Source organism: Capricornis sumatraensis, chromosome 9 (genome assembly GCF_032405125.1).
Source record: "Capricornis sumatraensis isolate serow.1 chromosome 9, serow.2, whole genome shotgun sequence".
In the NCBI taxonomy this organism is placed as follows: domain Eukaryota; kingdom Metazoa; phylum Chordata; class Mammalia; order Artiodactyla; family Bovidae; genus Capricornis; species Capricornis sumatraensis.
In genome coordinates, this window is record NC_091077.1 from 22244183 (window position 1) to 22388361 (window position 144179).

The 144179-nt window shown below is 39.1% G+C and overlaps 1 protein-coding gene and 1 non-coding gene across 2 annotated transcripts; one reads left to right on the forward strand and one right to left on the reverse strand.

Moving 5' to 3' along the window:
* The first annotated feature begins 15186 nt into the window (after window positions 1–15186).
* LOC138086215 (prolyl 4-hydroxylase subunit alpha-2-like) lies at window positions 15187–104076 on the forward strand. Its single transcript, XM_068981023.1, has 13 exons — window positions 15187–15241; window positions 19102–19198; window positions 46229–46377; window positions 47638–47853; window positions 54381–54577; window positions 55848–56024; window positions 76593–76663; window positions 77566–77665; window positions 78156–78215; window positions 79538–79603; window positions 101340–101408; window positions 101920–102016; window positions 104051–104076. The coding sequence occupies exons 1-13, from the start codon at window positions 15187–15189 to the stop codon at window positions 104074–104076; spliced, it is 1380 nt and encodes a 459-aa protein (XP_068837124.1).
* A 29588-nt stretch (window positions 104077–133664) lies between these two features.
* On the reverse strand, window positions 133665–133767 carry LOC138086763 (U6 spliceosomal RNA). Its single transcript, XR_011145458.1, has one exon. It is a non-coding gene; the product is annotated as a U6 spliceosomal RNA (small nuclear RNA).
* Between the last annotated feature and the right edge of the window lie 10412 nt (window positions 133768–144179).

The following is a 144179-nucleotide window of genomic DNA, read 5'->3' on the forward strand; positions in this document are numbered from 1 at the left end:
AAAATTCTTTTCCTTACTTTCCATACCAGATGTAGCCCATTATAATCAAGTGTGTCAGATTATTAAGTATGTTTTCATTAAGAATGTTATAACAATAGAAGTTTTGATTTTATTGAAGAGATTAGGGAATATGAGCTATCTTACGAAATTCTTAATAAAAAATCTTTGAGGCCAGGGTTATGTTAATGGAACCAATATTGCAGGGTACACAAGCTATTACTTTCCCTCAAAATGATTATGCCAAATTTTTGCCTTTCTCAGCTCATAATTTAATGTGCAAAAAGACTACTTTCAATGACTTCAAATATAATATTTTTAGTACTGTACAGAAGATACAGATATATTGATAGATACAGGTAAAATTCATTGAGCAATTACAAAATTATTATCATTCCTGACTCTCTGTCTGTAGACTCCATGGACTGTAGCCTGACAGGTTCCTCTGTCCATGGGATTTTCCTGGTAAGGATACTGGGTCAGGTTGCCATTTCCTCCTCCAGGGGATTTTCCTGACCCAGAGATCTAACCTGTGTCTCCTGCACTGGCAGGCAGATTGTTTACTGCTGAACTATCTGGGAAGCCCGTCTAAAATACATTAAACACAAATACTAATCCGAGGGGCATTAAGATCAAATTCAATCACGGCACTTCACACAAAGATATTTGTTAAATGTTAAAAGATATAACATTAATTGACAAAATACAACATCCTGGAACCTAAATACAACATGCTCAGACAACATGCTAAAACACTGCATTATGGTATAAATACATTACAAATTTTTTTGCAACTTACCTGTTTGGGATGATGTTTTGAACTGAGAAAAAGCTTTTAAAAGTTTGCATATTTTGCTTATAACAAATGAGAGCAAGTAACTGAAAGTATGTCTGACTAATGTTAAACTTAGGAAGAGATATGAATATACTTCCTGAATTTGAAGACAAAGAGATTGGAAATGTACAAATTATTGGATGAGTCTATTAATTATTATAGGAAAAGTGTTTATCAAATAGAAATTTAAAGAGATTATAGATATCCTAGATATGGACTTAGCAAGTGAAGTGTTTTCAGCTATTTTGAATTTTTACCTGGAGAAAAGTTATTTTCTGTGAATACATCTGTTGTAAGTCTGATAACTTAAATCCTGTGGCAGATTTACCTGAAGTAATTTTAAGCAGCATACAATAGCAGTGACTTGCAATATAAAATCAGCATTGTGTTTGAATCATCTGATTCACGTATTTTCTTAGTATAATCTTATCCAAACCTGGACGTGGTCTAGGGAAATTTTGTTCTAAATAGGAGTCACAGTGGCATCCTACAAAAGAATAATCAGTAAACTGAAGCTAATTTAAGATAATTTACGATTGCACTTGGTCAAGAAAGTTGATCAAGAGTTTCAAAGTTTTGAAATTTTTACTGATGAGTTTGCTTCCATTAAAACCAGGAAAACAGAACAGAGTAATTTTAATTTTTGGTATAAATAAAATATTTAAACTTAAAAATGTGAATTTTAATATACCAATCTTTTCAATTTTGCAGTATTTTCAACTAGTTTTACTACCTTGGGAACACTAACAAAAAATACACAAAAACATATATTAGCTGCACAGGATTTCTTCTGCCTCAGTCTCTAATATGGCTTGGCATACCATGGGTCTTGTTTTCAAACCTAGCATCTGAACTCTTAAATTAGAGTTGCCAGATTTAACAAACAAAAATACATGACACCCACTTAAACTTTAATTTCAGATGAACAACCAATAATTTTGCACGAGAGATACTACAAAATTATTCGTTGCCCATGTGAACTTCAAATTTAACTGGGCATCCTCCAAACCTAAACATCATTATTATCTTCCAAACCTAAACATCATTATTTCACACGGGGAAGAAAGCTGCCTGCCTGCTCCTGGGTCCACTAAGGCCGTCTCGACACCCTGGCCGCTGGTTATGCAGAGGTGACGGGGGCTCCTAGGGGCAGTCCCGTGGCTTCGAGTCTCGCTGAGCGGCCTGTGGGCATGTCCAATCCTTCCCGGAAGGGCAAATGGCTGGGGAAGACTGAGAGCACCTTCGGTTCCCACAACCCTCCCGCAGCTTTCGCTCCAGCACACTGGCCTACTCAGGTGTTTGTGCTTGCTGGTCCCTCTGCCTGCAAAGTTCCTCCCCAACGTGGTCAGAGAGTTTCTATCCTCATTCCGTTCAGTCTGACCAAGCCTCATCTTAGACACCTCATCATACTGGCCTTTCAAAACTTCCCTGAACATCTGCCATCCTCATTCCCGCGCCCTGCTCTGCTTTCTTCCTAGCACACAACGCCACTGTAACACGACATTCTTATTTGCGTATTAGGTTTTGACTCAACTTGAACGGAAGTCCCCTGAGGGAAGGAAATTCATTTTCCCACGTCTCTATTCCCTTTTCTACCAGCGACTCTTCCCTAACGCTAAGTACCCGGATGGGGCGGGTCCTGTGGGCAGTCTTAGGGAAGGGGCGGGGCTTTTGCGGAAAGGGTGGGGCCAGAGGTTTCTGGAAAGGCACTGTTGCTGAGTTGCGTGTTCCGCAGTTGAGGAGGTGAGCGCTGGCGCTGCCGGCGTTGGGGGTTATGCAGTTTCCGTAGCCGCTGTTGTTTAGGGCTTCTAGCCCGCCTCTCCGTTCAGGCCAGTCCTGACCGAGCAAGGGCCGGCTTGGTGCGTGGGCCCGAGGCACTGTGTCCCCGTGAGGAAGCGCTCCCAGCGCAGGTGGCATGGAGGTGGCGCCCTGAGGGAGGGTCGGGGAGTGTCCAGCGCTGTCTGGGACGTCATTTCCAAGGCGGAGGGCACTTTGAAGAGGTTTTTAAACTTCTGTGAAGATTTTTTTATTTCTCTAAACTCGGGGAAAACTTTTTTTCTGTGTGAAATGTTTGGGGGTTAAGAGAGTAAGTGGAAGGTCACGGATATTTGGCAAACCTGAAGTTGAGTATTTTAAAGGACTTTTTCGATGTGTTTCTGAGAGTGGTTTTATAATATTAGCAACCCACTAGGTGGTCTGTTGTTACTGATAATACTCTGAAAAGACAGCCTCTTTCTTTGCCTTGGTTCATGAACTTGCAGCCCCTGCCGACTAAACACAGCACAGCACAGGCCTCACTGAAGTCAGAACCAAACCCCCTGATGGGCCCATAGCTGTCCTCTTGTCTGTCTTGATTGCACTGACAAGCTACATAAAACTTTATCCTATATTTACTGTCCTCTCACCTCCCATTCTTTATTTTTTGACATGGTAAATCTACTATAACTAATTACGTGAAATTGCCTGGTGAGGTGTTCAGGGTCCTCCTAGTGGTCATACTCAGTAGTAGACACTTTTGACTTTTTCTCATCCAATGAAGGAAAAATAACTTCATGATTCTTGATTTTTCTTTCTTTCCCAGTCTGTCTTGCTAACTTTTCTTCGTTGGCCCACATTTCTCCTGTGTATGTCCGTGTTTCCTTTTCATAGTACTATACTTTAAAAGGAAGGCTCTTTCTTACTCTCAATGCTGTAATAATCATTTATGTGCTTATGATTTCTTAAACTTCACTCACATCTGTCTTGAGTTTTGTTCTAGACTCTTGGGTCCAGCTTCCTACTCGGAACTACTGCTTGGAACTTGCACATAACTCTGGAATAGGTGTCACAAATTATTCAATGAGTGATCATAAATAGGGCCTGAGGTAGAAAAAAAAAAAAGTTATTGTGGCTATTAACCTTTGAGGTGACAAACCCTCTTGTGAATTTGCCTATGGTTTCTAAGTTTCCCAGACCTGCTGCAGTTCAACAGTTCAGATTTTGAGTTAGGATTTCCTCAAATGATAAGATGAAAACGTGTGTTTTCATAGATAAGCATCAGATTTACAGCTTTTCTGTGAGAGTACATTATATTACAGTCTCCGTTGACAAGTAAATCAATCCACCACCAGACTTATTTATAGAAACTTGGTCTTTAGAAGTAGAATCAAGAATGATAAGCCTGGAATCCAAAGAAGAGGATTTCTGATTAACTGTGTAGATTTTGTGTATCACAGTCCACATGAGATCTACCTTAGCCTGGTCAGAGATCGGGGTCTGATGCAGACCTTTCAGAAAGTGCTTATGAGTGAGAGTGTAGCCTGCTCTTCTCTTCAGAACAGGTCTGAGCCCAGGTGCTTGGTAAAAGCTGTGAGTAAGGAGGCAAGAATGATAGACGTGAGTGAGGGTTCAAGTTTGTTGTTTTAGCAGAACCTTCCTTCTTTGATGGTTTGTAGGGCGAGTGATCAGTGATTTCTCAGTTCCAGGGTTACTCCCTTGATGGTCAGTGAGGGCTACTTTGAGATTGACCACACTCCTGATTTAGATCTAGTTATTTCTTCTGTTCTTGTCTTTGGCCATGCTGCTCAACACATGCAGAATCTTAGTTCCCTGACCAGGCGTTAAACCTGGGCCCCTGCCTTGGCAGGGCGACACCTCAATCACTGGACCTCCAGGGAAGTCCCAGCGTACATTGTGTTTTGTTTTGCTTTGTTTTTTTTTTTTTTTTTTAATAGAAATGAAACCTAAGGAAACATTAGCCACTTAGAAACAAAACCTTGTCTTCCATGAGAGGCCAAACCAATTGTCTACTGGTTTTTCTTCTGTCTTTTTGACTCCCCTGGTCCTTCTTTGTCAATTCTCAGTTATGGCTCAGAATTGCTTTGTAGCCATTTTGCTTTCCTGAAACCTTATGATTTCCAAATACTGCCTGTGTAGTGCTCTTGCCTGGAGAATCCCATGGATGGAGGAGCCTGGTGGGCTGCAGTCCATGGGGTCGCTAAGAGTTGACACGACTGAGCGACTTCACTTTCACGTTTCACTTTCATGCACTGGAGAAGGCAGTGGCACCCCACTCCAGTGTTCTTGCCTGGAGAATCCCAGGGACGGGGGAGCCTGGTGGGCTGCCATCTATGGGGTCGTACAGAGTCAGACACGACTGAAGCGACTTAGTAGTAGCAGCAGCAGCCGCTGTAGCTCTGCTTACAATGCCCAGAAACTGGATTTAATATAACCCAAACTGGATTCATTATACTTTGCTTAAGTGGTTCCTGTTTTTGTTTTGCCAGTCTTTGTGAATGGCAAACGTAATTGACCATTTCTCCCAGCTACAAACTCCTGTGTGATCCTAGATACCAGCTTCTCTCCACTGTTTATAACTAATGTGAACTTTTTTTCCCAATGTTTTGTTTTTTTCTTAATGCACCAGGAAATTGATGATTTGTTTACATTTTGTTCTTAGTAGGAATAGTAATCTTGGAGTTGAGGTATGTACTTCTCATTTTACCCATAAGAAAAAGAGCCTTAGTTTTTACATTATTAATTATATAAAGATCGTGTACATTACTGCTAAACAATTTAGGCAAAACAGAGCTTGGTTCAGTCACTCAGTCGTGTCCGACTCTTTGCAACCCCGTGAACTGCAGCACCCAAGGCCTCCCTGTCCATCACCAGCTCCTGGAGTTTACCCAAACTCATGTCTATTGAGTCGGTGATGCCATCCAACCATCTCATCCTCTGTCGTCCACTTCTCCTCCTGCTCTCAGTCTTTCCCAGCATCAGGGCCTTTTCCAATGAGTCAGCTCCTCGCATGAGGTGGCCAAAGTATTGGAGTTTCAGCTTCAGCATCAGTCCTTCCAATGAACACTCAAGATTGATCTCCTTTAGTATGGACTGGTTGGATCTCCTTGCAGTCCAAGGGACTCTCAAGAGTCTTTTCCAACAACACAGTTCAAAAGCATCAATTTTTTGGTGCTTAGCTTTCCTTATAGTCCAACTCTCACATCCATACACGACTACTGGAAAAACCACAGTCTTGACTAGATAGACCTTTGTCGACAAAGTAATGTCTCTGCTTTTTAATATTAATTTAAATTAATTTTTAAAATTTAAAACAGTGGGGATTCCCAGATGGCTCCACAGGTAAGGAACCACCTGCAATGCAAGAGCTTTAGGAGATGTGGGTACGATCCCTGGGCTGGGATGAAGACCCCGGAGAAGGAAATGGCAACCCACTCCAGTGTTCTTGTCTGAAAAATCCCTTAAACAGAGGAGCCTAGTGAAAAGCCCCAGGAACAGAGGAACCTGGCTGGCTACAGTCCAAGGGGCTGCAAAGAGTCAGACACGACTGAGTGAGCATAGGTATTGTCCAAACTGTAGACACTAGCCACAGTTATTAAATTGAAAATAATTCAGATTAAACTAAAAATTCAGTTCCTCAGTTGTGTTAACTACATTTCAAGTGTTCAACAGCCACTTACCTACTGAATTAAATGGTTGATTTTAGAAATTTTCATTATTGCAGTAAGTTTTATTGAACAATGTCTCAGATACATATCATGCAAATAAGTTATCTTAAAAGAATTTTTTTATTTGGCTGCACTCGGTTTTAGTTGCAGTAGTTGGGGTCTTTGTCACAGTATATGGGATTTTTTAGTTGCAGCGTGTGAAATCTTTAGCTGTAGCATGCAAACTCTTAGTTGCGGCATGTAGGATCTAGTTCTCTGACCAGAGATTGAACTTGGGCCCCTTGCATGGGGAGCCCAAATGCTTAGCTTCTAGACTACCAGGAAAGTCCCTAAGTTATCTGTTTTACATAAATAAAATCATATTAAACATATTGTTCTATAGTTTACTTTTGTTAATAGTATATCTTGAAGATTTTTCTGTTCTTAATATATATAACTATATTTTAAAATGTAGTGGTTTTGTGAGATAGTTTAATTTTATAATTTAGCAATGTACTTTAATTTTAAAAGTTTATATTCATGAACTTATACACTATGTGTTCTATTTGTCTAGTTTATTTTATTCAGTGCTTTGTTTTTAAGATATATCAATGTTATTTTTGTGTTTCTTCTGTAGTTTGTAGAGTTCATTCCTTTTAAGTACTCCATGGCACTTAATTGGATAGAAACTGGTATACCATGGTTTCTTTATGTGTTCTTTTAGTAGACATTTGAGTTTCTTCCACTTTGGGAATACAGTAAACTCTGGTGTGAATATTTTTTTTAAAAGGAAGTTCTTTTTGAAAATTTAATTTGATTTTTATTTTATGTTGGAATATAGTTGATGTATAGTGTTGTGTTAGTTTCAGGTGTGCAGCGGAGTGATTCAGTTAAACATGTACATATATGCATTCTTTTTCAAATTCTTTTCCCACATAGGTTATTAGAGAATATTGAGTAGAGCTTCCTGTGCTATACAGTAGACTCTTTTTGGTTATCTATTCTATATATAGTAATGTGTATATATGAATCCCAAACTCCTAATTTATCCCCCCACAGCCTTTCCCCTTTGGTAACCATAGGTCTGTTTTCTGTATCTCTGAGTCTGTTTCTGTTTTGTAAATAACTTCATTTGTATCATTGTTTAGATTCCACATATAAGTGATATTATATGATATTTGTTTTTGACTTGCTTCACTTAATATGATAATCCCTAGGCCTGTCCATGTTGCTTTAAATAGCATTACTTCATTCTTTTTTATGGCTGAGTAATAGTCCATGTTTGTGCACATGCATGTGTGTGTGTGCACACACGCATGCATATGTATCTCACATTTTCTTTATCCATTCCTCTGTCAATGGATTGCTTCTATTTTTGGTTATTGCAAATAATGCTGTTATGAATATTGGGGTGCATGTATCTTTTTGAATTAATGTTTTTTTCTGGATATATGCCTAAGAATGGGATTGCTGGATCATATAGTAGCTCTGTTTTTAAGTTTTGGGTTTTTTATTTTTGTTTTGACTGCCCTCTCTGGCAAGTGGGATCCTCATTCCCTGACTGGGGATCAAACCTGCATGCCCTGCAGTGGACATGCAGAGTCTTAACCACTGGACTACCAGGGAAGTCCTTCTGTTTTTAGAGGGACTTGTTTATTGTACTTGCTTATGGTACACATATTTCTATTCAGTTCATGGAAATGAAATTACTATTTATTTCATGAGAGTGGAATTACTGGATTATTGAAATTTATTAGATTATGCTACTTTATTAGAATAATTGTATTTTCACTTCCCCAGCTATGTGTAAGAGTTCCCATTGCACTGCAGTTAAGAACTGATATTTTGTATTTAACAGACTCTTAAATTTCAGACTTTCTTATGGTAGTTGTATTCTATAGTTGTATTTTGTGTTTCTCTGATTATGCATGATACTGAATACCTTTCATATTTCTGTTGGCCACATGGATATCTTCTGTTATGAGTTCTTTTTGAGTCTCTAGCACACTTACTATTGAGTTTTTTACTCATTTGTGGGAATTCTTTATGTATTTTGGATACAGGCTTTTTATTGGTAGTTATGCTATAAAAATATCCTCCTGTTTTAGTGGCTCTTCTTTTCTCTCTCTCTTAATGGTTACTTTTTTGTTTTTTGGAAGAGAAATACCAAGGTTTCTTCCTAAGATCATTCAGCAATAGTAAAATAAGAATCAGAAACTACTTTAAGTGAGTTTAGTTGTTCAGTTTCACTGTGAAATATAATCTGTGAAAAGAAAAATATTTCTGTAAATGATGATCTATATAAAAATTAGTTAAGCCTTCTCTGTTCCCTTACATTGTATTCCAAGTTTGAAGATAGCCACCAGTAAATTGTCAACAAGTGTCTATACATGGACATATCACTTAAGTGTTTAGAGCACTGTGTTCTTCCAAACAGTAGGAAAGATCTTGTCTTATCTGCCTTATAGAGTTTACTGGATGCTCTATCAGTGCTAGTTAGTACTTAGAACATGATTAGTCACTTTTAAAGTGTTCATATCCTGGTTAGATAGTAAGATAACCTGAATCTGTTAGTTATCTGTGTGACTTAGGCAAGTTAACTTAATGATGCTGTACATTTATTTCCTTCACTATAAAAGTTGGATCATATATCAATTCCATAACCAAGTAGTCTATTGTTTAGATAAAACAATTGAGAGAATTATTTTTTTAAAAAAGAACTAAATATGATTTAGTTTTTCTGATTGGTAAGCTCAAGGGGAGAGTTCTAAGAACTGTAGAGTTCTAGATGAAATTATAGCATCACCTCATAAAGACAGTCTCTTACCCCTGGTTAGATGTTCTTCTTGAAGTATTTCTTGGGGATCAGTGTGGATGAGGATGGATTCATGAGTCTGACCTCAGGTTACTGAGAGGGAAATGAGTGGTCTGCCCATTTATTTCAGGGAGCTAAGCATAGATACCTTTTAGGGAAGACGTCCCTGGTCCTTCAGGCAATGTAAGTCCTTCAGCTTCATTCTTTTCAAGATTTCTTCAAAATTTTCAATATTTTGGTTATTCTGAAGTGAAACGTGAAAGAAACTGGAGTAACTTATGTTAAGTAATTGTTTAATGGAGGAAGGAGGTCATTTTAGGAAGTGAACCTTACCTATGTCCTCACCAGGTGGAACTGAACTTTTGTAGTGGGCCAAACCATACATATTTCAAGGACTCTGCAAGACTACCTGAACTTCTACTTCCTTCTAGTGTTAGTGTTAGTCTAGACAGCAAAATGGCTGTCTGGGGAGGCCTTACAAATAGCTGTGAAAAGAAAAGAAGCAAAAAGCAAAGGAGAAAAGAAAAGATACAAGCATCTGAATGCAAAGTTCCAAAGAATAGCAAGAAGAGATAAGAAAGCCTTCCTCAGTGATCAATGCAAAGAAATAGAGGAAAACAACAATAGAGGAAATAGGGAAAGACTAGAGATCTTTTCAAGAAAATTAGAGATACCAAGGGAACATTTCATGCAAAGATGGGCTTGATAAAGGACAGAAATGGTAGGGACCTAACAGAAGCAGAAGATATTAAGAAGAGGTGGCAAGAATACACAGAGGAACTGTACAAAAAAGATCTTCACGACCAAGATAATCCGATGGTGTGATCACTCACCTAGAGCCAGACATCCTGGAATGTGAAGTCAAGTGGGCCTTAGAAAGCATAACTACGAACAAAGCAAGGGGAGGTGATGGAATTCCAGTTGAGCTATTTCAAATCCTGAAAGATGATGCTGAGAAAGTGCTGCAGTCAATATGCCAGCAAATTTGGAAAACTCAGCAGTGGCCACAGGACTGGAAAAGGTCAGTTTTCATTCCAATCCCGAAGAAAGGCAATGCCAAAGAATGCTCAAACTACCACACAATTGCACTCATCTCACATGCTAGTAAAGTAATGCTCAAAATTCTTCAAGCCAGCTTTCAGCAATACATGAATCGTGAACTTCCAGATGTTGAAGCTGGTTTTAGAAAAGGCAGAGGAACCAGAGATCAAATTGCCAACATCCTCTGGATCATCGACAAAGCAAGAGAGTTCCAGAAAAACATCTATTTCTGCTTTATTGACTATGCCAAAGCCTTTGACTGTGTGGATCACAATAAACTGTGGAAAATTCTGAAAGAGATGGACATACCAGATCACCTGACCTGCCTCTGGAGAAACCTATATGCAGGTCAGGAAGCAACAGTTAGAACTGGTTCCAGATAGGAAAAGGAGTACATCAAGGCTATATATTGTCACACTGCTTATTTAACTTATATGCAGAGTACATCATGAGAAATGCTGGGCTGGAAGAAGCACAAGCTGGAATCAAGATTGCTGGGAGAAATATCAATAACCTCAGATATGCAGATGACACCACCCTTATGGCAGAAAGTGAAGAGGAACTAAAAAGCCTCTCGATGAAAGTGAAAGAGGAGAGTGAAAAAGTTGGCTTAAAGCTCAACATTCAGAAAACTAAGATCATGGCATCCGGTCCCATCACTTCATGGGAAATAGATGGGGAAACAGTGGAAACAGTGTCAGACTTTATTTTTGGGGCTCCAAAATCACTGCAGATGGTGACTGCAGCCATGAAATTAAAAGACACTTACTCCTTGGAAGGAAAGTTATGACCAACCTAGATAGTATATTCAAAAGCAGAGACATTACTTTGCCGACTAAGGTCCATCTAGTCAAAGCGATGATTTTTCCTGTGGTCATGTATGGATGTGAGAGTTGGACTGTGAAGAAAGCCAAGCGCTGAAGAATTGATGCTTTTGAACTGTGGTGTTGGAGGACTCTTGAGAGTCCCTTGGACTGCAAGGAGATCCAACCAGTCCATTCTGAAGGAGATCAGCCCTGGGATTTCCTTGGAAGGAATGATGCTAAAGCTGAAACTCCAGTACTTTGGCCACCTCATGCAAAGAATTGACTCATTGGAAAAGACTCTGATGTTGGGAGGGATTAGGGGCAGGAGGAGAAGGGGTCGACAGAGGATGAGATGGCTGGATGGCATCACCAACTCTATGGACGTGAGTTTGAGTGAACTCCAGGAGATGGTGATGGACAGGGAGGCCTGGCGTGCTGCGATTCATGGGTTTGCAAAGAGTTGGATATGACTGAGCAACTGAACTGAGCTGAACTGAACTGAGTGTTACGTTTAGCACTCAATCATATTTAACCAAGGCTAACTTCTGCCTGCAACTCCAGTTACAATACTTTGTAATGAGAACTCCTTTCTCTGCCTTTAAAATCTCCAGTTACTGTCTAATGGGACACTCAGTTGCTGCCCAATCTGTGTGCCCCGTATTGCAATTCTTTGATACCAAGTAAATGCTTTTTGCTTTTTTATTGCCACCTATGGTTTGTCTGGGTTGACTCTGGGTCCCTTGTGTTTCCATATGAATTTTAGAATCAGCTTGTCAATTTCTGCGAAAATGCCAGCTGAGATTTCAATAGAGATTGTATTGAATCTTTGAATCAATTTGGGAAGTATTACCAGCTTAATATTAAGCCTTCCATCCCACAAACAAGGAATGTCTTTTTCATTTTAGAGTTTTAAAAATTTCTCTCAGCAGTTGTAGTTTTCAGTGTATAAGTCTTACACTTTTGTTAAATTTGATTCTATATAGTGTATTCTTTTTGACGCTGTTGTTAATGGAATCATTTTCTTAATTCCATTTTGTTATGCCATTGTTTTTTTAAATTAATTTATTTTAACTGGAGGCTAATTACTTTACAATATTTTAGTGTATGCCATTGTTAATATAGAAAAATACAATTGATTTTGATATATTGATTTTATACCCTGTCACCTGGGCTTCCCTGATAGCTCAGTTGGTCAAGAATCCACCTGCAATACAGGAGACCCCAGTTTGATTCCTAGGTCAGGAAGATCCCCTGGAGAAGGTATAGGCTACCCACTCCAGTATTCTTGGGCTTCCCTTGTGGCTCAGCTGGTAACGAATCTGCCTGCAGTATTGGTGACATGGATTTGATCCCCGGGTTTGGAAGATCCCTAGAGAAGGGAAAGGTTACCCAATCTAGTATTCTGGCCTGGAGAATTCCATGGACTACAGTTCATGGGGTCGCAGAGTTGGACATGACTGAGTGACTTTCACCCTGCTAAACTCTTCCATTAGTTCTAGTAGTTTTCTTGTGAATTTCTTGAATTTCTACCTGTAGTCTGTATATGACAGTTTTATGACTTCTTTCTGGTTTTTAAAAATTATATTATTGCTCTGGCTAGAACAGAAGTGGCAATAGTAGACTTCCTTACCTTGTTCCTGTTCTTAGCAGGAAAGCATTTGGTCTTTCACCATTAAATAGCATGTTAGCTATGAGAGTTTCACACATGTCTTTATCAGGTTAAGGAAATTCTTTTCCATTTGTTTTGTTGAGGTTTTGTATTTTTTTTGTAAGTCATGAATGAGTATTGCATTTTGTCAATGCTTTTTCTGTATCTATTGAGTATTTGTGTTTTTTGTCCTTTGTTCTACATAGTATTGTACGTTAATTGAATGTTAAACCAACCTTATATTCTTGGGATAAATCTCACTTAATCATAGTGTTTAAATCCTTTTTGCATATTGCTGGATATTAAATTAAATATCCATTAAATCCTTTTCACACATTTTACATATTTAATCCTTTTTGAATACATTTGGTTTGCTGATAATTTAGAATTTACTTGAGGCTTCTGTAGTTTGTTTTCTTTTCATATGATGTCTTTGTGTGGCTTTGGTATCTGGGTAGTATTGACATTATATATTTAGCTGGATGCGTTCTCTGTTTTTTGAGAAGGTTTGTGAAGGATTATTATTATTTTTCAGTTAAATGATAGAATTCACCAGAATTTACCATCTGGGCCTGGATATTTCTCTCTGGTAATATTTTAAATTATTAATTCAATATCTTTAATTGTTATAGATCTGTTTAGATTTTCTATACCTTCTTGAGTTTGTTTTGGTAACTGTACGTTTCTAGGAGTTTTTCTTTCATCTAAGTTGTTTGCTTTGTTGGCATAAAGATGTTTATAATATTCCATTATAATCCTTAAAGTTTCTGTAGGGCTTATACTGTTGTTCTCTGTCTCATTACTTTATTCCTTTATTTGTCTATTTAAAATTTTTCTCTCTTTTCCTTGTCATTCGAACTAAAAGTTCGTTAACTTCGTTCATCTTTTCAACTAAACAGTATTTGGAACTTCCTTTATTTTATCTATTGTTTTTCTGGTTTCTATTTCATGCCTTTCTGTTCTTATCCTTATTATTTCATTCCTTCTACTTGCTTTGATTAATTTGCCCCCTCCATTTTTTTTCAGTTTCTTAAGGTGAATGCTTAGGTTACTGATTTGAGACCTTGTTTTCTGGTATAGGCATTTAAAGCTATATGTTTCCTTCTGTATATTGCTTTAAGCTATACCCCATAGATTTTGAGGGGTTCCTTGATGCCTCAGCAGGTAAAGAATCCACTTGCAGTGCAGGAGACACCAGAGGCACAGGTTCTATTCCTGGGTTGGGAAGATCCCCTGGAGGAGGGCATGGCAATGCACCCCAGTATTCTTGCCTGGAGAATTCCCATGTACTGAGGAGCCTGGCGGACTACAGCTCAAAGGGTCGCAAAGAGTCAGACATGACTGAGCAACTAAGCACCATATATTTTGATATATTGTAATTTTGTTTTTATTCAGATCAAAACATGTTCTAATTTCACTTCAAATTCTTCTTTGACCTATAGGTTGTGTTGTTCAGTTTCCAAATATTTGAAAAAGTCTAGGATTTTGTGCAATTTTTTATTTTTAATTTATTCCATTTGATTGGAGAATATATCATTTAATATATGAACCTTTAAAAATATAGTGAATGGCAACCCACTCCAGTATTCTTGCCTGGAAAATCCCACGGACAGAGGAGCCTGGTGGGCTACAGTCCATGGGGTCACAAGAGTCGAACACAACTTAGCAACTAAACCACTACCAGCATGTCAGTAGAAAAGTGTGTGTGTGTGTGTTTGTGTGTAGAGGTTTTTTAAAAAAAAAAATTTAGTGAAATTTATTTTATTACCTAGCATATGATCTATCCTGGAGAATGTTTTGTGTGACCTTGAAAGGTATATGTATTCTGCTGTTGTTTGGTAGGGTATTCTGTAGATACCAGGTTGAGTTGGTTAATAGTGTAAGAGAAACAAAACTTTATATCTGCTCTCTTGGGGCCTCTGTGTGGGCCTGAAAATCAAATTAATGTAAAACTGATTAACAGGAGAAAAACATACAGAATTTTAAATGTACTTGGGGGTCCCCATAAGAGAATGAAGATCCCCAAATGGATAGGCCCAGGTGCTTATATACCAGGTTGAACAAAGAGTAGAAAATATGAAAAAGTGGATGAAGTATATGGGGAGACTAAAGGAAGTTAAGAGTTATTTTAACAAGATCTATTTGTACAGATTTCTCTTGGCCTCTGTTCCCAATCTCTGGGAATTAGAGAGTTGCTTTCATCCTGGTATATAGAGGACATCTTTCATGGAGGAGTTTTATCTCCTGCTTTCCTGGAGAAAAGAGGAGGTCATTAATTTAAATTAAATATGATAGAGTTTCTTTCCTGCTGTGCTGGTGAGAAACTTACTGTCAGTCACTATGGGGAGCTCTTTCCTTTGCAAAGTTTCCATAAAAGTGTAGCAGCCCAACAAGATCCACAGAAAATAAAAGGAGGCCTTCTAACTTTGACTTTGTCCTCGTCATTGCTAATAGTATATGGATGTTTGCTGACCTTCACTGTGTTTCCTTTAGTTCAGTTCAGGTCAGTCACTCAGTCGTGTCCGACTCTTTGCGACCCCATGAATCGCAGCAGGACAGGGAAGCTTGGCGTGCTGCAGTCCATGGGGTTGCAAAGAGTCAGACAACAACAACAACACATGATGGTATGTAGAAGACTGGTAATCATTCAACAAGTGATAGCTACTATTATTAAAGGTTAGAGAGGGAGAAGTAGACCAAAGGCAGAATTTAGGCTAACAGCAACATAAAAGCAGACACTTTTTATGTTTATGGAACAAATAATGACTGTGGTTTTCTTTATTGAAATGATGGCTGTGTGCCAGTCACATTAAGTTCAGTTCAGTTCAGTTCAGTTCAGTCGCTCAGTCATGTCTGACTCTTTGCGACCCCATGAATCGCAGCACACCAGGCCTCCCTGTCCATCACCAACTCCCAGAGTTCACTCAGACTCACGGCCATTGAGTCGGTGATGACATCCAGCCATCTCATCCTCTGTCGTCCCCTTCTCCTCCTGCCCCCAATCCCTCCCAGCATCAGAGTCTTTTCCAATGAGTCAGCTCTTCACATGAGGTGGCTGAAGTATTGGAGTTTCAGCTTTAGCATCATTCCTTCCAAGGAAATCCCAAGGCTGATCTCCTTCAGCATGGACTGGTTGGATCTCCTTGCAGTCCAAGGGACTCTCAAGAGTCTTCTCCAACAACACAGTTCAAAAACATCAATTCTTCGGCACTCAGCCTTCTTCACAGTCCAACTCTCACATCCATACATGACCACAGGAAAAACCATAGCCTTGACTAGATGGACCTTAGTTGGCGAAGTAATGTCTCTACTTTTCAATATGCTATCTAGGTTGGTCATAACTTTCCTTCCAAGGAGTAAGTGTCTTTTAATTTCATGGCTGCAGTCACCATCTGCAGTGATTTTGGAGCCCCAAAAATAAAGTCTGACACTGTTTCCACTGTTTCCCCATCTATTTCCCATGAAGTGATGGGACCGGATGCCATGATCTTAGTTTTCTGAATGTTGAGCTTTAAGCCAACTTTTTCACTCTCCTCTTTCACTTTCATCGAGAGGCTTTTTAGTTCCTCTTCACTTTCTGCCATAAGGGTGGTGTCATCTGCATATCTGAGGTTATTGATATTTCTCCCAGCAATCTTGATTCCAGCTTGTGTTTTTTCCAGCCCAGCATTTCTCATGATGTACTCTGCATATAAGTTAAATAAGTAGGGTGACAATATACAGCTTTGATGTACTTCTTTTCCTGTCTGGAACCAGTTTTTTGTTCCATGTCCACTTCTAAACTGTTGCTTCCTGACCTGCATACAGATTTCTCAGGAGGCAGGTTAGGTGGTCTGGTATGTCCATCTCTTTCAGAATTTTCCATAGTTTATTGTGATCCACACAGTCAAAGGCTTTGGCATAGTCAATAAAGCAGAAATAGATGTTTTTCTGGAACTCTCTTGCTCTTTCCATGATCCAGCAGATGTTGGATTAAATCACATTAAATCTCATTAAATCTGTTATTTAATCCTCATTAAATTAACTGTTATTTAATCCTCATTAAACACTAACCACATGCAGAGTGAAAAACAACTTAGAAAGGTAAATTATCTTGTCCAAAACATCACAGCTAGTAAATGGATAAACTCTCTTACTCCATAGTTAGCACAGAATATACCTATATTGTATTTCTTCTTTGAGGTAAATTTTATAAATATCATAGACTCTCTTTGAAACTTACAGGTGGCCCTAAAAATCATGATATCCAGTTATATTATTTTGTTGATGAAGAAATTTGTTCTTTGAAAAGTAAATAATTGATCTGTGTTTCCTGAGTCTGAATGTTCAACTTTCTTACTATGTACTCACATATGTTTTATGCTTATTTTCCCAGTGAAATCTGAAACTTTTCAGGACATGCTCCCCTTCTTTTGACCTTGAGGACCAAATTTAAATAAAGACAGCAGAGTAATCTGTGAAGTCTAGAATTATACCTTGCCTGTTCTAGCGTATTTTTCTTATTGAGCTATACCATTTCTGAACGTCTGGACTTCCCTGGTGGCTCAGATGGTAAAGTGTCTGCCTACAATGCGGGAGACCCGGGTTCAATCCCTGGCTTGGGAAGAGCTCCTGGAGAAGGAAATGGCAATCCACTCGAGTATTCTTGCCTGGAAAATCCCATGGACGGAGGAGCCTGGTAGGCTACAGTCCATGGTGTTGCAAAGAGTCGGACACGACTGAGCGACTTCACTTTCACCATTTCTGAAGACTATAGATTTTACCAGCTAATGGATTGGACTTGGCTTTCTAATTAATTGTGTGCTCAGCTTTGATCATTTTGTTTCTAGAGTGAACTGTTTAGTTTCGAGTATTGTAGCATACTTCACTTTAGGTTCCCGGCAGCCAGCTCATATTGATCATCCTGGCGTTAGAAAACTGCTTGACCTACATTTGGTTGCTTCCCAACTGGTTGCTCCCCTCTAGTGCTTGGTTTCCTGAAGAGCATATAATCAGACAGTTTCCTTTAAACTTCACAGTATAAGTCAGTTACTGTGGCTTGTGTTGTGTGTGTTTGCACATGTGCATGCATTTGTATTAATCTCCTCACATTAGTCAGTCTTTTTTCTGACTGTAGTGATCCAATTAATGTTACTACATGCCTTACAGATACTGGCTTCTGGAATCATGAAACTCCAAGTGTCTGTGCTAGTGATGGCCTCATTTGGTTTTCTGGGCTACACAAGGGCTGAGATCTTCACGTCTGCTGATATGCACCAGGGAAGGTTGTATTCTCCGCAGATGAGTCTTAGTTCCCCACATCAGGTTGGCCGACTTATTCTCCATCAGGGTGGAAAAGTCTCACCTACATGTTTTTACCTGTAACTAGGCGGACACGACTGAAGCGACTTAGCAGCAGTAGCAGCAGCAGCAGGGGACAGTGAGAAAGGAATTTCCAGAAATTAATACTTTTTGTTTTAGAGGCCATTAAGGAACTGACCTGGAGAAGGCAATGGCACCCCGCTCTAGTGCTCTTGCCTGGAAGATCCCATGGATGGAGGAGCCTGGTAGGCTGCAGTCCATGGGGTTTCTAAGAGTTGGACATGACTGAGTGACTTCACTTTCACTTTTCACCTTCATGCCTTGGAGAAGGAAATGGCAACCCACTCCAGTGTTCTTGCCTGGAGAATCCCAGGGACGGCGGAGCCTGGTGGGCTGCTGTCTGTGGGGTCACACAGAGTCAGACACGACTGAAGCAACTTAGCAGCAGCAGCAGCAGCAAGGAACTGACCGCACATTGCCCAAAGATTTTTTCTGTGAAACGTGTTTGTGGTGTGTACCCTTTCTGTGAGGTCTAGATATTCTCAGAACCTTTAGGAATGCTCAGGTACTTTTTGTGGAGTGTCACAAAAGTGATTCCACACTAGTGATCGTTTCCCAGGTGGTGCGGTGGTGAGGAATCTGCCTGCCAATGCAGGAGATGCAGGTTCGATCCCTGGGTCAGAAAGATCCCCTGGAGTAGGAAATGGCAAGCCTCAGTGTTCTTGCCTGGAAAATTCCATGAACAGAAGAGCCTGGCAGGCAGCAGTCCATGGGGTTGCACAGAGTCATCCATGTTTGAGCATACATGCATAATGATTATAGGTGGTGTACATTATATGACTTGAGAATCCAGTCTCCTCTTTTCTTCCTCACCTGAAACTTCAGAGTTCATTTCTATGTATTGAAGTGGTTTTATCCTCCAGGATTTCCATGCCCCACATGATAAGATTAGCTGTATGGTGAAAGGATGAGATAAAGGCCCTTCCTTAATGACAGAGTTCACTGTATGGACCAAGTGTTGAACATCCCTCTGGGAGTGTCTTTCTGTCTTCAAGCCAAAGGCTAAAACAGTGTGACCATCAGATCTCCTTAAGCTTCTCAACTGAGTGATCCAGAAAGAGCTTCTCTCTTCTGTCTCAGGGGACCCACCTTTCATTGGAGCTTTTGTCCCAGTGAAGCAAGCTGGGAAACCACTTGTCCAGTTCTGACGGGCCCTTTCTTCTATCCCCTTGTAGGGCGCGTGGCTAAGTTGATTTCTGTGGAAGAAGAATTGGTCCAGGCTCTGAAAGAATACATTGTTTTGGCTGAAGCCAAACTGTCTGTGATGAAAAGGTAAAGATAATTCATTATTTCCACAGTCTAGGATCTTGCACTTATTCTCCAGATGTAGAAATTCACCTGAATATGGTCCTCTAGCATGCCTAGCAGAAATAAGTGCAAATCTTCTTTGAAGGGACACACTTTAAATCCAGGCCACATAAGCCCTAGTGCTTTCCCAAATAATCTGCCTGCAATGTGGGAGAAAGTGAAAATGAAAGTCGCTCAGTTGTATCCGACTCTTTGCAACTTCATGGACTATACAGTCCATGGAATTCTCCAGGCAAGAATATTGGAGTGGGTAGCTGTTCCCTTCTCCAGGGAATCTTCCCAACCCAGGGATCGAACCCAGGTCTCCCTCATTGCAGGTGTATTCTTTACCAGCTGAGCCACCATGGAAGCCCAAGAATACTGGAGTGGGTAGCCTATCCCTTCTGTAGAGGATCTTCCCAACCCAGGAATTGAACTGGGGTCTCCTGCACTGCAGATAGATTCTTTACCATCTGAGCTACCAGGGAATCCCAGCAATGTGGCAGACTTAGGTTCAATCCCTGGGTCAGGAAGATTCCCCTGGAGAAGAAAATGGCTACCCACTCCAGTATTCTTGCTTGGAGAATTCCATGGACAGAGGAGCCTGGTGGGCTACAATCCATGGAGTCATAAAGAGTTAGACATGACTGAGTGACTAACACTTTCACTTTCACATAGACCCTGCTGCTGAGTTCACAATTATAAATTTCAAAACCTATTCACTGTGTCAGCAGAATAGAAAACAAAATTGAATTTAGACACCCAAGAACTTGAGATAATAAAGGCATATAAGATATTTAAAATGAAATAGAAAACATAAGACAGCAACAGAATTCATCAGAAGACCATGCAGATTTGAATGGCATTGAAACGTATAATATCATTTATGAAACGAATCGCCAGTATAGGTTTGATGCATGATACTGGATGCTTGGGGCTGATGCACTGAGACAACCCAGAGGGATGGTATGGGGAGGGAGGAGGGAGGGGGGTTCAAGATGGGGAACACGTGTATACCTGTGGCGGATTCATGTTGATGTATGGCAAAACCAATACAATATTGTAAAGTAATTAACCTCCAATTAAAATAAATTTATATTAAAAAAAGAAAAGAACCAAATATATGTTCTAAAAGTTAAAAGCAGTTCTTGAAATTGAAGGCTCACTGGATGGGTTAAATAACATGTACTGGTTACTAAGCTACCCAAGAGACATCTTGGATTCAGACTTAACCCTTCTATTAATATATTCTGCTTTGGTCTTGGAGATGGGAGTTGGCACACTTTATTTCTCTTTTATTAGTTGGCTTCCTGTCAGTTTCTGCCAACTGGAGGGCACTAAAAGTAGAATGAAATGCAACAGGAAGAAGTGACCTGTACTTTTCCTGTTTTGCTTGCCATTCCATGAATGTCAGTCCCTCAGTAGTTGTAAACTTCAGCATTAATAGGTATTCCCCATTTTTTTCTCAGTCTTCTAGAAGCAGTCATAGTTTGTGTTCATTGATGGCAGCTTCATCAAGTCAGTGCTCTTACTTCAAAGGCTCGAGTCCCAGACCTTTGGTGCCTCCCTCTCCAGCTCCAGAAATAGTCAGACAGCATTGTCTTCTTCAGAAGTCAGTCCCTGGGTTTAAACCAGAGTCCTCCTTATACCTTTTTCCTTGTTCCCCTAGTTGTAGGGGTGGGAGCTGCTTCTGCAGTTACTATCACTGTATTATTTCAGTGTTCCTTTTCTGTCTTTTCATTTCCTGTGGTGAGTTCTCTTTGATTCAGTGGTGTGTTCCACAACAGATACAGAGCAGACTAGGCCAGCTAAACGAAGAATAGATATCCCAGAGATTTGCCTGGAGAAGTCAATCAGACATAAAAGGCCACATACTATATGACTGAATTTATATGAAATGTTTAGACTAGGCAAATACATAGAGACATATCAAATTAGTGGTTGCCTAGGGCTGGGAAAAAGGAAGGAGAGTGGGGAGTGGGTATAGCATTTCTAATGGGTATAGCATTTCTTTATGGGGAGATGAACATGTTCTGTAGTTCACGGTAATGTGCAATTCTGTGAGTATACTAAAAACTACTCAGTCATACACATTAAAGGATTAATTTTCTGGTATGTAAATTATATATCAATAAAGCTTATTTTAAAAAGTGAGTTCACTCAGGTTTAAATATAAGACAAAAGATTCCCAATTATGGTGAATGAGAGATCCTGTTTACTTCATCAAGGCAAAAATGTTGACAAAATAACATTTCAGTGAAAGATTCCATTGAGTTTTGAATTTCCTGGTCAGGATAGAACTGCTTGGCAAGCAAGAAAAAGCCATTATTTTTTAGAAATTTACCTTTTTTTCCTTAGATGCTGTACTGTTTTTAATATGCATTAAAAATAATATTGTAGAAATGAATCTGAATATAATAGTAATCACAAGAAATGAAAGTACATTAAACTTAGCAGTTAAAAGAGAAATAGTCACTTACTTATCATATATTCATAGAGTGCATAAAACTTTATGCCAGGCTATATTGTAAACACTTAGGACATAAGTGAGTAAAATAGACAAAAATTCCCATTCTCAGAAACTAACATTCTAGCTGAGGAAAAGAAGCAATACAATATACTGGATAAGTATGTTATATAGTATGTTAAAATATTAACAAGTGCTATAAAAAAAGAAAACTAGAATAAGGTAAACAAGCCTGAAGGTTGCTGCAGTTTAACTGATACATTCTCATATTCAGAAAAAAATTTAGCTATATCATGTTTACAAAAGAGACAGAAACCAAAGAATACAGAAAGGTTAAATAGTAAAAGAATTGTAAAATATACTCCAGGCAGTTGTTTTTAAATTCGTATTTATTTATTTATTTTTGGCTGTGCTGGGTACTTGTTGCTGCGCGTGAGCTTTCTCTAGCTGTGGTACACAGGTTTCTTACTGCAGTTCCTTCTCATATTGCAGAGCACAGACTCTAGGGCATGCAGGCTTCAGTAATTGTGGCATGTGAGCTCACTAGTTGCAACTCTCAGACTCTAGAGTGTGGGCTCGGTAGTTGGAGCACGCGGTCGTAGCTGCTGCTTGGCATGTGGAATCCTCATAGACCAATGATTATCCCCTGCATTGTCAGAACCACTGGACCACCAGGGAAGCTCTCCAGGCAGTTATTAAAACCAGTATGGCAAGTTGATATCAGACAAAATGATCTTTAAAGCAAAAAATGATATTAAGGATACTAAATTTGTTTGGGTGTATGCCGTACAAGTACTAAAGTATAAACTTTCTGGGAAGAATTGTAAAGCCATAATTATTGTGAGATATTTTAACATATGCACACAGTCATTGATAGATCAAGCAAATGAAAACACATTAAAGTAGTAGATGATTTGAATAGCACAATAAAAAAGCTTGGTATACTGAGCGCATGTAGAACCTTCCTTGCTCATTTCAAGTGCACATAGAACATATAAAAAGCTCCATACACACTAGGTCATACTTCACTTTTAAGAATATGTATCACCATTCCATGAAATTAGAAAGCAACAAAAATAACTTTTAAAAGTTCATGTTTAAAAAGATATATGTGTGTGTATGTGTAGTGTATATATATGTGTGTGTGTGTATATATATATATATATATGTAATAGTAATGATATCGTCGTAGAAATTAGAAAACATTTAGAGTGGAATGAATAATAAAAATTTTATGTATCAAATCTTGAGGAATGCATCTATATTGTCTTGGAGGGATATTTATAGCCTAAATTCCAAAGGGAGAAAGGCTGAAATTAATAAGGTAAATTTTATGAAAGTAAATGAAAATTCTGCATAGTATTTTAAGGTTCAAAACCAATACAATATTGTAAAGTAATTGACCTTCAATTAAAATAAATAAATTTAAATTAAAAAAAAGAAACTGCAGTCATTTTATTTTTTAATTGTAAAAACTGGTTTTACAAGGATGAAAATCTCATTTATGTTCTGAATGTTAAGAGAATCTTTATAGATAGTTTTGTTGATTAGCATATGAAGACATAATGCCTTGATTATCAGGAAGATAACCAATGTCTGACAATTATAGTTTACATCTTTAATGAGCATATACCTTTTCTACAGCAATTATTTTTAAAATCTTCCTTTCCTGTAGCAAACTGTTCTAGTCCCCAAATTATAAATTAAACATACTTTGGAATTATTGAAACAAACCTTTCAATATATAATGACAAGATAAACAATACGTATACATGTAAGTTAAATTTTGTAAAAATAGACATTAAAGATTTGGTAAACCTTTTCATTGTTGATCAAACTAGTTGTGATTGTAACATGACTTATATTTTCAGAATACTTTTAAGAGTCTGCTGTGTTTTCAAAGTTTATTCAGAACTGTAGGTTTCCAACCCCTGACTCCATTTAAACTTTCCTACACAAATTTGGAAAACTCAGCAGTGGCCACAGGACTGGAAAAGGTCAGTTTTCATTCTAGTCCCAAAGAAAGGCAATGCCAAAGAATGCTCAAACTACTGCACAATTGTACTCATCTCACATGCTAGTAAAGTAATGCTCAAAATTCTCCAAGCCAGGCTTCAATAATATGTGAACCGTGAACTTCCTGATGTTCAAGCTGGTTTTAGAAAAGGCAGAGGAACCAGAGATCAAATTGCCAACATCCACTGGATCATCGACAAAGCAGAAGAGTTCCAGAAAAACATCTATTTCTGCTTTATTGACTATGCCAAAGCCTTTGACTGTGTGGATCACAATAAACTGTGGAAAATTCTGAAAGAGATGGGCATACCAGATCACCTGACCTGCCTCTTGAGAAATCTGTATGCAGGTCAGGGAGCAACAGTTAGAACTGGACACAGAACAACAGACTGGTTCCAAATCAGGAAAAGAGTAAGTCAAGGCTTTACATTATCACCCTGCTTATTTAACTTACATGCAGAGTACATCATGAGAAATGCTGGGCTGGAAGAAGCACAAGCTGGAATCAAGATTGCCGGGAGAAATATCAATAACCTCAGATATGCAGATGACACCACCCTTATGGCAGAGAGTGAAGAAGAGCTAAAGAGCCTCTTGATGAAAGTGAAAGAGGAGAGTGAAAAAGTTGGCTTAAAGCTCAACATTCAGAAAATGAAGATCATGGCATCTGGTCCCATCACTTCATGGCAAATAGATGGGGAAACAGTGGAAATGGTGAAAGACAATTTTTGGGGCTCCAAAATCACTGCAGATGGTAACTGCAACCATGACATTAAGAGATGCTTACTCCTTGGCAGGAAGTTATGACCAACCTAGACAGCATATTGAAAAGCAGAGACATTACTTTCTCAACAAAGGTCTGTCTAGTCAAGGCTATGGTTTTTCCAGTGGTCATGTATGGATGTGAGAGTTGGACTGTGAAGAAAGCTGAGCACTGTAGAATTGATGCTTTTGAACTGTGTTGTTGGAGAAGACTCTTGAGAGTCCCTTGGACTGCAAGGAGATCCAACCTGTCCATCCTAAAGGAGATCAATCTTGAGTGTTCATTGGAAGGAATGATGCTGAAGCTGAAGCTTCAATACTTTGGTCACCTGATGCGAAGAGCTGACTCATTGGAAAAGGCCCTGATGCTGGGAAAGATTGAAGACGGGAGAAGAAGGGGACAACAGAGGATGAGATGGTTGGATGGCATCACTGACTCAATGGACATGAGTTTGGGTAAACTCTAGGAGTTGACGATGGACAGGGAGGCCTGGCGTGCTGCAGTCCATGGGATCGCAGAGTCGGACACGACTGAGTGACTGAACTGACACAAATTGAGTTAGCCACTATAAGGTTTACAGTTTTCTATTTCTACAGTGAGCCAGTCAAAGAGTTAGAAGAATGATAGGGAAAACCCCAGGAAAGTAGAAGAAAGGAAACCATTCCGATAAAGTAGAAATTAGTGAAGTCAGAAAAATAAAAGATGCAGTTTAGAGAATCATCAAAACCGGAAGTTGGTAATATTTGGAAATGTTAGCAAGATAATCAGTCCTCTGACTGGGATGGTCAAGAAAAAAAGAAAGGAAAACAAATAAACAATATTAGAAGTAAAAACTGATACATAGCTATACATACAGTGAGGTTAAAAATAAATGCATAGTGTGAGTCACAGGATTAACAAATGGGTAAAGGAGTTGAATAGACATTTCTGCAAAAAAGATACTCAAATGGCCAAGTCACATCTGAAGATGTGACCAGCATTGCAAGTCATTAAGGAAATGCTAATCAAAACTACAGTGAGATACCACGTCACATCTGTTAGGATAGGTGCTATAAAAAAATGAAGGCAGAAAATAACAAATATTGGCAAGAATGTGAAGAAATTGGGATCCTTGTGCACCGTTGTTGGGAATGCAAAATGACGCTGTCCCTATGGAAAACAGTATGACGATGCATCAAAAAATTTAAAATAGAATTACCATATGGTCTAGTAATTCCACTTCTGGTATACCCAAAAGAATTGGAGGAAGAGTCTCCAGGACTTATATCTATGTTTATAATAATATTATTCACAGTAGTCAACAAGTGGAAGGAAGCCAAATGTCTATCTACAGGTGAATGGATAAACACAGTTTGGTATAGACATATGATGGAATTTTATTCTGCCTTGAAGAAGAAGGAAATTCTGGTACATCCTGCAGCATGGATGAACCTTAAGAATATTGTGCTAAGTAAAGTGAGCCAATCATAAAAAACTAATACTGTATGATTCCATTTATATTAGGTATTTTTACAGTAGTTAAATTCACAGAAGCAGAAAGCAGAATGATGGTTGAGGGGACTGCAGGGAAAGAGTAAAATGAGTTGTTGGTTAGTGGGTAAAGAGTTTTAAGTTTTGCAAGATGTAGAAGTTCTCGACATTGGTTGTGCAGCAGTGTGAATATATTTAACATTGCTGAACTGTACAGTTGAAAATGCTTAAGATGGTGGACTTCCCTGGTTGTGCAGTGGATATGAATCTGCCTGCCAATGCAGGGGACTTGATCTCTGGTCCGGGAAGATCCCACATGCCATGGAGGAACTAAGCTCATGCACAACTACTGAGCCTGCGTGTTGCAGCTACCAAAGCCCTTGTGCTTAGAACCTGTGCTCTACAACAAGAGAAGCCACTGCAATGAGAAGACTGTGCACCCAACGAAGAATAACCCCCCTCTTGCTGCAACTAGAGAAAGCCCGAGCAAAAGCAACAAAGACCCAGTGCAGCCAAAAATAAATAAGTAGATTAAAAAATTTTAAGATGGTTAAGATGGTAAATTTTGTAAGTATTTTAGCAGAATTTAAACTTTTAATTAATATTAATTTTAAGATTATGAACAACTGTCTGCTAATAATTTTGAAAAGTTAGAATGAAGTAGGCAGTATCTTAGAAAAATATAAATTACCAAAACTGAAAACATGAGTAGACCTATGATTATTAAAGACATTAATTCTGAAGTTTAATACTGCCCCCCAAAGATAAAACCATTGTTGCTTTGGTTCCCACATTCTTCTTTTAGCCCTTCTTATCTCTGCTAGTGAGAGCAGTGAAGGAAGAGTTCGTGGGTCAGTGCATTGGAGCCTGTGTCCCTTCTCTATGTGTCCCCTAGCTACATTTGGAGCTTTAAATTCCATTGCTTATACCAACCCTCTGCATTAGTTGGTCTATCTCTTTAGTCTTTCCTCGGTCTCTATTTTGAAATGATATAGTTTCCTCTTGGAAAGTTTCCATTTCATTTATTTTTCCTGTTATCCACTGTTGCTACTGCTGCTAAGTCGTTTCAGTTGTGTCCGACTCTGTGCGACCCCATAGATGGCAGCCCACCAGGCTCCCCTGTCCCTGGGATTCTCCAGGCAAGAACCCTAGAGTGGGTTGCCATTTCCTTCTCCAATGCATGAAAGTGAAAAGTGAAAGTGAAGTCGCTCAGTCGTGTCCAACCCTCAGTGACCCCATGGACTGCAGCCTTCCAGGCTCCTCCATCCATGGGATTGTCCAGGCAAGAGTACTGGAGTGGGGTGCCATTGCCTTCTCCGGTTATCCATTGTTAGGGTTCATTTAAAATCTTAGCTGATCAAAGGACTTGATAAGACTCCAGGAGGCTGTCCTTACTAGCCAGCGCTTGAGGGTTCATGCTCAAAAAGTATGGATTTGACATTTCACATGCTTACTTTGAAATTGCCCATTTTGCCCTGTCCTGTTTTGGACTTTACCTATTATCACCTGTTTGATATATTACCCTTGGTGTCATGGATGATACCTGGATAGTTGGGGTGTGAATCCAGGGTTCTTGAGATTGGAGAAGGAGATGGTTGCTCTGTTAAGAATGCTCACCTCTTCAGCTAAGCTGCTGCTGACCACACTCCCTTCTGGGCTCTATGTCTGCTTGTTGCTTCTCTAGGGTTCTGATTATACCCTGGAAGGCCAGTTCACAGCACTCTTCCTGAACTGTATACTTAGCTGTCTGATTTATTAATATGCGTGAATAGTTTCATGGATATCTTGAGTTTCTTGTTTCTCAGATAAGATTGAGAGGTATTTTTGGAATGATGACAGTGGTTTCATCACCTCTCCTCCATTTATTCATGTATTCTACATGTAACAAATATTTAGTGTGTAATTATCACGTGCCAAACATTGTTTTTGGAGCTAGACTACAGCAGTTAAAAACCAGCAAACAGGACTTCCCTGGTGGTTTACTGCTTGGGAATCTGACTGCCAATGCAGGGGACACAGGTTCGATCCCTGGTCCAGAAAGATTTCACATGCAGCGAGGCCACTAAGCCTGCAACCTGCAAATACTGAAGCCCCTGTGCCTAGAGTCTGTGCTGTTCAGTAAGAGAAGCCACCACAATGAGAAGCCTATACAACGCAACTAGAGAGTAGCCCCTGCTCATGGCAACTAGAGAAAGCCCATGCACAGCAATGGAGACCCAGTACATACACGAAGGAAAAAAAAAAAAAAACCACCACCAAACAAAAAATAATTCTAGCCCCAGTAGCATGGGGAGACCAAAAACTTAACATATAAGTAAATTATATTGTAGAAAGTGTCAAAAATCATGGGAAAAAAGAAAAGTAGAGCCGGGTAAAGGGGATCTGGACTTCTAGAAGCAGGGACTATTTGTGCTACTAAATCAGATATGCAGATGACACCACCCTTATGGAAGAAAGTGAAGAAGAACTAAAGCGCCTCTTGATGAAAGTGAAAGAGGAGAGTGAATAAGTTGGCTTAAGCTCAACATTCAGAAAACTGAGATCATGGCATCCTGTCCCATCACTTCATGGCAATAAGATGGGAAACAGTGGAAACAGTGGCTGATTTTATTTTTTGGGGCTCCAAAATCACTGCAGATGGTGATTGCAGCCATGAAATTAAAAGACGCTTACTCCTTGGCAGGAAAGTTATGACCAACCTAGACAGCATTTTAAAAAGCAGAGACATTACTTTGTCAACAAAGGTCCATCTAGTCAAGGCTATGGTTTTTCCAGTGGTCATGTATGGATGTGAGTGTTGGACTGTGAAGAAAGCTGAGTGCTGAAGAATTGATGCTTTTGAAGTGTGGTGTTGGAGAAGACTCTTGAGAGTCCCTTGGACTGCAAGGAGATCCAACCTGTCCATCCTAAAGGAGATCAGTCCTGGGGCTATGGTTTTTCCAGTGGTCATGTATGGATGTGAAAGTTAGACTATAAAGAAAACTGGTTGCCGAAGAATTGATGATTTTGAACTGTGTTGTTGGAGAAGACTCTTGAGAGTCCCTTGAACTGCAAGGAGATCCAACTGGTCCATCCTAAAGGAGATCAGTCCTGGATGTTCATTGGAAGGACTGATGTTGAAGCTGAAACTCCAATACTTTGGCCACATCATGCGAATAGCTGACTCATTTGAAAAGACCCTGATGGGCAGGAGTAGGGGATGACAGAAGATGAGATGGCTGGATGACATCACCAACTCAATGGACATGAGTTTTGGTGGACTCTGGGAGTTGGTGATGGACAGGGAGGCCTGGTGTGCTGCTGTTCTTGGGGTCGCGAAGAGTCGGATGGACACGACTGAGCAACTGAACTGAAATGAAATAGGATGGTCAGTATAATCCTCATCAGGGAAGTGATATTTTAGCCATATAGTGATGTGAAGAAGACAGCCAAATAGCAGCATCTACAGTGAAGGTCCTAAAGGAGGAGTTTGGTGGGTTTAAGGAGTAGTGGAAAGCAAGAATGAGGAAGGCAGAGTGAGCAAGAGGGAGAGTAGTAGAAGATGAGGTCAGCAAGACAGTGAAGGGCCAGATTATTTAGGACCTTGTGAACCATGGAGGCTAATTTTTACTGAGTGATACTGGCAGTTTGGGAAAGATTTTGATCAGAGGAGTAGCATGTGTATGCATGCTAAGTTGTTTCAGTTGTATCTGACTCTGCGACCTATGGACTGTAGCCTGCCAGGCTCCTCTGTCTGCGGGATTCTCCAGGCAAGACTACTGGAGTGGGTTGCCGTGCCCTCCTCCAGGGGATCTTTGCAACCCGGGAATCGAACCCATGTCTCTGATGTCTCTTGCATTGCAGGCAGCTTCTTTACCTACTGAGCCACCTGGGAAGCCCAAGAGTAGTATGGTTTGCTCTTATGGATGGTAATTGCTTTACAGTGTTGTGGTGGTCTCTGCCATATATCAGTGCAAATCAGTCATAATTATATATATATCATCTTTCTCTGTAGCCTCCCCCTGAACTTCCCCATTTTCCGCCCTCTAAGTTGTCACAGAGCACCAGGCTGGGCTCCCTGTGTTACAAGCAGTTTCCTGCTCTTTATCTGTTTTACACTTGTTAGGGGTGTGTGTGTGTGTGTGTGTGTGTGTGTGTGTGTCTGGGCTCCCTGTGTTACAAGCAGTTTCCTGCTCTACTGCTCTTTATCTGTTTTACACTTTTTAGGGTGTGTGTGTGTGTGTGTGTGTAATATATGTAAATGCTACTATCCTGAGTTTGTCGTACCGTCTCCTTATCCTGCTGTGTCTATGAGACTTCTCTACTTTTGCGTCTCTATCGCTGCCCTGCAAATAAGTTAATCAGTACCATCTTTCTAGATTCCATATATATGTGTTAATATGAGATATTTATTTTTCTCTTTCTGACTTAATTCACTCTGTATAACAGGCTCTAGGTTCATCCACCTCACTATTACTACTCAAATGCTTCCTTTTAATGGCTGAGTAATATTCCATTGTGTATGCTAAGTCACTTCAGTTGTGTCCGACTCTGTGCGACCCCATAGACGGCAGCCCATCAGGCTCTCCTGTCCCTGGGATTCTCCAGGCAAGAACACTGGAGTGGGTTGCCATTTCCTTTTCCAGTGCATGAAAGTGAAAAGTGAAAGTGAAGTTGCTCAGTCGTGTCCGACTCTTCATGACCACATGGACTGCAGCCTACCAGGCTCCTCCGTCCATGGGATTTTCCAGGCAAGAGTACTGGAGTGGGGTGCCATTGCCTTCTCCTCCATTGTGTATATGTACAACTTATTTATCCATTCATAAGTTAATGAACATCTAGGTTGCTTCCATGTCCTGGCTATTGTAAATAGTGCTGCAGTGAACACTGGGGTGCATGTGTCTTTTTGAATTGTGGTTTTCTCAGTTATTTGCCTAGTATGCTAAATGCCTAGTATGCTAGGTCATATGGTAGTTTTATTCCTAGTTTGTTAAGGAATCTCCGTACTGTTCTCCATAGTGGCTATACCAGTTTACATTCCTACCAACAATGCAGTTGGGTTCCCTTTTCTCCACATCCTTCTGCTCTTATTTGGAAAGGATCTCTCTAGATCTATATTGGGAATAGAGTTCTCTGTTAGGAAAGTATTGGAAAAATCTTAACAGAAGATGTGGTAGCTTGGACTAGAGTGGTCATGACAGAGTTGGTGAGACGATGTCATACTCTAGTGTAGTTTTGAAGGTAGAACCATTGTTATTTCATGCTGGAGTAGAGAGGGAAAGAAAGACAGAAAATGAGAGCAAATCTGGGATTTAGCCTTAAGAGTTAGAAAAATAGAGTTGTTAACTGACATGGGGAAGTGAGTGGGTAGAGCATGTTTGAGGGCAAAGATCGGCAGTTAAATTTGAATTATCTATTATGCTTCTAAGTAGGGATGTCAAAATCATACATTAACATTATAAACAAAGTTAAGATTATACAAAAAATTTAATTAGAGATACTTTTGGCAGACAATAATAGCTTAAGCAATGAGGAAAATGTAATATTACATATAAAAAGAAATCCTAAGATTAGGCAGTTTTAAGGCTGCTTGATTGAGAGGCTCAACCATGTTATGAACTCAGATTCTTTTCATCTCTTCTGCTAATAATGTATCTGCTTCTCCTCAGTTTAGCTTTCTCTGATTAAAATGTCTAATAGTTTTAGGTATCATATTTAGAGACAGCACAATAACTGGCTAAAGAGCTATTTCTTTTTTTTTTATTTATTACTATAACACTGAAGAAATTTTTTCTGACGTCTCCCACTAAACTTATGTCTCATTAGCTTAAATTGCATTAGTTGCCTGTGCTGAGGCAGATCACTAACAAGGGGAACAGGACTTCTGTGATTAACTTAGACTAGTCAGTGCATGATCAGTAGCTGCCCCTAGCTTTCCTCGAAGCATTTTTCTACGTGGAGGGGGTTGGATACCTGAAAATAACAGTTATTTTCATGGGAAACTAGAAGATTATCAACATGACAGCAGAGTTGACAATCAGCATGACTCTTGTAGTAATAAAGACGTAAAATCCACTTCTAATCTACCCGATAAAAGTAACCATGATGTCTGTACGTTTACAGGCTTTTTTTCCCTCCTTAAATACGCTTACTCCTTGAAAGGAAAGTTATGACCAACCTAGACAGCATATTGAAAAGCAGAGACATTACTTTGTCAACAAAGGTCCATCTAGTCAAGGCTGTGGTTTTTCCAGTGGTCATGTATGGATGTGAGAGTTGGACTATAAAGAAAGCTGAGCACCGAAGAATTGATGCTTTTGAACTGTGGTATTGGAGAAAACTCTCGAGAGTCCCTTGGACAGTAAGGAGATCCTTTAGGATGGTCCATCCTAAAGGAAATCAGTCCTGGGTGTTCATTGGAAGGACTGATGTTGAAGCCGAAACTCCAATACTTTGGCCACCTGATGCAAAGAGCTGACTCATTTGAAAAGACCCTGATGGTGGGAAAGATTGAGGGCAGGAGGAGAATGGGATGACAGAGGATGAGATGGTTGGATAGCATCACAGACTCAATGGACATGGATTTGGGTGGACTCTGGGAGTTGGTGATGGACAAGGAGACCTGGTATGCTGCGGTTCATGGGGTCACAAAGAGTCGGACACGAGAGCAACTGAACTGAAATACACTGGCATAAAATTTATACAGGTGTAGTTCAGAGATACTACAGGTGGGTTCAGTTCCAGACTACTGCAGTGAAGCAAATATTGCAATAAAGTGAGTCACGTGAATTTTTTGGCATTCTAGTACATACAAAAGTTATGTTTATACTATACTGTAGTCTGTTAAGTATACAGTGTGTGTGTGCGTGCATGGTCAGTCACTTCAGCTGTGTCTAACTCTTTGCAACCTCTGTAGACCTCCAGGCTTCTCTGTCTATGAGATTCTCCAGGCAAGAATACTGGAGTAGATTGCCATGCCCTCCTCCTGGGGATCTTCCTGACCCAGGAATTGAACCTGGTGTCTCCTACATTACAGGCAGATTCTTTACCACTGAGCCACAAGTACACAATGGCGTTATATCTAAAAAAGCAAAGTACATACCTTAATGAAAAACTACTTTATTGCTGAAAGGTATTAACCATCATGACAGCAGAGTTGCCACAAATTTTAAATTTGCAAAAACAGTTGAATGAAGAAAAGCAAAACACAATAAAATAAGGTATGCCTGTATTTCTTTTAACCAAATTTAGTTAAATTTTAACCAATATGGATCATAATATTTACTATGTAACATGGTTTGCTAGCTAATGTGTTTCTGTTAGTAAATACGGATTTTATTATCATTTAAATGGTGCTGTATTCTATATTTTGCAGCTGCATCATAATTAATTTAACAGTGTTCTTCCTATTGAACATTTTGAATATCTGGAAAAACACTTCAGTGTTTGTTATTCTATCTTTGCACACTTCCTCATTGTGTTGTCATACAAATGGAATTGCTGAATCCTAGACTTGTAGGGTTGTCCTTCAGAAAGATTATATCAAATTGACTGTGGATGTATTTAGCATCATTCCTAACCTGTTCAGCCAGGTACTACTGGTATGTTTGTTGATCTGTGAGGCAGTTATAGCTTAGTGATTAAAAGCATTGGTCTGGGAGTTACACCTATCTGGGCTTATATCCTGACTCTGTTAATAATTTATCAATTGTATGACTTTGGGAAATCATATAACTTAACTTTTCTGAGCTGGTTTTATCTATCTTTGGGTAGGGGAGGTGTTAATACTTGATATATGGGATAGTTGGAAAGATAGTGGAGTTAATTTTTTAATTCCTTATTCTGGGACCCGGTACATAGTAAAGTCATAGTGTTTGAGAGATGCATTTTAAACTTGTTAAGATAAAATCTCTTAAATTTGATTCGTTATTCTTATCTTCTCATTTTTCCACCCAATACATTCTATAGCTGGGCTGAAAAAAGAGATGCACTGAACCTTGTAATCCCTGAAGACAAGGAAGATTTGGAAAAAATAATGGATGTGTACAAGGAACTGAAGCATCTAAATAGAGATTGGTCATTAGTGGAGAGCTCCGTCCTTCAGGACCCATCTGCTGGTAAGCTAGCTTTGTGTGTGTTACATGTGCATGTGCACATGTGGGTATATACCTATATGTCTGTGAGCTTTTCCTCATGTTTCTGAATCTCTTTCTGAGCTTGTGAGAGTACTTGAGAGTGTGTTCCTTGAAAGTTTAATAGATCTTACAAATAAAACTATTAAAGCCTGGGGAATATTTTACAGATAAGTATTTGATGTATTTTTATTTCTTAAATATTTATTGGTCTATTTAGCCTTTGTAATCCTTCTTGTACCCACTTTTATCATTTTGTCTTTCCTAGGTTTTAGAATTTATTGGTCTATATTTGTTCATATTTATTCTTTTATAATATTAGATATCTTTTGCATTGTGAATTGTTTTTATTCTTATCTCACTGTTTAACTCATGTCTTTTGTTCTTGACCATTTTGACTATATAAAATATTTTTAAAGAATCAGGTTTGGTTTTATTTTTTCTGTTCTTTAATGTAAAATATGCATAACATGATATCATTTTAACCACTTGTGAATGTACAATCTGGGCTTTCTATACTATTCTCTTGGTTTATGTGTGTCTTTAGGCCAGTTACATACTTAAAATTTTTTTAATAGTATTTAAATATATATAACAAAATATTTTGCCATCTAACCATTTTTTTAACGTACAGTTCAATAGTGTTACATACATTTCACATCTGTTCAACCAATCTCTAGAAATATGTTTGTTTTGTAAAAATGAAACTCCAACTTCTATTTCCGACTTCCCCCTGGCAGCCATTCTTCTACTTTAGGTCTCTATGAAGTTATTAGCCTTTTTTCTTAACTGGCTTATTTTACTTAACAGTTATCCTCAAAGTTCATTCACATTGTAGCATATGTCAAAATTTCCATCTTTTCTAAAGCTGAATAATATTACATTATATATATATAACATATCATTTGGATATTGTGTTTACTCATTCATCTGTCTTTGAATACTTGGATTGCTTTTAACTTTTGACTTTTGTGATTAATGCTGCTATGAATATAAGTATACAAATAACTCTTCAAGACCCTGCCTTCAGTTCGTTAGGGTATATATATCCAGAATTGGACTTGCTGGGTCATATGGCAATTCTGTTTTTTAAAACTTCTGTCCTTTTTTCCATATTTATTACACTATTTTACATTCCCCCAACAGTACACAAGTTTTAGTATCTCCAAATCCTCATCACAACTAGGTTTTTGGTTTTGGTTTTTTGATAGCAGCCATCCTAATGGGTATACGGTGGTATCTCATTGTGGTTTTGGTTTGCATTTCCTTAGTAATTAGTGATATTGAGAATCTTTTCATCTGCTTATTAGCTATTTGCATATCCTCTCTGGGCAAATGTCTGTTCGAATCCTTTGCTCATTTTTAAGCCTTAGGTTTTTTTGGTTGTTGTTCATTCATACTCTTTAATTGCTGTAGTGGTTTTGTAGTAAGTTTTGAAGTCAGAGAATGTGAGTCCTCCCAACTTTATTCTTTTTTTCAAGATTGTTTAGCTGTTTGGGATCCCTTACACTTCTAGATGAATCTGAGCATCAACTTTTCCATTTCTGCCCAAAAGGCTCTAGGAATTTTGATAGGAATTTCATTTAACCTATAAATTGTTTTGGGTAGTATTAACAGATGACCTTGGAGAAGGCAATGGCACCCCACTCCAGTACTCTTGCCTGGAAAATCCCATGGATGGAGAAGGCTGGTAGGCTGCAGTCCATGGGGTCACTAAGAGTCGGACACGACTGAGCGACTTCACTTTCACTTTTCACCTTCATGCATTAGAGAAGGAAATGGCAACCCACTCCAGTGTTCTTGCCTGGAGAGTCCCAGGCATGGGGGAGCCGGGTGGGCTGCCATCTATGGGGTCGCACAGAATTGGACACGACTGAAGCGACTTAGCAGCAACAGATGACCAGTGACTTAAGTCTTCCTATCGTTTCCAAATTTCCTTCAGTAATTCTTTGTAGTTTTCATTGTACAAGTCTTTCACCTCCTTGGCTAGATTTATATATAAGTATTTAATTCTTTTATATGCTATTATAAAAGAAATTGCTTTCTTAATATTTTTTGCTGATTGTTTATTGCTGGTGTACAGAAACACAGCTTTTTGTGTGTTTATACTTTACCCAGGAACTTGGGGTTTGGTTTGTTAGCACAAGTAGCTTTCTTGTGGATTTTTTGAGATTTTCTTTGTATAGACTCATGTTGTCTGTGAGTAGAGACCATTTTACTTCTTCCTTTCCTATATGGATGTCTTTTTATTTCGTTTGTTGTCTAATGGTTCTGGCTATCACTTTCAGTAACAGTGTTGAATAGTAGTGGTCAAAGTGGAAATCCTTGTCTTTTTCTGGATCTTCAGGGGAAAGCTTTCAGTCTTTTGCCAATGAGTATTATGTTAACTGTGAGTTTTTCAGGAATACTCTTTATTGTGTTGAGGAATTTCCCCTCTATTCCTAGCTTTATGAGATTTTTTTTTATCATAAAAGGGTATTGGATTATGTCTAATAAGAATCCTGTATCAATTGAGATGATCAAGTGTTTTTTTCCCCTTTGCTCTATTAATGTAATATATTGCATTGATCCACTTTCTTAGGTTGAACTATGTTTGCATTCAGGAGCTAAATCCCACTTGGTCATGGTGCATAATTCTTTTAATATGCTGTTGGATTTTATTTGCTAATATTTTGTTGAGTTTTTTACATTTATAAAGGATATTGGTCTTTAATTTTCCTCTTGTAATGCTTTTATCTGACTTTGATTTTAGGCAGTAGTTGCCAGGGCAGTGGCTTCATAGAATGAGATAGGAACTGTTCCCTTCCCTTCAATTTTTTGGATGAAGTTGAAAAGAATTAGTATTAATGCTTTTAAAAATATTTGGTAAAATTCACCAGTGAAGCTATTTGGTCCAGGACTTTAGTTCTTTGGAAGGTTTTTGATTACCGCTTCAGTCTTTTTGCTTGTTATTGATCTGCTGAGATTTTCTATTTCTTCTTGAGTCAGTTTAGTTAATTTATATATTTTTCCCTTTCTTCTAAGCTGTCTAATTTGTTGGTATACAGTTGGTCATAGTATCCTCTTATGTTCTTATTGCTGAACGTTTGTATTGATGTCCCCACATTCATTTCTGATTTCGGTAGTTTATTTTCTGTCTCTTATTTTCATTGTCAACCTAGCTGAAGATTTGTCAGTTCTGTTAATCATTTCAAAGACCCAACTTTGGTTTTATTAATTTTCTCTGTTGTTTTTCTGTTATCTGTTTTGTCTGTCCCTGGTCTATCTTTATTAGTTCCTTCTTTCTACCATCTTTGGGTTTAGTTTGTTCTTTTTTTTTTCCAGTTCCTTAAGTTGTAAAGTTAATTTGAAATCTTTCTTCTTTTTCTTATGTAAGCATTTACAGCTATAAAATTTCCCTCTTACCATTGCTTTCACTGAATCCCACAAGTTTTGGTATGTTGTATTTTTATTTTCATTTGTCACTGAGTGTTTTCTAATTTCTCTTTTGATTTGTTCTTAACCAATTGGTTAATTTCTCTTTTCAGTTCAGTTCAGTCGCTCAGTCGTGTCCGACTCTTTGCAACCCCATGAATTGCAGCACGCCAGGCCTCCCTGTCCATCACCAACTCCTGGAGTTCACTCAGACTCGCATCCATCGAGTTAGTGATGCCATCCAGCCATCTTATCCTTGGTTGTCCCCTTCTTCTCCTGCCCCCAGTCCCTCCCAGCATCAAAGTCTTTTCCAATGAGTCAACTCTTCGCATGAGGTGGCCAAAGTACTGGAGTTTCAGCTTTAGCACCAGTCCTTCCAAAGAAATCCCAGGGCTGATCTCCTTCAGAATGGACTGGTTGGATCTCCTTGCAGTCCAAGGGACTCTCAAGAGTCTTCTCCAACACCACACTTCAAAAGCATCAATTCTTCGGCACTCAGCCTTCTTCACTGTCCAACTCTCATATCCATGCATGACTACTGGAAAAACGATAACCTTGACTAGACGGACCTTAGTCGGCAAAGTAATATCTCTGCTTTTCAATATGCCATCTAGGTTGGTCATAACTTTCCTTCCAAGGAGTAAGCATCTTTTAATTTCATGGCTGCAGTCACCATCTGCAGTGATTTTGGAGCCCCCAAAATAAAGTCTGACACTGTTTCCGCATCTATTTCCCATGGAGTGATGGGACCAGATGCCATGATCTTCGTTTTCTGAATGTTGAGCTTTAAGCCGACTTTTTCACTCTCCTCCTTCACTTTCATCAAGAGGCTTTTTAGTTCCTCTTCTCTTTCTGCCATAAGGGTGGTGTCATCTGCATATCTGAGGTTATTGATATTTCTCCTGGCAATCTTGGTTCCAGCTTGTGCTTCTTCCAGCCCAGCATTTCTCATGATGTACTCTGCATATAAGTTAAATAAGCAGGGTGACAATATACAGCCTTTACGTACTCTTTTTCCTATTTGGAACCAGTCTGTTTTGTTCTTAACCAATTGGTTAATTTCTCCATATTTGTGAGCTTCAACTTCTAGTCAGAGAAGATGCTTTGTATGATATATATCTTTAAAACTATGTTGTCACTTATTTTGTGGCCTAGCATATGAGGTAGCTTAGAGAATGTCCAATGTACACTTGAGAAGACATGCACTTGAAAAAAATATTCTATTGTTGGATGGATTGTTCTTCATATTTCTTAGATCTAGCTGCTTTATTGTGTTTCTCAAGGGCTCTGTTTCCTTTTTCATCTTTTGTCATCTATTCATTATTGAAAGTAGAATATTGAAATCTCCAACTATTTCTGTAGAAGTATCTATTATGGACATCAGACAGTGCAGGAGAAGAATGTGATGCGGCAGAAGGGGCAGAAAACTGAGTGCATACAGGGTGTCACCTTTCTTCCCCTTGAAACCTTTTTACTCATCTCCATTCCTTACTCCATTTGGATTTCCTATAGCAAAGAAACCCATTCATGTGTATGGAATCAACTGTTTATAGTCTTTTCACACTGCAGCTTTGGGAAAACTCCATTCCTTGATTTGTGTTTGTCTTAGCCTTCCTGGTGTGCAGTTACTGCTGTAGAAAAGTATTAATAGCTTCATTTCATACAAACATAAGTAACTTCCAAACACTTAATGTAGAAGACTAAAAATGTATCTGGTATTTAAGTAATCTGAACCAGTTCTGCAAGTGACTGTGTTTTGTATTACTGTGAAGATATGAAAATGTAGCTAATTACAATTTAAAGAGTGTTCTACATAACTTCTTAATTTCTACATTCCCTCCCTTACTCTTCTTCAGAGATTTCCTTTCAGTAAGCAACTTTTCCATCCTCTTAATGTATTCCTTTTTAGTAGGAATCCAGAAGTATAAGATTGAATGGAAGAGCATTCTACATTTTGGGGCTGGGGGATCACAGATTTAAATGCCTCCTGTATCATATGTGAGGGAGGTCTTGCGTATCTGTGACAACAGGGAGTTTACTTCTTCACTCTTCATTTGCTGCTGTTTAAGTTGACAACTTCCCTTCCCAATAAAAACTCACTTACACCTCCTGCCTTTGTAGTTCTGGTATTCACTTTACTATGTAATAGAAGTAGCATGTTGCTGCCAGAATACAACCATTGCTTTTGGCAAATTAAAGTGCATGTCATTTCTTAATACACTAGAAAGGGGGAAAAAAAGCACACAGTCCAGTCTAAAACATTAGTACTTTTCCATGCAGATTTGTGCACATGTGAGAGGGTGTCCAGTTTGTCTAGTGATTGTTATTTAGAGAGTTGGACCACTATTGTATGTTGCTAATCATTGACTGTAGTCCCAAAAAAGCCTTGTGAAAATGTTATGCCCTATGTAACAGCAGAGTAACATAAAATAAAAGTACATTTTATAAACAAAAAAAAAAAACAGTGCTGCAATGAACACTGGGGTACATGTGTCTCTTTCAATTCTGGTTTCCTTGGTGTGTATGCCCAGCAGTGGGATTGCTGGGTCATAAGGCAGCTCTATTTGCAATTTTTAAAGGAATCTCCACACTGTTTTCCATAGTGGCTGTACTAGTTTGCATTCCCACCAACAGTGTAAGAGGCTTCCCTTTTCTCCACATCCTCTCCAGCATTTATTGCTTGTAGACTTTTGGATTGCAGCCATTCTGACTGGTGTGAAATGGTACCTCATTGTGGTCTTGATTTGCATTTCTCTGATAATGAGTGATGTTCAGCATCTTTTCATGTGTTTGTTAGCCATCCGTATGTCTTCTTTGGAGAAATGTCTATTTAATTCTTTGGCCCATTTTTTGATTGGGTTGTTTATTTTTCTGGAGTTGAGCTGTATAAGTTGCTTGTATATTTTTGAGATTAGTTGTTTTGTCAGTTGCTTCATTTGCTATTGTTTTCTCCCATTCAGAAGGCTGTCTTTTCACCTTACTTATAGTTTCCTTTGTTGTGCAGAAGCTTTTAACTTTAATTAGATCCCATTTGTTTATTTTTGCTTTTATTTCCAGTATTCTGGGAGGTGGATCATAGAGGATGCTGCTGTGATTTATGTTGAAGAGTGTTTTGCCTATGTTCTCCTCTAGGAGTTTTAGTTTCTGGTCTTACGTTTAGATCTTTAATCCATTTTGAGTTTATTTCTGTGTGTTGTACCACAGCTTTCTTATCGATTCGTCTGCTGATGGACATCTAGTTGCTTCCATGTCCTGGCTATTATAAACAATACTGCGATGAACATTGGGGTACGCGTGTCTCTTTCAATTCTGGTTTTCTCAGGGTGTATGCCCATCAGTGGGATTGCTGAGTCATATGGCAGTTCTGTTTCCAGTTTTTTAAGGAATCTCCACACTGTTCTCCATAGTGGCTGTACTGGTTTGCATTCCCACCAACAGTGTAAGAGGCTTCCCTTTTCTCCACACCCTCTCCAGCATTCATTGTTTGTAGACTTTTGAATAGCAGCCATTCTGACTGGCGTGAGATGGTACCTCATTGTGGTTTTGATTTGCATTTCTCTGATAATGAGTGATGTTGAGCATCTTTTCATGTGTTTGTTAAACAGCTGTATGTCTTCTTTGGAGAAATGTCTGTTTAGTTCTTCAGCCCATTTTTTGATTGGGTCATTTATTTTTCTGGAATTGAGCTGCAGGAACTGCTTGTATATTTTTGAGATTAATTCTTTGTCAGTTGCTTCATTTGCTATTATTTTCTCCCATTCTGAAGAATGTCTTTTCACCTTGCGTATGGTTTCCTTCATTGTGCAAAAGCTTTTAAGTTTAATTAGGTCCCATTTGTTTATTTTTGCTTTTATTTCCATTAGTCTGGGAGGTGGGTCATAGAGCATCCTGCTGTGATTTATGTCAGAGAGTGTTTTCCCTATGTTTTCCTCTAGGAGTTTTATAGTTTCTGGTCTTATGTTTAAATCTTTAATCCATCTTGAGTTTATTTTTGTGTTGGTGTTAGAAAGTGTTCTAGTTTCATTCTTTTACAAGTGGTTGACCAGTTTCCCCAGCATTGCTTGTTAGAGAGATTGTCTTTTCTCCATTGTATATTTTTGCCTCCTTTGTCAAAGATAAGGTGTCCATAGGTGTGTGGATTTATCTCTGGGCTTTCTATTTTGTTCCATTGATCTATATTTCTGTCTTTGTGCCTGTACCATACTGTCTTGATGGCTGTAGCTTTGTAGTAGAGCCTGAAGTCAGGCAAGTTGATTCCTCCAGGTCCATTCTTCTTTCTCAAGATTGCTTTGGCTCTTTGAGGTTTTTTGTATTTCCATACAAATTGTGAAATTATTTGTTCTAGTTCTCTAAAAAATACTGTTGATAGCTTGATAGGGATTGCATTGAATCTGTAGATTGCTTTGGGTAGTATACTCATTTTCACTATATTGATTCTTCTGATCCACAAACATGTTATATTTCTTCATCTATTTGTGTCATCTTTGATTTCTTTCATCAGTGTTTTGGTTTTTTTTTCATTTTTTTTTTTCATCAGTGTTTTATAGTTTTCTATATAGAGGTCTTTTGTTTCTTTAGGTAGATTTATTCCTAAGTGTTTTATTCTTTTCATTGCAATGGTGAATGGAATTGTTTCCTTAATTTCTCTGTTTTCTTATTGTTAGTGTATAGGAATGCAAGGGATTTCTGTGTGTTGATTTTATATCCTGCAACTTTACTATATTCATTGATTAGCTCTAGTAATTTTCTGGTGGAGTCTTTAGGGTTTTCTGTGTAGAGAATCATGTCATCTGCAAACAGTGAGAGTTTTACTTCTATTCCAATCTGAATTCCTTTTGTTTCTTTTTTTCTCTGATGGCTGTGGCTAAAACTTCTAAAACTATGTTGAATAGTAGTGGTGAGAGTGGGCACCCTTGTCTTGTTCCTGACTTTAGGGAAAATGCTTTCAATTTTTCACCATCGAGGATAATGTTTGCTGTGGGTTTGTCATATATGGCTTTTATTATGTTGAGGTATGTTCCCTCTATGCCTGCTTTCTGGAGGTTTTTTTTTTTATTATAAATGGATGTGAATTTTGTCAAAGGCTTTCTCTGCCTCTATTGAGATAATCATGTGGTTTTTATCTTTCAATTTGTTAAGGTGGTGTATCATGTTGATTGATTTGTGGATATTAAAGAATCCTTGCATCCCTGGGATAAAGCCCACTTGGTCATGATGTATGATCTTTTTAATATGTTGTTGGATTCTGTTTGATAGAATTTTGTTAAGGATTTCTGCATCTATGTTCATCAGTGATATTGGCCTGTAGTTTTCTTTTTTTGTGGCAAGGGATGGGCATTTTCAGGATCTGGACCACCACCCACTTTTTGACTTTTATAGTTGGCCTTGGGACTGTCATGGCACCTATGGGTATGTCATTTAGCTTGCTGATGTGTTATCATAATGAGGTGTGCACTGAGGCTCAAGATCTAGTGGATGTGGACTTGGACCTTTTTGGCTCTAATCAGTTTATGTCATGTTCTCAGGCTGCATTATTCTTCTAAAGGTTGTGCCTGGTCCACTTCTGTCTGAACAGGTCTGGTAGGTTTTTAACTGAGTGCCAGGATTATGAATTTTACCTTGAATTTTGTGATATTCTTTATAGAGTGTTTTTATTCTAGCAAGCATTTAAATACAGGTCAGTTTTATCCCTTTGAAGCTTGCTTTTATTTTTTGTTAAGGTGAATCTAGAGTGGTCTGTATTCTGTGGATTAACTCCTCCTGCAAGACCCATTTTTTTTGGGATTTCTAGTGAGTGCTCTGTATATTGAGCAAAGTTTCCCATTTTGATAGTGGGAAGTCAAATGATTTCTTGCCTTATATAAATGATGAGAATTGTTTAGATCTAAAATTCTTGATTATTATTTTTCCTCTACAGTATTTCTTTGTCTAGTTTTTTGGATTTTTGCCTAATGTAAGTATAGAATAGTATTATAGCCAAAGAATAGAGGAGACCCATTTTTAGATTTCAGGACCTTTTTTTGTGTGTGTGTGTTTCCCTCTTCTTTGATACTCTGTTTTGCAGTTTCTTACCGCCTTGGCATCCTCAGCAGTGATGTTAAGAATTTGTCTCCAGGCAGAAATATGGGGCTATCATAAGGTTCTCATTGTCTCTTTTATTGTTCTTAAGGATTAGTCCTGCTCTGCTCTGCTTTTTGTCCAATTTGATTTATTTTGTCCAGTTTTCCAGCTGCTCATGGTGAAAGAGAACAGTCTTGTAGCATTTAATATTTGTGGGGAGAAGCAGAAGTCAGAATATTATTATTTTGATTTTCTAAGTCTAGTAAAATGAGTTATTATGAGTTTCTTTAAAAATATCTTTCTGAAAACATTTATTTTTCTGTTCCAAATAGAATTTATTCATTTTTTAGCCCTATTTCAAGCATGCCAAAAATTGAAGGAATTTTTCCTCAGAACTTTTGTTGTTCTAGTGTCCAGTGTAACTAATGGACAGACTGATACCAGTCTGATTCTCCCTTCTTTGTAGAACACCTGTTTTTTTTTTTTTTTTCTTCTCTTGCAAGGTCTTACCTTTATCTTTGGGCTAAGATTTCACAATGGTACTTTGGGAGGTTTTTGTTTGTTAGTTTCATTTTTTCAGGTTGACACTTGGTGAGTGCATTAAATACAAGAGATTGTGTTTTTCTTTAGTTCTGGAAAACTGTATTTCTCATAATTTCTTCTGTTTTCTCTCTTCTTTCTTTCTGGAGCTTACATTACCTGGATAGGGAATCTCCTGCATTGATCCTGTTTTTCTCATATTTTTCATTTCTTTGCCTGTTTTTTATACTTCCTAGAACTGGAAATTTTACTTAGAATTTAATTTTTTGACAGTCATTTTGAAATTCTAAAATCTTTTTTATTTTTATGATCATTGTTCTTTTTACAAAATGTTTTGCATTTGTGTTTTGGATGTATTGTCTATCAACTTAAATATCTCTTAAGTGTTATTTATCAGTTTTAAGGAAAGTTTTATCTGTTCCCATTATTATGTGTTTATCCAGGAACCCTTTTTCTCCATTTTTGTATTATCATGGATTCTGATGTTGGAGGGTTTCATTATATACTTGGTGAACAATGATTTAAAAAATCATTTGTTCATATCAGAGAGGGTTGGTATCAGAGAGGTTAAGTTGAAGGAGAAAAATTAAAACCTCTGAAAATACTGAAAATGTAAGCAGAATGTTTATCTTGGTAGAATTTGGGTTAGCTGTTGGGGAGGCTGCTAATCATACTCCAGGAAACATCAAAATGCCAGTGTATCTGGTCTTTTTCATGGGGATACTTAATTCCTTATAGAACAACACTCTGACTTTTTAAAACAGCTTTGTTGAGGAGCTATTTGCATACCATAAAATTCATTTATTTTAAGTATACAATTAAATGGCTTTGGGAAATTTAGGTTGAGTGCAGAGCTTACCTCTAGTATTTTCCTTCTTTTACGAGTGTAGCCTCCAAGTCAGTTTACATTAATTGCTATCCAGTGCCTTCAAATAATTGTTTTATTGATTCTGTTCATATTTTATATTTGCTTTTTGTGGGAAAGTTGCATCACTGTAAGCTACTTTATCATGGCCAAAACCAGAAGCCCCAAATCTATTGAACTTTTGATTCAATTTTTATGTATTTCAGTTTGGATAGTGTTTGTCACCTTCTTGCAGTTTTATCGTATTTCAAGTCCCTATTCCATTTCTTCAGATACATTAAATATATTCTTTCATATTACATGTCATATAATTCTAACATCTGAATTTTTAATTTTTTTTGGAGTGTTTCTGCTTTTTTTTTTCCTCCTGAGAGCTATTAATATTTGCTTTCCTTGGACTTCTTTTTGTGGAAATTATTCTTTGAAATCTGCTTGAAAGTGAGTTCCTCTAGAAACAATTTTCATTTGCATTAATAAGCTACCTTGCAGTACTACCAATGATTTATTAATCTTATCCATTGTTTTCAATTCCAGGATTTATTTTAGAACATTTCTGTGGCTCAGTGGTAAAGAATTTGCCTACCAATGCAGGAAGTGCGTGTTTGATTCCTGGGTCAGGAAGGTCCCCTGGAGAAGGAAATGGCAACTCACTCCAGTATTCTTGTCTGGGAAATCTCATGGACAGAGGAACCTGATGGGCTACATCCAGGAGGTCACAAAGAGCCGAATATGACTTAGCAACTGAGCACTGCATGTGCAGTAAAACTGTTTATGATGGAAGTGTTTTATATCTGCACTATCCAACATGGTAGTTATTAGCCATATCTGACTACTGAGCATTTAAAATGTAATTTAATTAGTATGATTGAGGGACTGAATTTTAAATTTTATTTAATTTTAATAAATTTACAGTCTAATAACCACATGTAGCCAGTAGTTACTGTGTTGGAGGATAGTTTTAGAAAGTCATTGCCCCAGCTCCCCCATTCCCACTATTTCCAGATGATTTCAATTTTGTGTAAAGTATTGAGGTCTGATAGTATGCTCTGGTCTGTTCTTTGTTGTTGTTTAGTCACTAAGTCGTGTCTGACTCTTTCACAGCCCCATGGACTGTCGCCCACCAGGCTCCTCTGTCCATGGAATTTCCCAAGCAAGAATACTGGAGTGAGTTGCCCTTTCCTTCTCCAGGGGATCTTCCTGACAGGAATCGAACCCACAAGTTGCAGTCTGTTCTTTACTGGATCATTTCCTTTTATCAGTAATTTCATGTGATCTTTTTTTCTTTCTCCTTTAACTTTCTCCCTCTCAGGTGTGTGGAAGTGTTTTCTTCCAGGCTCACATCATTGCACAGGTTTTTCCCTACAGAGGAGGATGTAATTGGGACTGCTAAGGCCCTGCTGCTTCTTCAGCACACATACAAACTGGATCTGACAACTCTTTCCAGGGGAGCCCTGCCAGGTAAGCAACATGCATGGGTTCCCTTTGTGAACATTTGCTTTAGAGCTGCTTTTCTTGTCTTTAGAACTTGGAATTTTTTTCCTGTAGGACTTGAGAAATACAGAGGAAGAAACTACTTTTTGCCTTTTTCATGTGGCTGTGAGGTGTTCTGAGAACTCTGGACCTTTCATGGAAATTTAGGAAATAAAAACCAGAAACACTTCATGTTCTAAGAAACTGGAATCTGATTTTAGGAAGTAGAAGAGAAATTGAACATTTATGCTTGGGTGGATTTGGTATAATAGGCAGATGACTTTCAAAACTTTGTGAGAAATGGAATATTTCCTACCATATCAGTAAACAAAGATGTCACAGTCATCAGTGATTGCAGCCCTCCAACATGAGCCAGTGAGACCTGAGGAAACTCAGGATTTGAAAACTAGGATACTGGCCTTAGATAAGTGAGGTGCATATCAAAGGAATGATTTAGTGAGCCCAGACTCTTGCATCTTCCCATACATAGAAAAGTGCTAAATTCCTTAATTTGAGATACCTATTTTTCCTTTAGTTAAAGTAATTTTTTTTGACATGCGTGTCCTGTTGCAAAACTGCTATATAACCTGGCTCCCCTTCCTCTCCTCCTTGGAGGGGTTCTCTTGAGGTTACTTGGAAGTGCTGCCTCCCGGGCTTTAAGTCCTAAAACTTTGAATAAAACATAACTCTCAACTTCTAGATTGTAAATATTTTAAAAAGTCTACACCTGCTTCATCAAATATAGCTTTTATTGGTGTCTCATTCTTATATTATCTTGAATTAGAACCTGCCCAGATCTCCTGATTCATGCTTATTCTCCCCATACTGCCTTATGATGTATGGCAAAACTAATACAATATCGTAAAGTAATTAACCTCCAATTAAAATAAATAAATTTATATTTAAATATTAAAAAAAGATTGTTTAAATTTAAATGTAAATTTTTTGTTAAATAAACATAAAATTCAGTTCCTCAAAAAAAAATATGTTCCTACTAATAAGGTGGTCCATGGGAACTCATTTCAGTGTCTTCTATGGGGTAAACCCCTTATCTTAACCAAACATAGTTATAAAAATAATCTGATCATTTCTGAAGCATGTATTTAGAGATAAAATATGAAGGGAAACAACTTAAGACTGGTTGTATTTGGATAGTGGGAATAGAGTGGGTGAATGATCTCTTTATTGACCTCAGTGGTCACCCTTTGTGTCCTTTATCAGGAATATCATTGTTCTTCTTGCTTCTAGGAACCAAGTATCGTTCTACCCTGAGTGTTGGTGATTGCTTCAGGCTGGGTCAGACAGCCCTCAACCATTCAATGCTTTGGATGCAGCAAGCGCTAAAGCAACTGAATGCAGGGGAGCATAGCACTATCTCCAAGGGTCAAGTCCTGGACCATATCAGTGTATCAGCTTCTGGCTTGGGGACCTGTACAAGGCAGTGGACTTCACCCAGGAGTCTTGGTAATACCCTTGGGAGCTAGGGAAACAAGTAATTTGCTCTATGTTGACCTGCTCCTTCATCCCACTTACCAACTTACCCACCTCCCCTCGCCTTAGGTGGAATATTCCATAGAGTTCTTGTGACTCAATTGTGTTAGTCAAGGAAGACTACACTATGGTAACAAATAAACTCCTGAATCTTTAAGACAAGAAAGGTATGAAATTTTACTTTTCATCCATGCAGAGTCCTCCTGCAGGTTGGGTGGCTTTTCTAAATGTTGACCCAAGAATTTAGATTTTTTTCTAGGGAATTTCCTGGCAGTCTAGTGGTTAGAATGCTGCACTTCCACTACAGGGGGCCTGAGTTCAATGCCTGGTGGGGGAACTAAGATCCCACAAGTTGTGTGGCATGGCCCCCCAAAAAAGAAATTGAGATTTTTTTTTTCTACTCCAGAGTGATTCTGCTGTTTTGGAGTTCCTTCATGCTAGCTGTGTGAAGGATTTCGTGGTACATGTTATAGGCCAGGCCTATAAGTGGCATCCATCACTTCTGTCCACATTCTCTTGTCAGAGCTATCATGGCCCCCGTTTCATTTCAAGGGAGGCTTGGAAAATATAAAGTTTCTCTGTTTCCAGGAGCATGAAGTAGGTTGATGAACAACTAGTTAGCCTTCATATAGTAGTGGAAGTTCACTAAGGAGCTCTGTGTAACAGTGAAAATGTCTATACTTTAAGTTAAGGAATTTAGTGCTTTCCTGTGAATGGAGAAATGGGAGTCTGGGCCCACTGAAATCATTCCTTTGATAGGCACATCAGTTATCTAGGCCAATGTTTCCTCATGCTGAGTTTCTTCAGGCTATAGCATGGAGGGTGACTGCAGTCTAATGGTTGCTGATGGCTGGTATTCCTTGTTTCCATTGTAAACTCCCTCAGGGCTCCCCGTCCATGGTGACTGCAATCACTGATGACTGCAACATCCTTTGTTCACTGAAACAGCAGTCAATATTTTATTTCTCAGGCATAATCAATCTTTAAGTAAGAGGGCTCACAACTGAGGCATTCTCTGTTCTGATAAATCTGTTCTGACATTCTCCTCTTTCCTTCTACAAGTTCCATAGTAGCCTGTAATTCCCTTCACCATAGAAGTTTAGAAGTTTATTATGTTTTAATAGTTCATTTATATCTATATTGCTTTTATTAAATTGTTTTCCCCAATAAGCTGTCGGCAGAAAAAAAAATGGCACAACCTAAAGGACTTCCTCGTGATAATACAGTGGCTAAGATTCCAAACTCCCAATTCCAGGGGCCTGGGTTCGATCCCTGATCAAGGAACTAGATCCCACATGGCACATCTAAAGATCCTGCCTGTCTCTGTGAAGACTGAAGATACTGCCTACTTAAATTAAGACCCATTGCAGCCAAATAGATTAAAAAAAATTTTTTTTAATGCACAACCTAAAAATTGAGAGTTTTATTGGGCATACATTATTATGACTTCAAGCCTGGGAGACAGCATCTCAGATAGTGCTGAGAAAACTATTATGAGGAGGAGAAGGGGGAGCCAGTATATATAGGAGTTTTTGCAACTGTTAACTACCAGTTGGCACTTGCCATGTACACTTCCTGTCTACCTCTACAAGGATTAAGTCACACATGCTGCTGCAGCTGCTGACCTTCAACATCTGCTGAAGGGAGTTCAGAAAGGAGATCAGGAAAGAGGCATTCCGTGCTCTGAAAAAACTGGCAGAATGGGTCTTCAAATAGTTACATATTTTCAGGAACTGATTCTGTGAGCTCAGTTGTTGCATCTTCTTATGTCTAGAAAAGCACCACATTTCTTCAGGATGATGTCTGCTCCCAAATCACTATATGCTGACCTTCCCCCTACCTCTTTGGAGCAGTTTCTCAGAGCTCTCTGAAATGCTGTCTCCCCAGACTATAGTCCTCATTTTGCCCCAGATAAAATTTAACTCACAACTCTCACGTTGGTGCATTTTTTAAGTCAGCAGAACCGAGGTCAAGTAGTTGAAACATCAAAAGATTATTGTTAAGCAAAGAAAACCAGATATCTCAAGTTAAGGATTTTAGCAGTTTTCTGAATATTGGAAGATGCAAGAGTCTGGGCTCACTGAAATCATTCCTTGATATGAACCTCAGCTATATGGGGCCAGTATGTTATGTTTTCTCATCATGACTTTCCCCAAGCTGCACCCTCAGGGATAGCTGCAATCTGATGATTCCTAAATGGCAGGTAATCTGTTTCCATCCTGGGTGCCCTCAGGGCTCATCTTTCAGGTGGATATAATGTAATGTCTTGATGGCTACAATATCCTTTGTTTACCAATGACAAACAGATTTTATTTCTAAAGCAAAGACTTTAGAAATAATAGTTTTTCTTTTTTTTTTCAAGTTTTGCATTTTCAAACTCAAGGGTAGTGCTAAACAGTTAATTTGATCTGTACTGAGTGAACGTGATATTGTGACTTATAATAAGTACTATGTATTTGGGTTTCTCCCTGTTCGTGGCACAAAGCTCCAAAAATCAAATTTCCTGAGTGATGAGAGGCATAAAGATATCTTTGTTATGTTAATGAGGTGACTTTTGGAAAACTTTCAGGTAACTTAAAGATGAGAGCTGCTTGCCGGGGGAACAAGCCCTGTGATTTGAATGTTGAAGCTTTTCTGACCTCTAGGAATGGGGAGAGGGACTAGAGGTTAAATTGACCAACAGTAGCCAATGATTTAATCAAACCTGCCTATATAATGACACCTCCATAACAACCCAAAGGACAGGGCACAGGGAGCTTGCAGACTGGTGAACATGTGGAGATGCTGAGAGAGTGGCAAGACCAAAGAGCATGGAAGTTCTACACCCCTCGCCACATACTTTGCCTTATGCATATCTTTTATCTGTTCGTAAGTTGTAAATTGGTAATCTACTTGGTAACATGTTTCTCTGAGTTCTTTGGGCTGCTCTAACAAATTAAGCAAACCCGTGGAGAGGGTCATTGGAATCTCCAATCCACAGCCAGTAGTCAGAAGCACCAACAGTGGAGGTAACGAATAGATTCAGGGGACTAGATCTGGTAGACAGAGTGCCTGAAGAACTATAGATGGAGGTTCATAACATTGTACGGGAGGTAGTGACTAGAACTATCTCAAAGAAAAAGAAACTCAAGAAGGTAAAGTGGTTGAAGAGGCTTTACAAATAGCTGAGAAAAGAAGAGAAATGAAAGGCAAAGGAGAAAGGAAAGATATATCCAACTAAGTGCAGAGTTCTGGAGAATAGCAGGGAGAGGTAAGAAAGCCTTCTTAAGTGAACAATGCAAAGAAATAGAGGAAAACAATAGAAAGGAAGAGACTAGAATTGTAGATACCAAGGGAACATTTCATGCAAAGATAGGCACAATAAAGGACAGAAATGGTATGGACCTAAAAGAAGCAGAATATAAGAAGAGGTGATAAGAATACACAAAACTGTACAAAAAAGGTCTTAATGACCAGAATAACCATGATGGTGTGATCACTCACCTAGAGGCAGACATCTTGGAGTACGAAGTCAAGTGGGCCTTAGGCAGCGTTACTACAAACAAAGCTAGTGGAGGTGATGGGATTCCAGCTGAACTGTTTTAAATCCTAAAAGATGATGCTGTTAAAGTGCTGAACTCAGTACACCAGCAAATTTGGAAAACCCATTTGTGGTCACAGGACTGGAAAAGGTCAGTTTTCATTCCAGTCCTAAAGAAGGGCAGTGCCAAAGAATGTTCAAACTACTGTACAATTACACTCATTTCACATGCTATCAAGGTAATGATCAAAATCCTTCAAGCTAGGCTTTAGCAGTAAGTGAATTGAGAACTTCCAGATGTGCAAACTGGATTTAGAAAAGGCAGAGGAACCAAAGCTCAAATTACCAGCATCTGTTGGATCGTAGAAGAAACAAGAGGATTCCAGAAAAAACATATACTTCTGCTTCATTGACTATGCTAAAGCCTTTGACTGTGTGGATCACAACAAACTGGGCAAAATTCTTCTGGAGATGGGCATACCAGATCAGCTTACCTGTCTCCTGAGAAACCTGTATGCAGGTTAAAAAACAACAGTTAGAACCAGGCATGGAAAAATGGACTGATTCACAATTGGCAAAGGAGTATGACAAGGCTCTATATTGTCACCCTGATTATTTAACTTCTATGCAGAGTACATCACGTGAAAGGCCTGACTGGATGAACTGCAAGCTGGAGTCACTACTGCCGGGAGAAATATCAACAACCTCAGATATGCACATGATAATACTCTAATGGCAGAAAGTGAAGAGGAACTAAAGAGCCTCTTGAGAGTGAAAGAGGAGGGTGAAAAAACTGGCTTAAAACTCAGCTTTCAAAAAGCAGATCATGATATTCAGTCCCATCATTTCATGGCAAATAGATGGGGGAAAAGTGAAAACAGTGACAGATTTTATATTTTGGGACTCCAAAATCACTGCAGACAGTGACTGCAGCCATGAAATTAAAAGACACTTGGAAAGCTCCTTGGAAGAAAAGCTGTGACAAACCTAGACAGTGTATTAAAAAGCAGAGACATCACTTTGCTAACAAAGGTCTGTGTAGTCAAAGCTGTGGTTTTTCCAGTAGTCATGTACAGATGTGAAAGTTGGACCATAAAGAGGGCTGAGCGCCAAAGAATTGATGCTTTTGAGTTGTGGTGCTGGAGAAGACTCTTCAGAGTTCCTTGGACTGCAAGAGGTTCAAACCAGTCAATCCTAAAGGAAATCAACCTTGAATATTCATTGGAAGGACTGATGCTAAAACTGAAACTCCAATACTTTGGCCACCTGTTGTGAAGAGCCGACTCATTGGAAAAGACACTGATGTTGGGAAAAGATTAAGGGCAGGAGGAGAAGGGGGCAACAGAGGATGAGATTATTGGATGGCATCACCGACTCAATGGACATGAGTTTGAGCAAACTCTAGGAGATAGTGAAGGACAGGGAAGCTTGACATGCTGCTGTCCATGGGATTGCAAAGAGTCAGACGTGACTCAGCAATTTGAACAGTAGTTGGCCACTAAAGTAGAGGTAGGGGTAGGAGACCGTGTTGTGGGACTGAAGCCTTAGCCTATGGGATCTGACCCTATCTTTAGATGGATAGTGCCAGAATTGAGTTAAATAATAGAACACCCAGCAGCTGTCAGAGAACTGCTTGGTCATGTTGGAAAATTCACAAATTAGAATCAGTGTCAGAATCTTAACAAATAATTGGATTTATTGGAGGAAGAAAAGATTAACTGAAGAATTAGAGGAATTGATTATTTTTGTTCTCTGTAGCCCTTAGAGTTAGCCCTAGATCATATGAGAATATGCAGCCAGATACTCTTGGGTTCTGTTTGAAGAGAAACTCGAGATAATTGCCAAAAAGTGGAAGGAGCTCCTTGACAGGTGGTGTATTCCCTTTTTTTTCAGGGAGATATCTTGGCATAAAGACTACCAACAGGTGGGGAAAATGCAGAGTCGTTTTACTGTTACTAAATTCAGCAAACTTACAGAGGTCTGTTAAATGCTACATGCTGTACTGGACAAAAAACTTAAATATGTGTGGCCTGTTCCTAGAATATCTTAAGGTGGTTTGGGGATGGTAGTGGGAGATTAGACATGTTAACAGATAAAGTCAATAGATTGTAGAAAATAACACGATAACTGATCACAGCACTGTGAGAGCTTAGTGAAAAATATTTCAATTCTGGATTCATAATTAGCCTAGGATGACCAAAGGGCTATATCTAATTTGGCTGTAATTTGTTTTCTTTTGAAAGGGCATTTATATTATCATACCACACCTGATTTATATTAATAAGCTTGGTAAGATTTCACACTCTAGACTGTGCTGCTGTGACTCAGGTTCGTATAATCTTTCTTTTGTTGACATTATTGCCAGAACTCTTTCATTGACTGGCTAACATGGGAGTGTCCTTCATGACTGTTACATGAGATAAGCCTTGTAAATTTTTTTGAGTATTTTTGGTAAGAGCCACAGAGTTAGACATCTGGGTTCTAGTTCTGATTTGCTTATTTTTTTCTATATGATCTTGACCCAGGTTCCTTGTTTATTCTGTGTCTTGGTATTCTTACCTGAGGAATGGGGACCAAAATCCTTCTTTCTTGGATATTGTGAGGGCCCATGAGATGATGATGCTTGTGGAAGTTATCTGGAACTCTAGTCTACATTCTAACTGTATATGTATATAACAGCACATGATATATAACATTGTAATGAAAATGCATTAGGAAGCAGATGTGTGCAGCATAAAACTGAGTTGTGAGTGTGAAGCAGGACCACTGGTTGCCTGTCTGTACTAGGTCCCTTGGAACTGGTGAGTGAGGCACAGTGGGGTGGATTTTCTCCAGACCAGTTTTTATTTCTCTCTTAATTCTAATTCTGGACAGTGTTCAAATTCCATACTGGTTTATCAGCGTCGTTTGAAGTAGAAGAATTGCAGAGCTTCTCTGAATGATCTCCCTGATTATTAACTATATGCTTTCCTTTGTCCAGACTCCTCTCATAAACAAGCCCAGTTGAATCTGCCATACTTTCTGAAGTTCTTGAAGGAAAAAAGGGCAGGAAACCTTGGGAATAAAGAATCAGAGACCAAGCAGGAGACACTGAACAGTTCTCCTCAGGATACTCTTGATTATAAGCAAACCCTCGAGAGCTATGAAAGCCTCTGCCACGGAGAGGGTATCAAACTCGTAAGATGGGAAAGGGAGTCATTGGGGTTATAAGGGGTGCTTAGAATCCCATGGAGGGAGGAGCCTCGTAGGCTACAGTCCATGGGATCGCAAAGAGTCAGACACGACTGAGCAACTACACTTTCTTTCTTTCTTTAGGGGACTTTGAGACCTTTAGATCACCTGGCCATGTGAATACTGGGGACTTTTGATTTTGGAAGGCCAGATTTAATTGAGAAGATATTTTAGTTCTTGAACCTGCCCCTTGAGTGCACCACTGGGTCTTTTCCAGTCTTATAATTATATCAAACACTTATTTTAATTGATAGCTAATTAGATGTTAGGCATTAAGACTATTATGAATATTATTTTTTATTATATGCATGTGGAAGAAATTAAGCAAAAATGAATAATATATGGCCCTGTTACAGAAATATGTAGTGTATTAAAGGAAAATTTAAAATATAAATAAGTAGTTTTAGTACAGTAGTGGTATGTGCAAGATTTGGTAGCAACGTACAACAAAAGGTTATTAACTCTAGGACAAAAAGTGGTAAGGTTCACAGGTAAAGGACTCCTAAACTAGATTACCAGGTGAACAATGTAATAAAAGAAGTTTTAGGCTGAGACTATACCATGAACAAGTGTACAGTGAGAAAAATTATCCTATGTTTTGGAAATAGCAAACATTTTTTATATTAGTAGAGCATAATATTTGAGAAAAGAAGCTATAATATTCAGAATTTTAATATAGGCAGGCTCATGGAGGGCCAGGTGGATCATGGGTAGATCATTTTGTTAGTGTTTCAAAATCTAAGGTGCGTGGGAATCACCTGGGATGTTGTTAAAATGCAGATTCTTATTCAGTAATACTGAGTTAGAACCTGAGATTCTGTATTTCTAACCATCTCCCAAGTGATGCTGGTCCATGGGTCATAGCACGAGTAGGAAGGCCACAGAGAACAGACCATTAAAGGGTTCAATCATAGAAGTGAGCTGATCACCCCTGGACATTATGGGAAGTTGGATAGAAGAAAAAGACTCTTTTTTTCCAAAGCCATTTAAGGTGAATTGTCACTGTTTTTAAAGTCCAGTATAAGAGTGACTTCCCTTTAAGGGCTTGTAAATGTGAGTAAGGATATTCCTGACAGAGAAGATATTGAATGATTTGTGTTCCATTATGGTTTTTTTCCTTTCTGAGGGAAAAGGGAGGAGATGGGCCTAAGGAGTGAGGCTAGTGCCTGCAGACTGAGGAGCCTGGAACATAGACTTGTTGCTCTGTGCTTCCCAGACACCACAGAGGCAGAAGAGGCTTTTCTGTAGGTTACAATATGGCAACAGGACGCCCCAGCTGGTCATCGCCCCCTTCAAAGAGGAGGATGAATGGGACAGCCCACACATTGTCAGGTTCTACGATGTCATGTCTGACGAGGAAATCAGGAAGATCAAGGAGACTGCAAAACCCAAAGTAAGTTCTCATTTGGTGCTGAGCACATTTCCCTCTGTTCCCTCCTTGGACTTACCGTGCTGTCATTATTTGGGGGACATTTAAGAGAAAAGCTGATAGCAGATTGTCCCTTTTTTTTTTTAAAGATTTAATTTTTTTAGAGTAGGTTTAAGTTTACAATAAAATTGAGAGGGAGGTGCAATGATTCCCTATATACCCCTTGCCCTGACACATACATAGCCTCCCTCATTATCAACATCACTCACCAGAATTGCACATTTTCATTCAGGATTAATCTATATTGATTGACATATCATAATCCCCCCAAATTCCTTAGTTTACCTATGGGTAAAGGGTTCAGTCTTGACGTTGTAATTTATAGGTTTGGACAAATGTCTTATGACCTATATCCATTATTATAATCTAATACAGAGAATTTCACTGTCCAGAAAATCCTCTGTGTTCTGACTGTGCATCTTTGCCCCCACTCTTCACAGCAGCCACTGATATTTTGTTTCCATAGCTTTGCTTTTTCTCAGGTATTATATAGTTGGAATATACAGTATGTAGCCATCTCAGATCGGTTTCTTTTATTTACTAATATCCATTTGAGGTTCCTTCTTGTTTTTCATGGTTTCATAGCTTATTTCATGAATAATATTTTGTTGTCTGAATGTGTTACAGTTTATTCATCTGTTCACCTACTAAAGGACATCTTGGTTTCTTCCACATTTTGGCAGTTATGAATAAAGATACTGTAAACATCCATGTACAGATTTTTGTGTGGACATTACCTTTTCAACTACTTTGGGTAAATACCAAAGAATGTGATTGCTGGTTTGTGTAAAGAGTAAGTTTAGTTTTATAAGAAATAGCCACACTGTCTTTCCAAGTATCTGTATTATTTTGCATTTGTTTTAACAGTGGATCAGAGTCCTATTGTTCCATATTCTTGTCAGCATTTGATATTGTCAGTGTCTTGGATTTTGGTCATTCTAATAGATATGTGATGGTATTAATATCTCATTGTTTTAATTCACAGTTCCCTGATAACATGATATGAGACATATTTTCTTATGCTTACTTGCCATCTGTATATCTCTTTGCTGAGGGGTCTGTTAAGGGCTTTGGTCCATTTTTTAATTGAGTTTTTGTTTCTTATAGTTGTATTTATGAATTAATTATATATATTTTAGATAACAGTCCCTTTTAAATGTCTCTTTTGCAAATATTTTTTCCCAGTATGCGACTCGTTTTCTCATTCTCTTTGTGTTGTCTGTCTTGGAGGAGAGTTTTTAATTTTAATGAAGTCCACCTTATCAATCATTTCTTTCATGAATCATGTCTTTGGTGTTCTATTTTAAAGGACATTACCATACCCAGGGTCACCAGGATTTTCTCCCATGTTGTCTTCCAGTTTTATAGTTTTGTGTTTTACATTTAGGTCTGTGATCCATTTTGAGTTATACTGAGTGAAGAATGTAAGGTCTAGATTTATATTTTTTGCATATGTATGTCCATTTGTTCCATCACCATTTTTTGAGAGACTCTTTTTGCTCCATTGTATTGCTTTTGCTCCTTTGTCAAATATGAGTCGATTATTTTTATGGAGGTCTGTTTCTAGGCTCACTGTTCTGTTCTGTTGATTGATTGTTCTTTCACTAATACTACATTGTCTTGATTACTGTAGCTTTGTAGTAGCTTTGGAGTCAAGTAGTATCATTTCTCCAACTTTGTTCTTCTCCTTTAATATTGTATTGTCTATGCTGGATCTTTTGTCTTTCCATATAAACTTTAGGATCATTTTGTAGATATCCACAAAATAACTTGTTAGAATTTTGATTAGGATTGTATTGAATCTATGGATTAATTTAGGGTGAACTGACATCTTGACAGTATTAAGTCTTCTTATCCATTAACATGGAATCGCTGTTTATTTTGTTCTGCTTTGATATCTCGCTTCAGAGTTTTGGTAGTTTTCCTCTTGTATATATTTTGTTAGTTTTTAATGACTGTTTCAGCAAAATTCTTTATAATCTGGTCCTCCAAGACCTTTTTGAAGAGAAGTGTATCAGTATATATTATCTTTTAATTTAGTGTCTCCACGAGATCCTTTTTTAAACCTGTTTAAATTTTTTACTTATCTATAAAGTTTTATTTAAATTATATGTGACTTTTAAAAGTTGGTTACATAAATGAAATATGCAGTAGATTGCAAGTATTTAACTGATGAAAGCCATAATACTTGTGACCAAACAGAGGGATTCTTTTCTGCTCTTTCCATGAAACCCTGTGTCAGCTTTAGAGGTCCTCAGGAATAAAATTTATCACCTATTCATCCTTAGTTATTCATATCTCTGGCATGTTTTTTGTTTTCATTTTTTGCTGTCATCTGGGAAAGAATTGTTTCTTCATAGTCTAGATAATAGATGATAAACTCAGTGAAGGCAGTTTTTCTTTCAAAAACAGTTTCATTAGTTTATCATAGTTATTGGTTGTCCTTTGGTAGTTAGAAAGGATATTCATGTTCTTTCTTTTTGTATTCTTATAGGGTTATAATCTTTATATAAGCAGGAGGTCTTGTCAATTTTATTTGGATATTTTCTCTTTTCTACATATTGGATAGTATCTGTTGATATACCTCCAACCTTAGTGGTTCTGCCTTTGTCATCTCCATTTCCATGTTAAGTGCATCTAGTGAAGTTTTAATTTCAGATATCGTATTTTACAGTTCTAAAATTTGCTCTCTCTTTTTTGGCTATGCCACAGGGCATGCAGAATCTTAGTTCCTTAGCCAGGGATCAACCCTGGGCCCTTAGCAGTAAGAGCACAGAGTCCTAACCATGAACCACCAGGGAATTCTCAGTTCTAAAAATTTCAACTAGATTCTCTTTTGTTAAACTTTTTTATCTTTCCTTCAAATTTACTACTGTTCTTATTTCTACATTTATTTATTTTTGGCTGTGCTAGGTCTTGGTTGCTGTGCGTGGACTCCTCTAGCTGTGGTGAGTGGGGGCTGCTCTTCATTGTGGTGCACAGGCTTCTCGTTGCGGCGGCTTCTCTTGCTGTAGAGCACAGGCTCCAGGTGTGCGGGCTGCAGTAGTTGTGCTGCACTGGCTCAGTTGCCCTGTAGCATGTGGCATCTTCCCGAACCAGGGATCAAGCTGCTGTCCCCTGTATTGGCAGGCGGATTCTTAACCACTGGGACCACCAGGGAAGTCCTAAAATTTTCAATAGTTTCTTTACCCTTACTGACTGAGATTTCTCTTCTTCTCATTAATTGCAAGTATTATTTTTCTTTCCATCCTTGAGTATAATAACAGCTTAAAAATCTTTATCTGCTAATTCCAACATCTATTCCATCTTTGAGTTGGTTTTGTTTCTGACTTTTCTCTAGAAAATAGGTCACATGTTCTTGGTTCTTAATATATCAAGTAATTTTTTTATTATATCCTGTCTTCTGCAGATATAATGATGTTGGAACTCTAGATTCTATTATAGTCCTTTAAGAATGTTGTTGTTGTTTTATTGAGATATAATTGACATATAACATTGTATTAGTTTTTTTTTAATTATTATTATTTTTTACTTTACAATATTGTATTGGTTTTGCCACACATCAACATGAATCCGCCACGGGTGTACACGTGTTCCCAATCCCGAACCCCCCACCCACCTGCCCCCAACACCATCCCTCCGGGTCATCTCAGTACACCAGCCCCAAACATCCTGCACCCTGCATCGAACCTAGACTGGTGATTCGTTTCTTATATGGTATTATACGTTTCAGTGCCATTCTTCCAAATCATCCCACCCTCTCCTTCTCCCACAGAGTCCAAAAGACTGTTCTATACATCTGTGTCTCTTTTGCTGTCTCGCATACAGGGTCATCATTACCATCTTTCTAAATTCCATATATATGTGTTAGTATACTGTATTGGTGTTTTTCTTTCTGGCTTACTTCACTCTGTATAATTGGCTCCAGTTTCATCCACCTCATTAGAACTGATTCAGATGTATTCTTTTCAATGGCTGAGTAATACTCCATTGTGTGTATGTACCACAGCTTTCTTATCCATTCATCTGCTGATGGACATCTAGGTTGCTTCCATGTCCTGGCTATTATAAACAGTGCTACAATGAACATTGGGGTACACGTGTCTCTTTCAGTTCTGGTTTCCTCGGTGTGTATGCCCAGCAGTGGGATTGCTGGGTCATAAGGCAGTTCTATTTCTATTTTTTTAAGGAATCTCCACACTGTTCTCCAAAGTGGCTGTACTAGTTTGCATTCCCACCAACAATGTAAGAGGTTTTAAGCTGTATAACAATGATTTAATATATGTGTGTATTACTAAATGATTACCTCAATAAACTTTAGTTAACATTATCATCTTAGTTACAATTTTTTTTTGTGATGAGAACTTTAAAGATTTATTCTCTTAGCAGCTTTTAAATATACAATACACTGTTGTTACTTACATCCTCAGGATTTATTTATCTTATAACTGGAAGTTTGTGCCTTTTGAGCACCTTCGCTTACCCCTAATCTTCACTTGTGGCAATCCTCAATCTGTATTTTGTTCAAGTTCAGTTGTTGTTGCTGTTTTTGTTTTGTTTATAGAGTCCACATATAAGTGAGATCAGCTAATACAGCATTTGTCTTTATTTCATTTAGCATAACAACCTTAAGATCTATCCATATTTTTGAAAGGCAATACTTCCTTCTTTTTTTATGGCTGGATAATATTCCATTGTATATGAAAACCACATTTTCTTTTTTCTCCTTCTTAAATTAAATTTATGTATTTTAGATGAAGCAAAGATGAATATTTTTAATGATAAAAGGTACTATTCACAAAGAAGATAGACATTGTAAATCATTAGATACCTAACAACAAAGATAGATACATAAAGCAAAAATCATAAAAAATGTAAGGGAAAAGAAAAAATATATAATCATAGTAAGACATTAACATTTCTCTAAGAATATTTTGGGCTCCAAAATCAGTATAAATGGTGACTGCAGCCATGAAATTAAAAAATGCTTGCTCCTTGGAAGAAAAGCTATGACCAACCTAGACAGCATATTAAAAAGCAGAGACATTACTTTGCCAACAAAGTCCATCTAGACAAAGCTACGGTTTTTTCCAGTAGTCATGTATAGATGTGAGAGTTGGACTATAAAGAAAGCTGAGTGCCGAAGAGTTGATGCTTTTGAACTGTGGTGTTGGAGAAGGCTCTTGAGAGTCCCTTGAACTTCAAGCAGATCCAACCAGTCCATCCTAAAGGAAATCCGTCCTGCGTATTCATTGGAAGGACTGATGCTGAAGCTGAAACTCCAATACTTTGGCTACCTGATGTGAAGAACTGACTCATCTGAAAAGACCCTGAAGCTGGGAAAGATTGAAGGCGGGAGAAGAAGGGGACAATAGAGGATGAGGTGGTTGGATGGCATCATCGACTCAATGGACATGAGTTTGGGTAGACTCTGGGAGTTGGTGATGGACAGGGAAGACTTCTGTGCAGCAGTACATGGGTTGCAAAGAGTCGGACATGACTGAGGAACTGAACTGAACTGAAGAATGTTTTATCAAGTGCAGAAAATAGGAGCATCTTGAATGATGTCATTAGTAATTTAAATACAGTAATTTCTGTTTATATTAATTTTATTAATCTTATTTCCTACACAAATATTAAAAAAAAATTTGTTATTAAATATTTCTTTATTTTATTTTATTTTTATTTTTACTTTATTTTACTTTACAATACTGTATTGGTTTTGCCATACATTGACGTGAATCTACCACGGGTGTACATGTGTTCCCAAACATGAACCCCCCTCCCACCTCCCTCCCCATAACATCCCTCTGGGTCATCCCCATGCACCAGCCCCAAGCATGCTGTATCCTGCATCGGACATAGACTGGCGATTCGATTCTTACATGATAGTATACATGTTTCAATGCCATTCTCCCAAATCATCCCACCCTCTCCCTCTCCCTCTGAGTCCAAAAGTCCGCTATACACATCTGTGTCATTTTTGCTGTCTTGTATACAGGGTCATCCTTGTTGTTATTAGATGTCCATAGGACATTTAGAAAAACTAGCAAAAAGATAAACATTACTAAATTTCAAAATGTAGAATTCTTTTTTGTGTGATTCAGTTATACATACACACATATATTATTTTTGAAGTTATTTTCCATTATAGGTATTGTAAGATATTGACTATAGTTTCCTGTGCTATACAGTAAACCCTTGTTGCACATCTGTTTTTTTAAATTAGAAATCTAGCAATACCCATTTTCTTTATCTGTTCCTCTGTTGATGGGCATTTACATTGTTTTCTTGTCTTGGCTATTGTAAATAATGCTGCAGTGAACATGGGGCTGCAGATGCATTTTCAAGATTGTGATTTCTTTTCTGCTGGATAAATATGCAGAGTATCATTATAGGATCATATTGTAGTTCTATGTTTAAATTTTGGGGGGATCTCCGTACTATTTTCCACAGTGGCTGCACCAATTTACATTCTTACCAACAGTGTACAGGTTTCTACATACTCAGCAATATTTACTTCTTGTCTTTTAGCCATTGTAGCAGATGTGAGGTGGTATTTCATTGTGGTTTTGGTTTACGTTTTCATAGTGACTAATGATGTTGAGCACCTTTTCATGACCTCCCTAATGGCTCAGTTAGTATAGAATCCACCTGCAGTGCAGGAGACCCAGGTTCAATCTCTGGGTCAGGAAGATACCCTAGAGAAGGAGATGGCATTCCACTCTTAGTATTCTTACCTGGAGAATTCCATGGACAAAGGAGTCTGTTGGGCTATAGTCCATGGGGTTACAAGAGTTGGACATTACTTAGTGGCTAAACCATTACCATCACCTTTTCATATGTTTAAATCATGTTTGGAAAAATGTCTGTTTATTTTTATATCATTTTTGTCTATTCATTTTTATATCATCTTTGGGAAAATGTCTGTTCAGATCCCTTTCTCATTTAAAAAAAATTTTTATTTTTACTTTATTTTGCTCTACAATTCTGTATTGATTTTGCCATACATTGACATGAATCAGCCACGGGTGTACATGAGTTCCCAATCCTGAACCCCCCTCCCACGTCCCACCCAATATCATCTCTCTGGATCATCCCCGTGCTGGATTGTTTGTATCTGTTAAATTGTAGTAGTTCTTTATATGATTTGGATATTATCCCCTTATCAGAAACATGATTTCCAAATATTTTCACCCATTCCATAGGTTGCCTTTTCATTTTGTGATGGTTTCTTTGGCTGTATAGAAACTTTTTCGTTTGATATAGTCCCAATCACTAATTTTTTCTTTTCTTGCTTTCATTTTTGGTGTCAAATACAAAAAAATCATTGCCAAGATCAGTGTCAGAGAGCTTACCCTTTGTTTTCTTCTATGAGTTTTATGGTTTTGGATCTTACATTCAGGTCTAATCCACTTTGAGTTGATTTTTGTATGGCTTGAGATAATGGTCCAGTTTCATTCTTTTGCGTGTGGCTGTCCAGTTTTTCTGGTACCATTTATTGAAGAGGTTATCCTTTTTCCATTGTATATTCTTGGTTCCTTTGTTGTAAATTAATTGACCACATCTGCATAGGTTTATTTCTGGGCTCTCTCTTCTGTTCCATTGATCTTTGGGTCTGTTTTTAGGCCAATACCAAACTGTTTTGTGACTATATGTTTATGATATAGTTTGAAATCAGGAAGCATGATGCCTTCAGCTTTGTTCTTTTTTCTCAAGATTGTTTTGCCTATTCGGAGTCTTCTGTGGTTCCATGCAAATTTTAGGATTTTTGGTTCTATTTATGTGAAAAGTACCTTTGATACTTTGATAGAAATTGCATTGAATCTGTAGATTGCTTTTGGTAATATGAACAATTTTAACAGTATTACTTCTTCCAGTTCGTGAGCCTGGAATATCTTTCCATTTATTTGTGTTGTCTTCAGTTTCTTTCATTGTGTAGTTTATAGCATATACTTCTTCCATTTCCTTGGTTAAATTTATTCTTATGTATTTTGTTCTTTTTGATGCAGTTGGAAATGGGATTGTTTTCCTAATTTCTATTTCTGATAGTTTGTAATTAGTAAACAGAAATGCAATTTATTGTTGTATATTGATTTTTTTACCCTGCAACTACTGCACTTGCTTATTAGTTCACAGTTTTGGGTGGGGTTTTTAGAGCTTTCTATATAAAATCATGGCATCTACTGCCAAAGCAATCTTAAGGAAAAAGAACAAAGTGGAGGCAAAGCAAAAAGACAGTGTACAGGTCAGGAGAAAAAATATTTACAAATGATGTGACTGGCAAGGGATTAATTTCTAAGATATGCAAACAGCTCAGAAAGCTCAAAAAATGGCAGCAAAAAACAGACAAACCAAGGGCAGAAGACCTCAGTTCAGTTCAGTTCAGTTCAGTCGCTCAGTCATGTCCGACTCTTTGCGACCCCATGAATCGCAGCACTCCAGGCCTCCCTGTCCATCACCATCTCCCGGAGTTCACTCAGACTCACGTCCATCGAGTCTGTGATACCATCCAGCCATCTCATCCTCGGTCATCCCCTTTTCCTCCTGCCCCCAATCCCACCCAGCATCAGAGTCTTTTCCAATGAGTCAACTCTTTGCATGAGTTGGCCAGACCTGAACAGACATTTTTCCAAAGAAGGCATACAGATGGCCAACAGGCACATTAAAAGATGTTCAACATCACTAATTATTAGAGAAATGCAAATCAAGACTACAGTGAGGTATCACTTCACACCCATCAAAATGACCATCATCAAAAACTCTATAAATAGATTGGAGGATGTGGAGAAAGGGAACCCTCCTACTCTGTGGGGATGTAATTGCTACAGCCACTATGGAGAACAATATGGAGGTTCCTTAAAAAGCCAAAAATAGATGATGATCTATTAATTCCACTTCTTCAGATATATATGGAAAAGATGAAATTCTAATTCAAAAAGGTACATGCACCCCAGTGTTCATATCAGCACTATTTACAATACCCAAGAAATAAAGCAGCCTAAATGTTCATTGGCAGATAATGGATAAAGAAGATGTAGTTTGTGTGTGTACACACACACACGCACACACAGTGGAATCCTACTCAGCGTAAAAATGAATAAAATAATGCTATTTGCAACAACATGAATGGGTCTAGAGATTATCATACTACATGAAGTTAGACAGAGACAGTATTATATAATCTGTCTTATATGTAGAATTTAAAGTATGATACAAATGAGCTTATTTATAAAACAAACAGGAAACAAATTTATGGTTACTAAAGGGGACTGGGGGAGGAGTAAATTAGGAGTTTGGAATTAGCAGATAGAAATTACTGTATATGAAATAGATAAACAGAAAGGTTCTGCATAGCACAGGGACCTATATTCAGTATCTTATATTAAACTATAGTGGAAAAGAATATGAAAAAGACAAAATATATGTATACATATATAACTGAATATATATATAACTGATTCACTTTACTATACAACAGAAACCAACACAGCATTTTAAATTAGCTATATGAAAGTTGCTCAGTCGTGTTTGACTCTTTGCAACCTTGTGGATTATACAGTCTATGGAATTCTCCAGGCCAGAATACTGGAGTAGGTAGCCTTTTCCTTCTCCAGCGGATCTTTCCAACCCAGGTATTGAATCCAAGTCTCCCACAGTGCAGGCAGATTCTTTACCAGCTGAGCTGAAAGGGAAGCCCCAAAGTGAAAGTCGCTCAGTTGTGTCCGACTCTTTGTGACCCCATGGACCATGTGGTCTGTGGAATTCTCCAGGCCAGAAACTGGAGTGGGTAGCCTTTCCCTTCTCCAGGGATCCTCCCAACCTAGGGATTGAACCCAGGTCTCGCACATTGCAGGCGGATTCTTTTCCAGATGAGCCACAAAGAAAGCCCCCAAATTAACTATACTTCAGTGAAAAAAAAAGATCATGGTATCTGCAAATAGAGATAGTTTTACTTCTTCCTTTCCAACTTCCTTTCTTTTCTTCTTCTTGCCTAATTGCTCTGTCTAGAACTTCTAGTGCTATATTGAATAAAAATGATGAGTGTGGGCATCCTTGTCTTGTTCCTGATTAGAGAAGATCTTTGACATTTTCACTGTTGAGTATGCTGTTAGTTGTGGACTTGGCATATATGGCCTTTTTTATGTTGGAGCACATTTCCTCTGTATTTGCTGAGATTTTTTTGATCATGAATGGATGGTGAATTTTGTCAGATGGTTTTTTTTTCATCTATTGAAATGATCATATGACTTTTCCATTCATTTTGTTAATGTGATTCACATTGATTAATTTCCAAGTATTTATCCATCCTTGCATTCCAGGGTTAAGTCCCACTTGATCATGGTGTGTGATCTTTCTAATGTATTGTATAATTTGTTTTGCTAATAAATTGATGGGGATACCAGACCACCTGACCTGCCTCTTGAGAAATCTGTATGCAGGTCAGGAAGCAGCAGTTAGAACAGGACATGGAACAACAGACTGGTTCCAAATAGGAAAAGGAGTACATCAAGGCTGTATATTGTCACCCTGCTTATTTGACTTATATGCAGAGTACATCATGAGAAACGCTGGACTGGAAGAAACACAAGCTGGAATCAAGATTGCCGGGAGAAATATCAATAACCTCAGATATGCAGATGACACCACCCTTATGGCAGAAAGTGAAGAGGAACTAAAAAGCTTCTCGATGAAAGTGAAAGTGGAGAGTGAAAAAGTTGGCCTAAAGCTCAACATTCAGAAAACGAAGATCATGGCATCCGGTCCCATCACTTCATGGGAAATAGATGGGGAAACAGTGGAAACAGTGTCAGACTTTATTTTTTGGGCTCCAAAATCACTGCAGATGGTGATTACAGCCATGAAATTAAAAGATGCTTACTCCTTGGAAGAAAAGTTATGACCAACGTAGATAGCATATTGAAAAGCAGAGACATTACTTTGCCAACTAAGTTCCGTCTAGTCAAGGCTATGGTTTTTCCTGTGGTCATGTATGGACGTGAGAGTTGGACTGTGAAGAAGGCTTAGTGCCGTAGAATTGATGCTTTTGAACTGTGGTGTTGGAGAAGACTCTTGAGAGTCCCTTGGACTGCAAGGAGATCCAACCAATCCATTCTAAAGGAGATCAGCCCTGGATTTCTTTGGAAGGAATGATGCTAAAGCTGAAACTCCAGTACTTTGGCCACCTCATGCGAAGAGTTGACTCATTGGAAAAGACTCTGATGCTGGGAGGGATTGGGGGCAGGAGGAGAAGGGGATGACAGAGGATGAGATGGCTGGATGGCATCATGGACTTGATGGGCGTGAGTCTGAGTGAACTCCGGGAGTTGGTGATGGACAGGGAGACCTGGCGTGCTGCGATTCATGGGGCTGCAAAGAGTTGGACAAGACTGAGTGACTGAACTGAACTGAACTGAATAGATTGTTGAGGATTTTTACATCTTTGTTCAACAAGGATATTGGTGTATATTTTTCTTTTCTTACAGTTTTTTGGTATCAATGTAATGCTGCCAGAGTAAAATAAGTTTGGAAGTATTCCCTCTGAAAATTCTGAGAGAGTTTAAGAAGAATTGTTATTAGTATTTCTTTAGTATTTAGTCAAATTTACCAGTGAAGCCCTGTGGTCCTGAACTTTTTGTTGGTAATTTTCAAATAATTGATTCAGTCTTCTTACTAGTAATTGATCTTTTCAGATTTTCCATTTCTTCATGATACATTCTTGGTAGGTTGTATGTTTCTAGGGACTTATCATTTCTTCAAGGTTGTCCCAGTTTGTTCTTGTTCAACATAATTTCTCAAGGACCTTTGTATTTCTGTAGTATCAGTTGTAACACCTCCTCTTTCTTTTCTAATTTTATTTGAGTCTTCTCTTTTTCTTGGTGAATCTATCTACAGGTTTGTCTGTTTTGTCTACATTTTTAAAAAAAAAAAGCTCTTAGTTTTATTGACCCTTTCTATTGTCTTTTTAGTCTGTGTTTCATTTGTTTTCACTCTGTGCTTTGTTATTTTTTCCCTTCTACTGTCTTTGGGCTTCATTTGTTCTTCTCTTTCTAGTTCCTTGAGGTGTATGATGAGGTTATTTTGAGTTCTCTCTTGTTTCTTAATTCAGGCATTTATTGCTGTGAGTTTTCTTCTTAGAACTGCTTTTGCTGCATCCCTTAAGTTTTGTTTGTTATACTTTCATTTTATTTCTCTCAGTATCTTCTTGATTGACTTCTTCTTTGACCCACTGGTTATTCAACAGTGTGTTGCTTAGTCTGCCCATATATGTGAATTTTCCAGCTTTCTTCTTGCTATTAGTTTTTAGTTTCATAATGTTGTGATTGGAAAAGATGCTTGATATGATTTTAGTCCTCTTAACTTTATAAAGAGTTGTTTTGTGGCATAGTGAAGTGAAATCTCTCAGTCGTGTCCGACTCTTTGCGATCCCATGGACTGTATCTACCAGGCTTCTCTGTCCATGGGATTTTCCAGGCAAGAGTACTGGAGTGGTTTGCCCTTTCCTTCTCCGGGGGATCTTCCTGACCCAGGGATCAAACCCACGTCTCCTGCATTGCACGCAGATGCTTTACCCTCTGAGCCACATATCACATATCATGTATACTGGAGAGTGTCCCATTTATGCTTGAGGAGAATGTATATCCTGCTGCTTTTAAATGAAATGGCCTAAAAATGTTCTGTTAAATCCCTCTGGTGTAATGTGTAAGTTCAGTGTTTCCGTACTGATTCTGTCTGTGTGTTCTACCCATGATGAAAGCAGAGTATTGAAGTCTCCTACTACTATTTTTGAATGATTTGCTTTGGAAACAAACTGATATCATTCTGTCGTTTTTGAGATTGCACCCAAGTATTGCATTTCAGACTCTTTTTGTCTATGAGGGCTACTTCATTTCTCCTAAAGGATTCTTGCCCATAGTAGTAGATATTAGTAGTTGTCTGAATTAAACTCACCCATTTCTGTTCATTTTAGTTCACTGATTCCTAAAATGTTGATGTTCACTCTTCCTATCTCCTACTCAACCAGGCCCAGTTTACCTTGATTCAAGTTCCTATGCATTATTGTTCTCTACAGCATCACACTTTCATTCTAATCCCCCAAAAGGGTAATGCCAAAGAATGTTCAAACTACTGGATACTTGTGCTTATTTCACATGCTGGTTATGCTCAAAAGCCTATGTGAACTGAGAGAGCTTCTAGATGTGCAAGCTGGGTTGAGAAAAGACAGAGGAACCAGAAATCAAATTGCCAACATTTTTTGTATCATAGAGAAAGCTAGGGAATTCCAGAAAAACATCTGCTTCATTGACTGTGCTAAAGCCTTTGACTGTATGGATCATTAGAAACTATGAAAGTCACTCAGTTGTGTCTGACTCTTTGCAACCCTGTGGACTATGCAGTCTATGGAATTCTCCAGGCCAGAATACTGAAGTGGGTAGGCTTTTCCTTCTCCAGGGGATCTTCCCTACCCAGGGATTGAACTCAGGTCTCCCACACTGCAGGCAGATTCTTTACCAGCTGAGCCACAACAGAAGCCCAAGAATACTGGAGTGGGTAGCCTATCCCTTCTCCAGTGGATCTTCCCAACCCAGGAATTGAACCAGGGTCTCCTGCATTGCAGGCGGATTCTTTACCAACTGAGCTATCAAGGAAGCCCAAGAAACTATGGATACAGTCCTTCCAGTGATCCAGAAACTATGGATCACTACAGAAATTCTTAAAGAAATGGGAGTAACAGACCACCTTACCTGTTGCCTGAGAAACCTGTATGCAGATCAGTAAGCATCAGTTAGAATCAGACATGGAACAATGTATTGGTTCACAGTTAGGAAACGAGTATGACAAGACTGTGTATTGTCACTCTGACTATTTAACTTCTGTGCAGAGTATATCACGTGAAATGCCAGGCTGAATGACTCACAGGCTAAAATCAAAACTTCTGGGAGAAATGTCAACAACCTCAGATATTCAGATAATATCACTGTAATGGCAGAAAGTAAAGAGGAACTAAAGAGCCTCTTGATGAGGGTGAAAGAAGAGAGTGAAAAAGCTGGCTTAAAACTCAGCATTAAAAAAACTAAGATCATGGTATCCAGTCGCATCACCTCATAGCAAATAGAAAGGGGAAAAGTTGAAGCGGTGGCAGATTTTCTTTTCTTGGGCTCCAAAATCACTGCAGATGGTGACTGCAACCATGAAATTAAAAACTTGCTCCTTGGAAGAAAAGCTATGACCAACATAAACAGTGTATTAAAAAGAGACGTCACTTTACTGACAAAGGTGCATGTAGTCAAAGCTATGGTTTTTCCAGTGATCATGTACAGATGTGAGAGTTGGACCATAAAAAGGGCTGAGGACCAAAGAACTGATGCTTTTAAATCTAGAGAAGACTCTTGAGAGTCCCTTGGACTGCAAGGAGATCAAACCAGTCAATCCTAAAGAAAATCAACCCTGAATATTTGTTGGAAGGACTGATGTGAAAGCTGAAGCTCCAATACTTTGGCCACTTAATGCAAAGAGCCAACTCATTGGAAAAGACCATAATGCTGGGAAAGATTGAGGGCAAGAGGATAAGGGGGCAACAGAGGATGGGATTGTTGCATGGCATTGCCAACTCAATGGACATGAATTTGAGCAAACTCCAGGAGATAGTGAAGGACAGGGGAGCCTGGAGTGCTGCAGCCCACAGGGTTGCCAAGAGTTGGACCCAACTTAGTGATTGAACAACAACAATTACTGTTATTATTGTATTGTTATCAATGGTTCCCTTTAAAATGGTTCCCTTTAAATCTTTTTATGTTTTGGTGCTACTGTGTTGGGTGCATGGTGTGATAGTCACTGAGTCGTATCTGACTCTTTGTGACTCCATGAACTATAGCCTGCTAGGTAGGCTCCTTTGTCTATGGGATTCTCCAGTCAAGAATACTGCAGTGGGTTGCCATTTCCTTCTCCAGGGGATCTTCCCTACCCAGGGAACAAGCCTGGGTCTACTACATTGCAGGCAGATTCTTTACTATTTTAGCCACCAGGGAAGCCCTGGTGTTGGGTCCATAAGTATTTTCAAATGATATGTCCTCTTACTAGGCTGACCACTGTATCATTGTATAATACAATGACCTTTTTGTCTCTTATTATAGTCTTTGTCTTAAAGTCTGTTTTATCTAGAATAAGTATACCTCTCTCAGCTTTCTTTTGGTTTCCATTGTATAGACTGTATTTTTATATCCCTTCACTTTTAGTCAGTGTATTTCCATAAAGTTGAAGTGAGTCTGTTGTAGGCAGCATATTTCTGGGTCTTGTTTTTTTATCCATTCATCTATCACATGTCTTTTCATTGGAGAATTTAGTCCATTTACATATAAAGTAATTATCAATAGGTATGGACTTACTGCCATTTGGTAATTGTTTTCTGGCTGTTTTTGAATTCCTTTATTCTTCTCTTACACTCTTCTTGATTTTTTAAAATAGTGGTATGCCTAGGTGTTTTTGTTTGTTTTTTGTATACTTGCAATAGATTTTTGCTTTGTGAGGTACATAAACCCCATCTTGTGTTTATAACAGTCTGTTTTAATAACAGCTTAAGTTTGAATGCATTTTAAAGCCCTGTATTTTAACTCTCCCCTACCCATTATTTCTCTTTTTGATGTCAAAATCTACATTTTTTTATCTTGTGTATACATTGACACATTATTATAATTATAGTTTACTACCTTTGTGTTTGAATCTTTACACTAGATTATCAGTGATTAACCCACCACCATTACAGCGTTAGATTATTTGAATTTAACTATATTTACCTTTACCAGTGAGATTTATACTTCAAATGTTTTCTTGTTACTTGGTGCCCTTTCATTTCAATTTAGAGTTCCCTTTAACATTTCTTGTAATAATGATATATTTGTGGTGATTTCCTTCATCTTTTGGTTGTGTGGATAACTCTTTATTTCTTATTAAAATTTGAAAAACAACCTTTCTGGGTAGAGTATTCTTGGTTTTCATCTTTTTCCATTAGCAGTTTAAGGTATTTGGTCACTTCCTACACTTTAGTCTTGTGTAGGAGATGAACCTTGTCATTAAACCATGACCTAGCTCTTGTTTTTTTCTCAAATGTTTGTGATTGTCTAAGCAGCCTTATTTGTTCTTAGTGGCTTCTAGTATTTGAAGGTGTACCAAGAGCTATTAGTGTCCAAAGAAAAGGATATCAGTCAGCCTCTGGGTGCAGGCTGATTGTAAGCTGGACCCTCTGGCAGCAGCTTTTAAAGTATATAAATATACCTGTTTCAGGTGAATACCTCTTAATCCCTTACCCCTACTTTGCCCCCCCCTTCCCTCTCCCACTGATAACCATTAGTTTTTCTCTCTGTCTGTGATTTTGTTCTCTTTTACTATTTTTAAAATTTTTATTTATTTATTTATCTTTTGGTCACACATGCAGCTTGCAGAATCCTAGTTTCCTGACCAGAAATCAAACCTGTACGCCCTACGATGAGAGTGCAGAGTAATAACCACTGGACCACCAGGGATTTCCCCTTCTCTTACCATTTTTGATGTGGAGTTTTTCTTGTTCACCTGATGCATAGTTGTCACTCATCCTCTGGATTTCCTTCAGAGAAAAATTTTCTATACGTAGCTATAGATTTGGTGTGTCCATGGGAGAAGGTGAGTTCAGGAGCATCCTGTGTCACCATCTTGGAATGGACAGCTTGTTTGTTTTTAATACAGGAAGTTAACTTGGTTTGACACAAACTGCAAGCTTTTCTGTGCAGTTCAGTTCTTATTCTTGGCTGGGATGCTTGCAGTCTCACCTACATATGCTTTGTTTGGTGATCTGTGAGAGAGTTGGGTGGAGCTTATGCATAGTATTTGAAAGTTCCTCTCTTTCTCTCAGCAACCCACTCCAGTATTCTTGCCTGGGAAATCCCATAGACAGAGGAGCCTGATGGTTTACAATTCATGGGGTTGCAAAGAGTCGGATACAACTTAGCTACTAAACCACCACCACTACCAGTTTTCTCTCACGTTGTGACTCAGTCTACTTTTAAGCACTGATGTAATGTGTTTCCGGAGAAGGCGATGGCACCCCACTCCAGTACTCTTGCCTGGAAAATCCCATGGACAGAGGAGCCTGGTAGGCTGAGGTCCATGGGGTCGCGAAGAGTCGGACACGACTGAGTGACTTCCCTTTCACTTTTCACTTTCATGCATTGGAGAAGGAAATGGCAACCCACTCCAGTGTTCTTGCCTGGAGAATCCCAGGGACGGGGAGCCTGGTGGGCTGCCGTCTGTGGGGTCACACAGAGTCAGACACGACTGAAGTGACTTAGCAGCAGCAGCAGTAATGTGTTTCAGGTTAGAAAAACTTTGGATTTTCTCTCAGAATTTTAGCTGTCCTGTTCTGTATCACCTATGGTCATCCAAGTCTAATAGCTGTTTAAAAAATAGGAAATCACCCTGTACCATTCTTGCCTTTTAAGGATTGACTGCCACTCATAATCTGCCTGCTTTTGTTTAATCTGCAGCGCCTTCTGGTAGTTATTTTTCATATTTTTTCCCAGAGTTTATAGTTACTTGGGTAATGGTCAGTTTGTTAGGAGTATGTTGTTGTTGTTCAGTCACTTAGTCATGTCCAACTCTTTGCCACCCCATGAACTACAGCACGCCAGGCTTCCCTGTCCTTCGCTGTCTCTCAGAGTTTGCTCAAACTTATGTCCATTGAGTTGGCAATGCCATCCAACAGTCTCATCCTCTGTTGCCCTGTTCTTCTCCTGCCCTCAGTCTTTCCTAGTATCAGGGTCTTTTCCAGTGAGTTGGCTCTTTGCATTAGGTGGCCAAAGTATTGTTTTATTTTTTCTCTGTAGCTTTTTTGAATATGATCAATTTCTAATTCATATATTCTTTTGTTGTCTATATCCATTTGAGCTTTTTAATTTATGAATTGTAATTTTCTTTCATAGTTACAGATGCTTAATTATATTTAATGTTACAGTATTTTGTTATAATTTTCTTCTGTTTCTTGGCTAGGGCTGGGTGATTTTGTGTTTTCAACTCCTGAAAAGTTTTTATTTTCATTTTATGTTTTTTGACAGTAACTTGTTTGGGTAGTGAGTTCTTTTTTATTTTTCTTGTTCATGTTTATTTTTGTTGTATTTTCCTGGACCATTGATCTCATGTTACATGTTTCCTCTTCTGTTTCTACAATGAAATGCATTCAGTTTAATTAATGGTATTATTTTTGGTCTGTCTACTGTGGATTATTTCTTAATTTATAATTTTCATGAGTCCCTTACTTTTAGCCACTTCTTTTCACCACCAAACCTATGAGAGCCATCTCACTCTCTGAGACTGCCTTTACCCCAGTAATAGTGCCTTTCCTGTGATTCAGTACAGTTTCTAAGCTCTTGTGTTTAAAATATCCAAAAGGCAGTCCTTTGATCCACTAAATTTCATATTTTTCTCTCAGTATTTCCTTATTCAGAGTACGACCTCTCCCTCTGGAAAGAAGGCCCTAGATTACTTTATATGATGTTTACCATTAATATTTGTTGCACCATCATGAAGACCATACTGCACTTTTCATTCTTTCTGCTGCCTTGGATTCTTTGCTTAGATGTCTTTGGAGCACTTTGCTGACATCTGGTGTTTATTTTCCCATTAACAAGAAAATTGAAATTTGTAGTATCTTTTTCCAAGTTACATTGTATGTCTAGGTGATGGGTGATTTTGTTTTCTTCCCTTATTGGTGATTTTTGGAAGCTATGTGGAAGGAATTGCATTTAGAAGAATATAATTGTTGACAGCCTTTTACTATTAAAATAATCAATGTTACCAACCTAGACTTTGGACTTTTTTAGGTGTTTGAATTTCCTTTTCTTTATAATAAGTGACATATACTAGGGATGAATGTTAAGAATAGTGGAAAAGAATTGCCACCACTTTTCAGAGAAATATTCATTCTCACTACTCACTTGACCCTTACTAGAACCTCACTAGACCCTTCATCCCACAAGACTATTTGAAAGCCTTCTTTGAAAATAATCAAGGAATAGAAGAGGCCAAATTATGAAACTAAAATTTTTATCAGTTATAGTGTCCTGCTTTACAAACATTTTTATTCAGAGCATCCCAACAAGGGTCAAAAATACCCCATTTCTAAATACTATACAGTTAACCAGATATGTTAGATACAGGAAACCATACTGTGAGTTAATGAGTGTCTTCATTAACCTAGAGGAGGCTTCACTGAAGCTGTATTTCATGTTGTTCCTTTTTTTGATGCCCTAGTTCTTACACTTGGGAAGTATACACCATCATAAAATTTTATGTGCATGAACACTAGACCTTTCTTTTGAAGAGTGAAGGGAAGGACTATTTGAAAGGAAAAATTGAGGGACTTCCTTGATGGGTCCAGTAGCTAAGACCTGCAGGGGACCTGTGTCCAGTCCCTGGTCACAGAACTAGATCTTGCACATTGCAACTAAATGAATGAATAAATGTTTTTTAAAAAGAGTGAGAAATAGCAAAGCTGTTTAAGTGTATATATAGCACTTGAGTATCTGAAAATCAGTTCCTGTGTATTTCTGCTAAAATTTGCATACTTTAGGGGTATACAGACCACTAGTGAAACACTTTTACACATACTCTAGTGAAACACTTGTACATGTGGACAGGGAGATGTAATATAAAGGTTTTTACAAATCTCAATGTTCATCAAAGGGAAATGAATAATTCATGAACTATGCATACAACCCATGACTTAGCTGGAGCGGAAATGAGTAAATTAAAAAAAAAAGAACACAAACAAATTGTTCTCATGGATCTCTCAGAAAACAAACACTAAGTTAAAAAGCATGTTATAGAAGATTATGTTTAGTATGATACAATTTATATAAAGTACATGGAAAAATACTATTTCACTTTTAATACATTAATAATAAATATATAAAAATATGTTCCAGGGTAAATAAGCACTAATAATTTGGGGATAGTGATTCTTTGCAGGAGGCATAAGAGACCTGGATTTAATCCCTGGGTCAGGAAGATCTCCTGGAGGAGGGCATGGCAACCCACTCCAGTATTCTTGCCTGGAAAATCCCATGGACAGAGGAGCCTGGCAAGCTATGGTCCATAGGGTCGCACAGAGGTGGACACAATGGAGGCAACTTTGCACATGTACACAGAATACAAGTGAGATGAGAAGATATAATCTTTTTTTCTGGGCACATTGGTATCTTAAATAAAATCAGAATTGTCTTATTAGTGAAGAAAGAGAGAAAGTCTTTTATATAGGTATTGTGTAGGTAGGTAGTCTCTGCATCTTCTGACCAATGCCAAGAATTGGTAGGCCTGAGTTAGGGTACCTCTGGATCTGCTGTATTATTCCTCATAGGTCTCTGTATGCTTTAAAATAGCTCATAATAAGTTTTAAAAACAATAAATTAACGAACGAATGAATGATAGTTCTATGGCTAGAGTCTTTGGACATAAGCAGATAGAGGTGAAGTGAGACTAAATTCATTCTCAGATTTTCTTTCCTAGATGAAATGTTCCAGAGTCTTTAGCCTCACTTCACGTTCTCCCCAGTCATCCAAACAAAGAATCAGCCAAAGGTAATCTGGGCATAGTGTGGTTTGGCATCTCTCCCAATCACCCTACTCGTATATGTGAGATTTCTCTGACCTGGGTGTTCACTTCATGTCTCTCCTTTTGTTTACTGTTTGTCTCTCACACTGTCCTTAGCTGTGACTGTGTGCATACCTCCATGTGGGCTTATAAGTGTGCATGTGTGTATGAGGTTTCCCTTGTGGCACAGATGGTGAAGAATCTGCTTGCAATGTAGGAGACCTAGCTTTGGTCCCTGTGTCAGGAAGATCCCTTGGAGAAAGAAACAGCAACCCAATTCAGTATTCTTGCCTGGCGAATCGCATGGACAGAGGAGCCTGGCAGGCTACAGTCCACGGGGTTGCAGAGTTGGACATGACTGAGCAACTATGCACATATGTTTATACATGTGGGTTGTGTTTGTTCATGGACCCAAGAATGATTTTTTTCTAACTTAAATTATAAATTCAAATTTTTATCGTGGTTTGATCAGTTTTGAGTTTTATTTAAAATTTTGGGAGATCTTGTCTCACCAGAAAAGCACAGGACTAAAATCTTGATGACTTGAGTTATAGTCCTACCTCTGCCCTTACTGACTGTATAAACTTGGCCAGTTTACCCTCTCAGTATTGTCCCAATATAATTGTTAAGAGATCAGAAGTTTGGAAGGGATGAGTTAAAAGGCTCCTGTGAATGCTGACATTGTGGGGATTCTAAACATCACCATATGGCATTTCTGAGCTGGAAATGACAGCTGTGACAGTGTCCTGAGGTGAGAGGAATGATCTCCAACCCCTTCGTCCTCTCCACCTCCTTTTCTACCCCATCTTTTTCTCCTGACTCTCTTTTCATTGATCCCCTTTTCTCCTTGCCCCATGCCCCTGTCTTCTATCTGATTTTCTCCGTCCAGTGTATTTCTAACAGAAGAAGAAGACCCTGTGATTGGCCAAGTGAATCACAGGATTCAGCTCATCACTGGGCTGTCAGATGAAACAGCCGAATTTCTCCAGGTATGAGGTATCTGAGTCAACCTGACTGTGAAATCTGTGTCCTGTCCTGTCCTGTCCCCTTTTCTTGTCCTTTCTAATCAGGCACTTGAGCCATAGTTATCTCTGCCCTGAAAAGCTTTCCATTCTCCAGCCTGAGGACATGGGTCTTGAAATGTTGGGGGCCCCACGTCTATGCCCTTTCCCACAGAAACTTACCCAGCCTGATTGTTGGTTGTTTTTTTATTTGGGCAAAAATGGTAGAGGATTTAAGTGCATGGACCTCAGGAATCAAAAAGCCTGGGTAGGAATTCAAGCTTTGTGACTTTCTGTCTGTGTCACCTTAGGTAAATTCCATGTTTTGTCTGATCCTTAGTTTCCTGGTCCAGATGCAGGTGCTAGGTAAACTGGTTTTCAGTCTTCATTTAGGGGCAGGCTTGGGAATGCAGAGTTCTTGAGCTGGCTTGGAGCTTTCCCACTAGCTAACCATGTTTGTTTGTTTTTTAACTGCCAGGTTGCTGATTATGGCATTGGCGGACACTATGAACCTCATGTGGATTCTTTTTTGGTAAGAGCAAAACATCGTTCTTTTGGGCTGTGTTTCAAGTGGCAGGAAAAGGTACCAACTCACATGGAATGTTTGGCTTCTACCTCACGGTCATCTAAATTCTCAAGGATAAATCTTTGGGGACTGTCTTAAAATTAGACAGAAGAGAAAACAGATTTTATTGTCTTCTAGTGTGGTGCTGCCTCCACTGGGCACCTGGACTTAAGATGAATTCTTGGGGTAGAAAGTGATGGAGAGAGAGCTACATAGTCTTTTCCTCCTACCTGTGTCCCCTCTCTTGTGCTAGAAGGTTCCTCGGTCTCTTCAGGCAGACCTCATTCCTCTGTTGATAGGAGGAGCACTTGAGTCAGTTGCTTTGAGTGCCAGTACTTCAGCCTCACATAAGCCCCTTGTATGGCTGAACCAGACACTGAGAGAAGATTGGTATTTGTACTCTGGGAATGACAAGCTGAATCAGCAAACAAAACACCAAATGTTTCTTCAGCACTTTTAATATCCTGGTTACTCTCCTAGGATCTAGGGATAGGAAGGCAAAAAAAAAAAAAAAATTCCCATTTTCAAACAGAGGCATGCTTTTTGCAAGTCATGTGTGTGAATAGTTACTTTCTAAGTTACTTAGTAAGTGCTATAAAGAAGGTATGTGCACAGTGTCCTGAGACCCAGTGAACAGGCATGCAGCCTAAATGTTCAGAAAAGATTTCCTGGGGGAGCTTAGGTGTAAGCTAAGATTCTTCCTTTAAAACTGTCCCTTCATAAGAAGGTGTCCCTAGAATCAAAGCCCTCTCTCACTGCTGCCAGAATATAGTCTGAAAGTACCTGTCTCTACAGTCAAGATTGACAGGAATCTGTGAAACCATATTCTTGATGTTGTGGGAATAGCTTTTACTGAGGAAATGATATAGATCTTGAAAGCAAAAGCCAATCTGTTCCTATAGATGGATAAGACCTCTTTGTGATTCCACTCTGAAATGTTCCTGACTTATCCAGCTCTAGGATCAAATGTTTTCTAGAGTGGCATGCATTCCTTCTTAGTCATCTTTTCTGACCCACTTCCTTTGTTGAGTTTTCTGTCTCCACCATGCAAAAATAAGTGGAGTGGTGGGTTTGTTCTTGGAATGTAACACTTAGTTCCTATATCTGCCCTTTCTGTCTGGATTCCAGTCTCACCTGCCTATATGATCATATCCATCCTTGAGGAGCAGGGTGACCTCCATTTGGCTAAGATGAGTTTCTCATTCTCATAATGGTTGGGAAAGCAACTATTGTTCATGCTTCTTTTCTTAGTTAAGCTTAAGACCTGTATATTCACTTTTACATAAATTTCACAGGACTTTGACAGTAACCCTTTGGAATTTATTGTGACGGGGAATCGCATAGCCACATTCATGAACTATGTAAGTATGGTCAGTACGGACTTTTCCCCTAGACACACTAAGCATGAGCTGGAAGCATCACCCCTGAACAAAACATTGAGGACTTCGATCCAGAAATTTGTGATTTTTAAAACACTGCAGTAGATTCTAATGATCAACCTTGTGAGGGAACTACTATCACTTAGTGATTAAAAGTAGAGGGGGAAAGAGGGAAAGGGAAAAGTTGCAGAATCCCCTCGGGGAGTCATTCGGTTACTCCTTAACATTGTCAGTCTCTTCATTGAGGGGTGAAGATCTAGAACCATTTGTTTTGACAGGTGTGATTTTCCTCCTCTGCACTAGGGCTAATTTTTTCATTTTCTTTAAGTAACTGTTTAATTTTTAAGCTAATTTTAAAATAAGCAATGAGGGGGAAAAGCCCTCAGGATTCCTAGAGGCGTATAACAGACATTTTTCTACTGTATTTCCTTTTCTACCCAAATTATATCAAATAATACTCCGGTATTATCACACTTACTTTTAAAATTTCCAAAAATTGTTCCCAAGTTATAGCAGATTTAGACCTCACTTTTGTGAGGGACATCCCAGAGACTTGCTCATCACTAATGACTACTAAAGGAAATCTACCCTGAATATTCATTGAAAGGACTGATGGTAAAACTGAAGCTCCGATAATTTGGCCATCTGATGTGAAGAACCAAGTCATTGGAAAAGACTGATTCTGGGAAAGATTGAGGGCAAGAGGAGAGAAGGGTGGTAGAGAATGGGAAGTTAGATAGCATCACTGACTCAATGGACATGAATATGAGCAAACTCTGGGAGACAGGGAAGGAGAGGGGAACCTGGTGTGCTGCAGTCCATAGGGTCGCCATGAGTCGGACATGTCTTAGCGACTGAACAACAACAACAACAAAGACTGCTTCCATGGGGAAAGGTTTCTCTCTCATTCTTATTCATTCCTTTTGGAAGGAAATGATTGTCAATATTGAAATTCTGTCATACCCAATTTCAGGTTGGTACAACATGAAGATCCTTCCTGTTCTTTTAATCATCATTATTAATAAGAAAAAAGCTTAATTTGGACAAAGAATGTTCTTTCTGGAATTTTTTGAATATGACTTGTTTTATTTGTTTCAATGAGTGATTATAACTTAGAAAATGGATATGAGTGGTGTACTTTAGTCCCAACGGGCAGTAGTCACAATGTGTAAATTTCCTGTTTTCGCCAAGATATAATAAGAAAAATCATTAATTACAAAATTAGTGTAAGACATTTTAGGCCTAATATTCTAGGTACAGATTATTTGGAACAGTTACCCCACATCTTTTCTCCAGCATGAACATTGGAGCAATGCTTTTATGGTATGTTAAGAAACATTGGTCAAGGATTTAGAAGAGAAGGTGGTAAAGAAATGTAGTTTGAGTTCTCTTGTGAATTAACTATATTCCTAGCTCTTCCAGTCTTTGCTACTGCCACAGATATTTGGAAGTTATTCTGTTTGCTTCTCTCATAGTTAAATAGACAAGAGATGGCAGATATGGTATTTAAAGTTGATACTAATTATAGTTCCTGGAGAAGGAAATGGCAACCCACTCTAGTATTCTTGCCTGGAAAATCCCATGGACAGAGGAACCTGGTGGGCTACAGTCCATGGGGTCACAAAGAGTTGGTCACGACTGAGCACATGAGCACTAATTATAGTTCACTTTCTTTGCCTTATGTATATTCTGCTTGCCACATTCTTGGAACAGTTGCAGTATTTATTGTTTACTTTTATATAGATGATTCAGTGGAAAGGGCAGGGCCTTTTCAGTTCAGTTCAATTCAGTCGCTCAGTTGTGTCCGACTCTTTGCGACCCCATGAATCGCAGCACGCCAGGCCTCCCTGTCCATCACCAACTCCCAGAGTTTACCCAAACTCATGTCCATCGAGTCGGTGATGCCATCCAGCCATCTTATCCTCTGTCGTCCCCTTCTCTTCCTGCCCCCAATCCCTCCCAGCATCAGGATCTTTTCCAGTGAGTCAGCTCTTCACATCAGGTGGCCAAAGTATTGGAGTTTCAGTTTCAGCATCAGTCCTTCCAATGAACACCCAGGACTGATCTCCTTTAGGATGGACTGGTTGGATCTCCTTGCAGTCCAAGGGACTCTCAAGAGTCTTCTCCAACACCACAGTTCAAAAGCATCAATTCTTCAGCACTCAGCTTTCTTCACAGTCAAACTCTCACATCCATACATGACCACTGGAAAAACCATAGCCTTGACTAGACGGGCCTTTGTTGGCAAAGTAATGTCTCTGCTTTTGAATATGCCATCTAGGTTGGTCATAACTTTTCTTCCAAGGAGTAAGTGTCTTTTAATTTCATGGCTTCAGTCACCATCTGCAGTGATTTTGGAGCCCCAAAAAATAAAGTCTGCCACTGTTTCCACTGTTTCTCCATCTATTTCCCATGAAGTGATGGGACCAGATGCCATGATCTTCGTTTTCTGAATGTTGAGCTTTAAGCCAACTTTTTCACTCTCCACTTTCACTTTCATCAAGAGGCTTTTTAGTTCTTCTTCACTTTCTGCCATAAGGGTGGTGTCATCTGCATATCTGAGGTTATTGATATTTCCCCCAGCAGTCTTGAAAAGTTCTGATGCTGAATCTGCTAGATACTAGCTGTGTATATTTGGCAAGTTGTTGCTTTTAGGTTTTTTGTCCCCATTGATTTATTGGTTAGTTAAAGGTATTGAAATAACCTGTCCCAATTTCTAATCCAGTTTTGTTAGCCTCTGCAACAGTCAATTAGAAAATATTTATTGGCAAAAAAGAAAGAAACTGTGTATTAGCACCTACGGTTCCCCTGGTGGCTCAGTGGTAAAGAATCTGCCTGCAGTGCAGGAGCCACAGGACATGTGGGTTTGATCTCTGGGTCAGGAAGATCCCCTTGAGGAGGGCATGGCAACACACTTCAGTATTCTTGCCTGGAGAATTCTATGGACAGAGGAGTCTGTCGGGCTAACGGTCCATAGGGTCACAAAGAGTTGGACACGACTGAAGCAACTTAGCACACACACATTGGTACCTACAGTGTACTGAAAGTGAAAGTGAAAGTGAAGTCACTCAGTCGTGTCCAACTCTTTGCGACCCCATGGGCTGTAGCCTACCAGGCTTCTCAGTCCGTGGGATTTTCCAGGCAAGAGTACTGGAGTGGGTTGCCATTTCCATCTCCAGGGGATCTTCCCGACCCAGGGATCGAACCCAGGTCTCCCACATTGTAGGCAGATGCTTTACCCTCTGAGCCACCAGGGGGCATTGATTATTACTAGGTGCTGAGAATGTTGCAGTGAATAGAATCACCTAAGTGTCCATGCTTATGAAGATTAAATTCAAGTGGTGTAATTTAACAATAAATATGAAAAATTAAAACTCTATTAATAAGATGAATGCACATTTTAGAAGTCTTATAAAGGAATTAATTATAGTGGTATTAAGAAAAATAAGCTATGTTGGGAGATTTTGTTGATTAGGGAAAATCTCTTTTAAGGAAATTACATTGGGGTAATAATGAGCCAGCTGTGTGAATGACCTGAAAGATGAGTGTAACAAGTGCAAAGGTCTGAGACAGAGAAAAACTTAGCACAAAGAAATATTTTGAAAGTAGCTCTTTCAATTTCAGCCACCATTTTCTGACATTTTCAGACAATCTTGATCTCCCAGCACTTAGATATGGCAGTTGTTCAGTTTTCCAGACACGTACATAGTAACAAAGCATTGGGAGCATGCTCATTTGGACCTTCAGTCATTGTTGTGTTACTACACAGGAAATATGAAGGTATTCTTTATTCCTGTGTTAGGCTTGTACCTCTGCTGTAATGGGTGGCACACCAGTTAATCTGATCCAAACCCTCATCCTGAGATGTCTGAGCCTTGTTTACCATTATGTTTTGAGGGCATGAATGAAACATTTGTCCCTTTACTATTAAAATTTGACAAGTCCAGGAAACCCTCCCATGGATCACCTGAGCACCATATTTTTCCTTATTTCCATTCTGTAATAGCGACAGCAACACTTACCTTCTTTAAAAAAAAAATGTTTTGGCTACACCACACCCCATGTGGACTCTTAATGCCCCAACCAGAGATAGAATCCATACCCCTGAAGAAGTGCAGAGTCTTAACCACTGGACTGCCAGGGAAGTCCCAGCACTATTTCCTCTTGATGATCAGGGTCAATGACCCTGTCAGAAAAGTGACTCCTTTTATTTCTTCCTGGTCTCTTGGCATGAAGTGCTTAAAGGGACAGTGCCATAGCCATAGCTTAAATTTCAGTAGGATTCTCTGTATCCCCTGGTAGAAGTTTTCTATTCTGGTAATCAGGTCCTGTAGAGTAATGCTGTCCAATAGAACATTCTACAGTAATGGAAATGTATAGTGCTTGTGTTATTTATTATGGTAGCCACTGTCTCATGTGGCTATTGAGCACTTGAAATATGACTAGTACAACTAAGGAACTTAATTTTTAATTACATTTTAAAATTTAAACAGATATACATGGCTAATTGTTACCTTATTTGGTAGTGGTAGCTCTAGATCAATAGAGCCTATAGGAAACAGAAATTCTCCAGGTGAATCACTCTGAATGGCATGAAGTGGAGCCATTCCAATTTCCATCCCAGGGTTCCCAGACCCATGTATTCTGCATATTATAGTTATTGATTTGGGGATATAAAATGCATCCTGAAAGATGACCTTGTCCTCGTAGAATATAATTAGAATGTTCAAGCTAACACCTTACCGGAATCTTTAAGAGATCTCTACTGTGTCAAGCTACTATTTTTTTGGGTGGTAGACTGTGATGGGACCAGCTGACCATTTGATCATAACTATTAAAGATTGTGAAAATTCAGGATCCTACCACATTTGTGAAGTCTTTAAATATCCAGTAGTTGGTCCAGAGCAGCATATCCCATAATCTGCCTCTGCCTGTTCACAGCTAAAACAGAAAGTTGGCCAACTTTAAGTGCATACTGTAGCAGGAAAGTTAGAAATGGAGTATTTGTGGTAGAAATTAAGTGTTTAAGCTTGAAATATGAAGTGATTATGCAACAAAGCTGCCCATTGGGTTCTTGTCTGTCATATCTACCATGTCATAAGATGGCGCCGGCCCAGCAGGAACTTTATGGTAGACTTTTCCATTCATGTGAACAAGGAAGTTGGGATTTTTATAGGAATTGTACTGAACCAGTAGATTATTTGGGTAGTATTGCCATGTTAGCAGTATAGTCTTCCAATCATTAATGAATTAGCTCAAAATGTGGGTGCAAACTGAAAATATATTGCTATTAGAAATAGTGCTGAAATGCAGTGTTTTGGAAATCACCCAAATGATTACAGCTGTGAGTGCTTCACATTGTGTGAAAAGAGATGTGATGCATGGTAAAGATAAACACAGACCTGTGCCAGTTTTACATGTGACAGGCCCCATCCCCACCTCCCACCAACATCCTTAGAATCCAGACCCAATAATTAGATCCTGATGGAATATGTTAACTCAGTTTCTGTAGCTTCTTCAGTATACAGTGTGTTTTTCCCTTATTAGGCCTGCTACTTCTTTAGTTAGGTTATGCTGTAGCTTGATTTCAGTTATTGGTGTAGTGACCAGAAGGAGAATGAAAGTAGATCCTGAGGGATATGCACCTGGTTTTACAAGGCTGAGACCTTTCTACCATGTCCGTAAATGGGGTAAATCTATCCTCTTAAAAATTTTTATTGAGATGTAATTTATATACCATAAATTTCACCCTTTTAAGTATATAATTCAGTGATTTTTAGTGTATTGCACAACATGGTGATGCAACAATCATTAATATAATTCCATGATGTTTCTATCACCCCCCAAACAAACCCTGTGTCCTTTTAACAGTAATTCACATTCTCCCCTTCTTTTTCCCTTCTCAGTCCCTGGCAAGCATTACTCTGTTTTCTGCCTGTGTGGATTTATTTATTCTGAACATTTCATACAAACACAATCATATAACATACAGGCTTTTGTGTCTGTTTTCTTTCCCTTAGTATTTTCAAGGTTCATCCATGTTGTAGCATGTATTTCAATACATTTTTAGAGCTAAGTAATATGCCATTGTATGGATATGGCATATTTTGTTTATCCATCATTTGCTGAGCATTCGAGTTTTGACTTTTCAACTATTGTGAATTATGCTACCAAAAAGATTTATGTACAAATTTTTGTGTGAACAGATATTTTAAATTCTCTTGGTTATCCTAGGAGTAGAATTACTGGGTCATATGGTAACTGTGTTTAACTTTTATAGCAACTGTTACACTGCTTCCTCCAGTGACAGTACCGTTTTACTTTCCCATCATCAGTGTATGACTGTTACCATTTCTTCACACTCTTGTCAACACTTATATTTTCTGCTTTTTATTTTTATAGCCATCCTATGGTGAGTGATATATCTTCTTTTTGCTTATATTTGTATTTGCATAATGCCTAATGATGTTGATCATCTTTTAATGTTTTTATTGGCCAGTTCTTTATCTTCATTGGAGATATATTTACATCCATTGTCCACTTTAAAATTAGGTTGTCTTTTTATTGAGTTTCATGTATTCTTTTTTATATCCAGGATACTAGAACTTTATCAGATATATAACCTGGAAATATTTCTCCCATTGTGACTTTCCTTAATGGTGTCCTTTGATGCACAAAAGTTTTTAAATTTAATGAAGTCCAGTTAATCTGTTCTTTTCCCTTTGGTTACTTATAATTTATATGTCACACCTAAGAAACCATTGCTTGATCCAAGGTCACAAATATTATACCTGTATTTTCTCTTAAGAGTTTTATCATTTTAGCTGTTGTATTTAAGTTTGATACATTTTGAGTCAACTTCTTTTTTGGCTGTGCCATGCAGCTTATGGGATCTCAATTCCCCTACCAGGGATTGAACCTAGGCCACAGCAGTGAAAGCCTGGAATCTTAACCACCGGGGAACTTCCCGAGTTAATTTTTGCATGTGGTGAGCTACGGGTCCACTTCATTCTCGTGCACTTAGATATCCATTTGTCCCAGCACCATTTGTTGAAAAGATTGTTCTTTCCTTACTGTAAGTTCTGAAATCAATGAATGTGTACTTCAACTTTATTTTTCCTTTCCAAGATTTTTGGCTATTCTGGGTCCCTTGCATTTCCACAGGAACTTTAGGATAGGTTTTTTTCATTTATATGAACAAGGGAGTTGGAATTTTATAGGGATTTCACTGAGCCTATAAATTGTTGGGATAGTACTGCCATTTGGCAATATAGACTTCCAGTTCAGTAACATGGAGGTGTTTTTCTATTTATTTAGGTCTTTTTTACTTTCTCTCAGTAGTGCTTTGTAGTTATCAGTATGCAGGCCTTTCACTTCTTTTTTCATGTGTGTGGTTTCTAGTTCAGATTTTTAAAAATTGAAGTATACTTGATTTATTGTGTTTTACACTATATATTATGTTTTTCACGTACACCAAAATAATCCAGTTATTTATATATATAGCATATTTTTTCAAACTTTTCAATTATAGATTATTGCAAGATATTTATACATAGTTGTGTGTATCTGTTAATACCAAACTCCTAATTGATTCCTGCCTGCACTGATTTACCCTCTGATAGCCATACGTTTACCATCTGATAACTATGTTTTTTTTTTTCTACATCTTTAGGGGAACCTTAGTTTGTATACCATACCCGTGTATCTTTTAGTCACCTGAGATATTGCACCACCAGTGTGTTCTTTTCCACTAATATCCTTTCCCAATTTGCTGTTACTGAAGGTTTGAACACATATACAACTACACCATTCCAGGGACTATTAATATTACATCTCCCACAAATGCTAGGGTCCTCATTGCTAGCCACCAAGCAGGTAATTGACTGCCAAAATCTTATTTTAGAATCTATATATTAGAACCACTCAGTTTACTAACAGTTTTTAGGTCAATTCTAAATACAGACTCTGAACTGGAGATTTGCATTCAAGAATAATATTAGACATTGGGGGAAACAGGGTTGGGCAGTGCAGTAAGATGAACTATGATTCAGCTGCAAAACAGACCTGAGTCAACCCTCTGAGAAGGTCTGGAACTTGGAAAACCCCTTATAATTGCCCTAAATTGAGGCAAGATGCCTAGACCTTCCTACTCTGGCATCAGCCCAGCATTGAAGAAGGCTGTCCCTAGGGAGGTTGTAACACAGGTGAGGCATTTCTTTTCAGATGAGGGCAGTATCCAGAGAGGGACATAGCTGTGAGTCATCAGCAAGCAACACTCCTGACAGCTTCAGAAATGAATACCTCAATCCAGAAAGAAGCATCTGGGTGGCTCACCACACTGTTTGCCTCATAGGCTTTACAGTGTGGGCCCTGGGCTGATTGGCTGAAAGGAGGCAGAGAAAGGGAAAAATATTAGATTGCAAGGAGCAAAAGAACACAGGTTGATATTTGTCAAAACTTTTTTTTCAAGGAGTCCTTGCAGGGCAGGGTTGAATCAGCTCCTCCTGGGCAGTTGTAGATAAAGTATGGCCCAGTGACTCTCATGGTGTTGTTTTCCTGCTGTAAGCCTCAGAGAAGGGGAAACCTGGGCCAAGTAGTCTGTACAGAACATTTCTCATGGACCCCAAAGAAGAGGCAGTTGGAAGAAAGCTAGAGGCCTATCCTTGAGGCTGCAGAGATTAGTTGTAGTTCAAAGATACTGGTAACAAGAAAGGGATAGCAGCAGGGCTTTACCAGCTAGGGGCCAGGTGATACAGCAACCGATGGATTTTATGTGAATTCTGAGAACGGTAAGTCCATGGGGACTGAGTAGGGGTTAGCCAGCCATGTCTCTTTTAAGGGATGTACAAAAAAAATATCAAAATGGATTAAAGAACTAAATGTAGAACTGGGTATGTAGGGGACTTCCCTGGTGTCTCAGTGACTAAGACTCTGAGCTCCCAATGCAGTGGGCCTCAGTTCAGTCCTTGGTCAGGAAACTATATTCCACTTGCTGCAACTGAGAGTTCACATGCCACAGCCAAAGATCCTGCATGCCACAACTAGAAGATCCCACGGTGCTACAATGAAGATGGATGATCCTGAGTGCCCCAAATAAGACCTGGCACAGCCAAATAAATAAAACAGTTTTAAAAAAGGCTAGATATATAAAACTCCTAGAGGAAAATACAGTCAGAACATGCTGACGTAAATTACAGCAGTATTTGTTTGAATCCATCTCCTAAAGTAAAGGAAATAAAACTAAACAAATGGGACAAAAGCTTTTGCACAACAAAGGAAACTGTCAACAAAACAAAAGACGACCTACTGAGCAGGGGGAAATATTTGCAAATGATATCAGTGATAAGAGATTCATATTTAATATATATAAGCAGTTCATGTGACTCAACATTTAAAAAAATCTTGATTAAAAAGTGGGCAGAAGGAGCACTCCCAAGATGGTGGAGGAATAGGACGGGGAGACCACTTTTTCCCCAACAAATTCATCAAAAGATCATTTGAATGCTGAGCAACTTCCACAAAACAACTTCTGAACACTGGCAGAGAACACCAGGCACCCAGAAAGGCAGCCCATTCTCTTTGAAAGGAGTTAGGACAAAATACAAAAGACAGAAGGAGAGACAACAGAGTTAGGGATGGAAACCCATCCTGGGGAGGGAGTTGTGAAGGAGGAGACGTTTCCAAACAGTAGGAGACCCTCTCTCAGGTGTGTCTGTGGGAAGTTTTGGAATCTCAGAGGGCAACATAACCGGGAGAAAGAAAAAATCCCCACAGAATACATGCCTAAGCGCAACTGCCATCGGAGAAGTTGCCCAGACACTCACTTCTGCCACCAGCTAGGGGGTGCTGGACAGGGAGGCATGGGCTGCATAATCAGTGCTTAGGGTAAGGACCAGGCCTGAATGCCCTGAGGACAATCTGAGGGAGCTAACATGAGACAGCAGCCCAAACTGGGACTGCCAGAGAGAGAGAAAAAAGAGAACTTTACCGTGAAAGGCTAATGCACAGCCTGGCCTGCTCACAGAACAAAGGATTGAGTGAATACCAAGGGAGAGCTAGTTGACTGCATACAGGACCCACTCCTCCCACCCCTGCCACCAGAGGCAGAGAGGCAGGTGAGTGACAGACAGAGCTGAAAGGCAAGGGATTGTTACAATCTCTACCTGAGACCGGCATCCTCCACCAAACTGTGAGCAGGCTCCCAGTTGCTAACCATGTCTTCCTGGGATCCTGAACAGTTGACATCTGCCAGGAGGGTTGGAGCCTGAGATCAGCTTTCCAGAGGAGACACACGGGACACCTGGGAAAATGAGTGGCCGAGACCGGGGAGGTCATTAAGATGCATGGCCCTCCTGGAACAGTGTGCTCACCAAGCACCTGGTTGCTTGAGCTGCTTGGACCTGGGAAAGGTACAAAACACACACCGAACAGAGTCTGTGCCCTTATGGGGTACCCGAGAACCTGAGCAGTTTAGACTTGGGAAGTGCACAAAATGCAGGGCCCGCTTTGGACAGTGCCCCTGCAGAGCACCCTGGAGCCTGAGCAGTGTAGACCCGGAAAGCGCATACTACCTTGAGCTGGGGCAAACCCAGTGTGGTCCATATACTGTGAGCACTCCCCACATACACCAGTGATATTTGTTTGCAGTGTCCCTCACTCCCCCACAACACAACTGAACAAGTGAGCCTAAATAAGTGACCACCTTTGCCTTCTTGTATCAGGGTAGAGGTTAGACACTGGAGAGACCTGAAAGAAGAGGAAGCCAAAATAAACAAGGAAGAGGGAACCGCTCTGGAAGTGACAGGCACAACAGATTAAAACTCTGTAGTTAACATTGACTAAGCATTGGAGGGGGCTTACAGACCTTGTGAATAAGTACAAGCTGCAACAAGGAACTATCTGAAACTGAACTGATGCTACACGGCCACAACCACTCCAGAGGAATTCCTAGATATAGTTTTACTATTATCACTACTTAAGTTTTTTTAAGTTTAAGTTCTTTTTTGCTCCTTTTTCATTTTTATAAGCTACTATTACCTTGCAAAATGACCCTATTTTTAAAGCCTATATATATATTTTATAATTTTTGTGATTTTGTTTTGTATTTTTAATATTTTGTTTTTTTGAGAGTCTAACCTCTACTCTAGATTTTTAATCTTTACTTTTTGGTATTTGTTAGAAACTTTGTACCTTTAAGAATCTAATCTTCAGTATCCATTTTCACTTAGGGGTGTGATTACTGGCTTGATTTCTCTCTCCTCTTTTGATGCTCCCTTTTCTCTCCCAGGTCACCTCTATCTCCTCTCTCCCCCTTCTTTTCTCTGTTTAACTCTGTGAATCTGTCTGGGTGTTTTCAGGCTGTGAAGAACACTTAGGGAACACTTAGGGAACTGATTACTGGCTAGACTGGTCTCTCCCCTTTTGACTCTCCCTCTTCTCCTTCTGGTCACCTCTATCTCCCTCCTCCCTCTCCTCCATGTAACTCTGTGAACCTCTCTGGGTGTCCCTCACTTTGGAGAATTGTTTCGCCATTAACCTAGATGTTTTTCACTGTGCTGTATGGAGGGAGAATTCTTGAGGCTACTGTAAGAATAAGACTGAAAGCCAGAGGCAGGAGGCTTAACTCCAGAACTTGAGAACATGAGAGAACTCTTGATTCCAGGGCACATTAATAGACAAGAGCTCACCCAAAAGCCTCCATACCTACACTGAAACCAAGCTCAACCCAAGAGCCAATAAGTTCCAGAGTAAGACATACACCATGCTAATTCTCCAGCAAAGCAGGAACACAGCCCTGAGCATCAAGATAGGCTGCCCAAAGCCATGCCAAACCTATAGATACTGAAAAACTCACTACTGGACACTTAATTGCACTTCAGAGAGAAGAGATCCAACTTCACCCACCAGAACACAGGTGCAAGCTCCCCTAACCAGGAAACCTTGACAAGCCACTAATCCAACCCCACCCACAGGGAGCAGGCTCCACAATAAAGAGGAATCACGAATTTCCAGCCTACGGAAAGGGCACCCCAAACACAGCTATCTAAACAAAATGAAAAGGCAGAGAAATAGCAGGTAAAAGAACATGATAAATGCCCACCAAACCAAACCAAAGAGGAGGAGATAGGGAGTCTACCTGACAAAGAATTTAGAATAATGATAGTACAGATGATCCAAAATCTTGAAAGCAAAATGGAGTTACAGATAAATAGACTAGAGACAAGGATTGAGAAGATGCAATAAATATTTAACAAGGACCTAGAAGAAATAAGAGTTAATCAATAATGAATAATGCAGTAAATGAGATAAAAAACAGTCTGTAGAGAAACAACAGTAGAATAACTGAGGCAGAAGATAGGATAAGTGAGGGGGAAGATAGAATGGTGGAAATATATGAAGCAGAAAAGAAAAAAAATTAAATGACAACCTCAGAGAGCTCTGGGACAATGTTAAGCACCCCGATATTCAAATCATAGGAGTCCCAGAAGATGAAAGGGCATGAGAAAATACTTGAGGAGATAATATTTGAAATCTTCCCTAAAATGGGGAAGGAAATAGCCACCCAAATTCCAGAAATCCGGAGAGTCCCAAACAGGGTAAACCCAAGGCAAAATACCCCAGGACACATATTAATCAAATTAATGAAGATCAAACACAAAGAGGAAATATTAAAAGCAGCAAAGGAAAAGCAACAAATAACACACAAGAGGATTCCCATAAGGATAACAGCTGATCTTTCAATAGAAACTGTTCAGGCCAGAGGGGAATGGCAAGACGTTCTTAAAGTGATGAAAGAGAAAAACCTACAACCCAGATTATTATACCCAGCAAGGATCTCATTCAAATATGAAGGAGAAATCAAAAGCTTTACAGACAAAACCTGAGAGAGTTCAGCACCACCAAACCAGCTCTTCAACAAATGCTAAAGGGTCTTCTCTAGACAGGAAACACAGAAAAGGTTTATAAACTTGAACCCAAAACAACAAAGAAAATGGCAATGGGATCATACTTATCAGTAATTACCTTAAATGTAAATGGGTTAAATACCCCAACCAAAAGACAAAGACTGACTGAATGGATACAAAAGCAAGACCACTATATATGCTGTCTACAAGAGACCCACCTCAAACCAAGGGACACATACAGACTGAAAGTGAAGGGCTGGAAAAAGATATTTCATGCAAATGGAGACCAAGAGAAAACAGGAGTAGCAATACTCATAACAGATAAAACAAACTTTGAAATAAAGACAGTGAAAGAGACAAAGAAGGACACTACATAATGATGAAAGGATCAATCCAAGAAGAAGATATAACAATTATATATGCACCCAACACAGGAGCACCTCAATATGTAAGGCAAATGCTAACAAGTATGAAAGGGAAAATTAACAGTAACAATAATAGTGGGAGACTTTAATACCCTACTCACACCTATAGATAGATCAACCAAACAGATAATTAGCAAAGAAACACAAACTTTAAATGGACCAGTTAGACCTAATTTGATATCTATAGGACATTTCACCCCAAAACAATGAATTTCACCTTTTTCTCAAGTGCACATGGAACATTCTCCAGGATAGATCACATCCTAGGCCATAAATCTAGCCTAGATAAATTCAAAAATATTAAAATCATTCAAAGCATCTTTTCTGATCACAATGCAGTAAGATCACATGTCAATTACAGGAAAAAAGTTATTAAAAATACAAACACATGGAGGCTAAACAACATGCTTCTGAATAACAAACAAATAATGGAAGAAATGAAAAAGGAGATCAAAATAGGCATAGAAACAAATGAAAATGAAAACACGACATCCCAAAACCTATGGGATTCAGTAAAAGCAGTGCTAAGGGGAAGGTTCATAGCAATACAAGATTACCTCAAGAAACAACAGAAAAATCACATAAATAACCTTAATTTTACACTTAAAGCAACTAGAAGTGAAGAAACCCAGGGTTAGTAGAAGGAAAGAAATCATTAAAATTAGAGCAGAAATAAATGAAAAAGAAACAAATGAGACTATAGCAAAAATCCACTAAACTAAACTAAACTAAACTAAAAGCTTTGAGAAGATAAATAGACAACTAGCCAGACTCATCAAGAAAAAGAGGGAGAAGAATCAAATCAACAAAATTGGAAATGAAACTGGAGAAATCACAACAGACAACACAGAAGTACAAAGGATCACAAGAGACTACTATCAGGAACTGTTTTATGTCAATAAAATGGACAACTTGGAAGAAATGGGCTAATTCTTAGAAAAGCATAACTTCTAAAAATAAACTAGGAAGAAATAGAAAATCTTAACAGACCCATCACAAACATGGAAATTGAAACTATAATCAAAAATCTTCCAACAAATAAAAGCCTAGGACCAGATGGCTTCACAGGTGAATTTTACCAAAAATTTAGAGGAGAGCTGACACGTATCCTACTCAAACCCTTCCAGAAAACTGCAGAGGAAGGTAAATTCCCAAACTCATTCTATGAGGCCACCATCATCCTAATACCAAAAATGCCACAGACAAAGATACCACACAAAAAAAGACAACTACAGGCCAATATCACTGATGAACATAGATGCAAAAATCATCAACAAAATTCTAGCAAACAGAATCCAACAACATATTAAAGAGATCATACATCATGACCAAGTGGGCTTTATTCCAGGAATGCAAGGATTCTTCAATATTTGCAAACTAATCATTGTGATATACCACATTAAAAAAATTGAAGGATAAAAACCATATGATTATCTCAATAGATACAGAGAAAGCCTTTGACAAAATTCAACACCCATTTATGATGAAAACTCCAGAAAGCAGGCATAGAAGGAACATACCTCAACATAATAGAAGCCATATGATAAACCCACAGCAAACATTATCCTCAATGGCAAGAAATGAAAGCATTTCCCCTAAAGTCAGGAACAAGACAAAGCTGCCTACTCTCACCACTGCTAGTCAACATAGTTTTGGAAGTTTTGGCCACAGCCATCAGAGAAGAAAAAGAAATAAAAAGAATCCAGATTGGAAAAGAAGAAATAAAACTGTCACTATTTGCAGATGACACGATCATCTACATAGAAAACCCTAAAGACACCACCAGAAAATTACTAGAGCTAATCAATGAATATGGTAAAGTTGTAGGATATAAAATCAACACACAGAAATCCCTTGCATTGCTATACACTAACAATGAGAAAATAGAGAAATTTAGGAAATAATCCCATTCACCATTGTGATGAAAAGAATAAAATACTTAGGAATAAATGTAGTAAAGAAACAAAAGACCTATATATAGAAAACTATAAAACACTGATGAAAGAAATCAAAGATAACACAAATAGATGGAGAAATATACCATGTTCATGAATCAGAAGAATCAATATAGTAAAAATGAGTATACTACCCAAAGCGATCTATAGATTCAATACAATCCCTGTCTAGCTACCAGTGGCATTTTTCACAGAACTGAGTACAAATAATTTCACAATTTGTATGGAAATACAAAAACCTTGAAAAGCCAGAGCAACCTTGAGAAAGAAGAAGGGAACTGGAGGAATCAACCTGCCTGACTTCAGACTGTACTACAAAGCTGCGGTCATCAAGACAGTATGGTACTGGCAGAAAGACAGAAATATAGAATAGTGGAACAAAATAGAAAGCCCAGAGATAAATTCACACACCTATGGACACCTTAACTTTGACAAAGGAGGCAAAAATATACAGTGGAGAAAAGACAATTTCTTTAACAAGTGGTGCTGGGAAAACTGGTCAACCACCTGTAAAAGAATGAAATTAGAACACTTTCTAATACTGTACACAAACATAAAGTCAAAATGGGTTAAAGATCTAAATGTAAGACCAGAAACTATAAAACTCCTAGAGGAAAACATAGGCAGAACACTCTCTGACATAAATCACAGCAAGATCCTCTATGACCCACCTCCCAGAGTAATGAAAATAAAAGTAAAAATAAACCAGTGGGATGTAATTAAACTTAAAAGGTTTTGCACAGCGAAGGAAACTATAAGCAAGGTGAAAAGACAGCCTTCAGAATGGGAGAAGATAATAACAAATGAAGCAACTGACAATTAATCTCAAAAATATACAAGCAGCTCATGCATTTCAATACCAGAAAAATAAATGAGCCAATAAAAAATGGGCCAAAGAACTAAACAGACATTTCTCCAAAGAAGACATACAGGTGGCTACCAAACACATGAAAAGATGTTCAACATCACTCATTATCAGAGAAATGCAAATCAAAACCACAATGAGGTACCATCTTACGCCAGTCAGAATGGCTGCTATCCAAAAGTCTACAAACAATGAATGCTGGAGAGGGTGTGGAGAAAAGGGAAGCCTCTTACACTGTTGGTGGGAATGCAAACGAGTACAGCCACTATGGAGAACAGTGTGGAGATTCCTTAAAAAACTGGAAATAGAACTGCCATACGACCTGGCAATCCCACTGCTGAGCATACACACCAAGGAAACCAGAATTGAAAGAGACACGTGTACCCCAGTGTTCATCGTGCCACTGTTTACAATAGCCAGGACATGGAAGCAACCTAGATGTCCATCTGCAGACGAATGGATAAGAAAGCTGTGGTACATATACACAATGGAATATGACTCAGCTATTAAAAGGAACACATTTGAATCAGTTCTAATAAGGTAGATGAAACTGGAGCCTGTTATACAGAGTGAAATAAGTCAGAAAGAAAAACACCAATACAGTATATTAACACATATATATGGAATTTAGAAAGACGGTAATGACAACCCTATACACGAGACAGCAAAAGAGACACAGATGTAGATGAAAGACTTTCGAGGGTGGGATGATTTGAGAGAGTAGCATTGAAATCTGTATATTACCATATGTGAAATAGATGACCAGTCCACATTCGATGTATGAAACAGGGCACTCAAAGCTGGTGCACTGGCACAACCCAGAGGGATGGAATGAGAAGGGAGATAGATGAGAGGGGGGTTTGGGATGGGGGACACACATACACCCGTGGCTGATTCATGTCCATGTATGGCAAAAACTACCACGTTATTGTAAAGTAATTAGCCCCCAATTAAATAAATGTCTTTTTAAAGTGGGCAGAAGAACTGAATAGACATTTTTCCAAAGAGGAAATTAAGATGGCCAGCAGACATGGAAAAAATGCTCAATGTGATTAATCCTCAGGGAAATGCAGATCAAACCCACAGTGAGATACTATCTCACACCTGTCAGAACAGCCATCATCAATAACACAAATAGCACATGTTGGCAAGGATATGGAGAAACGGGAACCTCCTGCTGTTGGTATGAATGTAAATTGGTGCAGCCACTATGGAAAACAGAATGGAAATTTCTGAAAATCATAATTTTTTTATGACTTATTTACCTTTGACTCAGCAATTCCATTTTTAGTATATATCTGAAAAAAGCAAAAATGCTAATTCAAATAGATACATACACCCTGGTTCATAGTTTATAGAAACATTAATTGCAACTGCCAAGGTATGGAAGCAACCTAAATTCCCAAACAGATGAACAGATAAAGAAGATGTGGTATACATGTACAATAAACTACTACTCAGACTCAAAAGAGAAGAGAATTTTGCCATTTGTAGCAATACGGATGAACTTAGAGGACAGTATGCTAAGTGAAATAAGTCAGACAAAGACAAATAGTGTATGATATCACTTACATATGGAATCTAAAAACAAGCTAGTCAATACGACAGAAAAGAAGCAAACTTAGAGATATAGAGAACAAACTTGTGATTACCAGTGGGGAAAGGGAAGGGAAGAGGGGAAAAGGGGTAAGGGAGTAAGAGGTACAAGCTGTTAGGTATAGAATAAGCTACAGGGATAAGTGTTACAACATATGGAATATAGGCAGCATCTTATAATACCTATAAATAGAGTATAACCTTTAAAAATTGTGAATCACTCTGTTGAACACCTGTAACTTATATAATATTATACAACCTTGTGGCTCAGCTGGTAAAGAATTCTCCTGCAAGGCAGGAGACCTGGGTTCTTTCCCTGGGTTGGGAAGATCCCCTAGAGAAGGAAAAGGCTACCCACACTAGTATTCTGGCTTGGAGAAGTCCATGGACTGTATAATCCATGAGGTCACAAAGAGTCGGACTGAGTGACTTTTACTTTCACAACAACTGTGCTTCCATTTTAAATAAGTAAAAGGCTGGATTAGCTCGCTGAGAAGTATGGAGTGTGCTCTGGTTTAAACATCCTCCACTTGAACTCTGCTACTGACTCCTTTCAATCAGACACCAGTAGACTGGTGACTGATAGACATCAGAGACTCCAGTAGACATCAAAGACTCCAGTAGACATCAAAGACTCCCAATATTGATCTCTGGCCTCATCTTTCTTTCATGACCCCTTCCAAGTGTGTGGCTACTGTAGTCAGCCCTTCTTGACAGATGGGATGTGTCAGTTCAGTTCAGTTCAGTTCAGTCACTCAGTCATGTCCGACTCTTTGTGAACCCATGAGTCGCAGCATGCCAGGCCTCCCTGTCCATCACCAACTCCTGGACTTCACTCAAACTCATGTCCATCGCGTCGGTGATGCCATCCAGCCATCTCATCCTCTGTCATCCCCTTTTCCTCCTGTCCCCAATCTCTTGTTTCAGAAAAACTTCTATTTCTGCTTTATTGACTATGCCAAAGCCTTTGACTGTATGGATCACAATAAAACTGTGGAAAATTCTGAAAGAGATGGGAATACCAGACTACCTGAAATGCCTCTTGAGAAACTTATATGCAGGTCAGGAAGCAACAGTTAGAAGTGGACATGGAACAACAGACTGGTTCCAAAAAAGAAAAGGAGTACGTCAAGGCTGTATATTGTCACCTGGCTTATTTAACTTCTATGCAGAGTACATCATGAGAAACGCTGGGCTGGAAGAAGCACAAGCTGGAATCAAGATTGCTAGGAGAAATATCAATAACCTCAGATATGCAGATGATACCACCCTTATGGCAGAAAGTGAAGAGGAGCTAAAAAGCCTCTTGATGAAAGTGAAAGAGGAGAGTGAAAAAGTTGGCTTAAAGCTCAACATTCAGTAAACGAAGATCATGGCATCTGGTCCCATTACTTCATGGGAAATAGATGGGGAAACAGTGTCAGACTTTATTTTTGTGGGGGCTCCAAAATCACTGCAGATGGTGACTGAAGCCATGAAATTAAGACACATTCCTTGGAAGGAAAGTTATGACCAACCTAGATGGCATATTCAAAAGCGGAGACATTACTTTGCCAACAAAGGTCCATTTAGTCAAGGCTATGGTTTTTCCTGTGGTCATGTATGGATGTGAGAGTTGGACTGTGAAGAAAGCTGAGTGCTGAAGAATTGATGCTTTTGAACTGTGGTGTTGGAGAAGACTCTTGAGAGTCCCTTGGACTGCAAGGAGATCCAACCAGTCCATCCTAAAGGAGATCAGTCCTGGGTGTTCTTTGGAAGGACTGATGCTGAAGCTGATATTCCAATACTTTGGCCACCTCATGCAAAGAGTTGACTCATTGGGATGTGTCAGGCAGAAGCAAAGTTGAGAACCACAGTACATAACTGGGAGCTCCAACTGTGAGGCAGGGGATATATACACCTATTTTTTAAAATCACTGTTTCAGAGTTGGAAAATTTTTTTACTGTGTAGCAGGTGCTTATGAATTCTTGCAGAGAAAAGAATGAGCACCTTTGCCAGATTGAGGAGTTCAAGAAGTAGAGGAGTCAGGACTGGGGGAAAGACCCACACAGAAATTGTTAACGGAAACAAACTTGTTGCTCTATGAAACAGTTCCCCTTTCTCGAAAGAGAAATGTCTTAGAGTCAGTGAACAGAAATGTTCGCCCAACTTGATCTTTACTGAGTCCTGAAAAGATGGGCTCGATAAAGGACAGAAATGGTATGGACCTAAAAGAAGCAGAAAATATTGAGAAGAGGTGGCAAGAATACACAGAAGAACTGTACAAGAAAGATCTTCACGACCCAGATAATCACGATGGTGTGATCACTCATCTAGAGCCAGACTTCCTGGAATGTGAAGTCAAGTGGGCCTTAGAAAACATCACTACGAACAAAGGTAGTGGAGGTGATGGAATTCCAGTTGACCTATTTCAAATCCTGAAAGATGATGCTGTGAAAGTGCTGCAATCAATATACCAGCAAATTTGGAAAACTCATCAGTGGCCACAGGACTGAAAAAGGTCAGTTTTCATTCCAATCCCAAAGTAAGGCAATGCCAAAGAATGCTCAAACTACCGCACAATTGCACTCATCTCACACGCTAGTAAAGTAATGCTCAAAATTCTCCAAGCCAGGCTTCAACAATATGTGAACCAGGAACTTCCTGATGTTCAAGCTGGTTTTAGAAAAGGCAGAGGAACCAGAGATCAAATTGCCAACACCCTCTGGATCATGGAAGAAGCAAGAGAGTTCCAGAAAAACATCTATTTCTGCTTTATTGACTATGCCAAAGCCTTTGACTGTGTGGATCACAATCAACTGTGGAAAATTCTGAGATGGGAATACCAGACCACCTGACCTGCCTCTTGAGAAATCTGTATGCAGGTCAGGGAGCAACAGTTAGAAGTGGACATGGAACAACAGACTGGTTTCAAATAGGAAAAGGAGTCCGTCAAGGCTGTATATTGTCACCCTGCTTATTTAACATCTATGAAGAGTACATCATGAGAAACACTGGACTGGAAGAAACACAAGCTGAAATCAAGATTGCCAGGAGAAATATCAATAACCTCAGATATGCAGATGATACCACCCTTATGGCAGAAAGTGAAAAGGAACTAAAAAGCCTCTTGATGAAAGTGAAAGAGGAGAGTGAAAAAGTTGGCTTAAAGCTCAGCATTCAGAAAACGAAGATCATGGCATCCGGTCCCATCACTCCATGGGAAATAGATGGGGAAACAGTGGAAACAGTGTCAGACTTTATTTTGGGGGGCTCCAAAATCACTGCAGATGGTGATTACAGCCATGAAATTAAAAGATGCTTACTCCTTGGAAGGAAAGTTATGACCAACCTAGATAACATATTCAAAAGCAGAGACATTACTTTGCTGACTAAGGTCCGTCTAGTCAAGGCTATGGTTTTTCCTGTGGTCATGTATGGATGTGAGAGTTGGACTGTGAAGAAGGCTGAGTGCCGAAGAATTGATGCTTTTGAACTGTGGTGTTGGAGAAGACTCTTGAGAGTCCCTTGGACTGCAAGAAGATCCAACCAGTCCATTCTGAAGGAGATCAGTCCTGGGATTTCTTTGGAAGGGATGATGCTAAAGCTGAAACTCCAGTACTTTGGCCACCTCATGCGAAGAATTGACTCATTGGAAAAGACCCTGATGCTGGGAGGGATTGAGGGCAGGAAGAGAAGGGGATGACAGAGGATGAGATGGCTGGATGGTATCATGGACTCGATGGGCGTGAGTCTGAGTGAACTCCGGGAGGTGGTGATGGACAAGGAGGCCTGGCGTGCTGCGATTCATGGGGTCGCAGAGAGTCAGACATGACTGAGTGACTGAACTGATCTGAACTGAACTGAACTGACCATGGGTGGTAGGGAAAAAAGAACAGCTTGTTGTGTCTGGATCCTTCCCAAATCAAGCAGGATATAGAATCTAAGAGCCTTGAATGAGAAGGGGCAACTACTATGCTTTGTTTTCACAGATGAATGATGTAGAAGCTGGTGGTGCCACTGTTTTCGCATATCTGGGGACTATGATTTCACCCAAGAAGGTAATTTCTGTTCTTTGTAGGTCACTGGTTGCTTCAGGGCACAGGACTTGTTCATTTACCTGCTTCATTCCTTAGCTTGCTTTACTGTGACTGTGATGGCATCAGGAACTAACTTTCTACCTGGACTACAATCTTTTGGCTTCTACTTTGGGAAAAGGTATAGGAGATCAACGGGTGGGTTTCCAGATGTTCACCACATCATAAGGAGTAGGTACTGCCTGCATAATGCCCGTGGAGTCCTAGAGCTCTGTGCACTTATACTTTGGTGAGAGTGTTTCCTTTCAGATTGGAGTTTCAGAAGTACTCCATGGTCAGGTCCCAGAGACCATGTGAAATTGGAGTGGTGGCTATATAGGTAGCTGATGACTTTCCCTGAATAAAAATAAGTCATATGCTTATCACAAGTGGCATCTCTTTTTGGGTTCAAAATTTGTGTCTTCCAAAGACTGTTTCTGATTTGTTCCCTCAAAACCAGCAACAGGATATGTTCTGATAAGCCCTCTCTTTCCAGGGAACAGCCATATTCTGGTATAACCTTCTGCTGAGTGGGAAAGGCAACCACCTAACAAAACATACTGCCTGTCCTGTGCTTGTGGGCTGCAAGTGGGGTGAGTGATATAAGATGTGGGGTTAGCCATTGTGACCTCATACTAGGTTTTGGTGGTCAGTCTTAGACTCTGTACTGGGAGTGAACAGCTGCCATATTCTTATGAAGGCAAGACAATTTCCTTGTATAGAATTTTCTACACTAACTACTTTAGAGCCTTCTTTCAACATGTAGCTCTCTACCCACTTAATTTGTTGAGAATATTAAAATAATTGATGTGAGTTTCCCTTGAACATTCTCAAAATACTATGGGAACCTTGTAGAGACTTCTTGAATATGGCTGTCAAGAGAAATGGATTCTGGCAAGGGTTCTGAGATTGCAGTCAGGGAGAACTTGAATCAGAGATGGGAAGAGGTGTCTCAGGCAAGTAAAGCCTACATGGAACAAGGCTCAAGCTAAAAGCAGCATTGTAGGTGTGGAGACAGGCTGCCTTTGTCTCTTGCACGAAAAGAGGCCTTAGCACAGGGGTCAAGAGATGAAGCTCCAGACTGGGACCAAACCATGGAGGCTGAAATTTGAGCTTTGTTCTGGAAGCAGCTGTGGTGAGCAGTGGAGAGGCTCAAAGCAGGTTGTGACAGGCAGTGATCACGAAGAGAAGAATTTATAGCCTTCTTAAGAGAATTATGGGGATAAGTAATGATAGGTTCACGGAAAATTAAGCAAATTAAAAACAAAATGAGACAATTGCTGACCTCAGGATAAAGAAAAAGTTGTACAAGAAAGGAAATAGAAGTATAGCTGAGCCTTGAACAAAGTGGGGATTAGGAGTACTGACCCTCAGCACAGTTGGAAATCTGCATATAATTTATAGTTGGTCCTCTCTGTACATGATTCCTTCATATCTGTGCTTCTACATTAGTAGATTCAATGGACTGTGGGGTTGTATAGTACCATAGTATTTAAACTGTTTAAAAAATATCCACATATAAATGGACCTGTGTGGTTCAAGAATCACCTGTTTTATTTATTAGATGGCTTAGGTGTGAGCAGTATTTACATAAATGACATAATAATGTGAACACTAAATATTAACTAAACTTGTAATTTAACTATATTGGGAGATAGGAGTGTGAAATAGGCATTTGAAGAGTAGTGTAAAAAATTCCAAATCTCCATCTTCCATGGTAGACTTATCAACATATAAGATCTAAAATTGAAATAAATAGCACTGTAAGTATATTATTTAGAAAAATAAAGATAAATATCAGAAGAAACAGCTAAAGGAGTTGAATGTCCTCTGGAGGTGGGAATTGGTGGTGAGAAGGGATAAGTAGGAGATTGCTGTATAACATTGTAATTCTTGTGGAACAGTTTGACTTTTCCAAAAAAGTATATGTATTGCTTTAAAAATTAAGTATTATAAATTATATTTTGAAGTATTATGACTTCATTAATACATTAAAATCAATTTTTAGAATTCATTATGAATGCATCTATATTGAGAAATGAAATCATGATTCATGAGCCTTTAAGGCACAGCTTTAAGTAATAGACTATGCTAGCACCAACTCTGCTTCCTAAGATTGGTCCACTTGCCAGAGCCCCTGAGGTTGATGTCTAGGCCTTCCACAATCTTAACCTCCAGCTTCATCTCCTATCTCTCAGTTTCCACCCTCCACATCCCAGCAATATCAAGCTTTTCGGGGTCCTTGACACACACTCCAGCATGGATCATGTCTGCTCTCTTTCTCATCCTATTCCCACTTCCCAGACACTCTTGGTATAGGAACCACTTGCTCTGTCAATTTTCTTCGCTGAATAACTCCTATTCAGCTTTCTGTCCCAGCTCTAGTGTTTCCTCTTCCCCAACATGGTTAGACGCTCTTTAGCTCTATTTCTGTGGCAGCCTACACTCATATATCTTGTCCTACTGACAGGCTTTTGTACAGTTATCTCTTTCCCTCACCAGTTAATAAGCAACTTGATGCCCAAAACCAAGTCTTACTCGTTTCTGACTCCCAGACCCAGTGAAGGAGTCATCATGAAGGCATCATTCATTTTGGCTGCTGAACTAATCTACTTATTTCTGTCCATTCTCCAATAAGTGGTTCTATAAATGAGGGCAGGAATTCTTGAGGCCATGTGGATCAACAGAAGTTGACTGTCATCCTTTTCTGCCCTTTGCCTTCCTGGCCTCACAACCCATATTGTCTTCAGATTCAATGTGGGAGACCCCCCTCATCTTCCAGTCCCATCAGGCAGGTCTTTGGAGGCATGAATATTTGTGTGGAGTAGAGAGTGGACTGGGGAATGTCCTGGGTGACCTTGGTCCCAGCCTCTCTGGCCAGCCTGTGCTATCTCTGGCTGCTCAGGTAGGGTTGGAACAGAGTCAGGTGGTCTGGCACATAGCAAGTTACCTTTGTACTTCAGATGCTTTAGATGTGAGATGTTTCAGTGAACCAAAGTTCTAATACCTTGTTTACATGCTTGTTTTTATGAAATTTCTATTAATGTGGCTTTAACCAAAAAATAAAATGTCCCTCCCTGCAAGAAGCCTTGAAGAGCTTTATTTAGACTATATATATTTTAATATGGGGAGCTTTTACCAACTTTACCATTTCCTATGCATCCTCTCTGTTCAAGGAGAATATGGATAATGAATACTTGAGAGGCAAACTCTGATGTTAGGTTCTAGACAAGGTTTCCCACTTATTTTTCCTCTAAGCATCAATGTCCTTTCTGGGAAGTGAGGGAGTCAGTCTCCTTGCATCTCAGAGAATATAGAGATCATGTATGCCCATGGTTGTGATGCTGTTATAATTTGAGATTTCTTACTTTAAAAATTTGAAATACACACCCAGAATTGTTTGTGATACATAGATGTACAGTTTAAAGACTATGAGAGTGAGCATGAGCACCCATGTCACTATCTGGGTTAGAGAAGAGATTATTTTCAGACTTATACCTCAGGAGCCCCTGTGAGCCTCTCTGATCACATCTCTGACCTGCCCCCAGTACCTCGGTAGTAACCACTGTCTAGTGATCTGTGGTAGTCATGCCTTTGCTTTTCTTTGTAATTTTACTATCAAGGTCTGTATCCCTAAATAAATATTAGTTATTTTGTTTTCTCTGATTTTGAACTTTCTGTAGTGAAATTAAGAGTATATTTTGGGAGATGTTTGGGTTATTTTATTTGATAGTTGTTTGTAGGATTCATTCATGTTGTTGTGCAGCTGTAATTTATGTTAATTTGTATGGTTCACTTTTGTTAGCATCTATCATAGGATAGTATATAATATACTGATACACTGTTGATAGACATTTAGGCTGGTTTCAGTCTTTAATGAATAGGCTGTCATTGCATTTTTATACATTATTTCTGGTACAAATAAACACATTTATGTAGAATATATATCTAGAAGCGGAAATGCTGAATCTCAATAGATGAGTCTTCAACTTTACTAGTATAATATATTATAGAGTGGTTGAGCTCATTGCTACTAGGAGTAAGAGTTGTTATCCCAACTTTCTCCAATATCCTGTCTTGTCATATACTTGGATTTTAGCTAGTTTATTATATGTATAGTATTATCTATCTTAACATGATTATTGCTTTGGCTCCATCCCTTCATTCTTTCTGGAGTTATTTCTCCACTGATGTCCAGTAGCACATTGGGCACCTACTGACCTGGAGAGTTCCTCTTTCAGTATCCTATCATTTTGCCTTTTCATACTGTTCATGGGGGTCTCACGGCAAGAATACTGAAGTGGTTTACCATTCCCTTCTCCAGTGGACCACATTCTGTGAGACCTCTCCACCATGACCCGCCTATCTTGGGTGGCCCCACGGGCATGGCTTAGTTTCATTGAGTTAGACAAGGCTGTGGTCCTAGTGTGATTAGATTGACTAGTTTTCTGTGAGTATGGTTTCAGTGTGTCTGCCCTCTGATGCCTCTCGCAACACCTACCGTCTTACTTGGGTTTCTCTTACCTTGGACTTGGGGTATCACTTCACAGCTGCTCCAGCAAAGCGCAGCCACTGCTCCTTACCTTGGACGAGGGGTATCTCCTCACTGCCACCCCTCCTGACCTTGAACATGGAGTAGCTCCTCTAGGCCCTTCTGCACCGTGCAGCCACTGCTGCTTGGACTTGGCGTTGCTCCTCTCGGCCACTGCCCCTGACCTCGGGTGTTGGGTAGCTCCTCCTGGCTGCTGCCCCTGGCCTCGGCCGGGGGGTAGCTCTTCTTGGCCACCGCCTCTGACCTCAGACATGGGGTAGCTCCTCTTGGCCATGCTTGTGCGCTGTTGCAGCCAACAGAGGAAAATAATAGAATGGGGAATACTAGAGATCTCTTCAAGAAAATTAGAGATACCAAGGGAACATTTCATGCAAAGATGGGCTCGATGAAGGACAGAAATGGTATGGACCTAAGAGAAGCAGAAGATATTAAGAAGAGGTGGCAAGAATACACAGAAGAACTGTACAAAAAAGATCTTCATGACCAAGATAATCACGATGGTATGATCACTCACCCAGAGCCAGACATACTGGAATGTGAAGTCAAGTGGGCCTTAGAAAGCATCACTATGAACAAAGCTAGTGGAGGTGATGGAATTCCAGTTGACCTATTTCAAATCCTGAAAGATGATGCTGTGAAAGTGCTGCAGTCAATATGCCAGCAAATTTGGAAAACTCAGCAGTGGCCACAGATCGTTTTTCATTCCAATCCCAAAGTAAGGCAATGCCAAAGAATGCTCAAACTACCACACAGTTGCACTCATCTCACACGCTAGTAAAGTAATGCTCAAAATTCTCCAAGCCAGGCTTCAGCAATACGTGAACTGTGAATTTCCAAATGTTGAAGCTGGTTTTAGAAAAAGCAGAGGAACCAGAGATCAAATTGCCAACATCTGCTGGATCATGGAAAAAGCAAGAGCGTTCCAGAAAAACATCTATTTCTGCTTTATTGACTATGCCAAAGCCTTTGACTGTGTGGATCACAATAAACTGTGGAAAATTCTTCAAGAGATGGGCATACCAGACCACCTGACCTGCCTCTTGAGAAACCTATATGCAGGTCAGGAGGCAACAGTTAGAAATGGACATGGAACAACAGAGTGGTTCCAAATAGGAAAAGGAGTACATCAAGGCTGTATATTGTCACCCTGCTTATTTAACTTCTATGCAGAGTACATCATGAGGAACGCTGGGCTGAAAGAAGCACAAGCTGCAATCAAGATTGCTAGGAGAAATATCAATAACCTCAGATATGCAGATGACACCACCCTTATGGCAGAAAGAGAAGAGGAACTAAAAAGCCTCTTGATGAAGGTGAAAGTGGAGAGTGAAAAAGTTGCCTTAAAGTTTAACATTCAGAAAACAAAGATCATGGCATCTGGTCCCATCACCTCATGGAAAGTAGATGGGGAAACAGTGGAAACAGTGTCAGACTTTATTTTTTGGGGCTCCAAAATCACTGCAGATGGTGACTGAAGCCATGAAATTAAAAGACACTTACTCCTTGGAAGATAAGTTATGACCAACCTAGATGGGATATTCAAAAGCAGAGATATTACTTTGCCAGCAAAGGCCCGTCTAGTCAAGGCTATGGTTTTTCCAGTGGTCATGTATGGATGTGAGAGTTGGACTGTGAAGAAAGCTGAGCACCGAAGAATTGGTGCTTTTGAACTGTGGTATTGGAGAAGACTCTTGAGAGTCCCTTGGACTGCAAAGAGATCCAACCAGTCCATCCTAAAGGAGATCAGTCCTGGGTGTTCTTTGGAAGGACTGATGCTGAAGCTGAAACTCCAATACTTTGGCCACCTCATGCAAAGAGTTGACTCATTGGAAAAGACCCTGATGCTGGGAGGGATTGAGGGCAGGAGGAGAAGGGGACGACAGAGGATGAGATGGCTGGATGGCATCACTAACTCCATGGACGTGAATTTGAGTGAACTCCGGGAGTTGGTGATGGACAGGGAGGCCTGGCATGCTGCGATTCATGGGGTCGCGAAGAGTCAGACACAACTGAGTAACTGAACTGAACCGAACATGATTATTAATGGTGTTGAACCCTTTCTTGTGTGCTTTTTTAGCTTTTGGATTTCATATTTGTCTATTCATGTCTTTTTCTTACTAATTCACACAAGTTTTTAATATACTATGGACACAAGCTCTTTGTTGATTACATATTTTGAAATATCTTTTTCTAGTTTGTCTTTTTACTCCTAGTTCTGTCTTTTGTTGAACAGAAGTTAATTTCTGTTTCAAGTTTATCAGGCTTTCCCTTTTTGATTTACACTTTGTATGTCTTTTCTAAGAAGTTCTTCTGTATCCCAAGATCATAAAAATATTTCTTATATTCTTTTCTAGAAGCATTATAGTCATTTTTTTCATCTATATCTTTAATTCACTTAGGTTTTATTTTTGTATCTGGTATGAAGTACAAAGATTCTTTTTACATATGGTTTATGCTAGAGTAGTAAAATAATCCCTAAATCTCAATGGCTTAACTATAAAGCCATCTCTCATGCAAAAAAATCACTGGTTCTAGGGCAACTGTTACCTGTCTGGTGCCATACAATCTCCTTCTGGTGCCTTCCACCATCAGAACCTAACAGGAAGCCAGCTAATAAGGGAATCTGAAAAATAATAGAGTTGCAACTTCTCTGCCAAGACTGTTCCCTGGATCTGTCTCACTGGCAGTTCTACAGTTCTAATCCTTGTATACTCAGTATGTGACACTGACCCCCAAATCCATTTTTTTCCAGAGGTTCTCTGATTAGCTTCTTCATCTTCCATTGTGCACAGCTTTAGAATCTAGAAAATGTCACAGTGGGTAAACAGGGTGAGTGGTTGGCTAAGTTCCACATCCCTCCCTCCTATATGGTATTCTAAAAAACTACAGTCTAATTTTCCTCTTTTAGTGCCCTTTGAGACCACTAAGATCTCTGCTGGTTTCTCTGTCTCTTAGCAGTTGCCTATTGCTTGAGTCCTCTTATCTGAGTCCTCAGTCTCTTATTGCATGCATGTTGCTGGTGCTGCTGCTGCTAAATTGCTTCAGTTGTATCCGACTCTGTGCGACCCCATAGACGGAAGCCCACCAGGCTCCTCTGTCCCTGGGATTCTCCAGGCAAGAGTACTGGAGTGGGTCGCCATTGCCTTATCCTACTGCATGCCTAGATGCATGTAAATGGTCAGTAAATCGTCAAAGGATAAAAGAAATCAGTCTTTTGGCTCACCCACCTGAGATTCATCCTTCCCCAGCATCTGATGCTTAAGCCCTTTTTGCCTCAGCAGTCTGTTGATATCTTCAGATTTTTAAGAGATTTATCCAGTTTTCATGGTTATTTTTGGTATGAAAGTTATTCTACCTTAAGCTATTCCATCATAGCTAGGAGTAGAAGTCTCTTGTTCATTTTACTTTTTGAAATTTATTTTCATGTAAAACAAAATACAGATACAGAAAACCTTGCCTTTGATATCTTCCCTTGTTATCTGGTATAACAAGATGTCCCACAATTATCTTAAACATTTCCTGCATTAAGCATGGAATCAGCTATTAAGGACTCTGTTATGTGCTGGTGCTGTCCTGTCAATCTGTGTGGTCCCGGAAACAAACAGAAGATAACCTTAGAGATATGGCACTATTTTTAGTAATCTTTATTAACCTGCTTAGCTTAGTGTTAACATGTTCACTGTGGCATGAAAGAGTTGAGCTTTTCAGTATGGATTTGGTGGTGTGCTAGGAATATTACAGTCTGTTATTTCAAACTCACAACTCTTTAGAACAGATATAGAAGCTGAAGGTCAAAATGTTATATAATGTATCTGAGGTCACAGAGGTTTCATTGCAGGTTAGTGAAAGGCTTGGGAATCAGACCCTGATTTGGAGCTTCCCAAAGCCTTTGCCCTAAAAAAAAGTAATTTATATTATTATTCTTTCAACAGTTAATAAAGATTTGATGTAGTAGCAAAGATAAATGCCACATTTACCTTTAAATAATTTGGGATAATGGAAGCAATTCGTAAATAGATGTGTAAAGTTTGAAGGTTTGATAACAGAGAACCTAGTGCTTGAATTTATAACAGAGAACCTATCAATTGAGTAGCACAGTAGAGTGAGGTCTCATTTAATCAGGGAATTGGTACCACATTAGATCTGGGTCTGACAAAAGACAGATGGGTTCTCTTTCTGACTTACTTCAATCTGTATGACAGACTCTAGGTCCATTCACATCACTGCAAATGATCCAATTTAAATTATTTATGGCTGAGTAATATCCCATTGTATATATGTACCACATCTTTATCCATTCATCTGTCGGTGGATGGTTAGGTTCCTTGCATGTCCTGGCTGTTGTGAAGAGTGCTGCAGTGATTATTGGGTTACATGTGTCTTTTTGAATTATGGTTTTTTCAGGGTGTATGCCCAGCAGTGGGATTGCTGGGTCATGTGGTAGTTCTATGTTTAGTCCATACTCTTCTCCATAGTGAACCATGAACTTCCAGACATTCAAGCTGAATTTAGACAAAGCAGAGGAACCAGAGATCAAATTGCCAACATCTGCTGGATCATCGAAAAAGCAAGAAAGTTCCAGAAAAACATCTTCTTCTGCTTTATTGACTACGCCAGAGCCTTTGACTGTGTGGATCACAAGAAACTGTGCAAAATTCCTCAAAAGATGGGAATACCAGACCACCTGCCCTGCCTCCTGAGAAAACTGTAAGCAACAGTAAGAACTGGACATGGAACAACAGACTGGTTCCAAATCAGGAAAGGAGTACATCAAGGCTGTATATTGTCACCCTGCTTATTTAACTTATATGCAGAGTACATCATGTGAAATGCTGGGCTGAATGAAGCATAAGCTGAAATCAAGGTTGTTGGGAGAAATATCAATAATCTCAGATATTCAGATGATACCACCCTTACGGCAGAAAGCAAAGAAGAACTAAAGAGCCTCTTGGTGAAGGTGAAAGAGCAGAGAGAAAAAGTGTGCTTAAAACTGAACATTCAGAAAACGAAGATCATGGCATCTGGTCCCATCACTTCATGGCAAATAGATGGAGAAACAATGGAAACAGTGAAAAACTTTATTTTGAGGGGCTCCAGAATCACTGCAGATGATGACTGCAGCAATGAAATTAAAAGACGCTTGCTCCTTTGAAGAAAAGCTATGACCTACCTAGACAGCACATTAAAAAGCAGAGACATTACTTTGCCAACAAAAGTCTGCCTAGTCAAAGCCATGGTTTTTCCAGTAGTCATGTATGGATATGAGAGTTGGACTATAAAGAAAGCTGAGCATAGAAGAATTGATGCTTCTGATCTGTGGTGTTGGAGAAGACTCTTGAGAGTCCCTTGGACTGCAAGGAGATCCAACCAGTCCATCCTAAGAGAAATCAGTCCTGAATGTTAATTGGAAGGACTGATGCTAAAAGCTGAAACTCCAGTACTTTGGCCACTTGATGTGAAGAACTGACTCATTTGAAAAGACCCTGATGCTGGGAAGGATGGAAGGCGGAAGGAAAAGGGGAAGACAGAGGATGAGATGGTTGGATGGCATCACCAACTCTACGGACATGAGTTTGAGTAAGCTCCAGGAGTTGGTGATGGACAGGGAAGCCTGGCATGCTGCAGTCCATATGGTCACAAAGAGTCAGACATGACTGAGCAACTGAACTGAACAATGAATCTGTATATTGCTTTGGATTTTATAATCATTTTCACAGTATTGATTCTTCCAGTCTAAGAACATAATATATCTCTCCATCTGTTTGATTTCACTCATCAGTGAGAGAAATGATTAGAGTTTGGAAGTGAAAAGGCAGAAAAGGATGTCATTCATCTTCTGTTCATCCACAGGGCCTCAAGAACTCCTGTCCTCACTCATGGAACCACCTAGTGGAAACTCCAAGTCTAAACTAAACTAAACTCCAAATCATGTTTGGGAACACATGTAAGAATTAAAGATTTTAAAATTAAATTTAAAAAAATTAATTAAAAAAAAACAAAAAAAACAAATCTAAACTAAACTTAGAAAGTAAGAGTTTCTAAATCTAAACTCTAAATCATTTCATCAATGATTTCTTTCATCATTCTTACAGTTTTCTGCATATAGGTCTTTTGTCTCCTTGGGTAGGCTTATCCCTATGTATTTTATTCTTTTTGTTGCAGTGGTCAATGGTAAATGGGATTATTTCCTTAATTTCTCTTTCTGATACTTTGTTATTAGTATATAGGAATGCAAGAGATTTTGATGTATTAATGTTGTATCCTATGATTTTACTAGATTCATTGATTAGCTCTAGTAGTTCTCTGGTGGCATCTTTAGGATTTTCTCTGTGTAGTATTGTGTCATCTGCAAACACTGAATTTTATTTCTTTTCCAGCTTTGATTCTTGTATTTTTCTTTCTTCTCTGATTGCCATGGCTAGGACTTCAGAACTATGTTGAGTAATAGTGGCAGGAGTGGACACCCTTGTCTTGTTCCTCATCTTAGAGGAAATGCTTTCAGTTTTTCGCCATTAAGAATGTTTGCATGGGTTTGCCATGTATGGCCTTTATTATAGCATCCCTCTATGCCTACTTTCTGGAGCGTTTTCATCATAAATGGATTTTTCTGAATCTGTGGAGATCATCATATGGTACTAAGGAAACACAGCCTTAAATGACACATTAGACCAGATAGGCTTAGTCGATATTCATAGGACATTCCGTCTCAAAACAGAATACACTTTATTCTCAAGTTCACATGAAACATTCTTCAGGATAGATCATATCTTGGGGCACAAATAAAGCCTCAGAAATTTAAGAATATTGAAATCTTATCAAGCATCTTTTCCAACCACAGTGCTATGAGATTAGATATCATTTACAGGGGGAAAAAAAGACTGTAAAAAAACAAACACATGAAGGCCAAACAATATGCTACTATATAACCAAGAGATCACTGAAGAAATCAAAGAGGCAATAAAAAGCACCTAGAAACAAATTAAAAACATGATGACCCAAAACCTAGGGATGGAAAGGCAGTTCTAAAAGGGAAATAGATAACAACATATGGTCCTACCTTGAAACTTGTCTTATTTGTGTATGCTTCCTTCACCTACCACAGGACTTGGGTTAAAGGGGTTACTGATTTTGGCTGCTGAGTGAACAACCAGGACTATAACACTTTCTGTTCAGTTTCCAATAGGTGGTTCCGTGAGTGAGGACAGGAGTTCTTGAGGCCCTGTGCACCAACAGAAGTTGAATGATATCCTTTTCTGCCTTTTCACTTCCACACTCTAAGCCCACATCTTTAAATACAGTGTGATGGACACCTTTCTTTGTTCCAACCCCAGTCAGGTGAGAACCTGGAGAAGTGAATTTGTGGAGCAGAGGGAAGGCAGGCTGAAGCAGGTCCTGAGTAAACTGGATTCATGCTGATCGAGCTCTGTGCTTTCTGTGTACCAGGGGCAGGGGTTGGCCTGCAATAGTGAAACTTTCTAGTGTCTAGTGATGTCTTTGTCATATATTTTCATGAATCCAAGTTCTGATACCTTGTTTACATGTTTGATTATATCGCATTTCTGTATTTTTTGGCTGCACCATTAATCAAAAAATAAAGTGTCTATAAAAAGCTTTGTTTTCGGTGTGTTTTTAAGCGTGGAAATACTTTAGGAAGTTCAGCATTTCTTAAGCATCACCTTTGTAGAAGCCAATCTCAGAAGTTAGAGCAGTGAATGCCTTAGTGGTTAAGAGCCCTAGGCTTGGGTTCTTGACCTGGGTTCAGTGTTCTCTGTGTTTTCCAAGTGTGAGTTTCCCTGCTGCAAAGTGGAAGAGAGAGTTTCCTCTTGCTTCACAGAATATTGTGAGAATTGTGATGCTGTTATAATTTATAATATGTTTACTTTAAAATTGTGAAATATATATATATATAGATAGATAGATGCATGCATAAATCATATAGCTTAAAGGGTAATAAGGTGACCAGTCATGTGACCACCACCCAAGTTAAGAAAAAGGACAATATAAGTCAGTGCCTTAAAAGTCTCTTGTGAGAGACTTCTATCTAGAAACATAAAGTAGAAATACTTTTCTCTGTTAGTAAGTACAGCTAAAACCCTGGATTTTATATTTAAGTACACCTAAAACATAACAATGCTTTGAATGGTGGAGCGAAGAAAGCAAACTAGCTGGGAAGGAACGAAACTGCAGTGAGTTCCCTGGGTTTTCTTTTTACCTCATTCATCTCAGAAGCTGGCAACCTGGAAATGTGAATAGACGCAAACAAAAAAGGCCCAAAGAAAAGCTTGCTTCCACCAGCCTTAGGAGTGGAAAAGAGGCAGTCCAGCAAAACAGAAAAATTTTCTACCCTAAGCACTAAACTAATTGATACACTAGTCTCTAGCTTTAGCTGCAGGCTGTAAGTAGCATCATTCAAATTTTAGTATGTTGTATTATTATTACGCAGTCCAAGATACTTTTATTTTCATGTGTTTTTTTCTTTAACCAATAGATTATTTATTTCTTAGTTTCCAAATTTGTGGGATTCTAAAGTCTTGTTAATTTCTTAAAAAAAAATACTTTTTATTATAGTATAGTTGATTTACAATGTTGTATTAGTTTCTGTTATATAGTTGATTTACAATGTTGTATTAGTTTCTGTAATAAAAACATACACGTTTTATTATACATATTTATTACACATGTTTTATTATACATATGTTATACATATGCTTTATTATATATATATCCACTTTTTTTAGATTCTCTTCCCATTGTTATTGTTCAGTCGCTAAGTCATGTCTGACCTTTGGCGACCCCGTGGACTGCAGCACGCCAGGCTTCCCTGTCCTTCGCTATCTCCTGGAGTTTACTCAGATTCATGCCCATTGTGTCGATGATGCCATCCAGCCATCTCATCCTCTGTCACCCACTTCTCCTACCTTCAGTCTTTCCCAGCGTCAGGGTCTTTTCCAGTGAGTCAGCTCTTTGCATTAGGTATCCAAAGTATTGGAGATTCAGCTTTTAGCATCAGTCCTTCCACTGAATATTCAGGGTTGATTTCCTCAAGGATTGACTGGTTTGATCTCCTTGCAGTCCAGGGGATTCCCAAGAGTCTTCTCCAGCACTACAATTCGAAAGAGTCAATTCTTCAGCACTCTGCCTTCTTTATGGTCCACCTCTTATATCTGCACATGACTACTGGACCTTTGTTGGCAAAGTGATGTCTCTACCCTTTAATAATACATTGTCTATGTTTGTCATAGTTTTTCTCCCAAGGAGCAAGCATCTTTTAATTTCATGGCTGCACTCACCATCCACAGTGATTTTGGAATCCAAGAAAATAAAATGTGTCACTGTTTTCACTTCTCCCCCGTCTATTTGCCATGAAGCGATGGGACTGGATGCCATGATCTTTGTGTGTATGTGTGTGTTTTAATCTTTGTTTTTTGAACGTTGAGCTTTCAGCCAGAATTTTCACTCCCTTCTTTGAACTGGATCAAGAGGTTCTTTAGTTCTTCTTCGATTTCTGCCATTAGAGTGGTATCATTTGCATATCTGAGGTTGTTGATATTTCTCCTGGAAATTTTGACTCCAGCTTGTGAGTCATCCAGCTGGCATTTCACATGATACACTCTGCATAGAAGTTAAGTAAGTCAGGTGACAATATATAGCCTTGATGTGCTCCTTCCCTGATTTTGAACCAGTCTGTTGTTCCACATACGGTCTAACTGTTGCTTCTTGACTTTCATACAGGTTTCTCAGGAGACCTGAGACCTTACTGGTGGCCTGGTAGTCCCATCTCTTTAAGAATTTTCTGTAGTTTGTTATCCACAGTCAAAATCTTTAGCATAGTCAATGAACCAGAAATAGAGGTTTTTCTGGAATTCCCTTGCTTTCTCCATGATCGACAGATGTTGGTGCTCTCTGATTTCTCTGCCTTTTCTAAATCCATTTTGTACATATGGAAGTTCTTGGTTCACATACTGCTGAAGCCTAGCTTGAAGAGTTTGGGGCATTACCTTGTTAGCATGTGAAATGAGAGCAATTGTACAATAGTTTGAACATTCTTTGAGTTTGTTCTTCTCATTACCGAGTATTAAGTAGAGTTTTCTGAGCTATATTGTAGGTTATAATTAGTTATCTATTTTATACATAGTAGATTGTATTTCAGTCCCAATCTTCCAATTTATCCCTCCTCTCCTCCTCCCTTTGGTAACTGTAAGTTCACTTTGATAACTTACAGTGAATGACTTCGGATTCGTGATCTCCAAAGAGGAATTACCTTCAGGACCAGAGACCAGGCTTGACCACTCAGGGCTCTTGTGTGGCAGAAGTTTTATTACAGTGAAAAGGGACAGAGGAAGCTTCTGACATAGACATCAGAAGAGGGCATAGAGTGCCCCACTTGCTAGTCTTAGCAAAGGAGCTATACACTTTTTTAATTGGTTGAAGGTGAGAGAAGAAGGGGACAACAGAGGATAAGATGGTTGGATGGCATCACTGACTCACTGGACATGAGTTTGAGTAAGCTCTGGGAGTTGGTGATGGACAGGGAAGCCTGGAGTGTTGCAGTCCATGGGGTTGCAAAGACATGACTGTGCAACTGAACTAAACTGACTCCCAGAATTTACATTTTAAGATAACAGGATTAGAACTTAACAGAAAGATCTTACCAGACTCACTCCCATAATATACATTCTAAGATGTCAGAAGGTTTTCAGGAAGGAGAAACTGTCCTCAAGCAGGATACATTGTTGTTATATAATCCTTAGTACAGAGTTTAAACTGAGTTGTTTTGTGGTGTAATTGTCAGTCCTAGGCTTAAAGGAAAAAAAAAAAATGTTTTATGTGACTAAGAGTAAGGAATGCAGAGGAAAAGAAAAAAGACGTTTGTCCTTTCCTTCTCCTTAAAAATTCCAGACCCCTATCTCCTCCTTGAGAGCCCCAGACTGACCTCTCCTCCTTGGAAAACCCAGACTTCTTATCAGCCTGCTTAGGAATTGACTCAGTTTTCTACATCTGTGACTCTATTTCTGTTTTATAAGTAGGTTCATTTGTACCATTTCTTTAGATTCCACATATAAGGGACATCATATGATACTTGTCTTCTCTGTTTGATTTCTTTCACTTAGGGTGGCAGTCTCTTGGTCCATCCATATTGCTGCAAATGGCATTATTTCACTCTTTTTTATGGGTGGATAGTATTGCATTACACACACACACACACGCGCACACACACCACATCTTCTTTATCCATTCCTCTTTCAGCAGAAATTTGGATTGCTTCATGCCCTAGGCTGCTGTAAATATTGCTGCAGTGAAATTGGAGGTCCATGTATCTTTGAAAATTATGGTTTTCTCCAGATATATGCCCAGGAGTAGGATTGCTGGATCATATGGTAGCTCTATTTTCAGTTGTTTAAGGAACCTCCATACTGTTCTCCATAGCAGTTATACCAATTCATGTTTCCTCCAACAACATTGCAGGGTTTCCTTTTTTCACACTGTCCTCAACATGTATTGTTTGTAGACTTTTAGATGATGGCCATTCTGACCAACATGAAGTGACACCTCTGTAGTTTTCACTTGTGTTTCTCCAATAATTAGTGATGTTGAGCACCTTTTCAAGTGATTCTTTACCATCTGTATGTATTCTTTAGGGAAATGTCTCTAAGTCTTCTGCTCATTTTTTGATGGCTTATTTTATTTTATTTTTTCTATTCAGCTATATAAGCTGTTTGTATATTTCAGAGATTAATTTATTGTCAATTGCTTTGTTTGCAAATATTTTCTCCCATTCTGTGGGTTGTCTTTTCATTCTGTTTATGGTTTCCTTTGCTGTGTAAAGGCTTCTGATTTCAATTAAGTCCTACTTGTTTATTTTTGTTTTTATTTTCATTACTCTAGTGGATCAAAAAGATCTTGCTGTGATTTATGTCAAAGAGTGTCCTGTCTATATTTACCTCTTGAGTTTTGTAGCATCTTGTCTTAAATTTAGGTCTTTGATCCATTTTGATTTTATGTTTGTATACAGTGTTAGAAAATGTTCTAACTTCATTCTTTTACATGTAGTTGTCCAGTTTTCCCAGCATCACTTGTTGAAGAGATTGTCTTCTCTCCGTTGTATAGCCTTGCCTCCTTTATCATACATTAATTGACCATAAGTGCGAGGGTTTATCTCTGGATTTTCTATGTTGTTCCATTGATCAATATTTCTGTTTTCATGCCAGTACCATACTGTTTTGATTACTGCTTAGGCTCTAGGTTGCTCTGCCGGGAACTGTCTGAGGCTGGCCCTGGGTTGTATGCACTTCCCAGGTCCAAGCCACTCAGGTTCAGGTACTCAGGTACTCCACAAAGACGCAGATTGGTTGGGCCTGCGTTTTGTGCCCTTCCCAGGTCCGAGTAGCTCAGGTGACCAGGTGCTTGGCGAGCGTGGTCGCTGTGACTTATCGCCTCCCCCGTCCATGCCGCTTGGTTTTCTGTGTCTCTTCTGGGGAGCTGATCTCTGGCTGTGACCCTCCCGGCAGATGTCGACCATCCAGAATCCAAAGAAGTCTTGGTTAGCAATGAAGCCTGCTTGCTGTTTGGCAGATGATGCCTCTCTGGGGCTGCGATTGCCCCTTTCCGTCTCTGGCTGTCCTCACCTGCCTGTCTCCAGCAGGAGATGGGCTAGTCCACAGTTGGCTAGCTCTGTTCAGTCCTTTGTTCTGTGAGCAGGCCTGGCGGTGTCTTCAGTTCAGTTCAGTCGCTCAGGCGTGTCCGACTCTTTGCCACCCCATGAATTGCAGCACGCCAGGCCTCCCTGTCCATCACCAACACCCGGAGTTCACTCAGCCTCATGTCCATCGAGTCAGTGATGCCATCCAGCCATCTCATCCTCTGTTGTCCCCTTCTCCTCCTGCCCCCAATCCCTCCCAGCATCAGGGTCTTTTCTAATGAGTCAACTCTTCGCATGAGGTGGCCAAAGTACTGGAGTTTCAGCTTTAGCATCATTCCCTCCAAAGAAATCCCAGGGCTGATCTTCAGAATGGACTGGTTGGATCACCTTGCAGTCCAAGGGATTCTCAAGAGTCTTCTCCAACACCACAGTTCAAAAGCATCAATTCTTTGGTGCTCAGCTTTCTTCATAGTCTAACTCTCACATCCATACATGACCACAGGAAAAATCATAGCCTTGACTAAATGGACCTTTGTTGGCAAAGTAATGTCTCTGCTTTTGAATATGCTATCTAGGTTGGTCATAACTTTCCTTTCAAGGAGTAAGTGTCTTTTAATTTCATGGCTGCAATCACCATCTGCAGTGATTTTAGAGCCCCCCAAAATAAAGTCTGACACTGTTTCCACTGTTTCCCCATCTATTTCCCATTAAGTGATGGGACCAGATGCCATGATATTTGTTTTGTGAATGTTGAGTTTCAAGCCAACTTTTTCACTCTCCTCTTTCACTTCCATCAAGAGGCTTTTTAGTTCCTCTTCACTCTCTGCCATAAGGGTGGTGTTGTCTGCATGGATAGCTATCCCACAGTCTGGTTTGCTATCTCAAGTTAGTTCCTTCAGGTTGCCCTCAGGGCATTCAGGCCAGGTCCTTACTCTAAGCAATGCAGCCCGCGCCTCCCTGCCCAGCCCCAGCTTGCTAGTGGCGGATGCGGAGTCTGCGCTGCTTCTCTGCTGGGAGTTACCCTGGGCATGTAATCTGTGGGTTTTCATTATTTATTTGTTTTTTCTCCCAGTTATGTTGCCTATGAGGTTCCAAGGCTTGCCACAGAGTCGCCAGTGAGAGTGTTTCCTGGTGTTTGGAAACTTCTCTCTTTTTTAAGACTTCCTTCCTGGGACAGATCTCCATCTCTACCTTTTTTGTCTCTTTTTATCTTTTATATTTTTTCCTACCTCCTTTTGAAGACAATGGGCTGCTTTTCTGGGTGCCTGATGTCCTCTGCTAGCATTCAGAAGTTGTTTTGTGGAATTTACTCAGCGTTCAAATGTTCTTTTGATGAATTTGTGGGGGAGACAGTGGTCTCCTGTCCTATTCCTCCGCCGTCTCAGGACCGCCTCCCCTGGCAGTGTTCTAGTTTTGTTGTATAGTCTAAAGCCAGGGAGGCTGATTTTTCTGGTTCCATTTTTCTTTCTCAGAATTGCTTTGGCTATTCAAGGTTATCCATTCATGAGTTGATGGACACTTGGGTTGTTCCTCACTTTTTTTATTATTGTTAATAGTGATGTTATGAATATTTGTGTGCAGAGTTTTGTTTAATCATGTGTTTTCAATTCTTTGATTATATACCCAGGCATGGAATTGATGAGTCATATGGTAACTCTGTGTTTAACTCTTTTGGGAACACCAAACTATTTTTTATAATAGCTGGATCAATTTACCTTCCAGTTTCTCCACATTCTTGCAGACACTTGTTATTTTCCTGTTTACAAAGTATACCGGCTTCCTAGTGGTTGTGAAGTGGTATCTCATTGTGGTTTTGATTTTATTCAGTAAGGGATAATGATGTTGAACATCTTCTCATGTGTTTATTAGCAATTTGTATATTGCTTGGAGATGTCTATTCAAATCCTTTCCTCATTTTTTAGTTGGGTTGTTTGTTGTTTTATTGTTTAGTTGTAAGACTTCTATATAGATTCTGTATACTAGACCCAATCAGATAATATGATTTGCTTTCTCCCATTCTGTGAGTTATCTTTTCTTTCTTGATGGTGTCCTTTGAAACCAAATGCTTTTAAAGTTTGATGAAGTCCATTTTATCTGATTTTTTCTTTGGTTACTTGTGCTTTAGGTGTCATAACTACCCAGAGTCGTGAAGACTTACTTCAATGTTTTCTTCTTCGAGTTTTATTGTTTTAGTTCTTATGTTTAGGCTTTTGATTCATCTTGAATTAATTTTGTATATAAGGTAAGAGTTCTTTCTTTTGCATGTGGATATCTAATTACCCCAGTACTATTTGTTGTTTCTGCATTTAATTGCCTTCACACTATTGTCAAAAATCAATTGACCACAGATTTATAGATTCATTTCTGGACCCTCAGTTGTGTTCCATTGATATGGAATAATTATCCCTATTAGGCCAGTTTTACACTGCTTTAATGATAAGTAGCTATGTAATAAGTTTTGAAATCAGTAAATGTGAGTTCTTCAACTAATTTTGAGTATTGGTTTGGCTGTTACCTTGAAATTCTATATGAATTTTAGGATCAGATGTTCAGTTTATACAAAAAAGGCCATTGGGATTTTGATTGGGGCTGAACTGAATCTGTGGATTACTTTGGAAAGTACTGCCTTCCTAATAATATTGTGTTCCAGTCCATGAACAGAGTATGTCTTTCAGCTTATTTAAGTCTTCTTTAATTTCTTGCAGCAATGTTTTGTAGTTTTCAGTGTATAAATCATGCACTACTGTGATTAAATTTATTCCTTAGTATTTTATTCTTTTTTTATTCTATTTTTAAATGGCATTGTTTCCTTAATTTTGTTTCAGATTTTCATTGCTAATGTATAGAAATACAACTAATTTTTGTGTGTGCTTGGATTTTGATTGGGGTTGCATTGAATCTTTAGGTCAATTAAGGGAGAATTAACATCCATTCAGTTCAATCACTCAGTTGTGTCCAGCTCTTTGTGACCCCATGGATTGCAGCACGCCAGACTTCCCTGTCCATCACCAACTTCCGGAGCTTGCTCAAATTCATATCTGTTGAGTCAGTGATGCCATTCAACCATCTCATCCTCTGTCATCCCCTTCTCTTCCTGCCTTCAGTCTTTCCCAGCATCAGGGTCTTTTGCAATGAGTCAGTTCTTTGCATCACGTGGCCAAAGTATTGGAGTTTCAGCCTTAGCATCAGTCCTTCCAGTGAACATTTAGGACTGATTTCCTTTAGGATTGACTGGTTTGATATCCTTGCAGTCCAAGGAACCCTCAAGAGTCTTCTCCAATACCACAGTTCAAAAGCATCAATTCTTTGGCACTCAGCTTTCTTTATAGTCCAACTCTCACATCCATACATAAATACTGCAAAAACCATAGCTTTGACTAGACGGACTTATGTTGGCAAAAGTCTGCTTTTTAATATGCTATCTAGATTGGTTATAGCTTTTCTTCAAAGGAGCAAGCGTCTTTTAATTTCATTGCTACAGTCTCCATCTGTAGTGATTTTGGAGCCCCCAGAATTAAAGTCTCACTGGTTCCATTGTTTCCCCATCTATTTGCCATGAAGTGATGGGACCGGATGCCATGATCTTCATTTTTTGAATATTGCGTTTTAAGCCAGCTTTTTCACTCTCCTCTTTCACTTTCATCCAGAGGCTCAGTAGGCTCTTTAGTTCTTCGCTTTCTGCCATAAGGGTGGTGTCATCTGTGTATCTGAGGTTATTGATATTTCTCCTGGCAGTCTTGATTCCAGCTTGTGCTTCATCCGGCCTGGCATTTCGCATGATGTATTCTGCATATAAGTTAAATAAGCAGGGTGACAATAAACAGCCTTGATGTACTCCTTTCCCGATTTGGAACCAGTCTATTGTTCCGTGTCTGGTTCTAACTGTTGCTTCTTGACTTGCATACAGATTTCTCAGGAGGCAGGTAAGGTGATCTGGTATTCCCATCTTGTTAAGAATTTTGCACCGTTTGTTGTGATCCACACAGTCAAAGGCTTTGGTGTAGTCAAACAATATTAAGCCTTATAATCTATGAACATGGTCCATGAACGCAGGTCTATAACACATTATATAGATGATCTTTGATATTTTGTTATCAGGTTTTTTGACTGTTGTAGTTTTGAGAATATAAAACCTTTACATATTTTGTTACATTTATGTCTAAATAATCTTTTGTGCTGTTATAAATGGTACCCTTATTTGAATTTTAATTTCCAGTTGTTCCTTGATAATATATAGAAATACAGTTAATTTTTTAATTTTGACTTTTTATCCTATGACCTTGGTTAGCTATTAGTTGATTCTAGTAGCTATGTTAAAATTTCCTCAGAATTTTTTCTGTAGACAAGCATGTCTACAAATAGAGACAGTTTTATTTTTTCATTTCCAATCTGTAAACCTTTTAATTAACTTTCTTATCTTATTGTACTTGCTATGACCTAGACTAGGATAGTAAATAGGAATGATGAAGGAAAATCTATGTCTTACTTTCAGTCTTAGGGAGAAGCATTCAGTTTTTAATCATTAAATATGTAAAAGTTTTTTCAAATGATTTTTGTCAGATTATGAATAGTTCTTTCTCTTCCTAGTTTGCTGACAGTATTATGAATGGAGATTGAATTTGTTAAATGCTTTAACTACTGATGTAATCAGTCATATGACATTTTTCTTCTGTAGTCTGTTGATATCATCGGTTCAGTTCAGTTCAGTCGCTAAGTCGTGTCCGACTCTGCGACCCCATGAATTGCAGCACGCCAGGCCTCCCTGTCCATCACCAACTCCTGGAGTTTACTCAAACTCATGTGCATCGAGTTGGTGATGCCATCCAGCCATCTCATCCTCGGTCGTCCCCTTCTCCTCCTGCCCCCAATCCCTCCCAGCATCAGGGTCTTTTCCAATGAGTCAACTCTTTGCATAAGGTGGCCAAAGTATTGGAGTTTCAGCTTTAGCATCAGTCCTTCCAATGATGTCATAAATTACATTAAATGAGTTTTAGATGTTGAACTCACTTTACATTCCTGGGATAAACCCTGCTTAGTCATGATGTTGTCCATTTGATATATCGATATATTGCTGATATTTTGCTGTAAATTTTCGTGTTTTAAGTTCATGGGGAATGTTGGTCCATAGTTTTATTTTCCTATAATGTTTTCCTCTGGTTTTGTTATCAGCATAATTCTGACCTCATAAAATAAATTGCAAAGTGTTCCCTCCTATTCCTTTTTCCAGAAGAGTTTGTGTAGAATTGATAGTATTTCTTCTTTAAATGTTTGGTAGAATCCACCAATGATGTCATTTGTGCCCAGGATTTTCTATGTTGGAGTATAGTTTAATAAGTATAGGATTATTCAGGATGTTACTTTCTTCTTGCATGAGCTTTTGGTATTTTGTGTCCTTCAAGAAATTTTTCCACTTCATCCAAGTTGAATTTATTGATACCAGAGTGATCTGTGGGGCTTCCCAGGTGGCACTCGTGTGGGGTTGGACCGAATTCCCATTCCCACACAACTTAGCCAGGGATCTCTGATTCCCACTTTGGACTGAGACACAGGTAACATCCAAAAAGAAGGAAGGAAACAACTGCTGGTCAATCCTGATTTCTATATTAGCAAAAAGCAGTTTTCCAAAAAGACTGTTTATAGCTGGCATCTCTAAGGCTGCTTTTTCAAATATCATTTCACATCAAACATCAGTATTTGTAATGTTCTAGAAAGAGACTTCCAAGTGCCCAAACTACTTTTTCATCCTTCTTAAAATTCACGTCAGACACCGCAACACTGAAAGCTTTCAAATACCTACATGTAAAGAATCCACCTGCCAATGCAGGAGACATAAGAGACGCAGATTTTATTCCTGGGTAGGGAAAATCCGTGGGAGGAAGGCATGGCAACCCAGTCCAATATTCTTGCCTGGAGAATCCCATGGACAGAGGAGCCTGACGGATTACAATTCATAGGGTCGCAAAGAGTCAGACATGACTGAAACAACTTAGCATGCTTGCATGCACACAGAATGGTCTATAATGACCTCCCTTCTTTCTTCCTTGATATAGGTAGTTTGTGTCTTCTTGTTTTCAGTATCAGTCTAAGTTTGTGTTTTATTGATCTTTTTAAGAATTAACTTTTAGTTTCATGGGTTTTCTCTATTGTTTCTATTTCTAGTTTCATTGATTTCTGCCCTTACCAAATATTTTCCTTCCCTTTGCTTGCTTTGCATTTAGTTTACCCTTTTTCCACACTCTTACAGAGGTTAGATTGGGAAACTTCTCTTCTATTCTAATGTAAGCATTTAATGACAAACATTCCCTTGTAAGCACTGCTTTGGCTGTATCATGCAAAAAACTTAATAAGACTCTTTTTAAAAGATTTTTTATATGAACCATTAAAAAATAGTTATTGAAGTAAATGAAACAGAGAGGAAAAAGAAAAAAATAATTTAAAGAAATGAGGACAACCTCAGAAACCTCTGAGACAATGTTAAATGGGTGTCTCAGAAGAAGAAGACAGAAAGGTCATTAGAAAATACTTGAAGAGATAGTAGTTGAAAACTTCCCTAAAATGGGGAAGGAAATAGCCACCCAAGCCCAAGAAACCCAAAGAGTGCCAAACAGGATAAACCCAAGATGAAATACCCCAAGACACGTATTGATCAAACTAACAAAAATTAAGCACAAAGAGCAAATATTAAAAGCAGCAGGGGAAAAGCTACAAATAACACACAAGGGGATCCCCCTAAGGATAACAGCTGATCTTTCAGTAGAAACTCTTCAGGCCAGAAGGGAATAACAGGACATACTTAAAGTGATGAAAGAGAAAAACCTATAATCAAGATTACTCTACCCAGCAAGGATCACATTCAGATATGAAGGAGAAATTAAAAGCTTTTCAGACAAGCAAAAATGTAGAGAATTCAGCATCACCAAACCAGCTCTTCAACAGATGTTGAAAGATCTTCTCTGACAGGAAACACAGAAAAGGTTTATAAACATGAACCCAAAACAATGAAGTAAATGGTAACAGGATCATTCAGTTCAGTTCAGTCGCTCAGTCATGTCCAACTCTTTGCGACCCCATGAATCACAGCACGCCAGGCCTCCCTGTCCATCACCAACTCCTGGAGTTCACCCAAACTCATGTCCATTGAGTCGGTGATGCCATCCAGCCATCTCATCCTCTGTCGTCCCCTTCTCCTCCTGCCCCCAATCCCTCCCAGCATCAGGGTCTTTTCCAATGAGTCAGCTCTTCACATGAGGTGGCCAAAGTATTGGAGTTTCAGCCTTAGCATCAGTCCTTCCAGTGAGCACCCAGGACTGGTCTCCTTTAGGGTAGACTGGTTGGATCTCTTTGCAGTCCAAGGGACTCTCAAGAGTCTTCTCCAACATCACAGTTCAAAAGCATCAATTCTTTGGTGCTCAGCTTTCTTCACAGTCCAACTCTCACGTCCATACATGACCACTGGAAAAACCATAGCCTTGACTAAATGGACCTTTGTTAGCAAAGTAATATCTCTGCTTTTTAATATGCTATCTAGGTTGATCATAACTTTCCTTCCAAGGAGTAAGCAAACTTTTTCACTCTCCTCTTTCACTTTCATCAAGAGGCTTTTTAGTTCCTCTTCACTTTCTGCCATAAAGGTGGTGTCATCTGCATATCTGAGGTTATTGATATTTCTCCCGGCAGTCTTGATTCCACCTTGTGCTTCTTCCAGCCCAGCGTTTCTCGTGATGTACTCTGCATAGAAGTTAAATAAGCAGGGTGACAATATACAGCCTTGACGTACACCTTTTCCTATTTGGAACCAGTCTGTTGTTCCATGTCCAGTTCCAACTGTTGCCTTCTGACCTGCATATAGGTTTCTCAAGAGGCAGGTCAGGTGGTCTGGTATTCCCATCTCTTTCAGAATTTTCCACAGTTTATTGCGATCCACACAGTCAAAGGCTTTGGCATTGTCAATAAAGCAGAAATAGATGTTTTTCTGGCACTCTCCTGCTTTTTTGATCATCCAACAGATGTTGGCAATTTGATCTCTGGTTCCTCTGCTTTTTCTAAAACCAGCTTCAACATCTGGAAGTTCACAGTTCATGTATTGCTGAGGCCTGGCTTGGAGAATTTTGAGCATTACTTTACTAGCGTGTGAGATGAGTGCAGTTGTGTGATAGTTATGGACCTAACAGAAGCAGAAGATATTAAGAAGTGTGGCAAGAATACACAGAAGAACTGTACAAAAAAGATCTTCATGACCTAGATAATCACGATGGTGTGATCACTCACCTAGAGCCAGACATCCTGGAATGTGAAGTCAAGTTCAGAAAGTTAGTGGAGGTGATGGAATTCCAGTTGAGCTATTTCGAATCCTGAAAGATGATGCTGTGAAAGTGCTGCACTCAATATGCCAGCAAATTTGGAAACCAAATAGACTTTGAAATAAAGGCCATAATAAGAAACAAAGAAGGATGGTACATAATAATCAAAGGATCAATTCAAGAAGAAGAGATAGCAATTATAAATATATATGCATCCAACACAGGAGCACCTCAATGAGTAAGGCAAATGCTAACAAGTATGAAAGGGGAAATTAACATAACACAATGATAGTGGGGGACTTTAATACCCAACTCACACCTATGGATAGATCACCCAAGCAGAAAATTAGCAAGGAAACAGATGCTTTAAATGATACAATGGACCAGTTAGACCTAATTGATATCTACAGGGTATTTCACCCCAAAACAATGGATTTCACCTTTTTCTCAAGTGCACACAGATTATTCTCCAGGATAGATCACATCTTAGGCCGTCAGTCTAGCCTTGGAAATTTTTTAAAAAAATTGAAATCAGTTCAAGTATCTTTTCTGATCACAATGTGGTAAGACTAGATATCAAATAATGGGGAAAAACCTATTAAAAACACAAACATATGGAGGCTAAACAACACACTTCTGAATACAACAGATCACAGAAGAAATCAAAAAGGAAGTCAAAATAGGCATAGAAACAAATGAAAATGAAAACATGACAACCCAAAACCTATGGGATTCAATAAAAGCAGTGCTAACAGGGAGGTTCATAGCAGTACAAGCCTACCTCAAGAAACAAGAGAAACATGAAATAAACAACCTAACTTTACACCTAAAGCAACTAGAAAAAGAAGAATAGAACAACTCCAAACTTAGTAAAAGGAAACAAGTCAGAAAAATCACAGAAATAAATGTAAAAGAAATGAAGGAGACTATAGCAAAGATCAACAAAACTAAAAGCTGGTTCTTTGAGAAGATAAATTAGACAAACTGTTAGCCAGACTCATCAAGAAAAGAGGGAGAAGAATCAAGTCAATAAAATTAGAAATGAAAATGGAGAAATCACAATAGACAACACAGAAATATAAAAGATTGTAAGAGACCACTATGAGCAACTATATGCCAATAAAATGGACAACTTGGAAGAAATGGAAAATTTCTAAAAAAGTATAGCCTTCCAAAACTGAACCAGGAAGAAACAAAAAAAAAACTGAACAGACCAATCACAAACACAGAAATAAAAATTGTAATAAAAATTCCAACAAGCAGAAGCCCAGGACCAGATGGCTTCACAGGTGAATTCTATCAAAAATTTAGAAATGAGCTAACACCTATCCTACTCAAACCCTTCCAGGAAATTGCAGAGGAAGGTAAACTCCCAAACTCATTCTATGAGGCCACCATCACCCTAATACCAAAACCAGACAAAGATGCCACGAAAAAAGAAAACTACAGGCCAATATCACTGATGAACATAGATGCAAATATCCTCAACTAAATTCTAGCAAACAGAATCCAACAACATATTAAAAAGGTCATACATCATGACCAAGTGGGCTTTATTGCAGAGATGCAAAGATTCTTCAATATTCCCAAATCAATCAATGTGATACACCATATTAACAAATTGAAAGATTAAAAACCATATGATTATCTCAGTAGATGCGGAGAAAGGCTTTCACAAAATTCAACACCCATTTATGATGAAAACTCTCCAGAAAGCAGGCATAGAAGGAACATACCTCAATATAATAGAAGCCATATACAGCAAACCCACAGTACACATTATCCTCAATGGTGAAAAATTGAAAACATTTCCTGTAAAATCAGGAACAAGACAAGGGTGCTCACTCTGACCGGTACTATTCAATGTAGTTTTGGAAGTCCTAGTCACAGCAATCAGAGAAAAAAAAGAAAATGAATGGATTGGAAAAGAAGACGTAAAACTGTCACTATTTGCAGATGACACGATCCTCTACATAGAAAACCCTAAAGGTACTGCCAGAAAATTACTAATCAATGAATATAGTAAAGTTTCAGAATATAAAATTAATACACAGAAATCCCTTGTGTTCCTATACAGTAACAATGAAAACAACAAGGTCTACTGTCTAGAGAATCTACTTCACGAGAGCTGGGGTTTTATCAGAATCTAACTAACCTGAGGTGAGGGAAATAGCCAACTCTAGCTCTTTCTAACCTTCCATGTAGGGGAGAGGAAATAGCAACTTCAGTTCCCTCTATCCATCCTCTCCCACCTAAGGGGGTGGGGGAACTAAGAAACACTGGTGAAGCTGACAGTCCACAGGCATAGGATTACCAAAAGACTGAGACCTAATCATGGAATTATAAAATGCTTCCACTCTCTCCACTGTATTGCTAAAGGTCTTCTCACATGGTAAAGTATATTCTCTTGACAGCAGGCCTTGTTAAGACCAGAATGCTCTAGTGTAATTCAAAACAATTCCCTTTTCTCTAAAGGGAACCCTCCTACACTGTTGGTGGGAATGCAAACTAGTACAGCCACTATGGAGAACAGTGTGGAGATTCCTTAAAAAATTGCAAATAGAACTACCTTATGACCCAGCAATCCCACTGCTGGGCATACACACCGAGGAAACCAGAATTGAAAGAGACACATGTACTCCAATGTTCATCGCAGCACTGTTTATAATAGCCAGGACATGGAAACAACCTAGATGTCCATCAGCAGATGAATGGATAAGAAAGCTGTGGTACATATACACAATGGAGTATTACTCAGCCATTAAAAAGAATTTATTTGAATCAGTTCTGATGAGATGGATGAAACTGGAGCCGATTATACAGAGTGAAGTAAGCCAGAAAGAAAAACACCAATACAGTATACTAACACATATATATGGAATTTAGAAAGATGGCAATGATGACCCTGTATGCAAGACAGCAAAAATGACACAGATGTGTATAACGGACTTTTGGACTCAGAGGGAGAGGGAGAGGGTGGGATGATTTGGGAGAATGGCATTCTAACATGTATACTATCATATAAGAATCGAATCGCCAGTCTATGTCTGACGCAGGATACAGCATGCTTGGGGCTGGTGCATGGGGATGACCCAGAGAGATGTTATGGGGAGAGAGGTGGGAGGGGGGTTCATGTTGGGGAATGCATGTAAGAATTAAAGCTTTTAAAATTAAAAAAATAATAAATAAAGGAAATAACAACAACAAAAAAAGACCTAAACAAAACAAAACAATTCCCTTTTCTCTACTCCTCCCCAAAGCATGAGGGGATTTTTCTGTGTCGTTTCCTGTGAGAACCTGGCAGGGATGCCAGAGATAAAACTCATGAAAGTATGAGAGCTTTCTCATGACTAGGATCCCCCTGGAGTTTTTTATCTCTCAATCTTGTCCATACTGAGCCTCTAGGATCTTGTTAATCACATTTAAGACCTTTCTACCCCAGTACTTATTCTCATGGAGGTGGATTTCTGCTCTACCTGTCTGGTGTTTCAATTTATGATACAGAGGTTTGCCCTGTAACCTCATTTCTCTGTCCTTCATGTCCTTTCAACAGAAGATTATAAAGTATACTAGGAGGAGGAGGAAAAAAGTTTTCAGAGGCAGAGCAAACATCAGAGCCAGACCGAGACATGGTAGAGATGTTAGACTTATCGGACTGTAAATTTAAAACAACTGTCACCCCCACAGAGATGTTATGGGGAGGGAGGTGGGAGGGGGTTTCATGTTTGGGAACACATGTAAGAATTAAAGATTTTAAAATTTAATAAAAAAAAAAGACTTTAACTGATTCACCTTACATTTAAATTGTCAGTTCATTCTAATATCTGTTTTTTTGTGATTCTGTTTCAGATAATTGCTTGTCTGTCAACAGTGCTTTATTTTCTTGATTTTTTATGTGTCTCATAATTTTTATCGCATACTTGTATGTAATATAGTGTGTGATTTGTTGTTGAGTCACCAAGTTGTGTCCATCTCTTTGCATCCCCATGGACTGCAGCACCCCAGGCTTCCCTGTCTGTCCCTCATTATCTCCTGCAGTTTGCCCAAGTTCATGTCCATTGAATCAGTGATGTCATCCAACCATCTTATCTTCTGTCACTTTCTTCTCCTTCTGCCTTCAGTCTTCCCCAGAATCAGGGTCTTTTCCAGTGAGTCAGTTCTTTGCATCAGGTGGCCAAAGTATTGGAGCTTCAGCTTCAGCATCAGTCCTAGAGTATTCAGGGTTGATTTCCTTTAGGATTGACTGGTTTGATCTCCTTGCTTTCCAAGGGACTCTCAAGAGTTTTCTCCAGCACCACAGTTCAAAAGCATCAATTCTTTGGCACTCTGCCTTCTTTATTGTCCAGCTCTTACACCCATATGTGACTACAGGAAAGACCATAGCCTTGACTAAACCAACCTTTGTCAGCAAAGTGATATCTTTGCTTTTTAACACATTGTCTAGGTTTGTCATAGCTTTCCAGACAAGAAGAAATCATCTTCTAATTTCATGACTGCAGTCACCATACACAGTGATTTCAGAGCTGGAAGAGGAAATCTGTCCTCTGCCTCCACCCTTTCCCCTTCTATTAGGCATAAAATGGTGGGACCAAATGCCATGATCTTAGTTTTTTTTAATATTGAGTTTTAAGCCAACTTTTTCACTCTCCTCCTTCACCCTTATCAAGAGTCTCTTTAGTTCTTCTTCACTTTCTGCCATTAGAGTGATATCATCTGCATATCTGAGGTTGTTGATATTTCTCCCAGCAATCTTGATCCTAGCTTGCAACTCATACAGCCTGGCGTTTCACATGCTCTGAGTATAGGTTAAATAAACAAGGTGACAATAAACAACCTTGTTGTACTCCTTTCTCAATCCTGAACCAGTCAGTTTTTCCATAAGGGTTCTAACTGTTCTGACCCACATAGAGGTTTTTCAGGAGACGAGTAAGATGGCCTGGTATATCCATCTCTCTAAGAGTTTTCCACAGTTTGTTATGATCCACACAGTCAAAGACTTTAGTGTAGTCAATGAAACAGAAGTAGGTTTTTTTCTGGAATTCTCTTGCTTTCTCTATGATCCAGCAAATGTTGGCAACTTGATCTCTGGTTCCTCTGCCTTTTCTAAGCCCAGCTTGAACATCTGAAAGTTCTCTGTTCATGTAATGCTGAAGCCTAGCTTGGACGATTTTGAGTATAACCTTATACTAGCATGGGAGGTGAGTGGACTTGTCTGGTAGTTTTAATGATCTAATGTACTGAATGTACTAAAGTACTGCCCTTCTTGGGAATTGGGATAGTACGTAATACCATGATGTAAATATGATTTTCTTTTCCTGGAAGTATGCACGTTTCTTTTTTTCCTAAGCCATTAGTGTGGAGATCTGAGTCAATTTACTTAGTATTTGAGTTTGAGATCATTTTTGGTTGCTATATTTTGCCTTCAGTGTACCTTCAGCTTCAAAACATTTTGCTTAGGAAGAGGCTAAGTTTTCAGAAGTTTTGTTTTGTTTTTAATATTCCTGCTTCACCTGCAGCTTTGAGACTTCCCAGTGTACTTGTACCTCAGTATTTTCTTGATGCACTCTTGCTCCTCCCTAGCAGTAATCTTCTGTTGTCTGGTACTAGGCTTAGCTAGTCTAGTGGTGGAAACCAATGGGGATCCTCTGTTGTCCTGGTCAAGCCTCAATTAGAGACAGTTTGCAAACTCTGTTGCCATATGGGAGGTCAGGAAATGATCTGGCCCCAAATCTTTAGAAGTGTTCTACCATTGTGAGAGGTTCATTATACTATCTCCTTCCCAAGACAAAGATACAAGGAAGAGTTTTGAATGTCATGGAGAGGAGGGTCAGGATCATTGAGAAAGCCCTGTGGACAGAAATAGTCAGTCTTCCCTGTGAGCATGAGTGGTGTGAATTTCCCTTGTATCTGCGACTCCCAGGAGTCCCATACTCTCATGTAGCCCATACTTTGCCTTTAGCAATTCATGGAAAAGTTTTGTGTGAATTCTTCTTTCCTTCTTCTGTGGCGCCCAGTGTTTCATTCTTTTGTGTTCTGCCACAGGTAAGCATGTGCTCATGTTCCACCTCTTAAGTGTTGGCATCTGAGTTTCCTTTTAGCTCTTTTTCCTTAGATTTTAGCTCTGTGACCTCAGTTCTCTGATGGGTCCAGTAAAAGCTACCATTTTATGGTTTATCTGGCTATTGCTGTTGTTGTTAGGGTGTGAGCAATACTCTTCCCAGCTTTCTACCTCCTAGAATTCTTATTTGTGTTTTGAGGACTTTTTAATCTAGTCCATTTCATATATGTTTAGTATGTAGCATGATAATTGATGTTGCCTTTAATTTACTAACAATTTTGATTCCCCCTTTGACTTACGGTTATTTTTTAACATACCTATTCTTTACTGGTGTATAATTGCTTTACAGTGTTGTGTTACTTTCTGCTGTACAGTGAAGCGAATCAGCTGTGTTGTTGTGCTTAGTTGCTCAGTTGTGTCTGACTCTTTGCTACCCCATGCACTGTAGTCCACCAGGCTCCTCTCTCCATGGAATTTTCCAGGCAAGAATACTGGAGTGGGTTGCCATTCCCTTCTCCAGGGCATCTTCCCAGAGATCCCACCCAGAGATCGAATCCAGGTCTCCTGTATTGCAGGCGGATTCTTTACCATCTGAGCCACCAGGGAAGCTCAAATCAGTTGTATGTATACATATATCCCCTCTCTCTTAAACCTCCCACACACCCCCATCCCATACCTCTAGGTCACCCCCCAAAATACAGAACACTTTACAAATTTGCAAGTCATCCTTATGCAGGGGCCATGCTAGTCTTCTCTGTATCATTCCAAAGTATGTGTGCTACCGAAGAGAGCACTGATATACAGTTATCTAGATAGAGACTTTTAAAAAGTCACTATCATTCTTATGATTTTTAGACCAGAATGTATATTCAGAATTTATAGGATATGTGTTTAACATCTTTATTAAGCCAGGTTTATTAATTATTAATAATAGACAAATTCTCTGTATCTTTGTCTGCTTGCTCTGTTAAAGATTGAAAAACATATGTTAAGGTATCTATTATAGTAGTAGCTTTACACTTTTTTTTATTACCTTTCTTTCTCCCTGGTTATTTTAGTTATAATTTTATAAGCTGTTTTCAGCCCAGAAATACTTATGAATATCTTTGTTTTGGAATATCAAGCAAGATAACCCTCTGATTTAACTCAGTTGGGTTTTTTTTCTATGATAACTTCTGACTTCTTGTTTCTTGTATTTTTGCCCATCTCTTTATTTTTAATCTGTTTCCTATATCCACTGAAAACTCAAGTACATATTTACTGTCCTCCCTTCCCTAGACTATTGATATAGGTTTCTCATCGGTCTCCTTCTTCTACTTTTACCTTATTACAATCTATTCTCCAGTCAGCAGCCAGAGCAATAATTTTCTAGCTGAAAGCTCTCCTGTGCCTTCTCTCACACTTACACTTCTTCCCATGCTTTATGTTAGGTAATCTACCCCAGCCTATTTCTCCAGCCTCACCTCATCACACTCTCCCCTTTGCTTCCTATGCTCTAGCCATACTGGCTTTATATCTTTTCCTAAACCATGCTGTGCCTTTTTAAGGGTTTTTGCACAAAGTAGTTTCTCTATCTAGAAGGCTTCTTATCATGACTATTGCCCTCTTTTCCTTCAAGACTAAGTGTATTTGTCACCTGAGAGAACTCTCTCTAAACCTAAAGTAGCCATTCTGTCACCAAGTTACTCTATTATATTGCTTCATTTTTTTTCTTTAAAGGATTTACTAGTATCTGAAATATTTCTAATCATTTATTTGTGGAACTCCATGAGAGTGGGTACCTTGTGTGAGCTCTTTTCTCTTGTATCCCTGGGACCTGTAACCCTGTACATCTCAGAGAGATTTACTTCAGCTGTCTCTTTAGGTCTTCATCTAATCAGTTCTCTCCTAAAATTTCTTTTTGTACTCACTTACCTTATCTGGAGTTTTCTTCCAAATGCCATAATTTTCTTCTTCATATGTTTTCCCTTGAATTTCTCGGAATTCCTTTTTAAGTTTGTTTACTAATACACTGATTCTGTTTTCTGTAGTACCTAGTTTTTCTATTTACTGCTTCCGTTGGGATTTAAAAAATCTGTGCAATTCCGTAATCACATTTTTTTCTGATTATATTGTTTCTATTGGTATAATGTCCTTTTGGAATCTGCTGGGAAAATTATTCAAGTTGGGTCACTTTTTTTGAACTGCTAAATCTTTTGTTTGTCTCACATTTTGCTTTATTTGTTTGCTTTTCATTATGGAGGGAGGCCTGGATTGATGCCTGATTTGCCCATTACTAGGAATTGAGATGGCCTTGCTGTAGATGGTGTCTGTCCTCCTTCAGTGCTTTCAGCCTGCTGAGCAAGAGCGTTACGGAGAGTGAAGTCACGGTAAATGGAATAGACAGGTCTGATATGGGGAATAGTCTTTTTCATCACAGGAAAACTGTCCAGCCTTGAAGAATCAGAGGAATTCAGAATTGGTTTAGCTGTATGTGAAGATGGGATAAATGTATTACTGCCTCTTCATTATCTACACTGACTCTGGCAGAAACGTCTAGAATGGCTCCTGGCACAGAGTTAATACTCAGAATGTTTGTTGAAATGAACCGAAGCACCCTAAGTGATTGATGTACACCTGGCTCTGTGCTGGGTGCTGTGGGAAACTCAGAGATGATAATCCTGTTCCTGTAGTTGGCTCGATCTGTTAGAAATTACTACCCATTTGAAGAGTTAAAAACAAAGGAGGAGGAGGGGGCGTTCAGGATTGGGAACACGTGTACACCTGTGGCAGATTCATGTTGATGTATGGCAAAACCAATACAGTATTGTAAAGTAAAATAAAATCTGAAAAAAAAGGAAAAAAAAAGGAAGAAATTTATCAGTTAATCTAGGTATGCTAAAAAGGAGGGAGAGCTCCTTTTGAACTGATTAGTTGGATAAGTCTTCCAGAAGGGGACAATATTAGCTGGCTTGTAAAGTGGTAGGAAAAAGGAAGGATGTGGTTAGAGTGAACTAGCTTGTGGGAGTAGCTGGTATAAAGATGATGTAGGGGCCCTAATCAACATGATGTGCGTGGGAGAAGTAAAAGGATCAGTTCATCTGGGACATACAAGACGTGGGTATAGAGTGGATAGGACCTGGCCCCGTGAGCCTTGGTTACTAAGCGTAGGATTTTATCCTCTATCTTGTGGCTGCTGGAAGGTGTTAGAGGCCTCTGAGCCAGGGAAAAAAGAACTGTGGTTAGAACTGCTTGAGGAAGCTCCGCTCATAGTTTTCCACTGGTATGAGATGAACAGAGTGTAAGATGTTTCCTCTTGTGTTTTTCCTCCTTTCACCTCATCTGCCTCCTCTCTGTGTATTCTCTTTCTCAACCTGCATCAGTCTCCTGGGGTATTCCCTGGAATGACTTCTGATTCCTACCATTTCTGAAATAATAACATGGTCAGTACCATACTGCTTACTTGCTAGTGGCTGCTGGAGTCTGGGCCCTGAGTAGTATGCCAGATACTCTGGTACTATGCCAGAAATGTTTGAGTTCTCCAAAGGGAAGTCCTGTATCCTGAACTCTGACCTGGGAGCATGCAAAATGGATATCACTGTCTTGTCATATGGCTTATGAAAATTGGCCAGGAAAAGAAATTAAAAAATAGAAAAAAAGAAAATAGAAAAAAAGAAATAAAAAAAATAGAAGGAAGTTATTGTTACTCCATGCCTTGGGGATGGTTTTCATTATCTGAAGAGCTACCTTGCATAAAAGGCCCAGGAAACCATACAGTCTAATGTTTAGAAAGTTGAGGCATTTCTCAACCCATAGCTCTGCCTCCCAAGTCACTGCCTATGGATGATAGGGAAGTCCAGTCCCAACACTGTGTCCAGCCTGGTGCTTCCTTGGCCGCTTGCCAAAGTGGGCTTCTCAGTAGCGGGAATGGAGATGAAGATTTCATCATCATTAGCATTACCCTCTTCTACCAATCTGAGTTTGTTATACCTGTTCCGCATCTCTCCATTTCACTAATATACCCCCTTTTCTAGGGTTTTTCTGAAAATGTCACTTGGCCAAGGGTTTTGTTTCATTTTGTCATGAGCAGCAGAGGCTTGGGAAGATCTGAGGTGCCACAGCTGTTCTGTGCTGTCATGGCACTTGCTCTGAGCTTTATCCATCACAAGTGCCTTGTTCTTCATGTGTTTCTCAGTGTCTTCTGTACCCCCCATGGTGCATCTTATACGCCTTGGCAGACTCTGCCTCAAACAAACAGCAGAGAGTCAACCTAGAACTGTGCTTTCCAGGACAATAGCTACTAGCCATATGTGGCTATTTAATTAAATATAGCTAATCAATTAAAATTAAATAATATAAAAATTCACAATTGTCTTAACCATATTTCAAGTGTTTGATAGCCACATATGATTTGTGGCTTCTATACTAGATAGTGCAGATAGATAATTCTCATCATCACAGAAGGTTCTACTGGAATGCTGGTCTTGAAAAATACAGAAAAATACCAACAGGACTGTCCAGGTAGATGTAGGTACTCCAAGGCAGGTTCAAGTTCTTCGTTGCCACTGTGTGCAGCAGACGTACCCACTTCTTTGTTATTCTAGTTGTCTACAGGGACATCTGATAACTATTAGACACATATACAGACACAGTCGCTTATTAATTCTTACAGACTGGATATTCTAAACCCATCAGAAAAAAGAGAAACATTTTTCCAAATTGTTCCATAATTTTTCTTAACTACAATATAGTTAATACCTCATGTTATTATACAGTGAAGTCCTTTCACTTTGTGCCCCTTTGGCCCTGCCATAAAGAAAAAATAAGCCCACTTTTTGAACCTCTCTTAAGCTTTCCATATTCATTCCTTTTAAGAGCCTGATAAAGTACTCACCTTCTTAGGTTCTACCAAGGCTCTGGAGGTAGAGACCAGGAGTCTCAGCATTGGGAAGGCCTTATTGGATGCTGTAGTCTTTGTCATTTCACACCTTAACCTCAAAGGAAGCCCTTTTTCCTGGGATGGAGCACTTTAGTTCCCACAGTTCTCTGAAGTCACTGGGGAGTGGGTGGATGCTTTGTAGAGTGAGGCTGATGCTTTGGTCTGAACTTTTTGAGTAACCTTAGGAGTGGATCTGCTAAAACCAGAGGGTTTTTTTCTTTACCACACCACCCCCAGGATTCCATTTCCTGCACACGCGGCATCAGCCCCTCTAGTTATTTTGGCCCAGGCCTTTGGACCATGCCTTGGGAGGGCTCTGCCATCTGCCTTGGGCTCCATTTGTACCTCTCCAGTGAAAACAATGACTTTCTTTGCCCTGACCCGGTAGGAAGGCTCTTTCCTCTCTTACTTGGTTAACCAAAGTGGGAATTAGGATTACTACCCCTGTGGGTAAAAGACATTTTTCTCCATGTTGGAGAAGAATGTAGGTAGTAGTTTGATCTGCCACTACTGTCCTTGGATGTGAGTAGAACCTCCTCCTGATGCATAACCCTGCCCCTGCCCTTGGCCCTTTCCCAGGTCCTTTACTATTTTGACTTTCTCCTCATGTCTTTTTCTTACCCTGATGCTGTCCTAGACCATTTTTTTCTGTTCCTTCTGTTGCCCCTGTTTTAGCCACTGCCCTGGACTCAAGGTGAGTTGAGGGAAACGGTCTCTCAAAATCTGGGCAAAAGTCCTTGGGATGAGGTGCTGCTGGGATGCAAGGTGAGCACATGGGGAGTGAGTGGCACACATGATCTGAATGCTAGTATTTTCCTGCCAGGGCTGGACCTTCCATGGCCCTCCCTTCTTTCTGTTTTTGAACTTCTTTCATAAGAGGAACCTTTATCTATCCAGGACTTTATACCTCCCCTGCCCCATTCCCTATTAAGGGACATGCAGTTGTGCTGCAGGAGAGAGCTGGCCCATGCCCCCTTCAGGGGCCAGGAAGATCCATGAACATGGCAGTGAGGCCTGGGCAGATACATGGCAGGTAAGCGGAGACATCTGGAGTCTAGTCAGTCGTGGACTGCAGGGGCTCCTGCAGAAGAATAAGGCTCCAAGCTTTAGCCTTTGCTTGCCCAACTCCTAATGATTTCATAAAGAATAGTTTTGTCTTTTAATTACCCAAGTGATGCATGAATACATCCTCTTCTTGTAACATCTTACAAGCGAGAATATTATCTTCCTGTAAAAAGAGCAAGAAAGTTCATCTGATGATTATAAAATTGTAAAGCTAAAGTGTTCTTTGATTGCCTCATCAGATCCTAATCCCCACTCCTAGTTCCTACAGGTAACCACAGTTCTCAGCTAGCTGTATATTTGCATATATATGCATCCTTCCAGATCTTTTTTAAATATATTTACTTACTGACCCTGTATATTTGTTAAAAAAAAAGATAGGATTCTTTTATGATTTCTGCTTTTCTTTCCTCCTCTCTCTTTCTTTTTCATAAATGATGTGCTGTATGTTATCACTCTACAGTTACCAGTCAGTGTTATGTTAGAGATCTTTCTGTGTTGGTTCAAAGAGAGCAAGTGCATTTTGGAATTGCTGCATGATATTATCTAGCATGAACATACGTCAGTTTATTTATTCACCTCTGGGTGATAAAACATTTTATGTGTCTCTAAAATTTCAGTATTACACTTGGGATGCAATGAATATTGCATATGCTTCATTAAGCTCATAAGCAAGCATAAGAAATTACAGACTCATGGGTGTATTAGTAACATCTGTCAACTTGTTTGTAGAAAAAAGTTAGATCCACTAAAAGCCACTAACATCACGTACCTGCCAAGAACCTGTTAAAATCATAGGCTTCATGTTATCAAATGTCACATGCAGAATTTGACTTTATTTCTCAAGTTCCTTAGTGATGCTAAACATCTTTTATATATTTATTGGACATTTTTGTTTCTTCTGTTAGTTTTTTTAGTTGATTCATACTCTTTTTCTGTTAAGTTGTTAAGATTTTACTTGTTAACTTTTTGATACTCTTTATATTCTGGATATTAATTGTCTATTATACATGTTTTAAATCCTTCCTCCCATTATTTCACTTGTCTTTCATTTTACAGTATCTTTTACTATACCAAAATGTATGATTTTGATGGAGTAAAATGATCAGTTTTTAAAGTGACTTGATATTTTGTGTGATCTTATTTAAAAAGGATTCTCTTCCCTCCAGGTCATAAACATATTTTTCTATATTTTCTCCTATGTCTATTATTTATATTTAGGACTTTAATAGCTCTGAATTTATTTTGTGAATGGTATGAGGAAGAATCTGTCAATAGCTTTATCTTTTCAACTAAGTGATAATTTTGTAGAAGCTTTGTTGATTGTCTTCACAGTTCCCCTTCTTCTCTCCTCCCTTGCTAACAGCATTCTGAATTTCCTAGATGTGTAGTATATGTGGGATTGCTCTCACCCTCACCCCTTAATGGAGAAGGAAACAGCAACCCACTCCAGTATTCTTGCCTGGAGAATTCCATGGATGGAGGAACCTCGTAGGCTACAGTCCATGGGGTTGCAAAGAGTCGGATACGACTGAGCAACGTTGCTTTCTTTTGCTTTCACCCCTTAAAGTAGCTTAAGCCAATCAATGCATCCCATCCACCCTGGCTACAGGGTACAAATGTTTCAGTTGGGTAAATGACCCTTTAGGGGTTAAGACACACGAAATAATGTTTGCTGTGAGCTTCTAACGAAGAGGTTTTCTTTCCAGTGTTGGCTCAGTTGCTACTGACAATCATCTTACTCCCACAGGGGAAGCTAATCTTATGATGAACCAATAAAGTAGAAGACAGAGAAGAGAAATCAGATTCTTGATGACATTATTGATCTACTGGGCCAATCCTGTTCCAAAATCCAGCGTACTTCTGAGCCACTACTTTTTCTTTATTATTTAAGCCAGTTTGAGTTAAGTTTTACCTAAAACTAGAAGTATTCCTAACATTGAATCACAATCATCTCAATACTGTTCATTTAAAGATTAGTGTGTTTCACGTGTTTAGTTGTGTCCAACTCTCTGCAGCCCCGCTGACTGTAGCCCACAAGGCTTCCCCAGTCCATAGAATTTTCCAGGCAAGAATACTGGAGTGGGTTGCCATTTCCTACTCCAGGGTGTCTTCCTGACCAGGGATTGAACCCACGTCTCCTGCAGCTCCTGCATTGGCAGGTCAATTCTTTACCCCTCGTGCCGCCGGGGAAGCCCCGTATGCTTCACAATTACATGGAAGAGCACTTGTGGTAGATTTAGACTTGCTTACCGAAAGAGTATGCATGAACAGAAAACACCAAGACTCCATAGCTAGGTAAGGATAGGTTACCCATAAAATTAGCAACAAGAAGTTTCAAGACCTAGAATATACATATTAGCACTCTGTGGTATGACTTACTGAAGAGCAGAATTATTGCTTCATTTGGTAGTGTGAGCTGTTTTTGGTACATAAGAAGGATTGCAAAAGGCAGTGAGTGCTCTTCTGGGCTCATCTGATCTGGCAGACATGTCAGTCTCTGCAGGTTGTCAAGACCATGAACTTGAGGGATTCATTTATGAGAAAGCAAGAAATGAGGATGCATCCACCCCACATGCATCCTCATCTCACTAATGTCTTTTGTGTTCCTAATTAGTAACTACTTTAGGAGTAACCCAAAATAAAACTGACCTTAAAGAGAGTCCAAGTCAGTATTATCACTCATCTCAGAATCTAAACTTTATCTTGCCCCCATAAATCCCTTAAATATGTGGGTCTGTTTCTGGACTCTTCATTCTGAGTTACTGGTTTGTTTATTTATTTACGTACCAGTACCACACTGTCTTAATTCCTCTTGCTTTATAACATACTTTGAAATTATACATGGCAAATTTTCCACCATAGTTCTTCAGAATGATCTTCAATATTCTCCATTATGAGTTTTAGAATCAATAAATCAGGATTGAGGAGATGTTCTCTGGGGGTTTTGATTTTAATAGATTAGGATAGTTTGGATAGAATTTATAGATTAATTGAAAGAACTGACTTTTGTGATGTTTGGGAAAGCTGCAAATTTTTTTTACTGAACTTATATCTGGCCACATTGTTCAGCTCCTGGGTTTTCTGTGTAGTCTGACATCATGAAGAGGTTATATAGTAATAGTGATTAAGAGTACAGAATCTGAAGTCACACTGCCTCCTGGGTTTAAATTTCGGCTCTGCCGTTTACCAGACAAATATCTCAGAATTTTTGTTAGTTTCCTCATCTATAAAAATGGCTTCTATACTAACACCTACTTCATAAGGTGGTTGTTAGGATTAAGTGAGTTAAACGAGATACATAAACCTTTAATATAAAGCAAACAGTGATAACAATCATCATTTATCTTAAAATAAGTTTATTGGATTTTTTTTAAAATTTTCATACCTGTTTTTCTTATCTTAATGCACTGACTAGGACTTCAGTATGTGTAATAGCGTGGGTATTGGATATTGTCGTCTTATTCCTGACTTCAGCGGAATTTTTTCTAATGTTTGACTGTTAAAATATATTGCTATAGATTTCTAGTATAATCCTCAGTCTTATTAAGAATGCTTCCTGGTGGTCCTAGTATACAAAGACTTAGCTGAAGCAGTGAGTGAAGGCCAAGCCCTGAGCACTAGGTCAGTCTTGCTTGCAGCCTATTAGACATAGAGTACCCAAGGCTACAAGACAAGAGGAAACAAGGCTGCAGATGCTTAAAGCGGGCCAGACACCCACCTTCCTTTGTTGGAGAGTCCCATGCTCAGAAGGGGCGTGGTGGAGACGTGCTTGGGCTATACATGTGCTAGTCTATCTGTAGCAACAGTGAAGGCCCTGGCCTGTGTGTACAGGGCACAGGGAGGCATGTACATGTGTGCTTGGCTGCGCATGTCTGCTCATGATGGTCCTGGCTCCTGCAGCAGTAGCCTCATAAGTTCTGCTTAGTTGTCACTTCTGCATTAGGGAGAGAGGGGCTCCTGACTGCTGTATCTCTTTTGGATTATCATAGTTTTCTATGTGCAGCACCCCTGTTTCACCTGCCCCACCCCCTAGAGGCTGTCAGGGTGATGACTGAAGCATCAGACCTGTGGTTTCCATAACAGGAAGTGATTTAGATGCTGAAAGCTAATTTTAGATGAGTTGATATGATATGGGGTTTTCAAAGAATGTTTCAGGGGTGGTTTCAGGCTCAAGGTTCAGCCCCCAAGTCTTTCTCATATACAAGGGGCTGGCAGTTTCCCACTGTCATTGTCATTGTCTAACTGCATGAGCTCATGCCCAGCTGGTCAACACTCTTGGGTGGAAAGCCAGGGCTGGTTTTCCCTGGATTCCATCCTGCCTGAGTCATTGTTTTTGGCCTTGAACTCAAGGCAGACTCTTGTGACTCAGCGGCTCTAGGCCAGGCCAACTCGAGGCCTCTTATCCCTGGTAAGGGCTGCCTGGAGGCTCTGAGGGTGCTGTCAGGACAGGACCATCTACCCCTGTCCAGGCTGAGGTGTGGGCCAGTGGTGAGATGAGGCCTTCTGGCCAAGAGAAGTGAAATTTTGGGTGGCAGGCAATTAGGTGGGACATTTTCTCCAGGTCAGCCCTTTCTTGAGCCTCTTAGAAGAGGACACTCAAACCCTAGAGATTTCATCACTGCTTTAGCCCTGGAGGGTGGGACTCCTGCTAGTAGCAATAGACACAAATGCAGAGAAATAGGCACAGAGCTTTCAGAGAGTCCTGACTTCTTAGAGCTAAATTCCTCACTGTTTGGCACCCTCAGAGCTGAATGGTTTCTATCTCTGCCAAAGCCTGAACACAGGAAATAGGAGACAGGGGCTCTGGGCTCACCTCCATAAGGGCCTGCAAAGCCACTTTCATCTGTTGTTGTATACCCTAGGGCTTCCACAGCAGCCCCAGTAGCAGAGAATGCTGCCCTCATTCTCAGGGAAGACAGGCTTCACTGTGATAAGGGAGATGGCCCAGGATTACACAGGTAGCGTGGGTGGCATCAGAGCCAGTTTATATGCTGACCCTTGATGGTAAAAGCATCTGCTTGCAATGCGGGAGACCCGGGTTCGATCCCTAGGTGAGGAAGATCTTCTGGAGAAGGAAATGGCAACCCGCTCCAGTACTCTTGCCTGGAAAATTCCATGGATGGAGAAGCCTGGTGGGCTACAGTCCATGGGGTCGTAAAGAGTCGGACACAACTGAGCAACTTCACTTTCACTTTTCTTGCACCATACTGCCAACGGGATGCC

Bases quoted from the DNA above. Each gene is read 5' to 3' on its own strand.
- LOC138086215 (XM_068981023.1), top strand. From the start codon at position 15,187: ATGGTATGTAGAAGACTGGTAATCATTCAACAAGTGATAGCTACTATT. The intron at 19,199-46,228 runs GTAAAGATAATT...TCTCCCTCTCAG, and splicing joins AAACTGTCTGTGATGAAAAG to GTGTGTGGAAGTGTTTTCTT. The intron at 78,216-79,537 runs GCAAAACATCGT...TAAATTTCACAG, and splicing joins TGGATTCTTTTTTGGTAAGA to GACTTTGACAGTAACCCTTT.